This window comes from Gorilla gorilla, chromosome 15 (assembly GCF_029281585.2).
Source record: "Gorilla gorilla gorilla isolate KB3781 chromosome 15, NHGRI_mGorGor1-v2.1_pri, whole genome shotgun sequence".
Taxonomy (NCBI): Eukaryota; Metazoa; Chordata; class Mammalia; order Primates; family Hominidae; genus Gorilla; species Gorilla gorilla.
Genome location: NC_073239.2, coordinates 93,614,161 through 93,728,707, shown reverse-complemented (window position 1 = coordinate 93,728,707; position 114,547 = coordinate 93,614,161). Strand labels below are relative to the sequence as shown.

The window sequence follows — 114,547 nt, the reverse complement described above, 5'->3', positions numbered from 1 at the left end:
CAGCCTCCTGACCTGCCAAACTGACAAAGCGCTTGTGCAGTCCTGCCCTCATGGAGCGGGACTCCTCTCTGCGGTCTGCCCAGCTCCAGGGCGGGCTGACGGGAGAAGAGGAATAAATATTCATGGAGCTCTTCCTGGGTGCCTGATTTTCTTCCTCACAACAAGGGTGCAAGATGGTCACAATGAGGACACGGAGCCTTGGAGAGGTCTGCCCAGGGGTTGGGCTGCTGGACCTTTCGAGGCTCAGATTCCAAGTTGGCGTTCCTCAGGGGCAGAAGTTTGGGAGATCAGAGAAACTTGCTAAGACCCCAAGTTTAGGAGAAGGCAAAGCACAAGTCTCCGGATGACTTTTGGAGCTGACCTGACACCTAGCGGCCACAAGTGGGAATTACTCCACCTTTGGAGGCTCCCAGGGCCGCTGAGGCAGCTGGGCTTGGCCACCCATCTCTTACTTGAGTGTCAAGGGGTGGCCTGGAGGGTTGGGGTGGGGTGTGGGGGAGATTTTAACTTCCCTGTAATCTCCATCATTTCACCAAAGCCACCCAAACAAAAATAAGATTTGATAAGAACAACTGCTGCCTTTTCCATTTTATGCAAAAGATGAGAACAAAATTATCTTGAAAAAATGTGTTTTTATTGATCCATAAGCATTACAAATTTATAACTTGTCCATCACACATTTTGCTACTTCATAGCCTCTCCTTCTTGCCCACACATAACCCTCAGGGTTCCACCTAGGCACTCAGTTACAGGCAGGGAACTTGGAGAATTTTATGGATTATAACAGATTTAAAAGACATGATCCCATCCAGGCACGGCAGCTCACGCCTGTAATCCCAGCACTTTGGGAGGCCGAGGCAGACAGATCACTTGAGGCCAGGAGTTCAAGACCAACCTGACCAACATGGGGAAACCCTGTCTCCACTAAAAATACAAAAAATTAGCTGCTCATGGTGGTGCAAGCCTGTAATCCCAACTACTCGGGAGGATGAGGCATGAGAATTGCTTGAATCTGGAAGGCAGAGATTGTAGTTAGCTGTGTTCACGCCACTGCACTCCAGCCTGGGTGACAGAGTGACTCTTTCTCAAAAAAAAAAAAAAAAAAAAAGACATGATCCCAGACGACAAGGGCTTCACTTTATTTGGGGAGATAGAGCAGACGTCTACAGAGCACCCAATGTTATGGTAGATGTTTCAGCCCATAGACTCCTTATTGCATTTCGTTTTCTTTTCTTTTCTTTGTTTTTTTTTTTTTTTTTTTTTTTGAGATGGAGTTTTGCTCGTCACCCAGGCTGGAGTGCGATGGCGTGATCTCAGCTCACTGCAACCTCTGCCTCCCAGGTTCAAGCAATTCTCCTGCCTTAGCCTCTTGAGTAGATGAGATTACTGGCACCTGCCACCATGCCTGGCTAATTTTTGTATTTTTAGTAGAGATGGGGTTTCACCATGTTGGCCAGGCTGGTCTCAAACTCCTGACCTGAGGTGATCAGCCTGCCTCGGCCTCCCAAAGTGCTGGATTTCAGGCATGAGCCACTGCGTCTGGCCTTTGCGTTTTTTTATATTCCTTTTATCATCCTCATTTTGACTCTGAGCCCCTAATCCACCCCGTTGATGGAAATTCCATTTCAGGAACATGCTCAGGGTGGTGCCACTGAGCCTCTGTGGTGCCCCCTTGTCCCGAGAGGCCCTCTACCTATTGCTCACCAGTCCACACTGATTATTGCTGGGGGTCATTGGTCCCAGCCCAGGGGGTCCCTACAGAGCTGCTGCTCTGATGCCCTCATGCTATGTTTGGGGCAGGGGAGCTCTGCCAGGCTGGGAGCCCAGACCAAGAGTCAGCCTCCAGGGCACAGCTCAGCTACTTGTTCTGAGGTCCTGCCAGACTTGAAGGCCTCCCTCTCCTCCTGGCAGTGCTGGGGAAGCTCCTCTGAGGGCTGCTGTGACCCACCCTTCTCACTCTTCTCCTCATTTCTGTTTTCCCCAGTGAGCTTAGGCTGGGGGAAATGTGCACTAGGGAGGGATGAGTCTTGCTAGAAACTTCTATCCTGGCCCTAAACCTCATAAAGGCTAAGATTTTAATAAGGAAGATAAAGGGGGGGGGGGAATACGGCACATGAGTGGGGACATAAATTATTTCCAATAATTCCGCTGCATGTGCAGAGGGGTCTTGGTGTTCACCTCCACCCTTGGTGAAGCCAAAGTGAAACACAAGGGATAGTGACTTGGTTCCTAGACCCTTCGCTGCTGCGCCAAAGCGTGGGTTACTAAATATCAGCCTTCCCTCGCCCCCTAAACTTTCCCAACTTTCCACCGCTTACCCCAAACAGGTAATCACACAAACAGCACAATCACCAGGTGAATGTGCTCGTTCATTTCACAGGTGTTTATTGAGCATCTACTATGTGCCGAGCACTACATGGGGCTGCAGAGGGGCACAAGAAAGTTCCTGCCTTGCTAATCTACAATGGTGTCTGGTAAGATCAATCAAAACTCCCGAAGGTGCCTGTTCCACCCACTTAATCAGTGAATGCTGTTCTTGGCTATTCCTTTTATTCCTTCGCTAAGCTGTTCCTGTCTCCCCAGTTTCTCAAGGAATTTAAAGGTGAAACGCAGAATGATAGACTCCTAGACCGGACTGGGAAGGCTTTATTTCAGCTGCTCCATTTTCAAGGGGAGCCACTAGGGCTCCAAGGTCATGTGGCCAGGATGAGATGCCCACTGTCTTGGTCTCCTGTCCTGGCTCCCTCCTTGTGACCCCACAGCATTTCTTTGCTTCTTAAAGGCCCCTGCCCTCATTCCCTCAGCATCTGTTCCCCCTGTCACTGCCTCCCACCAAGGAAGTCTCCCCTGGACTCAGGTTCTAATCACTATGACAACTGCCCTCGTGCTCTGACCTGCTCTCTGAGGCTCTTTCCCTGCTGCCTAGCAACCCCATCACGTTCCCAATTTGTCTGTGCAGCTCTTAATGAGGCTGCATTGACATGTCCCCTGGTGGTCACTAAAAGCAGAAGGTGGCCCCCTGGTGACGGGCACACCACCAGCAGCCCAAGATGCCCAGAATCAAGCCAGACTTTATTTGCTTGTGCCCAGCCCCTGCCACAGCATCTGTCCATCGAGATTTCAGCCACCTCTTGCTCTCCTCCCTGCCACCATCCGACTTGTGAGGACTCCTCTCGCCGAGACTTCTTTCTAGACCAGACTTGTTGCTATGGCTTCATCGTGTTCAAGAAACTGGTAAGAAAGGTAAGGGAAAGATGCTGAGCACCCGTACAGCCTCATGGCTGTAAGACATGTAAGATGTTAAGACAGGCTTAAATCCAAAGGAGACCATTTGTAAACCCATCTCTGGCCTTAGAGGTCATGCTGTTAACCATTTTATCTCCCCCACTACACATGTGTGCGCACACACACACTTATGATAAGTATGTGGGAAAGGCATGCACATGTGCACCTAAGATCGTTTGCAAAAGCCCTTTGGGGAGGCAGAGTAAACTATGGAGGGAGATAAAAATGGACCTTCATTTTTTTTCCTTGCTATACTTCTGTGGGTTTAGAATTTTTTTTTTTTTTTTTTTAGATGGAGTCTTACTCTGTCACCCAGGCTGTAGTGCAATGGTGCGATCTCAGCTCACTGTAACCTCTGCCTTCCAGGTTCAAGCAATTCTTCTGCCTCAGCCTCCCAAGTAGCTGGGATTACAGGCACCTGCCACAACACCTGGCTAATTTTCGCTAAGTTTTGTGTTTTTAATGGAGGTGGGGTTTCACCATCTTGGCCAGGCTGGTCTTGAACTCCTGACCTCGTGCTCCACCAGCCTCGGCCTCCCAAAGTGCTGGGATTACAGGCATGAGCCACCGCGCCCAGCCGGGTTTAGAATTTTTACAATGAGATATTATTTGTAACATAAAACAAAAATGAAAAGGAGCATGCAACAATAAAAATTAAAACTCTGCTCTTCAATCACCGCTGATAAAGCGGCAGTGTGTGATCTGAAGGGCAATTTGAAGTGGCCCCAAGGGCTCCTGCTCAGGCGCTGAGACTCAGGGACCCAGACCCCAGTTCTGTCTCTCTATGGCCATGTGACCTTGCCTGCAAACCTGGGGACTTTACTGGACGTGGAACCTGGTCTGGAGCCTCTGAGATGGGCACTTGCCATCAGCTTTCCCAGGAACAAGAGATGCCACTTTAGGTACGGGGCAGGTGAGGAGGCGCGGGGCAGGTGAGGAGGCACGGGACAGGCCGCTGAGCAGCACAGGAGTGGGAGGCCCGGTGGAAGCAGGGCGGGCCTGAGCCACCTTTGGCGCCCTCTTGCTGGATGCCAGTGTCCCTACCGAGTGACGCCCCCTGTGCCAGCCGCTGTGTGCATTTCCCCCACTCACTCCTTGCAGCCCCCTCCCAGGTGCCGCGGTTATCTCCTCATTTTAAAGGGAGAGGAGATCCGCGCACAGCCGCAGCCTTGTTCCGCAGAGCAGGGCTTGCAGCTGGGTCTGGCTGCCTTTCTTGTCTGCATCGCGGTTTCTCCACATGGACGACGCTGAGTGGAGCGAAGGAAAGAGGTACTGGGAGAAGGCTCGTGGGGCAGGGCCGGATGGGAGGCCTTGTTCCACAGAAGCTCTTAAGAACACAGGCCAGCCACAGGGCCACCAAAACAGATGGGAGCTCAGCTGCAGACCCAGGCTTGGCAGGGCAACTGTGTCCTTCGTCTGGGCTGGGAGGTCTAGCGCAGTGAGAGACAGAACAGGTGTGGACCCCTCAGGCCTGGAGTCTCGGCCAGAGTTGCCCTTCCCAGCTGCGAGAACTTGGCTGCTTTTCTTTTCTTTTCTTTTTTATTTTTGAGACAGGGTCTCACTTTGTCGTCCAGGCTGAAGTGCAGTGATGCAATCTCGGCTGGCTGTAGCCTCTGCCTCCTGAGCTCAAGTAATCCCCCCACTTCAGCCTCCCAAGTAGCTGGGACTTCAGGCATGCACTGCCATGTTCAGCTAATGTGTTTTTTTGGTTTTTAGTAGAGACGGGGGTCTTGCTATCTTGCCCAGGCTTGTCTCGACCTCCTGGGCTCAAGTGATCCTCCTGTTTCAGCCTCCCAAAGCGCTGGGATTATAGGCATGGGCTACTGCACCCGGTGAACTTGGCTTCTTTGCTGCACTTCTCTAGAGCTCTGTTTCATCACTTGCTAAGTGGGGTGATGGCAGCATTGCCATGGGGCACCGTGAGGCTGCAGAGCGTGCCTATTGGGCAACTGGAGAGGACAGGCATGTGGCGGGGACTCATTATGGGTTGCTTACTGGCATCACCGCCATCATGGACCGGTCCTCTCTCTTCAAGGAGTTCAGTCTAAGATACAGCATCCCTCACTTGCCAAGCCATGGCAGAGTAGGGGGACCTGTAGTCCCTAACACACCGTTAGCACTTGGTGCTTGTGTGCCTCCACCCTCTGTCTAGGGTCTCCGTCTTGCCAGACTCGGCTGAAACATTGCCGCTTCCCGCCTGAGCGACACTTCCTCTTTGGACTGCAAGGGCGCCTGGTACACACCCCTACGGCTCCTCTCACCTCACCAGGGCATAAAGATCTGCTCCCTTGCCTGCCCTCCTCCTGGGCTGTGAGTGTGGGCTCTGGCTCCTCCCGCTGGCATCCCCAGCATCCGGCCCAGCAGCCAGCAGCGCCTGATTGGGCTCAAGTTTCACTAAACAAGTGAATTGGGGATGAGAAGGGGGGTAGACAGTGGGGCCCAGCCTTGGCATGCAGGGAACAGGCAGGTGGGTGAAGCCCCAAGTAATAAAGTGTAGACGGGAAAGCCGGAGGAGCTCACATCAGCCCAGCCAGGGCCCCTTGCAGAGAACGGGGAGCGTCGCGGGGTCTGGGCTGACCTGAAGTTCACCATGCCTGTCTTCTCGTCGAGCTTCTTTATCACCTCCCTGACCTGGTACTGGTTCAGGGGGACCTTGTTTTGCTGAGGAGGTGGATGGAACATGTGCAGTTAATAGAACTCTGTTCACCCCTCCCTAGGCACACCCCCCCCAAACACACTACCCCCCCCACACACCCCAGCCCCCCAACACACACACACCCCAGCCCCCAACACACACACCCCCCACACACTACCACACACACACACCCCACCCCCCCAACACACACACCCCCTACACACTACCACACACACACACACCCCACCCCCAACACACACACACCCCACCCAACACACACACACACCCCACACACACTACCACACGCACACACACACCCCACCCCAACACACACACCCCCCACACACTACCACACACACACACCCCACCCCCCCAACACACACACACACACACACACACCCACTACCACCCCCCCCAACACACACACCCCACACAATGCATCACTCCTCCTGGGACCATGGAGGGCAACTGATTGAGAGCTCAGGGGAAACTGATTCCACAGCATGGAGGGGCTGGAAAAAGCTCCCTGCCCATGGGTCATTGTCCAGACTCCAAAGGGCCTCCCCTTTCTGGGGGCAATAAGGCCGGAGGAGATCAGAGTCAGGTGGAGTGAGTGACCAGGGGAGGGAACAGGACTCTCCTTTGCATCCTGTGAAGTTCATTCTCACTTCCTGCTGCTGAGTCCTGGCCAGCCTCTTCACCCCCGGCCTGGGCACCGGGCACCGACTGCCTTATCCGTCCCTGCCTGGGCCCCGGGAACTTCTCCTCTGGAGTCCTATTCCTGCAGGGCCCAAGTCTCTCCTGGGACGCTCTGATGATAGACCCCTTCAAGTATGCATTACAGGGGGCTTTCAGTACGTTTATTACATGGGGAGTGAGAGGAATGTGAGATTTCAGGAAAATGATACGGCCTAAGGTGGAAATGTTGGGACTTTGGGATGTGGTCTCCTCTCTCACTCCCTTTGTTATCTGCCCAGTAGTGAAATGCAATGGGGAGAAAAACCTCAAGATAGAACATGTGTCTCTGGGTGGCATCTCGGGTCACTGGTGGCATCAAGCCACAGCACAGGAATGACTTCAGCAGGGGTTGAGGGAGGTCTTAGGTTCCCCTCTGGGTCTAGATAAATGAGGGGAGTGTCCCATAGCCTGTCCCAGGAAGCTCTAGGAAGTGCTCACAAGCTCTTTTGCTCCTTCTCCTCCTCTCCCCTCTCTCTGACACACAAACTCACACTCACACTCACACACAGCCTGTTGCCACTAGGACCCAGCACACCTCTATCATCACTTTCTGGAACTCATCCACAGACATCTTCATTGTCCCAGTAGGGTTCAAGCTCTTGAAGAAGTCCACGATCGTGATTTTGTGCTGGTCTGCATAGCTCTGAGAGAAGCAGGAGAGACCAGGAGCAAACACTTGGTCTTGTAACAACGATTGCAGGTCCCCCTTCCCTCCCACAAAAGGGCGGCCCATGCTTCCAGGCCTAGCAAGGCTAAGAAGGGCAGAAGGCCAAGGTGAGGAGCCTGCGTCTCCCGGGTGTTGGGCGTCCCCTAAGACCAAGAGCCGAGTGCAGACCCACCAGGCCTGGCAAAGGTGCATGCCGGGATGGTTCCTGTGTGCTCGCCATGCTTCTAGGAGCCCCTTGGCACTGCACAGACGCTCCCTCCGTTCCAAAGTTGGAAGGACTTAAGTCAAGGCTGTTCAGGCGCCGCAGTGCCACGGGGATGGGACAGTGATCATTATCTACATACGCGATCTGTTAACACTGGTATAGACGGTGTGCTGTGGATGGCGGGCGGATGTTCAGAGATCAAAAGGTTAAATCACAGCTGTGTAATGTGACGGTCTGGCTCTACTAATTCCTGGGATTCTCACAGTTTCACGTCAATGCTCATATGGAAACATACTTTGTTAGAATATTTTTAAAAGGATATTTCATTTTTTTCATTTAAAAAATATAGTCATCCCTTGATATGTGCAAGGGATTGGTTCCAGGACCCCCTCAGATACCAAAATCCACCAATATGAAAAGGCAGGCCCTCCATATCCGTGGGTTTCTCATTCCTCAAATACTGTATTTTGGATCCACATTTGCATATGCAGAACCCACAGGTACGAAGGGCTGACTGTATTTATTGAAAAAAATCCAAATACATAAAAGTGGATGAAATGGCACAGTTCAAACCTGTGTTGTTCAAGGATCAAGTGTATTATTACTCGCGTTGCAAGGCAATTTTAGATTAGCAGAAGAAAATTTTAAAAATCACCCATAAATCCAATACCACCACACACAGGTAACATCTTGGTGTGGACCCTTTTATCTTTTTAACTATCTATCTGACATCAATCTGTCTAACTTCTATCTATCTGTATAACATCTATCTATCTAATCTCTCATCTTTCTACTAAACCTATTGTTTTACAGAACCCACTGTTCACATACGAACACCTTTTCAATGTCATTATAATATTCTTTTCCTCTCTTTTTTTTTTTTGAAACAGAGTCTCGCTCTGTCGCCTAGGCTGGAGTTCAGTGGCTCGATCTCGGCTCACTGCAACCTCTGCCTCCCAGGTTCAAGCAATTCTCCTGCCTCAGCCTCCCGGGTAGCTGGGATTACAGGCATGCGCCATCATGCACAGCCTATTTTTGTATTTTTAGTAGAGATGGGGTTTCACCATGTTCGTCAGGCTGGTCTTGAACTTCTGACTTCAAGTGATCCTCCCACCCCAGCCTCCCAAAGTGGTGGGATTACAGGCATGAGCTACTGCATCCGGCCTTACAATATTACAATATTCTTTTTGGTCCTTTTTAAGTATTTTTTTTCTCTTCCCCGCACCCGGCCTTACGATATATTACAGTATTCTTTTGGGTCCTTTTTAAGTACTTTTTTTCTCTTCTCCCCGCCACCCCCCTTCCTCTCACTCTCAGAAACTCCCAGACAGCGTCCTGCTGTATTGATAGCTATTTCTGGCAACGTCCTTCTCACGAAGCATTTCCTCAGGGTTCAGCCCTGGGGCCCTTGCTCTTTGTTCCCCACACTTCCCTTTCTGGAGTGCACGGCCTCCCACCCTTCCAGAGTGCCTCCCAAAGCTACATTTCCAGTTCTCCATCCTCCACAGCTGCTGGACACCCCACCGGCACTTCAATCAGCACATCCAAAGTGCACCTCGTGCCCTGAAGCAGCACACTGCTGCTGAGCGCTATGGCAGATGCCATGGGTGAGCCCTCGGCACCCACTGCTGTTTCTTCACAGCAGGCTTCTCATGCAGAGGCTGGAAAGCTGAAAGCGACATTCCCCAAGTCCCCTTGCAGCTGGGGGTCAGAATGGATGGCCTTTGCCAAGCACCTGCCTGAGATGTAGGTGTGAGGCTTGTGTCTGATTTGAGAGAGGCAGGTGGTGGGCAGCGGCTGTGGTTGCTTCATGACTGAGCGGGGCATTCCGCAATCATGCAGCTTCTTGATTATAGCAGAAGCAGCAACTCTTGGCAACTCAGTTGGGGTGCTTTGAGAGCCATTTCTGGAATCTAACAAGAGTCTGTTTGTTCAGCCCTCCTGACATTTCTTTGATCTCTCTCCTGTAATAAACCCCCGTGTGCTTAGCCTAGTTGGAGTAAATTCTGTGGCCAGCAACTAAGAACCTTGCCCAGCTACTTTGGTAGGTGCTACTACTAAGACCCCACACAGCCCTGCCCTGGAGGAGTTCACAGGTTGCAATGCAAGGGTGAAGCCGAGGGCTTCGGGAACACGAAGGGCGTTTGCTCTCGACCAGGGAATCCAAGAAGGGTTTCCCCAGGAACTGACATTGTGTAGAGACCTGAGAACGGGTAGGAATGAGCGAGACCCAGAGGGCAAGAAGAAAAGTGTTCCAGGTGGAAGGACCTGCCCTGACCATACACAGGCCTGCAGTGAAGGGAGAGCTGATGCAAAGAGGATCCGGGAGCAATCCAGTGGGGATAGAACGTGGAGAGACAGGAAGGGCCAGGTGGCAGGCACTTTCCCCACCTGCACTTCCCTGCTTCTGGCAATCTTTCCTTCAGTCCCTTGGCCTTGAAATCTTGGGTTATCTTTGGGTCTCTCTTATCATCACAGGCCTTCCTATCCCAACACACACACACACACACACACACACACACTCACATGCATGCAATACACACCCCCACATATCCAACCATTCGCCAAGTCCTAGAGATGTTTCCATAATGATAGCTCTTATATCTGCCCTTCATTCCATTGTTATTCTCAGCCAAGCCATCATTCCACATCTAGAGTGCTACAACAGTGTGCTTGTTTGGTTTCCTACTCTTTTTTGTTACGCTCTTCAATTCACTCCCCATTGCCAGAACTCCTCAATCCTGCTGGATTCGCATCACATCCACTGCCCAGCAGCTCTTACTGGCCACCTGTTCCCGATGGAATCAAACTCGAACTCAGAGCCTAAAATCTGAGGGCTGCCACTTGCAGCCCAGCCTCCCTCGCCAGCTTTGCCTCTTGGGCTCCTCTATGAACCTGGAGTCATGTGTTAGTGTCCCCTGAACATGCTGTGTGCGGTTCCACCTCAGCACCTTTGCTGACAGGAGCCTCTCGCCGGAACACCCTCCCACTCTCTGTGGCTCACCTCAATCTTTGACATTCTTCAAGGCCCTTACCCACTCCCATCTCTTCCAAGAAGTCATCCTTTTCTGGTTGCCGAATCCTATGTTGATCTCTTATTTGGATTCTGACTACATTTTCTGCCTCTGTCACTTACTTATTATTTATCACATGACACTTTTTTTTTTTTTTGAGACAGAGTCTCGCTCTGTTGCCCAGGCTGGAGTGCAGTGGCATAATCTCAGCTCGCTGCAGCCTCCGCCTCCTGGGTTCAAGCGATTCTTGTGCCTCAGTTTCCCAAGTAGCTGGGATTATAGGCATCTGCCACCACGCTCGGCTAATTTTTGTATTTTTAGAAGAGATGGGGTTTCGCCATGTTGGCCAGGCTGGTCTCAAACTCCTGACCTCAAGTGATCTGCCCGCTTTGGCCTCCCAAATCGCTGGGATTACAGGCATAGCCACCGTGCCTGGCCATATGAAACTTTCTATGGTCTGTGGGTCGTCACTTTAGCCATCCCATCTTTCCAACGAGATTGTTGATCCCCTGAGGGGAAGGGCTATGTTGGACTCTGCATGTCTTGTTTGGTCTCCAAGATTCTTTTTCTGTGTGTCTTTAAAACAAGAGGTGGGGTCCCCACTTTGCATCAGACAGCTCCATTCCTGTTCACTGGAGCACCCTGCTCCCCTTGCAAAACAGGTTTGCCTTGGTTCCATCTGAAGTCATCTTACTTGTACAAATACTTGACACCGCTTTGCCTTCTAGAATTTTTCACATAACAATTTTCATGTGGGAGCTCTTTTATTTAGCTCTAGAAACGGAGGCACAGAGCAGACCCACTGGGGGCAGGAAGCAGCCCGGGGACACACCCTGCAGAACGTGCATTGGCAGAGCAGCATCCCCACGCCTGTTCCCCAGGTAGTAACTGCTCTGCGGCCAGCAGCAGGCTCCTCGCCCCCACTGCAGGGTGAGAGGCCCGCTGTGGAAACACCAAAGCAGGGTCTGAGCACTGTTCTGCAAGACAATGGGACTAGAGGAGCAATAACATCCCTTTCAGCACTAATATTCTCTGATTTTGTATTTCCACTGTTACATCTGCCTCCTGTGATTGCTAGAGCTAATCTAAGAAAAGATGAGTTGGGGGCAAGTTATCATTAGAAACAAAGGACTCGAGTGTCTCTCTTTGGCTGAACCCGCCAAATAGCCATCCTGACCACAGGGATGTCTTGACATCCTTACCAGCGGTTGGAAAGAACAGCTTTACCTCTGCCTCCTGTGATTGCCAGAGATAATCTAAGAAAACATGAGTCGGGGGCAAGTTACCATTAGAAACAAAGGACTGAAGTGTCTCTTTGGCTGGAGCTGCCAAATAGCCATCCTGACCACAGGGATGTCTTGATATCCTTACCAGCAGTTGGAAAGAAACTATGTCTATAATAAGCAGGTGCTTGTTCTATACCAGGCATCCTTCTAAGCACTTCATGCATTTTACATAATTTGATTTTCCAAGCAATCCTACTGGGTGGCTACTGTTGTGTCCATTCTGCAGGTGAAGAGACTGTGACCCAGAGAGCTTTAGTAACTTGCCCTTGGTCATACGCTAGCAGGTGGAGGAGCCCGGGTGGGGGAATCCATTCTGTCCACCTGCCCCCTTCAGCTAGATCTCAGCCCTTCCCTTCCTCTGGAGATCAGGAAGCACTGCTGAGGGATCCGGTAGCCACAGAGAATATTCATTCCATGTCTGCAGTCCAAGGGACTGAGACATTCCTTATCAGAGAGGGCTGTACAGACACTGTGGGGAGGGAGAAGTCTGGAAACTGATTTGGAGCCATTGGTCAGCTTTCCCCAGGGCTCCCTGGAGGCCCTGAGAGGAAGGCAGGAGCTCACCTGGATCAGTTTCATGGGGTTTGTCAACAAGAAGATGGTTTTCTTGGCAGAGAGGCCTTGTACTGCCTTGAATACCACATCCAGCTGCGGGTGAACGGCATACACTCCGTCCAACGTTTTCATGAACTGCTCCGACACCAGCACGTTCTGTGGCAGGGAGAGAGGGGACCCATGATGATGAGGGCACTGCCATCGTGCCTGCCCAACCAGTGCACCCTACCCCTTCCACCCAAGCCAAAGTCAGGAAGTTTTGTCTCTTCCAGTTTGTTCTCAGTGCTGCTCCTGGACTGGGATAGTTCGGGTATTTTAGAGCTTGTAAATTGACTTGTAAGTTTCCTGGGTAATTTTGATGGGATGTTTTTGTTGAGTGCTGGTGGCTTGTCACCTGCAGCCAGTTCAGCTCCGCTCTCAGATGGCATCTGCATCTGACAGATGATTTACAGCTTTGGAGTGGCAAGATAGTCCTTAAACAAAGCCCTGAAATGTCCATGTCTGCGTGAGTGTTGTTTGTCAGAGAAAGTGCCCTGGAAGAGGACCCCTGATTCCAATAAGTGACCAGGGACGAAATGGAAACTTCCCCTTCTGGAAGTGCCCTCAGAGCTGGTTTGTAGGACATGGGAGAAAATGTGCCCTGTGAAATAGTGTTTGATCAAACCTGGGCTCCACCAGTTTGGTCAGCCTGCTTCATTCCTCAGATGTGGCTTGGAGTACATTTTGCCCTTTCAAAGAATTAAACCCCTGTTTAAGGGCAGAAGGCTTTGTAGAGATTCTAGAGAAAGTTCTAGGAGCATCTACAAAAGAGGAATTTCTATACTGTTCAGAGTTATGGCGGCATTGTTGACAAAAGGGAAGGAGAAGGCTAATACAGGCTCGATGTCTCAAGCCTGTAATCCCAGCACTTTGGGAGGCCAAGGTGGGTGTATCACTTGAGGTCGGAAATTCAAGACCAGCCTGGCCAACATGGTGAAACTCTGTTTCTACTAAAAATACAAAAAAATTAGCCAGGTGTGGTGGTGGGCGCCTGTAATCCCAGCTACTCAGGATGCTGAGGCAGGAGAATCACTTGAACCTGGGAGGTAGAGGTTGCAGTGAGCCGAGACTGTGCCATTGCACTCCAGCCTGGGTGACAAAGTGAGACTCCATCCCCAACCCCCCCCCCCCCAAAAAAAAAAAAAAAAAGAAGGCTAATTCAGACCTATTTGTTCTGGTAGGCTTGTTAAGTGCCAATGTGGTCACAGCTTACGGGTTTATGGGCCATCTAGAGCCTAAACAGCACCATTTCTTTTATGTTTCTTTTTTTTTTTTTTGAGACGGAGTTTCATTCTTGTTGCCCAGGCTGAAGTGCAATGGTGCAATCTTGGCTTATCACAACCTCCGCCTCCCAGGTTCAAGTGATTCTCCTGCTTCAGCCTCCCAAGTAGCTGTGATTACAGGCATGCGCCACCATGGCCGGCTAATTTTGTATTTTTAGTAGAGACGGGGTTTCTCCATGTTGGTCAGGCTGGTCTCAAACTCTTGACCTCAGGTGATCCACCCGCCTCGGCCTCCCAAAGTGCTGGGATTACAGGCATGAGTCACTGCGCCTGAGAGAACGTTTCTAATGTTCTCTCAAACACACTAAGGCAGTGCCTGGGTCCATGCCTTCCAACGTGTACTGCCTGGGAAAGGAAAATACAGATGCCAACAAAATCTGAATCTGCAGTGGAGACTCAGGGGTGAAGGCAGCATCCTGGCCTGCAGATTCAGAACCAGAGCATGAGGATGGGGAAAGGAAGGAAGACCCAGGAAGCACAAGAAGGGCCTGGGGCAGGGAGGACAGGTGAGAGAACAAAGGGAAAGAAAAGCAGCTATGTTTGACAATGTCTCAAAATCTGTGGCAAGTAAAAACCCACATTGTATTAATTATTCAGTTCTAAGGAGCTTGGGTTTAAATATTCAAATGCCATCACTGGAGGCTGAGTGCAGTGGCTCACACCTCTAATCCCAGCACTTTGGGAGGCTGAAGTGGGTGGATCACTTGAGGTCGGGAGTTCGAGACCAGCCTGGGCAAAACGGTGAAACCCTATCTCTACTAAAAATACAAAAAATTAGCCTGGCATGTTGGCACACACCTGTAGTCCCAGATACTCTGGAGGCTGAGGCACAGAACTGCTTGAACCCAGGAGGCGGAGGTGAGCCGAGATCACATTACTGCACTCCAGCCTGGGCAACAGGTGAGACTCTGTTTCAGTTTACTTATATGTAAAATGGGAAAATGAGGAAAAGTACTTGTTATGGGTTGAATTTTGCCCCCTCCCAAAAAAAGATGTTGGAGTTCTAACCCTAGGACCCATGAATGTGAACTTGTTTGGAAACAGGGTCTTTGCAGATGGTCAAGTTAAAATGAGGTAATTAGGGTGGGTACTAATCTAATAAGACTGTGCCCTTATATAAAGGGGACATTTGGATACAGAGACAGGGAGAATGCCATGTGAAGCAGAAGGTAGAGATGGGAGTGATGCTTCTACAAGCTAAGGAACACCAAAGCATGACAGGAACCATCAGAAGCCAGGGGAGAGGTCAGGAACAGATTCTCTCTCACAGCCCTAAGAAGGAATCAGGCCTGCTGACACCTTACTCTTGGACTTCCAGCTTCCAGAACTGTGAGACAATACATGTCTGTTGTTTAAGCCACCCAGTGTGTGGTACTTCACAGCAGCCTTAGGAAATTAATGCAGTATTCTACCTACCTTCTAGAGTAGGATAAAAATGAGCTGGAATATATAAAATCACTTTGGGAAAAACAGAGTATAAAATGGTAGACAAGTATAGGCTATCATCAGATGCCACCTGTGTGCTGATTCAGGCAAGAGTTCCCAGCAGGATCTGAAGTCACCTCCTGGGGCTTTCCTCCTTTATCAAGAGATTTTCACCCAGAAATACTGCTCTGAGTCTAACAGGCCAACTCATGAAATGAAAATAAAGTATGTGTTTTAATACGCAGATTCTACAAATTTTGTTATTCTGGAACCATTCAGGGACCGAGGGCCACTCATCTGCAAAGCTGATGTTAAAGAATTCTGTTTTGGAGTCCTCCTGCCTTTCTTTTTGGCATTTTCTTATCTCTACTCTCAGGTTTTCATAGCCCTAGTTTCTAGCATCTGGTAAATTATTTCTCACTATGATGTTACTGACTAATAGCTACTCTTCCTAAAAGGATCCCTGGAGAGGGCAGAGCTGTAACAAAAGAAGTGACCCTTTCATGGAGCACTTGTGTGAGGGCCTGTGAGGGATAGAGCTGTTGGCTCTGGCCAACACAGAGTATAGAGTGGACAGGGTCACTGGCTTGCGCCCAGATGCAAGCAACTACCATTTGATCACTTACGGAAATATCAAGTTCTTCCATCCTGGATTTGGGGTTCCTCTTGATAGCCAGGATAAGTAAAATAGCCCCATCCATATTTATGGGATTCAGAAAAAGCTATAGAGGGAGAATCAAGACAAGAGGAGGCTGAGATGGGAGGAGAGGCTGGCCCAGAGCACAGTTTTTACATCTCATCAAATCACAACCTCTGTCTCACACCCAGACTTCACTGTAAGTAATTATCTCCTTGTCCGTCTGTTTGTTTATCCATCTGTCTGCCTATCTCACTGCTCATCCATCCATCCATCCATCCATTCATCCATCCATCTACCTACCCATTTATCCATCTCACTGCTCTCCCATCGATCCATCCATCTATCCACCTACCCACCATCTGTCCATCTCACTGCTCATCCATCCAACCATCTATCCATCCATTCATCCACCTATATACTCATCCATCTCACTGCTCATCCATCTGCCTATCCATCCATCCATCCATCCAACCACCAACTTATCCATCTCACTGCTCTCCCCTCCATGCATCCATCCACTCACCCACCCATCTATCCATCTCACTGCTCATCCACCCAACCATCTATCTATCTATTCATCCACCTGTCCATCTCCTCATCCATCCACCTCTCATCCATCCATGCATCCATCCATGCATCCATCCATCCATCCATCCATCCACTCACTTATCCATCTCACTGCTCATCCATCCATCCATCCATCCACTCATCCATCTCACTGCTCATCCATCTCACTGCTCATCCATCCATCCATCCATCCATCCACTCACTTATCCATCTCACTGCTCATCCATCCATCCACCCATGCATCTGTCCATCCAACTGCTCATTTATCCAACCATCTCATACTCATCCATCCACCTGTCATCCATCCATCCATCCATCCACCCAGCACATATTAATTAGAGGCTTGCCATATGCCAGCTACTGCACTAAGCACTGAGGGACACACAGGCAGACATGGCAAGGTTTCTGCCCTCGGGTAGCTTAACACTGTAATTGGGGGAGACAGGCAAACAAGCCAATAGCATCAGAAGTGTTATGACAGCAGTGACAGAGGTACACCTGGGTACTGCAGGAGCAAGGAAAGGAGCATGCAGCATAGGGGAGGGGACCATGGAGCTAAGCCTTGCAGGACTAATGAGGATTAGTGAGGTCTGAGGAAGGGGGGCAAAACCAGAGGAGGAAACAAGATTCACCAAAGAAGAAAAGAGCAGGCAAGTGCAAAGGCATAGGGGTGTGAAACAGCAAGAGATGTTTGTGAGCAGAAGCAGAGAGAATGAGGCCACAGAGCTGGGATGGGCCACATCATGGAGAACCTTATAGGCTTGGAGAATGAACAAGGACATTATCCCAGTGGAGCTAGGAGCTGCTGAAGCATGGATGGAAGTTAATGGAAGGGACTGTGGAGCCTGGTGGCTCTGCTTACCAGCTGCCTGGCCTCGCATTAATTCCCTGATCACTTTGTACTTATCACCTATGGCTGCTCTGAGGACTTACCATATCAATTCAGGCAAAGCATTAAAACGAGTGCCTGGTATGCAGTATGCTGTCAATGAACAATAGTTCTTATTATTGAAGGCTTTCAGCTAAGTGGCTTCAACATGAGGCAGCCAAAACTCTTACTGAGCCCCTAGTATATGTCAGCTGCATCCCAGGCTCTGATGTACTCCAGTGAGAAAATGCAGACTAGGGCCTGGACCTCGTGGAGCTCAGCATCTAGAATCCTTTGCTGGACTCACTTCCTAATGGGAATTCCTTATTTTTCCAAGCTTAGGGCAAGGGGCATCAGGGCTGGATGTGGAGACCCATAGATAATTCATGTGGCAAAGTTGATGTGGTCTCCATGGTGGCCAAACTAAGAGTTTTGTCTTAAACTTTTCTCTTTTACTTCTAAAACATTTTAGAAAATTGAGATATATTCACTACATATGGTCATTGTGGAAAAATGAGAAAAGCGGTAAAAAATGGTTTAAACCATGTATACCCACAAAACAGCAAGACCTCTATTGCCATTTTGCTGAGGCAACTGCTTAATCTTTTAAAATTCAGTTTCTCAGACTGTCCCTGGCTTCGTCAGCCACTGGGGCTGAGCCACCCACAGCCTGGGTCAGTCTCTGTCTGAGTTGTGCCTGGCCCCGCTCCACCCCAGCTGGGACTGCCAGATCTCCTGGTCACTAGATGGCCAGTCTGTTTGGTCTGTAGTCACTGTGCTCCTTCTGCCTGTCAGAATCTGGCTTCCTCCTGTCCTCTTAGCAGCTCCTCGTGGTTGTCCTCTCAGATGGCAGCCCCTTCCTCACTGTCTCCTCACTGCTTTCCTTCTTCAGGACCCTCACATCTGTGGTCTCTCCAACCACCCTCACATCTTGAGGGAGTTGGAGTTGCCATGGAAAACCACGTACAGCAGGCTTCCCTCTGCCTCCTCCTACTTGTGTGGCATAAGCAAGTCACACAGCCTCAGTTTTCTCATCTGACAAGTGGGGCTAACAGAGCCCACATTACCAAGTGAGGCTATGAGTAATGACAGCTGGCTCTTGGCAGGTGCCCCAGAAAGGGGGATGATTAATAGAAGTCCTCACCTTTCATGTATTTTCCAAATGCTCAATAGCATCTATATTATAAATTAGCATCTACTAGTAAATTAATTTAAAATGAAACATGTATTCATTAATTCATTCATTTAATGAATATTCACTGGGCTTCTACAGTGTGCCCAACACTATGCTAGGTATGAGGGACTAGGTATGAGGAGTTTAATGATGGGCAAAACCAGTCTTCATTCTTTCTTTTTGAGACAGAGTCTTGCTCTGTCACCCAGGCTGGAGTGCAGTGGCATGGTCTCGGCTCACTGCAACCTCCGCCTCCTGGGTTCAGTGATTCTTCTGCCTCAGCCTCCCAAGTAGCTGGGATTACAGGCATGCACAATCACGCCTGGCTAATTTTGTATTTTTAGTAGAGACAAGGTTTCACCATGTTGGCCAGGCTGGTCTTAAACTGGTGACCTCAAGCGATCCACCCACCTTGGCCTCCCAAAGGGCTGGGATTACAGGCATAAGCCACCGCACCTGGCCCAAACACAGTCTTCATTCTGATGAAGCTTTCACATTCGAGGGGATGACAGGCGAGCAAAGAGCCCTCACATGCATGGAATTAGAAAGGGCAGCAAGTTCCATGGGAAGTAGGGAGCAGGGCTCTGGGAGCAGGTCCCCTAGACGGAGGATCCCAGCAGCAAGCAAGTGGAGGCGGAGCGGCCAAGCCTCTGTGGTAGGAGGAAAGGAGTGGAGAGAAGACCAGGGGGTCTTGGGTGCAGAGCAAGGGAGAGCACGGGGTGGACTGAGGCTGGAGGGGCACTTGGGGCTCAGCGAACGGGATCTGAGCAACAGGAAGCCATGCAGGGGTCTAAGCTGAAAGACAGGAGACTGAAGGGCTGGGGGAAGGGGAATGGATGTCAGATTTGTGTTCAAAAAGCACATTCTGAGGGCTAGGCACAGTGGCTCATGCCTGTAATCCCAGCACTTTCGGAGGCTGAGGTGGGAGGATGGTTTGAACCTGGGAGGCGGAGGTTGCAGTGAGCCGAGATTGCACCACTGCACTCCAGACTGGGGGACAGAGCCAGACCCTGTCTCAAAACAAAACAAAACAAAAAGCACACTCCGGTGGCAATGTGGAGAAGATCCTGAAGGAGACCCAGATGGGAGGAAGGAAGACGTGTTAGGAAGATCTGCAGTGCACCAGGGAGCACTGAGGGTGACACTGGCTTTATAGTAGAGAATGGTCACTGCATTTACAGCCAAGAGATGGTAAAAAAATACATGCATATATGAAGTACAGATATTCCCAATTATTCTCTCCAGTACTATGCAGCCCCCAACTTACCCCAACACATACACACACACACACCCTTTCCAGCTGAAGACTACCTTCAGAACTCTGAGGCTTTCATTGGATTCCAGTCCTTTGCTGATTTTGGAGGCCCCTTCATTGCCGATGTCATTGCCGCCGATATCCAGGTAGACCAGGCAGCTGTTGAGTCGGAGGACTTCCCCTAGGGCCAGAGCCACCTCATTCCCAAAGCCATTCATGGAGAGATCCAGCTTTGTCAGGGTCACATTACCCTCCAGGAAGAGGGGAGAACAGCACCAGCATCAAGGTTACGCGTGACTCATCCAACCAAAAGGGTCCCTATTTCTACCCCCTGTTGGCATCCAGACCGGGTGCTCAGTGGTCCCCAGGACCGATGGGTCTGCCAGATCATTCAGAGCTCCCAGCTGGGCTCAGTCTCAAGTACTCATGAGACTCCCTCCCTTTGGCTTCTGGTCATTCCCTACCCACTAATTAAACTGTCCTCTTAAAGTGTATCCAAAGATGCCACCCTGGCCTCAGCAGATACGATTATACTAAAGAATACTGTGCAGGCCAGGTGCGGTGGCTCACGCCTGTAATCCCAGCACTTTAGGAGGCTGAGGTGGGTGGATCACAAGGTCAGGAGTTCGAGGCCAGCCTGGCCAACATGGTACAACCCCGTTTCTACTAAAAATACAAAAAACAGCCGGGCATGGTGGCGGGCACCTGTAGTCTCAGCTACTCAGGAGGCTGAGGCAGGAGAATCGCTTGAACCAGGGAGGGGGTGGCTGCAGTGAGCTGAGATTGCGCCACTGCACTCTAGCCTGGGCCACAGAGCAAGACTCCATCTCAAAAAAAAAAAAAAAAGTGCATCCAGGAATTGTGGGAGGGAGAACAATAACTTGAAAAGTATTTGATGAGAGCCCAGTATGCCCTCATTGATGGTGACCATGAGGAAGAGGCTTAGGATGGCAGGATGGGACGCCCTGGCTGTCCTCAACTGGGCTCCACACACCACTCCTGGAGAGTGCCTTACCCGGAGACCATTGCACAAGGCCACAGCTCCCCTTGTGTGGAAGTTATTCCAGCTCAGATCCAGTGACGTGAGCCCCACGTTGATGGCTGAAACAGGGAGGGAATCGGCTTAGCATCTCCCACGGCCCAGAAAACCCATTCTCAGAGTTAACAGATGTCCATGACACTGGGGATAAAGACCACTCAGTGGTCATGCAAGTAAAATTCTCAGATAATAATTTTTTTAGTTATTCATTTAAACACAAAATTGTAAGATGATCCCCAAAGCTGGCAAAGATGTGGTGAAGTAATCCTCCTTACATAGTTTAGGTGGGAAGGAAATTGGTATAGTCTATTTGGCAGATATTATCTGATCACAGATATTTTTCCATTAAAATGTGCATACCCTATCACTCACCTCTGAGACTCTACCTAAGACGACAGCACAGAATATGGGAAGAGCAAGGTGCTTGTAGATGTTTACCATGGCATCATTTATAAAAGTAAGAATTAGCCAGGCACAGTGGCTCACACCTGTAATCCTAGCACTTTGGGAGGCCGACGTGGGCAGATCACGAAGTCAAGAGATTGAGACCACCCTGGCCAACATGGTGAAACTGCGTCTCTACTAAAAATACAAAAATTAGCTGGGTGCGGTGGTGCGTGCCTGTAGTCCCAGCTACTCAGGAGGCTGAGGCAGGAGAATCACTTGAACCCAGGAGGCAGAGGTTGCAGTGAGCGGAGATCACGCCACTGCACTCCAGCCTGGCGACAGAGCGAGACTCTGTCTCAAAAAAAAAAAAAAAAGTGAGAATTATTTGGCCAGGCACGGCTCACACCTGTAATCCCAGCACTTTGGGAGGCCGAGGCAGGTGGATCACCAGAGGTCAGGAGTTTGAGACCAGCCTGGCCAACATGATGAAACCCCATCTCTACTAAAAATACAAAAATTCACTGGGTGTGGTGGCACACACCTGTAGTACCAGCTACTCAGGAAGCTGAGGCAGGAGAACTGATTGAACCTGGGAGGCGGAGGTTGCAGTGAGCCAAGATGGTGCCATTGCACTCCAGCCTGGGTGACAGAGCAAGACTGCATCTCAAAAATAAATAAATAAATAAAAGCAAGAATTATTTATCTGGTAGAATATTATGAATTAAAATAGAAGTAGCTGGAAAACATCTTCAGGGGCTGTATTTACACAGGAAGGCTGTGATGGACCTGGCATATTACGTCACATGATGCCTATCATGGCAGGCCATGGCTGCAGTGGTGACTCCAGAATTTCTCTCCAGCAGAGGCTCAGGGGCACAATCAGTTGGAAGTGGGGAGGCACCAGGCTTGGCGAGAAGCTGGGTTTGCACAGAAATCATACTTTTGTTTTGACCTGAAGATGATTTTGCTTACATGTTCCACAGGGTTGGAACATCCTATTTAAACACATTATTATTGTTGTTTTTATTTGGGGAGGGCAGTTATGCCAAGGAGGCCATTGATGGAAAGGCTAAAGTCCTCTTGAACCATTACTGAATGGGAGGAATTGCCTTTAGGCCTCGGGCCCAGGAATAATGTCTTATTTCTTTTCTTTCTTTCTTTCTTTCTTTTTTTTTTTTGAGACGGAGTTTTGCTCTTGACAATCTCGGCTCACTGCAACCTCTGCCTCCTGGGTTCAAGCGATTCTCCTGCTTCAGCCTCCCAGGCATCTGGGATTATAGGCGCCCGCCACCACGCCCAGCTAATTTTTTGTATTTTTAGTAGAGACGGGGTTTCATCATGTTGGTCCGGCTGGTCTCGAACTCCTGACCTCAGGTGATCCACCCGCCTCGGACTCCCAAAGTGCTGGGATTATAGGCATGAGCCACTGCACGGGCCTATTTCTTATTTTTTATGGACAGTGCACTACGTTCTGATCATGCTTCTCTTTGTGTCAACCCTGGGTGTGAGTTTTTAGTAAAGTGCACAACACCTTATATAATTTTGGGAACAAACTTTCTCCTGCCTTCATTACCCCCTCCCCTCCCTCAGTCTCTTCTTACCCCTATTTCCTCTTCTCTGCCAGTTCCCTCATTTAAGCTACACCTTGCACACCTGCATCACTCAAATGGCCACACAAGTTAGATTATAATTCTGATCTCACCACTTACTACCCATGTGATCCCAGGCAGGTTACTTATCCTTCCTTTACATCTGTTTCCTTATCTGTACGATGGAGATATCAACCTGTATAGAGTTTTTTTTTTTTTTTTTTTTGAGACGGAGTCTCCGTCTGTCGCCCAGGCTGGAGTGCAGTGGCGCAATCTCCGCTCACTGCAAGCTCCACCTTCCGGATTCATGCCGTTCTCCTGCCTCAGCCTCCCGAGTAGCTGGGACTACAGGCACCCGCCACCATGCCTGGCTAATTTTATGTATTTTTAGTAGAGACGGGGTTTCACCGTGTTAGCCAGGATGGTCTCAATCTCCTGACCTCGTGATCCGCCCGCCTCGGCCTCCCAAAGTGCTGGGATTACAGGCGTGAGCCACCACGCCTGGCCCTATATAGAGTTTTTTTAAAAATGAGGATTGATGTAGAATGCCCAGTTTGATGCCTGTCACATAGCAATCACTTCAAATAATAAGTGTTGGGGTTTTTTTTTGTTTGTTTTTTGGGTTTTTTTTTTTTTTGAGGCAGAATTTTGCTCTTGTTGCCCAGGCTGGAGTGCAGTGGCATGATCTCTGTTCACTGCAACCTCCGCCTCCCAGGTTCAAGTGATTCTCCTGCCTCACCCTCCCGAGTAGCTGGGATTATACACCCAAGTCACCACGTCCAGCTAATTTTTTGTATTTTTAGTAGAGACAGGTTTTCACCATATTGGCCAGGCTGGTCTTGAACTCCTGACCTCAGGTGATCCACCCGCCTCAGCCTCCGAAAGTGTTGGGATTACAGGCATGATCTACCCTGCCCAGCAATAGTAAGTGTTTTTAAAAGCTGCATTTGCAGTACGATTATAACAATTTTAAAAGACAGCACAGGCCCGGGGCAGTGGCTCACATCTGTAATCCCAGCTCTTTGGGAGGCTGAGGAGGGTGGATCACTTGAGGTCAGGTGTTGGAGACCATCCTGGCCAACATGGTGAAAACCCATCTCTACCAAAAATACAAAAAATTAGCTGGGTGTGATGGCTTGGGCGTATAATCCCAGCTACTCAGGAGGTTGAGGCACGAGAATTGCTTGCACCCAGGAGGCAGAGGCTGCAGTGAGCCAAGATTGTGCCACTGCACTCCACCCAGCCTGGGCAACAGAGCGAGACTCCGCCTCAAAAACAAAACAAAAGAGAGAGCACAGTCTGTCTCATGTTAAATTTATGACCTCAGTTTTCAGACAGAGACTCAAACTGCCCCACATGGAAAGGTGCTTCCATTACATGTTGCTCCTCCCTCCTACATGGTATTTTATACCTTCTGCTCTCCCATCAAACCTAGTGGTCTGAACTGAACTTTCAGCTGAAGATCTTGCCTCCTACTTCACTGAGAAAATAGCGGCAATGACAGGCTTCAAATGCCACCATGAAATCTACCCACTTACTGCACCGGCACCCACCCTTTCCTCGTCCATTTTTCAATGAATGAACTGTCCCTCCTGCTCTCTTAGGCCAGCGAGCTCCGCACTTTTGTTCTGGACTCTATTGCCTGCAGCCTTCTCATGGACTTTGCTCCTGTAATTACCTCCTCCTTCTTCTGTAGCATCAGTTTATTCTTCTTTCTTCCTCTCAGCATTTTCCATCCTTAAGAACTCTCCTTGGACTCTATGTCTCCCTTGGCTCCTGCCCCCTTTTTCTGTTCCAACCTTCCCAGCAGAACTTCTGTGGTTGCGTATAGTGTTCTTTTTGCTTTGCATCCTATTTTCTTTTTCTTTCTGGAGGACAGGGTCTCACTCTGTTGCTCAGGCTGGAGTGCAATGGCATGATCACAGCTTACGATAACCTCTAACTCCTGGGCTCAAGCAGTTCTCCCGCCTTAGCCTCCCAAGTAGCTGGGACTGTAGGCATGTGCCACCATGCCCAGCTAGTTTTTGATTTTTTTTTTTTTTGAGATGGAGTCTCACTCTGTCACCCAGGCTGGAGTGCAATAGCAGGATCTCATCTTTTATTTATTTATTTATTTATTCATTTATTTATTTTTTGAAAGTAATATTTTATTTTATTTTTTTATCATACTTTAAGTTTTAGGGTACATGTGCACAACGTGCAGGTTTGTTACATATGTATACATGTGCCATGTTGGTGTGCTGCACCCGTTAACTCGTCATTAAACATTAGGTATATCTCCTAATGCTATCCCTCCCCCCTCCCCCCACCCCAGGATCTCATCTTACTGCAACCTCTGCCTCCCAGGTTCAAACGGTTCTTGTGCCTCAGTCTCTCTAGCAGCTGGGATTACAGGCGCACACCACTACACCGGCTAATGTTTGTATTTTTAGTAGAGACAGGGATTCACCATGTTGGCCAGGCTGGTCTGGAACTCCTGACCTCAGGTGATCCACCCGCCTCAGCCTCCCAAAGTGCTGGGATTACAGGTGTGAGACACTGTACCCAGCCCAATTTTTGAATTTTTTTGTAGAGAGTGGGTCTCACTATGTTGCCCAAGCTGGTCTTGAGCTCCTGGCTTCCCATCTTGGCCTCCCAAAGCACTGGGATTACAGGCATGAGCCACTGTGCCAGGCCTCCATTTGGGTTTCCATAACTCACCCACTCCACTAAAACAGCACTTTCTTTTTTTTTTTTTTTAATTTTGAGTTCAGGGGTACATGTGCAGGTTTGTTATACAGGTAAACTTGTGTCACAGGGTTTGTTGTACAGATTATTTCATCACCCAAGTATTAAGCCTAGTACTCAGTTATTTTTCCCGTTCCTCTCCCTCCTCCCTCCCTCCACCCTCAGTTAGTCCCCAGTGTCTGTTCCCCTCTCTGTGTTCGTGTGTTCTCATAATTTAGCTGCCACTTATAAGTGAGAACAGGTGGTATTTGGTTTTCTCTTCCTATGTTAGTTTGCTAAGGATAATGTCCTCCAGCTCCAACCCTGTTCCTGCAAGGAACATGATTTCAGTTTTTTTGTGACTGCATAGTATTCCGTGGTGTATATGCACCAAATTTTTTTAATCCAGTCTACTACTGATGGGCATTTAGGTTGATTCCATGTCTTTGTTACTGTGAATAGTTAAAATAGGACTTTCAAAGCCACTAACACTCCATGCTGCCAAGTGCCATGGTTACTATTTTATCCTCATCTTATTTGATCTCTCAACAGCATTTGATGCAACTGTCGATCTTCTTCCTGCACTGCTCCCTTCCTCGGCTCCTGCCACCTCGCTTTTCTGGTTTCCCTCCTATTTGACTGACCACTCCTCAGACTCCTCTTCCTCCTCTGTGAAACCTAAAAATGTTGGAGTGACCCAAAGGTCAGTTCGACAGCCACCTACTCAACTCTGTCTACACTCCCTGACTAGATGACCTCATCTTGCCTCATGGTTTTAAATACATCTATATACCTATGACCCCAAATGTGTATCTTCAGCCCTGATCTCTTCACCAAGCTCTAAACTCATATAGCAAACCATCTACCTGACTTCTCTATGTAGGTGTCAAATGGCCATTGCAAACATCACGTGGCCAAAATGGAAAACGGGGCTCCTATCTCCTGTCCCTGTTGCTCCCTGAGTTGTCTCCATCCACGGAAACAACACCATCATCCAACCAATAGCTGAAGCAAAATGACCATGAGTCTATCTCTCTCTTTCCCCCATTCTTCACATCAGCAAGTCCTTTTGGCTTTACCCCCAAAGTATATTCTGAATTCATTCACTCTTCTCTATCCCTACCTCCTCCCTAAGCTCAAGCTATTTTCCTGTCTTGCCTAGACTCCTGTGACAACTTCCTCTTTTGTACTCATTTGCCTGGGGATGACTATTTAGGTTGTTACTATTTTTTTTTTCTCTTTTATGGCGATGCTGTAATAACCTCCTCACACATTTCTCTGTGTATATGTGAGAGCTTCTCTGAGACAATTCCCCTTGATGGGAGGGAATTTCTGCATCATAGAATAGACACATTTTCAAGTTTACCAAGGACTGTCGAGTTGTTCTCAAAAGTGCCCGGCAGCTTGAAGTATTATTTCGCTCGGTTGTCCGCAGCCTTTGACATTCACTGGCTTTAAAATTTCACAGCTTTAAAGATGACAAGGAGAACCTTTCATTTCTCTAACTGGTAAAGAGATGTGGGCACTCGACTTTCTTCTTTTGCTATGCATATGCCTTGACCATTGCTCTATTGAGGCTATTTATCATTGTCTAATTGAGCTAAGGATCTTTTATCAACATTCTGAATACTATTTTTTGTACTCTACAAATGCTGCAAATATCTACTCCCTGTCTGTTGCTTGTCTCTGTTTTTGTTTTTGAGCTGGAGTCTCCTTCTGTTGCCCAGGCTGGAGTGCAGTGGCGCCATCTTGGCTCACTGCAACCGCCGCCTCGTGGGTTCAGGCGATTCTCCTGCCTCAGCTTCCCGAGTAGCTAGGATTACAGGCATGCACCACCACGTCCAGCTAATTTTGTATTTTTAGTAGAGATGGGGTTTCACCATGTTGGCCAGGATGGTCTTGATCTCTTGACCTCGTGATCTGCCCACCTCGGCCTCCCAAAGTGCTGGGACTACAGGCGTGAGCCACCACGCCCAGCCTGTTGCTTGTCTTTTAAGGTTGTTCATGGTTGTGTGTCTTTTTATCATGTGCATGTTTCAAATGTATTGTTGTCAAATATGGGAATTTTTAAAACTTTTAGGTTCAGGCCTACATGTGCTGGTTTGTTATATAGGTAAATTGCGTGTCTCAGGGGTTTGGTGTACTGATTATTTCATCACCCAGGTAATAAGCATAGTACCCAAAAGGTACTTTTTCCATTGCTTTTGGACCGTTTGTGCTTACTGGGCCATACTTAACAGTCCTTAGCCTTCCTGAGTTGTTAGTTGTTTCTATGTTCTTCTAATCATCGTAAAGTTTTACTTCCCATGTCCAGGTGTTTGCTGCTGCCCCTCCCCCTCCCTCTTCCCCTTCCCTTCCCCTTCTTCTTTTCCTTCTTCTTGTGCTTCTTCTTTTGAGACAGGGTCTCTCTCTGTTGCCCAGGCTGCAGTGGAGTGGCACAATCATGGCTCACTGCAGCCTCTACTTCCTGGGCTCAAGGAATCCTCCCACCTCAGCCTTCCGAGTAGCTGGGATTACAGGTGTGCACCACCACACCTGGCTAATTTTTTGAAATTTTATAGAGACAGGGTGTCCCTATGTTGCCCAGGGTGATCTTGAACTCCTGGGCTCAAGCAATCCTTCTGCCTCAGGCTCCTGAAGTTCTGGGATTACAGGCATAAGCCACTGCACCCAAATTCTGAATGTATTTTGGGCATGTTTACATCACTTTTATAATCACAACATTTAAAAATCATGTTAAAAAGGGAGATTCTGCTCTGCCAAGCGATCCTCCCCTATCCCTCCCCTTTGCTGTCCCTTCCTCCAGGGAGACTCACCCAGCATCTGGCCCAGGTGCTTCCCTCCTACATCAGAGAATTGGTTGTGACTGAGATCCAGCTTTTTAATTCGGTAATTGGTCTACAGAAACAAACAGGGGAAAGAGAAGGATTTTTTGTCTTCTGATTGCAAATATCTTACTTATCTCAGGGCAGTATGATGGTGGGGCTCTGATGTACCAAAAATTAGGTGAAGACAATGTCTTAGGCATTTTTTGTTGGACTGTTGATGGCTGCTGGGAGAACTTAGTGCCATATAAACCGCTCTACCATTTGCTGTGCCTTTGTTGGGGTTGGCAGGGTCTAAACACTCCCCAGTCCCTAACATGTGAAAGTAGCCTCACGTTACTGTGCCCATAGCAGCCCCAGGTTGCCCAGATCTCCCAGGGACATCGCCCATGTGGCTTGGCTGCACTCCCTGCCTCTTACCGACAGGGCTTGGCAGAGCAGTGCTGCGGAGTCTTCCTTGAAGTCATTTCCTGTAGTGAGGGTGGCGTGTCAGTGATGCACTGCTAGACCATGGCTCCCTTCCTCTCCCACCCCCTGCCCCTCCCAGTCCACTTCCCTTTAGAACAATCAAACAGAAAAAAGGTGGTAGGGGCCAGATGCATTGGCTTACGCCTGTAATCCCAGCACTTTGGGAGGCGGAGGTGGGAGGATCACTTGAGCCCAGGAGTTTGAGACCAGCCTGGGCAACATAGTGAGCCCTTGTCTCTACAAAGAATTTTTTAAAAAATTAGCCAGTCATGGTGGCATGAACCTGTGGTCCCAGCTACTTTGGAGGCTGAGGTGGGAGGATCACTTGAACCCAGGAGGTCGAGGCTGCAGTGTGCCATGTTGGTGCCACTGCACTCCAGCCTGGGTGACAGACCAAGATCCTGTTTTTAAAAAAAGAAAAGGAGCCTGGGTACTGTGGCTCATGCCTATAATCCCAGAACTTTTACAGGCCAAGGTGAGTGGATCACCTGAGGTCAGGAGTTCGAGAGCAGTCTGGCCAATATGGCAAAACCCTGTCTCTACTAAGAATACAAAAATTAGGCATGATGGCACACACCTGTGGTCCCAGCTACTCAGGAGGCTGAGGCACGAGAAATGCTTGAATCTGGGAGGTAGCGATTGCAGTGAGCTGAGATCACAACGCCACTGCACTCCAGCCTCGGTGACAGAGAAAGACTTCACCTCAAAAATAAAATAATAAAATCAAATAAAAAAAGAAGGGACAGGACAGGACAGGACAGGACAGGAAGGGACTTAAAGCAAGTATTACGTGGACAAAAGAGAACAAGGCAACTGTTTACCCTCTCTTTTAACATTGCCTTTTCTCTCTGCCATGAAATTCCAGGAGTTGGTAGCATACCCTGTGCATTCATTAGCAGCATCAACCCCCAGCCTAGTGCCTAGAGTCTATAACATCCTAAAAATGCTCATCCAAGTTCAAGCAGCAGGACTGGGACACTTGTGAGTGAGACACTTGCCATGCGTGCAAAATTTAAGAGGTGCCTAAAAACTCAGTAATCAAGAAGAATAATATCCTAATACAACATTTTAAAAAACCAAAATTAGTGCAAAATCATCTATATCGAACAAGTTTTTTTTTTTTTTTTTTTGAGATGGAGTCTTGCTCTGTCACCCAGACTGGAGCACAGTGCAGTGGCATGATCTCGGCTTACTGCAACCTCCATCTCCTGGGTTCAAGCAATTCTCCTGCCTCAGCCTCCTGAGTAACTGGGATTACAGGTGTGCACCACCACACCCAGCTAATTTTTATATTTTTAGTACCGACACAGTTTCATCATGTTGGTCAGGCTGGTCTCAAACTCCTGACCTCGTGATCTGCCCACCTCAGCCTCCTAAAGTGCTGGGATTCGCACCTGGTGTCTTTATAATTTTAAAATCTGACCCTGCACACACATGACTAGACCTTATTTACCTCAGTCCATTCAATCCCTGCTAGATGCTGTTTTTATTTAATGTCTTGATATTTTGCTCTTCAGGATATTTTGGCACTCCTTACATTTTGTGACCAACGCAAGTGGCTCACTCACCTTACCTGAGTTATGGCCCTGCTAAGCAATGTAAGACACTGGTGATTTCTGGGAAGTACATGACATAGAGCCTTATTCCCAAATTTCCTCCTTTGAACCCTCAATAAGCTTTGTATCTCTACCACCTAAATAGTGCTTGGCACATAACAGGTCCTTAGTAAAGTGAGTGAATGAATGAATCAATGAATGCATTCACTGGAACACAAATACTTGTTTGGCTGTGTCTGTTAGCAGTGCAATAAAGTGAGATAATAAGCTAATCAATGCATAAAACTAGGTGATTAGTTACTCAAATTCTTGTGTTTAAATCAGTGGTTACAGATACTACAGAGCTGGTTGTAAGAGAATTATTTGTGAAATTTGATAAAACACAGATTCTAAGATTTCTCCTGCTAAAGATTCTGATTTCACCAGTCTGGGATAGGACTGGGTGATTTGTATTTTTACAAAGAACTTTCTGTACTATATTAACACATTATGTTAGGGGTCTTAGCCAATGCAACCAGAAAAATAATTAGGAGATATAAATATTGGAAAAGAAAAAACTTTCATTATTTGCAGGTATAATCACCTATCTAAATAATTCTATAAAATTAACTAACAAAATGTTAGAACTCATAAGATAATTTAATAAAGTGACTGGATATAGAACCAATGTATAAAAATTAATAGCTTTCAGACATGCCAGTAATGACCAATTAGAAAATGTGATAGAAAAAAACATTCTGTTCACATAAGATAAAATAATAGAAGACCTAGAAATAAACCTAATATAAATAATGCAAGGCTTATAATAGAAGAAACTAAAACTTTACTCAAGAATGTAAAAAGACCTGGGGCTGGGCACAGTGGCTCACACCTGTAATCCCAGCACTTTGGGAGGCTGAGACAGGTGGATCACCTGAGGATGGGAATTCGAGACCAGCCTGGCCAACATGGAGAAACCCCGTCTCTACTAAAAGTACAAAATTAGCTGGGTGCGGTGGCACATGCCTGTAATCCCAGCTACTCGGGAGGCTGAGGCAGGAGAATCGCTTGAACCCAGGAGGCAGAGATTGCAGTGAGCCAAGATCATGCCATTGCACTCCAGCCTGGGCAACAAGAGTGAAACTCCTTCTAAAAAAAAGAAAAGAAAAAGAAAAAAAAGAATATACAAATACCTGAAGGAGTAGAGATAAACCATGTTCATAAATGAGGAGAATCAATATTGCGAATGTCAGTTCTTTCATAAATTAATCTAGAATATTAAATGGAACCCCAACCAAAACCCCAACAGGTGTTTTTTTTCTTAAATAGAACTCGACAAAATGATTCTGAAATTCACCTGGAGGAGAAACTGCACAAGAATAGCCAAGATTACTATTACTTACAATACTAATAGCCAAGATTGCAGAATTATTTTGAAAAAAAATTCAAGACTACTTTGAAAAAAAGATTCAAGATTACTTTGAAAAAACGGGGTAGTCTTTGCCCACTCACACACAAAACATATTTATTGGCTGGGCACAGTGGCTCATGCCTGTAATCCCAGCACTCTGGGAGGCTGAGGCAGTTGGATCACTTGAGGTCAGGAGTTCGAGACCAGCCTGGCCATCATGGCAAAACTCTGTCTCTACTAAAAATATAAAAATTAGCTGGGCATGGCAGCAGGCGCCTGTAATTCCAGCTACTCGGGAGGCTGAGGCAGGAGAATCACTTGAGCCCAGGAGGCAGAGGTTATAACAAGCTGAGATGGCACCACTGCACTCCAGCCTGGGCGACAGAGGGAGACTCCGTCTCAAAAACAAAGAAATGCAAAATATTTATTATAAGATTTTATAACTTATATATTAAATAGTACATCATCATTTTTTGTATTAGTCACAACATCTTATGTTATAATATGTAGTAATTATAATTTTAATATTCTAAACAAATATTAAGACAATGCAGTGTTGACATAGAAATACATAAATAGGCCAGGCGCGGTGGCTCATGCCTGTAATCCCAGCACTTTGGGAGGCCGAGGCGGGCGGATCATGAGGTCAGGAGATCAAGACCATCCTGGCTAACACGGTGAAACCCCTTCTCTACTAAAAATACAAAAAATTAGCCGGGCAAGGTGGCGGGCGCCTGTAGTCCCCGCTACTCGGGAGACTGAGGCAGGAGAATGGTGTGAACCCCGGGGGGCAGAGCCTGCAGTGAGCCGAGATCGTGCCACTGCACTCCAGCCTGGGTGACAGTGAGACTCCGTCTCAAAAAAAAAAAAAAAAAAGAAATACATAAATAGATTAATGAAATGAAATAGAGACTCTAGAAGGAAACCTATATTTATAATGGGAGTTTAATACATGATAAAGATGACATTTCAAATTAATGAGAAAAGGATCAATTATTACATTGATGATGCTGGAGTACCTGGTTATCAGTTTTGGAAGTAAAACATCTGATTTCTACTTCATTCCATGCACAAACAAGTACTAGATATATTAGAGAGCTAAGAGTAGAAACCACCACAACAACAAAAATAGAAGAAAATAAAGGAAAATATTTTTACCTAATTTTTTTTCTTTTTCTTTTTTATAGATGGGGTCTTGCTATGTTGCCCAGGGGGGCCAGTCCTGGGCTCAAGCAATTTTCCCACCTCAGCCTCCTGAGTAGATGGGACTATCAGTACATGCCACCACTCCTGGTTCAGGAAAATATTTTTATAAACTTTAGGAAAGAGTTTTAAAGCCAGGCTACAAAAATTAAATACATAAAGGAAAAAGACTATAAAACTTGACATCAATAAAAGATATAAACTTTGCTACAAGAAAGTACCATAAACAGGCTGGGCATGGTGTCTCAAGTCTGTAATTCCAGCACTTTGGGAGGCTGAGGCGGGCAGATCACAAGGTCAAGAGATCGAGACCATCCTGGCCAACATGGTGAAACCCCGTGTCTACTAAAAATACAAAAATTAGCTGGGTGTGGTGGCAGGCGCCTATAGTCCCAGCTACTCAGGAGGCTGAGGCAGGAGAATTGCTTGAACCTGGGAGGCGGGGGTTGCAGTGAGTCGAGGTCGAGAAAGTACCATAAATAAAGCCGTATCTAACATTCTAACATTCAAGTATGAATATCTATAGTTTATGAGGAATGGCTAAAACTCAGTCATACTAACAACCCCATACAACAATTGACATTTCATAGAAAAGAAAATAGAAGTGGAAGTGAGCATCTGAAAAAGTGTTCTATTTCAATAGTAATAGAATGTGTAACAGTAACAAAGACAATAACAGCGAGAAACACATTGAATACTTATGTACTAGGTATAGTTCTAGGAGTTTTAGATTTTAATTCACTTAATCTTCACAATAACCATCTGAGGTAACATAATTATCCTTATTTTATGAATGAGAAAATGAGGCACAAACTGGTTAAAAAACTTGCCCAGTGTCAAAGCTGGGATTTGAACCCAAGCACTGTGACTGCTACACCCACATGCTTAACCATTTTGATTCACAAATTGCTTGCTATTTCCCTTCTGGGGATGGTATAGGCAACAGTCCATTGGTAGAATTATAACCTGGCAGTCTTTTTAAAGGGAAATTTGTAAATCAGTTGTTAAGTTCACAAAAATGGATACATCTTCATATTCAGTAATTGTGCTCCTGGGTGTCTATCTAGAAATACAAGAACACGTGCCTAAAAGATACATGTACAAGAAAGTCCTTTAAAACATTACTTGAAGGCAAAATTAGAAATGACTTTAATCTCCTTTCTCCCAAATAGGAGGATGTTAAATAAACTATACTATGTCCATAACTCAGAATACTAGCCAGCAGTTCAAGAGAATTAGATAAGTCTATTTGTTCTGCCATAGAAAGAAATCCAAGATATATTTAGTGGAAAACAAGAAAAATTGGAGAATAATAACTGACATGTAAAAACATTTATGTTAAAAATACACGAACTAAGGCTGGGCATGGTGGCTTATGCCTGTAATCCCACCACTTTGGGAGGCTGAGGCAGGAGGATTGCTTGAGCCCAGGAGTTTAAGACTAGCCTGGACAACATGGTGAGACGGGGACAACCCGTCTTTATAAAGAAAAATACACAACCTTTATTTCTGTATTTTTTCCCTAGACACTCTTCAGATCTTCTGTGTATGTTAAGGGTTTTTCAGAGATATAATCAAGTGTGGATTCTTTTTTATATACCTTTCTTAGGAGTTACTGGGATTCCTGTATCTGCAAATTTATCAATTCAGGGAACATGTTAGCTGTTATTTGTTCAAATATTGCTGCTCATTCATTTCTTCTCCTTCTGGAAACTAGTCATTCTTTTCATTCTTTTATCTTTTATATTCTCTATGTCTTTGTCTTTCTATGCTGCAAAGATAGATAAAATGTTTTCCACTAATTCTATTCACCTGTAACTAATGTGCCATTGAATTTATTTGTTGAGCCTTTAATATCAGTGACTATAAATTTTTCATTGTAAGAAACTCTTGGTGTGGAGAGGAGGGGAGGTCTCTTTTTAAGTGATTTGTTCTTTTATGATTTTATTTTATGTTCTTAATCATATTAAACATAGTTTATGATTGGGTGCAAGATATCTCAGTTTGCTTGTGGTTCCAGTTAATTAATAGTGCCCTATTCAGTTTGGGTGGTAAAGTACACGATAAATTATTGTTTATATATCATCTGTAATGTCAGATATGGATGATAAATGGCGGGGGCTAGGGGAGTGTGACTGGGAGGGTTTAGCAGGCATAGATGCAGTATTCTGGTCTCCAAGACTAGAAGGACATGGTCTGGTTCAACGAGACGTTGAATTCTCTGTTTTTCCCCTCTTCCCTCCCTCTGATTCCCAGTGTCTTCTCCCTCCCTTTCCATGTGCTCACCTGAAAGCTCAAGGCTCCAGATAGAAGAACTATTTCTCTCAAAGAAATCTGAGATGATTCTGGCCCCCTCCAAACCAAGGTGATTGTTGGAAATATTCTAAAAGGCAAGAAAACACTTCGGTATGTAAAAAAGCTCACCAAAGGGCCCTCATGAACAAATGATGTCTTTTGTGGTTTACTTGAGTCCTGTGCTGAGGGAGTAGGCTTGGGGTGGGAAAGGATTAGGAGGATTAGGGAGGTGCCAAGGACGAAGAGAAGGGCAATAGGAAACTGGGCTCTAGAGCCGGCTTTTCCAGGGCCTCCCGGTGGGACCCGTGGGCTAGCTGGTCTCAGTTTTTTGAAGTTGGCTTCAAGGACTCCCTGTTTTCCCAATTTAGCCTTGGTGCTTCAGATAAGCATACTATTTTGTTTCTTTGTATTAAAACCCAAAACAGCTTCATTTGGAGAGCTTGGCAGTGAAACAGTGAAAAATGAGTTTAGAGTGCATAATCATTGTAAATTCCACTCATTGATTTGGGAAGTATGAATTGTCCTTTTAAGCTAGTGGGAGAGACTTTATATAAAGTGGCCATGATTGTCTTAATTGGTTGTTCCCCCTTTTCTTTGAATTTCTTTTTATGATGGTAAAATAAGCATAACATATTATTTACCATCTTTGCCGTTTTTCAGTGTCCAGTGGCGTGGTATTAAGCATATTCACATTGTGTAACCATCACCGCCAGCCATCTCTAGGCACATTGTCTCTTATGACATTATTTCATGTCTTTACTTTCTTTAAGAAAGTTCACTTTAAGGCAACTATGCAGAGCTACATTTATCAATTTTTTTTTGAAACAGAGTCTCACTCTGTCACCCAGGCTGGAGTGCAGTGGTGTCATCTCGGCTAACTGCAACCTCTGCCTCTGGGGTTCAAGTGATTCTCCTGCCTCAGCCTCCCGAGTAGCTGGGATTACAGGCACACACCACCATGCACAGCTAAGTTTTTATATTTTTAGTAGAGGCGGGGTTCCACCATGTTGGCCAGGCTGGTCTCGAACTTCTGACCTCAGGTGATCTGCCCACTTTGCCTTCCCAAAGTGTCTGGATTACAGGCGTGAGCCATCATGCCTGGCCACATTTATCATTTTTAAGGGCTTCTAAGGTCCAGACAGAAGTGGTTTCTTTCTTTTTTTTTTTTTTTGAGTTGGAGTCTCATTCTTGTCGCCCAGGCTGGAGTGCTGTGGTGCGATCTCAGCTCACTGCAATCTCCACCTGCTGGATTCAAGCCATTCTCCTGCCTCAGCCTCCTAAGTAGCTGGGATTACACCACCATGCCTGGCTAATTTTTGTACTTTTAGTAGAAACGGGGTTTCACCATGTCTGCCAGGCTGGGTTTGAACTCCTGACCTCAGGCGATCCTCCCACCTCGGCCTCCCAAAGTGCTGGGATTGCAGGTGTGAGCCACCGCGCCCAGTCATAAATTGTTTCTTAGGTTTTCCTACAGCCATAGGAAACACAGCCTCTCACATGTGGCCCTCCTCTAAGAAGTCATGTGGGAAGGGCAAGGGCGGGCAGGAGCCTGGAGGCAGCCTGGGTCCTGGCAGGGCCTCTGGCTTGTCTCCAATGGGTTGTGAATCCCCAGGGATGATGGTAAGAGCCAGCACAGGGGGGCACAGTACCATCTCCTGGAGGCAGTAGTTCTCTTGTAGCATCTCCACCAGGCTCAAGACGCCCTCCTCCATGATGCAATTGTCTTCCAGCTCCAGTTTGGTAACAGCCATGTTGGACTTCAGCCAGCACAAGGGGAGGGAGAGAGACACAGAAGTGGTTGGTGACCCAGTCAGTTCCCTGCTTGCCCTGGGCCAGCCATGTGAATGGGCGTGGAGATGCAGGCTAGGAATTCTGAAGGCCTGGCAAGGGCGAGGAGACCAGAACGGGGGCTGAACCAACCCGTGGAGTTTTGCTAGGACAATACGCTGATTCTGGGAGAATTTATAAAAGGATCCTGAAAGCAATTACAACCCTGACAAGTTGGAGGCACAAGGATGAGCTAAACAGATTTTAACTATTTAGCCCTAAGGGGACAGAACTGTGACCTACTCCAAGATTAAGGAAAACTTGATACATTGAATAAGGATATTTAAACATAAAGACTCTTGCAAGGAGGTCCTTTAAAGCATTAATTCTGCTTTCTTCAGAGGCCTTTCTTCTAATTTACGCTTAAGTTTTATCTGGGACACTCTTTTTAATTTGTATTTATTTATTTATTATTATTTTTTGAGACGGGGTCTATGTTGTCCAGGCTGATCTCAAACTCCTGGGCTCAAGTGATCCTCCTGCCTTAGCCTCCCAAGTTGCTGGAATTACAGGCACGAGCCACCACACCTGGCTCTGGTGCTCTCTTTACTAGGAGGTGACCTCAAGTCTGTTTGGAAGGAATTGGACATATAAATCTTTGGTGAATATCTAGATCCAAGATAGTCCGCATTTCTTTTTTTTTTTTTTTTGAGATGGAGTCTTGCTCTGTCGCCCAGGATGGAGTGCAGTGGCGTGATCTCGGCTCACTGAAACCTCTGCTTCCTGGATTCAAGCAATCCTCCCTGCCTCAGCCTCCTGAGTAGCTGGGATTACAGGTGCCCACCACCACACCTGGCTAATTTTTGTATTTTTTTGAGTAGAGATGAGGTTTCACCGTGTTCACCAGGTTCGTCTTAAACTTCTGACCTCAGGTGATCCACCCACCTTGGCCTCCCAAAGTGCTGAGATTACAGGTGTGAGCCACTAGTCTGCATTTCTATGAGGGGCAAGAGGAGAGAGAGGAAAGGATTCGCACTGCAGCATGAAGGACTTGGGTTAGCTCTAATCAGAACTTTGATCTTCCCTTCCCCACCTTGTTCCCAGTACACACAGGTACAGAGAACAGACACAGGTTTGGATTTGAGCATTTTCAAGGCCCACTAAGGAGCAAGAGAAGTAGCAGGTGGAAGAAGTGTTAATGCTGGTCCTCCGCCACCCTCTCCCCTGAAAAAGGAAAATGTGATAGTCCAAGCTATTGCAATGCAGGATGGTTCACCCTGGGGCTTCCTGAAATGTCTTCTGGTCTCAGCTCTCTGGGCTGGGCAAAATTCAGTTGCCTTGAGTTGTGCTCAAAGGTGAGGGAGATGGCTCAGGGGGCCTCCCGTCTAGGTGCTATTTAGGAGTGTCTAGAAACATGAGTTGAATCACCACTGCCAGATTCATACTGGGACCAGCACATTCCAGGGGGAAGCAGGAGGCCCAGTCCCCAAATCCATCCACATTTATTTCACACGGGCCATTGTCTATTTGTCACTATCTGTGTTCACTGCTGGGGAACAAGGATTAACAGAGAACATTCCCATTCTCACACCACCTGCTGCCCCCACATGCAAGGGCACGGTGCTAGGCTGTCGAGGGATACACACAAGGATGAAATACGATGCCTGCTATTAGCATGCTCCTAATCTAGGCCAGGGAAACACAAACATGTGAAAAGTTAATCAGTACAAAGAGCAAATAGAAGTTCAGTCTACCAGAATGTCACGATGATTAATTGTCAAATGAATGATACACAGAATGGGGGAAGGAGAAACTCCCCTCAAACAGAAACCGCTGTTACTAAGAAACAAGTGGTCCAAGTCCTGAGAGGATGTCATTATCATCCATGTTTTTCCCACGAAGCTCATGAGGTAATGGTGCGTTCCTAACACTTCATTAATCAGCCTTTCCACCCTTGATAAATCTCAAGATGGCTTTGTTCTTTCTCGGCTCCTTTCTTCCCATTCCCGGAAAACAGTGCAATCTCACATTTTGTGTCACTTCTTAAAGTGCATATGCTAAACGCAAATGCTGTTATATGTTTAAGAAAGAGTGAGTGTGTTGGGGAAAGTGAGGAAAAATAAGACCATGTATTCTACAAATACACCATTCAATGCCAAGTGGGGGCTAGGCACTTGAATAGCACATAAGCCTATCCTTCTTATCATATAAGGAACTTACATTCTAACAGTGATTACAGTAGTTCACCCCTATCCTTGGGGGAAAACATCAAGACCGCTGGTAAATGCCTGATACCAAAGATAGTACCAAACCCTAAATATACTATGTTTTTTTCCTATACATACTTACCCACGATAAAGTTTAATTCACAAATTAGGCACAATAAGAGGGTAACAATAACTAATAATAAAATAGAACATTTATTATAATATACTATCATAAAAATAATGTTGCCAGGGCACGGTGGCTCATGCCTGTAATCCCAGCACTTTGAGAGGCCAAGGCGGGAGGATCACTTGAGGCCAGAAGTTCAAGACCAGCCTGGCCAACATAGTGAAACCCCGTCTCTACTAAAAATACGAAAAATTAGCCAGGCATGGTGGTGCGCACCTGTAATCCCAGCTACTCGGGAGGCTGAGGCAGGAGAATCACTTGAACCTGGGAGGTAGAAGTTGCAGTGAGCTCAGATCATGACCCTGCACTCCAGCCTGGGAGACAGAGTGAGACTCTGTCTCAAAAAAAAAAAAGTGATGTGAATGTGGCATCTCTCTCTCTCGTTCTCTCTCAAAATACCTTATTGTACTGTAAGAACGACTGAAACAGTAGACAGTGAAACTGTGGGTAAGGGTGGACTACTACACCTTCTAGCAACCAACAATGACAGTGTATTTCAAGACTTTTTGGAGCTTGCCATGTATTTCATAACTGAATAGACATGGACGCACAGAATTGCCTTCCTCATTCATCACTCTCTCAGATGTCTGCATCATTGAACTTGGCCAACTCAGTCTTCCTGCAGCTTGTGTTTGGCTGTCTCTACCATTCTGTAGCTTCTCCTGTCTTTCAGTCACTCATTCTCTATTGAATTCACTGACTCCTTTTCTTCTTTCAGATCCTTTATAAATAATATTTTTAAAGAATTATTTCTCAGTCCTGAAACTGTCCCTATCAACTTTATAAAATTGATCAGGGAAGAAGGGAGGGGAGAAATGGGAATCAGCCCAGCTTGCAGCACACACAGCATTGGTCATGAGGTCAGCTGCTCTCTGACCCCTTCCTCAGAGTTGTTTGCTGCCTGTTGCCCCAGAATCACATAGACTCTGTCACAGGATCATAGTTCCTTTTCACTGCTCTGCAGATAACATTGCAAGCATTGTGAAATGTTACGTTTTCCATCTGAGATGCTGGTGAAACTACTACTGACATCAGCTGGTCTGAAGGACCCCAAGAGGAGCTGACTCACCAAAGCATGCAGCTGCTACCTCCTGATGATTTAATCCCCCTTGTCCCGACCAATCAATGACCCTAATTTTTCAGCCCCTTGTCTTCCAAGATCCCCTTAAAAACTGTTGGCCAGGCCAGGTCCAGTGGCTCATGCCTGTAATCCCAGCAGTTTAGGATCCTGAGGTGGGTGGATCACCTGAGCCCAGGAATTTGAGACCAGCCTGGGCAACATAGCAAGACTCCTTCTCTACTAAAAATGCAAAAATTAGCTGGGTGCAGTAGTGAACACCTGTGGTCCTAAATAATCAAGAGGCTGAGGCAGGAGGATCACTTAAGCTCAGGAGGTCAAATCTGCAGTGAGCCATGCTCATGCTACTGCATTCCAGACTGGACAACAGAGAAAACCTGTCTCAAACAAACAACTCTAGACCAGAACTCCTTAGGGAAATGGATGGAAGGGTTCCTTTCATTTCCTTGCTTGGCCACCCTGTGATCATTAAACTCTTTCTTTGCTGCAAACTCTGCTGTTTCAGTGTATTGCTCCTTACTGCACAGTGAGCATATGAACCTGGTGGTCCTGTAAGTCCTCTTTGTTTTTCTCTGTTCATTCTTTCCATGGATAATTTAACTATTACCAATTTTAAATGTCACCTCTAAAGACACATCTACCTCTCTACCTTACTGAGCTTTTTTATAATGGAATTTTCTGTTTACTTTTCTAAGTGGACAAACAGTGTTGTGCTGACAGGCAGTTGTTAGGTTTTCTGTTTTTCTGTGATGGGAGTCAGTTTTGTGTGTAAATCAGTTATAATTATATAAAGTCATGATGAACTCAAGGTCAAGTCCTTGTTTGGTCATACCAAGCTGAGAGATAACACTATTTCTGTGGGAAAACTTGATTTACTCTACACCGTGGTCTTCATGAATTATAATTTTGCACAAGGCAGACATTGAATGGAATGGGTCAGTAGTAAACCCATTTACAGCAAAGGTGAGCTTTGGAATGGAGACCCAGGCTGGCATTTTGTTGGTGCTCTTACATTGATAATTGGGCCTGGTCACTTTTCCTGGGCCCAGGGGCTGGTGCCCTTGCTTCCTGAACAGCAAAGAGTATATAGACTTCTATTTTTTTCTCCTCAAAGTCTCTGCAAGGAGCATAGACTTCTAAGGCCCAGGTTGCTAGCAGCCTCCTACCAGGAGCTAAATAAATCATCTGGCAGCCAAGCAGAGCCCAGGGCAGTGTGGCATAAGGGCATAAAGTGTGGGTTTAGGCTCCATAGGAGGGGCCCTCTGAATCTTGGGCCTACCACTCTGCCAACCCTCCACCTCCTCCAGGTTTCATGAGCTCCCGCTAGCATGCTCACCACCAGGGCTATAGCAATAGCCTTGGTACCCCTGGGGCCCAGGCCGTGGTGGTTGAGGTTCACGTAGGACTCCTTCATGTTCCGAATGAAGTAGGAGACAGGCACTACACCCACCAGCTTGCAGGCCTCCAGGTACAGCTCCTTTTGTCCAGTGGTGAAAAATTTCTCATCATCTGCAGAGAAAGATGGGCTGAAGTAGGATTTCTCTTCCACCTTTGCCTTCTCTCCCCTCTAGCCCCAGTGACATTCACTCATGTCTAGACTGTCCTCTGCCAGAGGATCTCTCCCTGTGGGTATGTGCCAAGAAGCCTGCTCCTGCCTGGGAAGTCAGTCCATGGTGGGAGAGGGAGACTCTAACTCCAGAAAGTCCCAGATGAATGTTTCCCTTTGGGTAGGAGATGAGGCCCATGGTTTTAGGCCAGAAGCCTTCCTAGAAGTGAGCAGTGGGCTTCACCCCACCTGCCCAGGTTGGCCACATCCAGTGACTGGTCATCAAGGACATAGAAGGCCCAAGCCCTCTTGCCCACCTTTGGACAATTCTGAAAGGCCAAACGCGGATGACTTTTGATGGTTGATGGAGTCTTCATTTCACTTTTAGTTTCACCGCCACTATCACAAGGTTGTGAGTCATGAAAAAAGCTTCACCAAAGACTTAGAGAGGCACCAACATTTAAAAAGCCCAACTAGGACAGAGTGGACTTCTCAAAATGGCAAACCAGTGAATATGGAAAGACCTCCACATCAGCAAGAAACAAGCATGCTTGCATGTGAATGGTCTTTCTTCTTTCAAAAGCTTGCATGTCATTTTCCTTATAAAAAGGACTGTCATCCTTGCTTTATCAACGACAAACCTAGCCTCAAATAACACACAGTTGGTCAGTGCTAAAACCAGCTAACAGAAGTAGGGACTGCACCTTTCCATTCTAACCCCTGGGGGCCTTTATTTCTTAGGCTTTAGGCCAGCCTGACCCATGATCACTGGGCATCGGGCCTCCCTGGATTCTGGGTGCCCCACAGCCATGTCCTCATTAGGCAAGTCCAGCCTATGGCAGGGCTTCCTGAGGCCAGCTGGCGTCTATGTCTGCATCTGTTTTTCCTTCGGATCCCAGGGCCTTTGGCCAACCCCCTCCCCCTCCAAACAATCTAAGGCTGACAATGGGAGCTTTGTTGGTGAAAGGACAAGTGCTTTACAGGGAAGCTGATTTTGCAAGCACAACTACAAGTTAGACTTTTCTTCGGGACGCTTGTACAGCAGTGCTTCTCAGCCTCAGCACTGCAGGTATTTTGGGCTGGATAATTCTGTTCTGAGGGCTGTCCTATACATAGTAGGGTGTTTAGTAGGATCCCTGGCATGGACCCACAAGATGCCAGTAGCAACCCCCCACCCCTAGTTTGCCCAATGTCCCCTTGGTGCAAAATTGCTTCCAGGTGAGAACCACTGTTGTGGAGAAAAACAGCTCATGGCAAGTGAGCAAACCAGGCTCGTCTCCCCCTTTTCTCTAGACTCACAGCCAGCACTGCTCCCAGCTGGCCCATTTCCCATGCCCTCCCTGCCCATTCCCAGTGTCTCAGCACCCACAGCAGGAGCACCAGGAGCCAGGGCTGCTGAGCCCCGAGTTACCATTCAGGACAGAGTTTTTGGTGCCACATTCAGCCATTAGAGGTTCCTCTTGGCAAAAGCAGGGAAGGTAACCCCCAGGTTTTGTCCCTGGGACTAATTCTGCTGGGTTTGATGCTGACCCTTTCTAGCTGTGTTCCCTATTGTTATATTTTATGGGCAGCTTGCAACAGTGTTAGCACTTGCTGCGGTCAGGGGAAGAGATGGGGGAATGAGATAGAAACAGGACCCTTTGGCCAAACATCCAGTGTTGTCCTTTGCTACCTTCTCCAACCACGTGAATGAAGTTGGGTGTTAGAAGCAACGTTAGCAACAGACTTGAAGGGGACAAGAAGCCAGAAAAAGAGCAACAAGCTGCCTGGGGGTCAGCGGGGAGGAGGTCTGCGTAGAAGGGTGAAGATGTATATTGTATGTTGACCATGGTGGGGAGGTTTATAAACTGACTCTATGCAGATGAACTTCACAGTTTAATTTGGCAGAACTGGCCTTCCTCCATCTCTGCTGCCTGTGAATCACTGCCCACCAGCCAGCTGCAAGGCCACAGGGGAGGAAGGGTGACCGGGCTAGGCTTGGCCTGGGAAGTTTGAGGCTGACCCTGTCAGATGGAACCAGCGTCATTCTCCCCTTGCTTCACAAGTGTTCTCTTTCGGTGCTTCCCTTCTTGGGGAAACTGGGAGGAGAGAGAGGGTGGAGGTGTTATTTGCATTAACAGAGTCTTTGTTTCAGCTCAGCCAGTCCCGATACCCAGGCATGCTTAGATTTATCAAGAAAAGTAGGGGAAACCAGAGCTCTAAGGTGAGTGTGGGAAAGTCACTGGGATGCAAGATAGGCCACAGAAACACTCCAGGGGCCTGGAATATGGAATACAGAAGGCAGGACCATCAGAGTGAGTCAAACACGGGATCAGCCAATGTGCTGGGCAAACTCCCGCTGTCCCTGGGCAATGCCTATAATCTCTTTAAGGCCCAGTTCCTCTTCTGTTGAAAACAGGCAAAGATGCCTACCTCCTAGGACTATTGCAAAGATTGCATAGGATGCCCCACGTGGAAACATTTAGAAGATTAGAAAACCTTGTTTGTGTATTGATTCCGCTTTTAACAAGCCGATGTGAGGGCACTGCTCCTGAGGCAGGTGACAAGCGTGGGAAGCTGCAGCTGCTCTCCCCTGCCAGCCCGGAGGAGGACTCCAGGCAAAATCGAGCAGGCCTTTCTGCCACATTTCCTCCACAGGCCATCCGCAGGGCAGACTCTGGAAAGGAGTGAGATGACAGCTCCTGGAAACCAGATTTCTCCAGTTTCTGAAGAGAAGCTGCCCTGACTGCCCCCAAATGCCCATGCTCACCTTCAATCTCCAGGTCTGTTTCCGAATTCTCCCGGGCTGGTTTCACTTTTTCAACAGTCGGCGGGGGTTCGGCCTCACAGTAGAGCATTTTATCGCTGCTCTGTCGTACTGGCTGAATTTCAATCTCATCTGGAAGAAAAAAACTCATCTCCTTGATGCCAGGAATAAAACTTGCTAGCCTCCCAATAAAGCCTGCCGCTGCCGCCCCTCCATCTCTGCTCCCTTCCTCTGAGTCCCAGGTCCTCAAGGTGCCAAGCCCTGCCAGGGCAAGTCCACTCTACAAACCTCCCTTCCCCAGTAGCGCTGCCTCCAGCTGCAGGGCCTACGGGAGCTTGTGAAACCAACTCCCTTCTGCTTCCTGGAGACCGGCTGCTCCTGCCCCCTTCCCTGTCTGAGGCGTGCCTTGGAGATCGGCTCCTTGCTCACACTTTCCCCTTCTTATGTGTTTGGGTGGGTTTTGGGGTGTGCTGTTACTCTTTCAGGTGAAAGCGTAGGTCCCGATACACAGGCTTCCTTATTGTCAGGCACAAATGGTGCCAGGGAGTATAAGGGGCAGGGCAGGGCAGGGGAGGTGGCAACTTAGGTCAAATAGAAAATAAAATGGACCAGGAGCAGTTCCAGAGAGCAAGAGAAAGAACTTGATTCCTAAGAATTTGACTTAGCTTCTCTTCCTTCCAATCTAACATTGATTTGTGATTAGGAAGAAGGAGGGGCTTGAAAATCTCCCTTGGGTCGAAATGAATTACTATGATTAATTCATAGTAATGAATTAATCATATTCATTGCTGGGAACAGAGCTCCCCTCACACCAGTCCTCTGCACTTGCTAGATGTGGTTTTACCACCTCTGGGCCATTGACCTGGGATCAGCCATAGGCTCCTGAAAGCCATGGGCTTCTGGAAGCCACACATAAAATCCAGAGCTCAATCCTTAGGCATTGGCAGGACTCAGTAGTTTCAAGAAGCCATGCCATGCCTCTGAATGACCTGTCAGAATTTAGCCATCCTACTCATTGGGTGGGCTGAGCATTTGTGGCAGGGGTCCCAAGTTTTGACCACCCAGATTCTAGGATGGTGGGGTTCCTAATGAGTCCATGCAGGTCTTTCTTAATCCTTGTCCATAGACCCAGGTTCCAACATTTATCTCCCAGACTGTCTGGGATACACAGTGCAGGTAGCAGTGGCCTGGTAGTTAGAAGACAGACAACAGCTTGGCTGTGAGACTGCTGAGTGCCCTTAGAAAAGTGATGAATTTCTGAGTGTTAATTTCCTTGTCAAACAATTTAGAATTCCATTCAACCAGTAGAATGCTGGTAAATATTTAACAATTGATTCTCCAGGAAAAAAAACAAACAACACCAAAAACATCCTGATTTATAGTGTTAGCCAATTCATGTGGTGTAAATATTCCCAATGTGACTGATTTCAAACTATAAATATGGTATCAACCGGCCCACACAATAAAAATTAAAGCTGGCTAGAGCCAGTATGAGGTAGTTGTGGCATAGCACTGCAGCCAATTCTTCCTGTTTGCCAAGCCCTGAACCCAAGTCAGTATAACAAATCATCCTACTTCTAGAGGGTCCCAGGTGAGGAAAGAAGTGGGCTTCAGGGTCCTGTGATCACTAGGTGTTGTACTGAGGCAGCGGGGATAGGCCTGAGTGGTGAGAGATGGGATGCCCTTTCACCTTCTGTCTCAGGCTGAAGAGGCTTGTCATTGTCCATGGTGCCCCGACCCTCTTGAGGGCAGCTGCCAACTTCTTGCCACCTCTCGACTGCTTCCCTAAGAAGCACACCTGTCCATTCACCTCTGTCTCAAACTCTGTGAACTTCCCTCACGTGGGGGCATCCCAGGGGAGCCTGCAGTTATCCTTCCCTCCCAGCAAGCCCTGGGAAGAGTGGGCTTTGATGGGAATTGGATGTGCATGAATTTGACCCCAACTCTGTCTGGGAGAGGTAGCTACTTCTCCAGCTCATCTGGGAGAGTGGGACTGCTCTATTGCTGGGAGCCCTGTCGAAAGGATCCCCACCCGCCTGTGACTTTGTGACTCAGGAGCCACTTTCATTTCATCTTCAACATTCTGTGACCTCATGCAGTCATTGTGATTCACATGGTGGACCTGGCAACAGCAGGCTTCCCGCCCTCTGGGTGGTTCTGGCAGGCACCTGTTCTCATATGTCTACTGGGGCCAAGCCCAGGCTTGGCTGTGAGTGCTCAGGTGCTGTGGGGGGGTTCCTCTCAGTGGTGTTGTATTTCCCTCTGAGTCAGGACCCAACCCAAGCCCCTTAATTAGGTGACTGTGAAGAGCTGCCATCATGTTCTTCTCGCAAGAGAGCTGTGCTTCAGGTATGAAGTATTTCAGTGACGGATGAAGTCAGTTTTCTTCTGCCCAGCTCTTCTTCCTTTTTTCTTTTCCCCGTGGGAGAGCATCTTAACCTTGGAGCTGAAGATCAAAAGGACAGCGCAATGAACATATGTCTTATCACTACAGTTTGTTGCAGCCAAAGCATTGTTCAATCCAAACTATGGGGCTGCCTACCTTGAGACCGTTCATCTAGCATTCCCACACTCGGCCATTCTCACATGTGTTGGAGTTGAAGTCCAGTTGCAGTTTGGTTTCGGGAGAATCTGGAGGCACATTTGTTCTTTCTTGATAAGTTTTCAGGACATCAACGGTCAGGTCAGTGACTGGAGGGTTTGAGGATATGAAAATTCCTTTTTTTTTTTTTTTTTTTTTGCTACTCAGAATGAGGAAGATCTAGAAATGTGTGCAAGGAAAACATGATTAGAACCATGGATCAGAAGAAATATGTATACCTGAGATGTTACTTATTCCTTCAAGCATTCATGCTGAGAAATACATATTGAGTCTCTATTACATACGGGCACTAAAATAGGCACCACTGTGGGGAAGGGATGCAGACATGATTAAGACAGGACCCTTTTAAGGCATGTGCAATGCATAATAGAAATTGACAGGGCCACCCTAGGGTGAGGGTCCTGGGCAAATATTTTTGGCAGAGTTCTTGCTTGTATAAACAATTTGAGTCACCCTAAATCGGCATGGCAGCACCATTCTGGTGGCCCAATCTCATGTGGTCCTTCTAAAGAAATACCAAACAGTCCAGGGAGAGTGATCAGCTCCTAGGATGATCAGGTAGACATGAGTCCTGGTGATCTTCAGGGCATCTGGCTGGCCCACACTATTGCAGAGGATAAGGAAGCATTAAGGGGGAGAAAGAGGGATCAGAGAGCATGTGTGTCCTGGTCTAGGGCTCTGGGTGCTCTACTCGGATGGCACCATCTGATCTCAGGTACTGAAGGGTGAGTGAGAAAATCTAGAGGTAGGTGCTCCAACTAAGCCACTGGATAGAGGCACCACCAGCCTGGATCCAACAGCAGCAGGGAAACTGAGAAGGGTCTTTGGGGAAATGCACTGGGAGTTCAGGGGAGGGTGAGGTTTCTTCATATTGGGGAACTTGCTTGGGCTCTGGAGAAGTACAGTCTGGGGAAAAGGCATTTCCAGGAGGTCAGGATGAAGGAAGGCAGCAGATCCCCGCGTAGGAGTGCAGGCTGTGAAGACGAGTAGCAGAAGGGGAGGCCACCAGGGCCAGGGCAGCTTCAGGGAGAGATCCGAATGCAACTAAAAGGCAATAGGGAGACAATGAAGATTTTTGAACAGGAGAGTCACATCATCAGATATTTTCTTTAGAATGGTTGACAGCAATATTTTTTGCATAATAGTCAATTCTGGAAAAAATAAAAATGTTTAAGGACCATAATTTTTTTTAATTTTTTTTTTCTTTTTTTGAGATGGAATCTCGCTCTGTCGCCCAGGCTGGAGTGCAGTGGCGCAATCTCAGCTCACTGCAAGCTCCGCCTCCCGGGTTCACGCCATTCTCTTGCCTCAGCCTCCTAAGTAGCTGGGACTACAGGCATGCGCTACCACGCCCAGCTAATTTTTTGTATTTTTAGTAGAGACAGGGTTTCACTGTGTTAGCCAGGGTGGTGTCGATCTCCGGACCTCGTAATCCGCCCACCTCTGCCTCCCAAAGTGCTGGGATTACAGGTGTGAGCCACCACACCTGGCCAAAAATGTGTATTTTTTAAAAACCCTGAAATGTAATACCTGTAAACTCTTTTTATAAGTTATTATTTTTGAAAATTTCTGTATTATTAAAGGGTATCCTTTTTTTTTTTTTTTTTTTTTTTTGAGATGGAGTCTTGCTCTGTCCGTTGCCCAGGCTGGAGTGCAATGGCATGATCTTGGCTCACTGCAACCTCTGCCTCCTAAGTTCAAGCAATTATCCTGCCTCAGCCTCCCAAGTAGCTGGGATTACAGGCGCATACCACCACATCTGGCTAATTTTTCATGTTTTTAGTAGAGACAGGGTTTCACCATATTGGCCAGGCTGGTCAAGTGATCCGCCAGCCTCAACCTTCCAAAGTGCTAGGATTACAGGCGTAAGCCACCGTGCCCAGCCACTTTTTATTTTTTTTTTTTGAGACAGACTTTCGTTTTATTGCCCATGCTGGAGTGCAATGGCACGATCTTGGCTCACCACAACCTCTGCCTCCCGGGTTCAAGCGATTCTCCTGCCTCAGCCTCCTGTGTAGCTGGGATTACTGGCATGCACCACCACATCTGGCTAATTTTGTATTTTTAGTAGAGATGGGGTTTCTTCATGTTGGTCAGGCTGGTCTCGAACTCCCAACCTCAGGTGATATGCCCGCCTCGGCCTCCCAAAGTGCTGGGGTTACAGGTGTGAGCCACCATGCCCAACCCCAGCCACATTTTTTAAAATTAATCTTTTTATTTTGAAATAATTTTAGATAACAGAATTACAAATATAACAGAGTTCCCATTTACTCTTCACTCAGCTTCACCTTATGTTAACGTCTATAACCATGGAAAAATGATCAAAACTAAGTTAGTATCAGTACAATGCTATTAATTAAACTACAGACTATATTTGTATTTTACTAGTTTTCCCATTAATGTCCTTTTTTGGTGCCAGGATGCCATATTACATTCGTTATTGTAGCTCTGTTGATCTCCTCCAACCTGTGACATTTCCTTAGTCTTTCTTTTGTCTTTCATGACCTTGACACTTTCAAAGAGTACTGGTCAGATATTTAGAATGTCCCCAATTTTGGTTTAGCTGATGTTTTTGTCATGATTATTGGGAAGGGTGCCACATAGCTGATGTACCCTTCTTGGTGTGTGTCAGCAGTACGTGATGTCAAGATGTATTATATTGATCACTTGGTCAAGGTGGTATCTGCCAGCTTTTGCTACAGTAAAGTTGCTATTTTTCCTTTTTCACAGAAAACAGACTTAGATACTTCAAGACTCTGCAAATATCCTCTTTCTGCTTAAATTTTTGCCCACTAATGTTAGCATCTATTAATGGATCGTGCCTCAACAATTACTGTGGTGTTCTCATGGTGATTTTCTGTATTCGCAATCCTTTTGCATTTATCAACTGGAATTTTTCTATAGGAGTTGCCCCTCTCTGCTACTTGTTTATTCAGTTGTTTGTATCTATAGGGACTCAGGTTTATTTTATTCCTTGGGTTACAATACAATACTATCATTTATTTTACTGTTCAAGTTCCAACTTTGGCCATTGAGAGTTCCTTCAGGTGGGCTCCTGTGCCCTGTTGACATCCTCCTTCCCCTTTTTTTGAGCCCTCCCTCACTCTCTGGAGTCACAGAAATTACTTTTCTGGGCAGGCATGGTGGCGCATGCCTGTAATCCCAGAACTTTGGAAGGCTGAGGCAGGAGGATCACCTGAAGTCAGGAGTTCGAGATCAGCCTGGCCAACATGGCAAAACCCTATCTTAGCTAGGTGTGGTGGCACGTGCCTGTAGTCCCAGCTACTCAAGAGGCTGAAGCACAAGAATCAGTTGAACCCGGGAGGCGGAGGCTGCAATGAGCAGAGATCTCTCCACTGCACTCTAGCCTGGGTGAGAGTGAGACTTTGTCCCCCCCCAAAAAAAAAAGGAAGAAGTTATTTTTCCAATGAGAATTATATTTGGAAACCTAGATCTGGGAGCTTGTGCATTCATCACCATGTGGGTATCACTACTTCTAGACTTTTTGGTGAATAGAGCTAGGAAATGTGTGTGTGTGCATGTAAACTAACCCACCCATAACACACATATATATTTATTTCCATACCAGTCTATCTATATATGTACATTGAACAAAAACCATCTATACTGATGCCTCAATCCCCAGCCTAGCACTACATGACTCATTCATGCCTTCTCCTTTTTCATATTTGTCATTTCTTTCTCCTGGCCAGAAACCTGGCTCTTATTTTCTACCATATATCTGCTTATTTGTTCATCTCTAATATATATACATAATTAGTTTCAGAATTGCTAAGCCATAGTCCTAGAAACAAATTTACTAACTAGAGCACGGTGTCAGTATATAAGATTGTGGTTGTTTATCCTTATGGTATCCAGTCAAAATACTTTTTTCCCCAGTTATTTAGGTCAACTCTTTCTTCCCACCCCCTTCAGTGGGTTATTTAATTCACTTGTAATACAGTTAGATTCGTTTGTCAGAGTCTGCATTTCATCTTTCCCCACATATCCTGGTTGATTTTATTGTGGCTGATATATGGCAGAATTCATTCTTTGTGGTGTACAGTTCTGCACGTTCTGACAGATCCATGAAGTCATATATCCACCACCACAGTCCCATTCAAAAGAGTTCCATCACCCTCAACAGCCTCTCATGCTGCCTCCTTTACCCCTCGTCCCTCCCTGTCTGCTGGAAACCAGTCTTCTCTTTTCTATCCTAATAGTTTTGCCTTTCCTAAATTATATTAATGAGGCCATACAATGTGTAGTTTTTTGAACTAGTTTCTTTCATTTAACAAAATGCATTTAAGAGTCATCCATGTTGCTGCAGAGTTCCTTTTTATGGCAGAGTAATAGTCTGTTACAGAGATGTACCACACTTTGGCTATGCATTCACCTGCTGAAAGACATCTTCATATTTTCCACTTTTTTGGTGATTATAAATAAAATGGCTATCAACATTCATGTGCAGGTTTTTGTGTGAACATGAGCTTTCTTCTCTCTTGAGTAAATACTTAGGAGTGGGATTGCTGTGGACTCATTTCTTTCTTTTTCTTTCTTTTTTTTTTTGAGACAGAGTCTTGCTCTGTCGCCTAGGCTAGAGTGCAGTAGTGCAATCTTGGTTCACTGAAACCTCCGCCTCCCGGATTCAGGCGATTCTCCTGCCTCAGCCTCCTGAGTAGCTGGGATTACAGGTGTGTGCCACCATGCCTGGCTAATTTTTGTATTTTTAGTAGAGACAGGGTTTCACCATGTTGGCCAGGCTGGTCTTGAACTCCTGACCTCAGGTGATCCACCCGCTTCAGCCTCCCAAAGTGCTGGGATTACAGGAGTGAACCACTGTGCCCAAACGTGTATGCCCATTTGGAATTCCCACCAGGAATGTATGACAGCATCAGTTGCTCCACATCCTTGCCAATATTTACCATTTCCAGTTTTTGGTTTTGTTCTTCCATTCTAGTAAGTGTGTAGTGGTATTTCATGATGGTTTTAATTTGCATTTCCCCAATGATTAATGATGTTGAGCATCCTTTCGCATGCTTATTTGCCATTTATATATTTCCTTTGTTCTTTGTTCAGATCTTTTGCTCATTTCATTTTATTTACTATTTTTTTTGAGATGGAATTTCGCTCTTGTTGCCCAGGCTAGAGTGCAATGGTGCGATCTTGGCTCACCACAACCTCCACCTCCTGGGTTCAAGCAATTCTCCTGCCTCAGCCTCCCGAGTAGCTGGGATTACAGGCATGCACCACCACGCCTGGCTAATTTTGTATTTTTAGTAGAGATGGGGTTTCTCCATGTTGGTCAAGCTGGTCTCGAACTCCCGACCTCAGGTGGTCTGCCCGCCTCAGCCTCCTAAAGTGCTGGGGTTACAGGTGTGAGCCACCGCGCCTGGCCCTTTTGCTCGTTTTAAGTTGGGTTGTTTATTTTTTTATTGCTGAGTTTGGCAAATTCTTGATATATTCTGGAAATAAGTCTTTTGTCAGAAATGTGCTTTGCAAATATTTTCTCTCAGTCTGTGGCTTGTCTTCTCCTTCGCTTAACAATGTCTTTCACAGAGTAAAAGTTTTAATTTTAATAAAGCCAAATTTTGTCAAAATTATATAAATATTATCTTTTTTTTCCTATTATGGATCACATTTTTGGTGTCATATCTAAAAATTATTTGCCTACCCCAAGGTAATGCGGATTTTCTCCTGTTTTGTTCTAGAAGTTTTATAGTTTTGGCTTTTGCATTTAGGTTTATGATTCATTTCATTTTTTTATTGTGGTGAAACATGCATGATAAAATTTGCCATTTTAACCATTAAATTTAACATTTTAAAGTGTACAATTCAGTGAGTTTAAGTATATGCACAATGTTGTGCAACCATCACCCCCATCTATTTCCAGAACTTTTCCCGTGACCCATTTTGAGCTAGTTTTCGTATAAGGTGTGAAGTTATAGGTTGAGATTCATTTGTTTCACATGTGGACGTTCAATTGTTCCATCGCCATTTATTGAAAAGACTATTCTTTTGCCATTTAATTGTCTTTTGACCACTGTTGAAAATCAGCTGAATTTGAATCTTTTCAATTTTGTTGTGGGGCTAGTATTTCAGAAACCACATAGCCAGCACGTGCTGTACCCTCTGATTAAACTGTTGTGCTTTTGAACTACTGGTTTGTGAGGTAAGCCATCATGGTACTGAGAGGTGGCTCTGAAAGCAGTTAGGGGTGGGAGGTGCCTTGACTGTACAGTTAATCCAAGGAGCTTGGCTGACATTTTGAGGACAGTGGGAGTTTGCAGTAAAAGGTCTTAGGCAGCAGTGACCTGATATGATTCACACAGTGGAAAGATTGCTCTGGCTACAGTGTGGAAAATGGATCGAGGTAGGGGAGGATCAACACTAGTCAGGAGTGGCTGGAGGAAGTGGACCCATTGAATAAATACAAAGAAGGCCAAACCACATGGATCTGGGAATCAATCAGATATATAAGAGAAAGCAGAGAAGAAAAAAGTGGGGGCCAGGATAGCTCAGTACATGGTTGTGCCACTCCTAAAGGAGAGAACAAAGGAGCTGGGGCAGGGGTCTTTTGGAGGATGGTGGCGGGGAGGTGATGAGTACAGCTTTGGCTGGGGTGAGTCTTTGAGTTGCCGCTGGAGTGCCCACTGGGAGAGGTCCACAGGCAAAAAGATTTATGGGTCTGTGACCCAGGAAAAGGATTTGGGTTAAAAATGCAGATGTGTGAGTTGTCAGCATATGGATGGTATTTGAAGCCATTGGAGTGGTGAGATTTTCTCAAGAAGGGACAGTGGAGTAAGAGGAGGGGAGAGGCCAAAGGAGAAATCCTAGGAACATCATCAGGAAAAGGATGGTGGTGAGAGGAACAGAAGTGAAGGACACAAGGATAGGACATCCACCAAGACAAGCGGAAAACAAGAATGTCACAGAAACCAAGGGAAGAGAATCTTACAAGAAGGGGGAAGTTATGCAAAATTACACAATATTCAAGAAATAATAATGCCTAGGGCGTGTTCTTTCTGCAGGACCCTACTATCCTCAACAAGGAAAGCATCACGAACAGTGAGGAGGGAGTTTTGGTGGTGTAATGGTGGTGGAAGCTATATCTCAGTGGAATGAGCATGAATAAGAGTGAGGAATTGTAGACAGCAGCTGCAGACAACTCTTGCAAGAAGATTGGCTGTGAGAGGTGGGAACGCAGGGGCTAGCTGGAGGGGACCTGGCACTGAAGGAGGGCTTCTTGACAGGAGTGATTTGAGCATGCTTAAATGTTGATGACAAGGGGTCAGTGAAGGAAAGGAGAGGGGTAGTAGAAGGAACATCATCTCAGAGGAAGGGGGAGGGGGTCCGGAGCATGGTGGAAGTGCCAACTGCTGTGTTGGGAGAAGAGGAAAAGGGAGTAGAGAATTTACACTTGGTGGCTCTATTTTTTTCTCTAAAGTTGATGGGGAGATAATCTCCTAAGAGCAAGAAGGGAGGCAATAGGGCAGAAAGTTTGAGAAGAATGATCATTGTGAGAATGGGAGAGAAAGCTAATTAAAGAGCATAGAATTGCTGGGGAGGGTTGCGGGCAGAAGAGAGGTGGGAGACTAGCACACTAATGGCCTCAATCTTTGGGGTTGGTAATTTTATTCATTGTTGCTCAGCAGCCCAGATGTAAGAGCCAAGAAGAATAGTTTTACTGACCCACGCAGATATAATCTAAGAACAGTGGGCAGGAGAGTTGATGATATTGGGAAGAGTGATTTAAAAGAGGGGTCATGGGAATTCCATGTTGGATAGGGAAAGAAATGATGACTGAGGGAAAGCTTGAGAAGGACAGACTAGAGAAATCAAGGGTCTGATGGAGTTAAAAGAAAAGATGAAATAGAAGTGGGAGAGGCAGAAAGCCATGAGAAAGCCATGCCATCAGAGTGGGTGTGTGAATTTATGATTTCAGAGGGGAAACAGTGCCCAGTAATGACATATCCAAGGTGCAGCCAGGGAAGGGAGTGTCTGAAGCACATGGAAATGAAGGTCATTGAGGAGGTCATGGCAATGAGCCTCCAGGGGTTAGGATGGCTCATCCACACTGGTGACATGAGGACTAGAGGTAGGGAAGAAGACTGTGAGTCCAGGGCTGAAGTTTCAAGGAATCGGGGAGTGGGCAGGAGGTCAAGGAAAGTCAAGGGTGAGGTTGGGGTAAACATTGATGACTGCCTGATAAATCTCTAATGAACACATGGATGCATGAATCAGTGAGTAAGTGAGCAAATGAATGCATTAATTCAGACTAATCTGGAACATTCTGGGAATGCCTAGTCATAAATCTTGAGATTCCCAAAGAAAACACCAGGCTCAGAGAAGGCAGATTACTAGGAGTGTAGAGGCCTCAGGTTATCATAAGAGTTGAAGATGAGCAAATATTTTCAGCCTATCCTATCTGAGAAGCTGTTTGCACTCTCCAGAACAGCCCATGTTCAGTACGGTAGCTATTAGCTCCTTGCAGTATTCAGAACCTGAAATACGGCTAGTCCAAATTCAGATGTGATGTCCAAGTAAAATACACATTGGATTTTGAAGACTTAGTACAAAAAAAGAACATAAAATATCTCATCTTGAACTATTGATTACAAGTTAAAATACAAAATTTTTGGATCTATGGGGTAAAATAAAATATTATTAAATTAATTTCACTTGCTTTATCAATTGATTTATTTTTACTTTTTACATGAGGCTACTAGAAAATTTTAAATTGCATGTGTGGTTCACAATATATTTCTTTGGGGCAGCACTGTCCCAGGCGTTGGTCGGTAGCCTCTGTGATCCTGAAGAAAGCACTATGCCGCCCCAATATTTGCACATGTTCAACCAATAAGTTAATAAATGCAGCCACTCTGTTGTAATTCCACATACATTTGTTGTCATAAGTAAAATTTTAGCCTTCAAGGGCTTAAATTTCTTATAGACTGGAAATGTCCCTTTAAGAGAGCATCTTCAGTCTCTCAAAGTATTGCAAAACCTCCCACTTGCTCCATTACATAGGTTCTGCACCCTGGAAACCGTGGTAGTGATGGATGCAGGTGCTCATACTTGTCTTCATTGTTAGCACAGCTGGAATGAATTGAGGGAATCATCTCTCTTCTTGGGATATTTCTGAAACAATGAGGCTGGAGACTGTGCAGATTGCACTTGTAATTTTCCTCTGACTGGGGAAGCCTAAGGCTCCACTCCTTCAGGCCAAGTCTCCTTGGAACCTGTAGTTATTGGCTTGCTTAGTAATACTCATTACGATTTGGAGGGCAGGAGCCCTATTTTAGCCGGAAATTGTGGAAGAAGATCCTACGTCAGCCACGTCTGGAGGTGCTTTTCTGCCCAAATCCAAAAATGTAATAGTAAACATTGAGAGTTTATGCTGGGTCAGGCACAGTGAGGAAACTGAGGCCCCAAGAGCTTAGGCAACCTGAGAGGTTCCACAGGTAAAAAGTGGCAGAGCCAGGATTTCAACTCAGGTGGTCTAACTCCAAAGCTTGTGCTCCTCATATCACCCTACACCTTCCAACACGGCTGATTATGGACCAGGAAACAAAAAGAGGGAAGCCTCACTTAACTGGCCGCAGAAAAAGCCTCTGAAAGAACATAGATCAGTTGGGCTGACACATTGTGCCCACACGTGTGCACTGAACAGCCCAGTTGAGACTGGATCCTTTAGCAGAGGTTCCCAAACCGTGCATCGGAATAAGAAAGTGTTTAAGGGCCTCATTCCAGGGCTGCTAAATCAGAACTCTGGGAGTAGGGCCTAGAAATTTGTATTTTGAAAGCATTTTCCCAGTGGAGATAAGGGAACCATTACCCTTGATTAGGATCTGATTTGGAACTTGGACTTCTGGATAACTCAGGGTACAAAATGGAAGGAGGGTACAAGGAGGGTTTTACTTAAGCCACATCAAAGGAGGGGGCCTGACCTTGGGAGCGCCTTTGGTAGATCCACCATTTGTGCACTAATTTCTAAGCAGCTTCCCAAACTTCAGATTGCTGGGCCTCTGTTTCATCTCAAACAAAGGGATGAGTGCTGTTGCCTGAAGGCAGGCAGACATTGCCACCTCTAGAACTAAGGGTAAGTAGTGGGAAAGCCACAATACTACTAACTCTCTCCTTCTTCCTCCTTTTAGCCTTTCAGTGTTATGATGTACCCAGCTGGTCCAGGATCTGGTGACTCCCCAGAAGGCTTCCCTGAACAACCAAGGCTCCGGCCACAAACTGGAAATCACGCAACTCAGACACTGGGTACTGAAACTGGGTGCATTGTCCAGTCCCTCCTTCAGAGCCTGTTTGGGGTAGAAGATTGGGGGAGGGGGACTGGGGAAGAGAGACTCAAAGAGGTCGCAGGTGGCACAGAAGTGATGGCAGAACTGGCCTTCATTTAGTGACATATGCTTTGTTCAACCAGTCAATAAAGGCTTATGTGGTGGCTAGTAGTGCTAGCGAATGCAGATTCGGCCGCTTGCAAAACCAACGAGCAAGGTCGTGGTATGGCAGAAGGAGACTGACTTTATTATAAACCAAAGCTAGCAGTGGGGAAAAACGATCCAGGCTTTTGCTTTAATGGAACTGCTTCACATTTCCAAGCAAAATGCGAGGATTTAAGAAGTTTTGGCATGGAGGGTATGCAAGGGGTGAGGCAGTGCAGGTCTTCATGACGAGTTCTGATGACTTGTCTTGAGTTACTGCCCATCTGGTGAATGGGCTGGCATCATCTCGGGCTGGGCTGAGTTATAAATTAACTGTAGCCTTGAAGCAATCTCCTGGTGGAGATTTCCACAGATGCCTATATTGTTTCAAGATTTAGTCTCTGGAACTTTTAAGCAAACATACAATTAGATATGCTAACAGTGTGTATGGGGGGTGCTGGGGTGTCGGGGGGTGCCTAGTGGTTAACTGAACAAAAATAAAGAAATAAAAGAATATAACAAGAATATAACTTTCAAGCTGGGTACTTGGTTACAATAGGTGCTTGGATTGTATTAGAGATACCTCAAGGTGAGCAAACAACCAGCCAGAACTGGTCCCTGGCCTTGTGGAAGTTTCTCTCTTCTGTCTCTCTCCTCTCTCCCTTCTCTCTCTCCTCTCTTTGTCCTCTCTCCTTTCTTTCTTGACTCCCTTACCAATGGGAAACCCTGTTTTTCTAGATTAGGGAAAAGAAGGCCCGTTTAGAAAGTAGGGAAGGAGACAAAATCTTACTTCCTGAAGCAAGGTAGGACTCAATTTGTGACCTAGAATCTGAGACAGGGAAGTAGAGGCAGGAAAACGGGGAAAATGGGGGAATAACTCGCTTCCTTTCTGGGTCGAGAAGGGCTAGAAGTCAAGGTTAAGTGGAGCCTTAGAGAAAGTCCAGCTCTTCATTTTACAGGTGAGGAAACTGAGGGGCGGAGAGGCTATAGTGTGGTAACAAGGTGGACACCTAGTCAGCTGCAGAAGTGGGAATAAACTGTGGCCTTTGAATAACACTATGGGGCCTCCAGTGAGGCGCTCAATTTTAATTCGGGACGCCTGGGTGGCAGCCGGGTGCTAGGGGAGGCTAGTTGCCATGGGAACCGGCTCCTCCCACTTCCTGCGTGCGCACCCGTAGACCTGCGCTCCCAATAAAGTTGTTGTTGAAGCGCGGAGGCGGCACCACGTGGGCCGGGCCGGACCGGGCCGGGGGCGGGGCCGAGCTGAGGGAGGACCTGCTGGCTGCAGTGAAGAGCGGAGGCGGGCGCGGGCGGCCGGCCATGATCGCGTCGTGCTTGTGTTACCTGCTGCTGCCGGCCACGCGCCTCTTCCGCGCCCTCTCAGGTACCGGCCAGGCGTACCGACAGACAGGAGCCCGGCCAGGGCCCGCCTCTGCGGGGCTCCGCGGGCCTGGGGCGGCGTGCGGTTGGCCGGGCCTCACGACTACCGTGCCCCGGGCAGTGCCGAGGTGTAGGGAGGCGGTCCTGAGCCCCTGCCCCGCGGGCCCCTCCTGACCCCACGAGGCCTGGACCTGGCCGACGTCCCTCGTGGGCGGCCCCTCCTCCTGCCTGTTGTCAGATGGCGTCCGGCCGCGGTTAAGGTGGAGAGGAGCTGTGGACGGGCAGGGCCCTTGCCTGGCCCTGGGGGTGCAGAGAGATTGTGGGGTCGGCCAAGTCAGCACCCCGGGGGGTCGGGAAGGGGTAGTAGCTCGGACCTAGGCGAGTGCCCAAATTCTCGGCGGGCGAGGCGGGTCGGCTCTGGGAGGTTTATGGCCGAAGTACTGGACGCACCGATCTTCCCCAGGTTAACTTCACACTCGCCTTTCACTACCACCTGGCAGCTCTCGCTCTTCTCTCACTGGTGTCTTTGGTTGAAAAACGGACGTTCAATCAGAGACACATTTAGATCTCAGCTTTGGAGCATTCCTGACCCCACTCCCGTCGGTTTAGAGGGAGATGTGCTGGGGTGGGGGCAATGCCCAGTCGATACCTCAAAGAGGGGGTGGTTATTTCGTTATTGTTTCATAATTTGTCTGCATTCTCTATTCCTGGGCTTTGAAATTACGGAGGGTTTTATGCGACCATCAGTTTCTGAGATCCCATGGAAGTCGCAGACTTTTTGCCTTTAATTTATGGGACAGGACCAAGAAGTACTTAGGAATGAGGGCTCCAATTGTATATTCTGTGGTTTTCCTTTGTGGAACTTTACACAATTGGTACGCAATGTGTGTGTCATTGATAATATATATTTCATATAGAAATATTTTAAATTTTACTGTGTATCTGCCATTAGAATGCAAACTTCAGGAGCGCAGGGCCACGTCCGTTTTGTTCGCTGTGTCTCTGGTGTTAACACATTGCTTGGTATATAGTAGGCACTCAGTGAATTCAGGAATGTCTTGTGTGTCCATATTTCTGAGGAATGTGGGAAACTCCACAGAAGTAATTGTTTTCAGAGAACTAAACATATTCTTTTAACTATGTTGCTGTTTTTCCTGGAGCTCTTCTAATGCCTTAGTGATACAGCATACTAGTCCAGAGGTTTCCAGACCAGTAGAGTTCTAGGGATCTCAGAGGAGGGCCCCCCCACCACCTACACATTACAGTAGTCCCACTTATATTTACTTGGCATATTTGGTTTCCAGATAAGATTTTTAAAAAACAAAAGCATTCTGCTGCTGAAAATCCACCACCACCACCACCACCACCAAAAGACATCTGCCAAAATTGAAAGCTAGTAACTTCGTGCATATGAACCAAAGAACCTCTGCCATCTGGTATACACAGAGGATATTTCAAGGGGCAGATAATCAGGAAGTCCTTGAGGCTAAAGCTCAACGACCCAGCCCATACATAGGTTTAGAGCAGGGTTTCTCAATCTCAGCACTGTTGACGTTTTGGACCGGATCATTTGTTGTGGGTCTGTCCTGTGAATTGTTGGAAGTTGAGCAGCGTCTCTGTCCTCTAACCACTAGATGCCAGTAGCAATGCTGCAGTTGTGACAACCACAGTGTCTCTGAACGTTGCTAAATGTCTTCCGAGGGCAAAATCACCGTGGTTAAAACCATTGTTTAGAAGGACATAAATATACATAGACCCCAAACAAGATATTTGAACCGTCTTTCAATATTTGAGCCACTTTTAAGGTTTCTTCCCTTTAAAAAAAATTTGCCAATAAAATGAGTCTAGTGATTGAGGGCCAGCATCGTGCATGTTACTCATCCTGTGCTGTAAATAAATGGTTGAGTGTGTGAGTGTAGGAGTTGTTTGCTCTCACCAAAATACTGTGCTCAGCGTTTGGGGGCTCTAATTTTAGAGTTTTTCCCACGTTCTTTCTTGCCTGTTGGCTGTCATTGGTGGCTGCAGTATCAGAGAGATGTCAGCTGTCTCTTACTGTCGATTGTTGGCACCTTGTAATTTATAGCCTCTGATGTGTTGTGGAATGGGAAAGCAGATAATGAAGTTTGTGAAGATTTTATTACAATAAGTAGCTTTGAGAAAAGGCTTAAGGGCCCTTGCTAAGATGTAAATTGTATAGATTTTTGAGACTGTCTACTTTAGGACTTTTTCTTTTGGAATACATTAATAGATTAGGGAATTTATACAGCTAGAAAAGCTCAGAGATTATCTAGTTCAAACTTGTCTCTATTTTTTTAAGTTTAAAATATATTTTTTTTCTTTTTTTTTTTTTTTTTGAGATGAGATCTCACTTTGTCTCCCAGGCTGGAGTGCAGAAGGGCAGTCATAGCTCACTGCAGCCTCAACCTGGGCTCAAGCAATCCTCTCATTTCAGCCTCCCAAGTAGCTAGGACCATGGGCATGTGCCACCGTACTTGGCTAATTTTTAATTTTTTGTAGAGATGAAGTTTCGTTATGTTGCCCAGGCTGGTCTCTAACTCCTGGCCTCAAGTGATCCTGCTGCCTCTGTCTCTGCCTCCCAAAGTGCTGGGAGCCACCATGCCTGGCCTCTTGTCCCCATTTTACAGTCAAGAGTAACTCCATCTGACTAGGGGCATTGTTCAAGGTCAGTTTTATTAATTTTGGTGCTAGATCATAACCCACAGTTCTGATTAATAGTCAATTGCTGGTTCCAATGTAATGTGATTCTTAGAACCAAAGAGTTTGTTAATAGTAGTCTTAACTAAGTCATGTAAAAGGAGTGTGGGTATATGTGCCCATCTGTGTTCTAGATTATGTGAGACAGCTGTTCTTTCATGCACTGAATATTTATCAGATCCCTGCCATATAAATTAGTCAACACTTGTAAAGAACAGTGCCTGGCACATAGTGAATACTTTGCCCTGATGATGATAATGATGTTCAGGCATTAAGGTGGGCAGGCTCAGTGATGGTACAATGATGAGGAAGGTGGATATGGGTCTTGCTTTTATAGGGCTTATGTTTTAGCTGAGAGAATAGTGTGGGTTGGATGACAGTATTATAACCTGGTATTTTGGCTTTCCTCCTAGATGCTTTCTTCACATGTCGAAAAAATGTCCTTCTGGCGAACAGCTCATCCCCCCAGGTAGAGGGCGACTTTGCCATGGCCCCTCGGGGCCCTGACCAGGAGGAATGTGAGGGCCTGCTGCAGCAGTGGAGAGAAGAAGGGTCGAGCCAGGTGCTCTCAACTGCAAGTGAGGGGCCCCTTATAGATAAAGGACTAGCCCAGAGCAGCCTGGCACTTCTGATGGATAATCCTGGAGAAGAGAATGCTGCTTCAGAGGACAGGTGGTCCAGCAGGCAGCTGAGTGACCTTCGGGCTGCAGAGAACCTGGACGAGCCTTTCCCTGAGATGCTAGGAGAGGAGCCACTGCTGGAGGTGGAGGGGGTGGAGGGCCCCATGTGGGCAGCTATCCCCATGCAGTCGGACCCCCAGTATGCAGACTGTGCTGCCCTCCCAGTGGGTGCCCTGGCCACAGAGCAGTGGGAAGAGGACCCAGCAGTGTTGGCCTGGAGCATAGCACCTGAGCCTGTGCCCCAGGAAGAGGCTCCCATCTGGCCCTTTGAGGGCCTGGGGCAGTTGCAGCCTCCCGCAGTGGAAATACCATATCATGGTGAGTCTGACAACTGGTTGAGTGAGCCAAGGGAACAGGGTGTCTCAGGTGTGGGCAGAGCCATTGCTAAAGAGAAGATTCTATGGTAGGGAGCTCTGCCACTGCATCCTATTTTTCTAAGAATCTTGGCATGTCAGATCTAGAGGGTCCTTACAGATCATCTCATCCAGCCCAATGATTTTAAAGGTGAAGTAATCAGAGTGCAGAGAGGTAGTAGAACATGACTAAAGTCATAAAGCCAGGTAGGGGAAGAACTGAAAGCATACTCTAGTTCCGATTCTCCACAATGTCATTTCTCTGGTGGTAACCCTAGGGCTTTCTGGAGGTAGGGATGGAGAGGTCTCAGGGCCTCTAGTCTCTGTCTCAGTCACAATTACCTCAGTTTTATTTGTGTTGTATATTGAGAGTCCATTAAAATTTGAAGAATGGCATCAATAGATTTGAAATCCACTATGCTGCCACATGCCATAGGGGAGATAGGGACACACCATGGTTTCTAGTCCCACAGACTCTTCCAGGTTTAGGGGTCAGAAAACACCCAGGGCTGCAATTACTCTAGAAATGTCTTTAACCTCAGGTGACTGTTAAGCACACTCATCTGAGGGATTCTCTGGAGATTCATGGATTTATCAAAAATGAGAGTGTGTCAGCTTCCATATATGGAGCATCTATTAGATGCTAGGTGCTGGGGATGTAGTGGTGAGCAGGCCAAGATTGTCTCTGGCCTTGTGGAGCTAACCATGTCATCTGAAGAATGTCCATAGAAATCAGTTCCCCACAGAGAGGGATGGGTGACAGGGAAGATGGAAAAAGGAACTTCAGGCATAATATTACTGAGTCAGGAGTGGAGATGGCAGCACCTCTGCATTACTCATACTTGCCATTGAGTGCTTCTCCCAATCCTTTGCAGAAATTTTGTGGCGAGAATGGGAGGATTTCTCCACCCAGCCAGATGCTCAGGGCCTGAAGGCAGGAGATGGCCCTCAGTTCCAGTTCACTCTGATGTCTTATAACATCCTGGCTCAGGACCTGATGCAGCAGAGCTCAGAGCTCTATCTACATTGCCATCCGGACATCCTCAATTGGAACTATCGCTTCATGAACCTCATGCAGGAATTCCAGCACTGGGACCCCGATGTGAGTGAAGAGGGGGAATTGCCATCTTGCATTGTTGCTGGACCTGGGCTGTTTCCCAGTGCTCTTAGAAGATGAGTTCAACCCATAGTTGTTCAAATGATTGGAGTCCTATCTAGGGCTGGAGCTTGCCTGCCTGGTGTCAGTGAGTTGTTGGCAGATGCTGAGAAGAATCTCCCTAGATGTGCACTTTCCAGCACCTTTATGCAGGAAGGGAGGCTTGAGGGATTCAAGGAGCAGGAAAATCCAATGCACATCTCTAATCTCTTCAGCTTAAGTCTGGGCCTGTTCTTGCTGTTGGTGACTCTGGGAAGTTTCAGTGTGACCCAGCAGCTTCCCACCTGGCCTCAGGACCTGCTCCTAGAGGGTGGGGTTCACATTCCAGCACTCTGGAGTGATTGGGTTTCTTGTCAATTTCCCAGATCCTGTGTCTCCAGGAAGTCCAGGAAGATCATTACTGGGAGCAGCTGGAACCCTCTCTGCGAATGATGGGTAATGCAGCTCCCTGGGATGCTTGCCAGCTTTTCTTTCCACAGACTTGTCTACTCTCTCCTGAAGACCCCATCCTTTCCTTTTGTCTTAGTAAACCCTCAGTTTCACCTGTGAGCTAGCTCCTTCCATGTGTGCCTGAGAAAGTAGAATTCTGCAGTTTTATAGCAATTCTGACATACATTGCTACTTGATCCTTGAAGTAACTAATGTGGTGAGACTGTTATTATTCCCATTTTACAGATGAGGAAACTGAAGTTCTGAAAACTCGTGTGACTTCCTCTGAATCACAAAGCTACAAAGCTAGTAGATGTGGAGCTAGGAATCCAGCTTGTCTGACTCTAGATTCTGTACTCTTTTCTATCATGTTACATTGCTTCATACCCTTCCCTCCTTGCCCTTCCAGCCCCTCAGTCAGCTGGTTACAATGTAAGGGGGAGCCTGCTGAACCAAGGAAGTGGCAAAGGCTCCTCTACTGAGTAGCAGGAACAATGCCTCAGGGGCATACATTGGGACTGCTGGTGCTGGTTGGAAGGGATTCAGGCTTTAAGGACTCTGACCCATCTCTTTGGTGGGATTTTCCTTGCAGGCTTTACCTGTTTCTACAAGAGGAGGACTGGGTGTAAAACCGATGGCTGTGCTGTCTGCTACAAGCCTACCAGATTCCGCCTGCTCTGTGCTAGCCCTGTGGAGTACTTCCGGCCTGGCTTGGAGCTACTTAATCGGGATAATGTGGGCTTAGTGTTGCTACTGCAACCACTCGTCCCAGAAGGCCTGGGACAAGTCTCGGTGGCCCCGCTGTGTGTGGCAAATACCCATATCCTTTACAACCCACGCCGGGGTGATGTCAAGCTGGCCCAGATGGCCATTCTCCTGGCGGAAGTGGACAAGGTGGCCAGACTGTCAGATGGCAGCCACTGCCCCATCATCTTGTGCGGGGACCTAAATTCTGTCCCTGATTCACCTCTCTACAACTTCATCAGGGATGGAGAGCTCCAGTACCATGGGATGCCAGCCTGGAAGGTGAAATGGGAGAGGCCACGGTGTGGGTGGGAACATGGTCTAAGAGAGATTCAGGCGTTAGCATCAGTGCTTCTTCTGTGGCAGGGACCTCAGTACACCTGCTCTGGCCTGCTCCTCCTTTTTCTTGTTATGTTGAATAGCTTGTACCCAAGCCTGGAAGTTAAGAATTCTTGAGTACTTTGGCATATTGGAATTTTTTTCAGTTTTTATCATTAATATTTTTAATTCACAAGTAATACGTAAGTACATACTTGGAGGAACTTAAACATTATACAGTAAGGCACAGGCCTGTTTTATTACCCGCATTCCCTATTCTATTCTCTTAGAGTCACATAGTGACCGTTCTAAGTTTGGTGGTAGTCTTTTAGCTTGTTTTCTTTGCATTTACAGTGATATCTATGTTCCTATGGTACTGTAATCAGTGTTTACATTTGTTAAGCACTTAACTGTGTGCCATGTGCTATTTTAAGCACTTTATACTCATTAACTAATTAGTTTTCACAGTTTCCATCATGGCTTCCATTTTATAAAAGGAAACTAAAGCTCAGAAAAGTGAAGTAATTTGCCCTAGGTTATGCGGGTAGTTAGTGGTGGAGCCAGGATTTGTAACCAGGTGGTCTGGCTGCAGAGCTCTTACCCTCAAATACTGTGCTGTCATTGCTTATAACAGCCAATATGTAATCTACCATGTGTGTTTTATAAACATGATACACTACTGTATGTTTCATTTGTAGCTTGTTTTTTTTCACTCAGCAGTTTGCATATGGATCTCATTCCTTCTAACTGTTGAGTGTTGATGACAAACACCTCGTAGTTTTATCAGCTTGTGCTGATTTCTTTATGTCACTTAATCTCCTTGTTCCTCTATTTTGCCCCTACTGTTTCAATTTATTGACTAACTTTTGGCAAGGCACAATGGTGGAAGGACACAAAACGATTGTATTACTGTTGCACACATGGGATTTTATGTAAATGAGCCAGATGTGTGCAGAGAAAGGTATGATCTTGCCCTAGAGGAGCTGTAATCAAGGAACTCAGGGAACGAGGAAAAGAATTTACTGACTGCCTGCCACATGACAGGCACTGTTAGGCATAGTGAATGAGAGCACTTGCTTTGAAGCCAGACAGTCCTGAGTTCAGATCCGTGCTCTGCCACCTTGAGCAAATTACTTAACTTTCTTGAACCCCATTTGCCTCATCTATACGATGGGGGATATAATGGGACCTGCCTCAGAGGTGTTTTTTTGGGTGGATTAAATAAAATAATGCGTGTAAAGTGTTTTCCAGTATCTGGCTCAAAGTCAGTAACCGGTAGTGATTATTAAGATTCTTAATTGTACATGGTATTATTATCCCATTTTATTTATTTATTTATTTATTTATTTATTTATTTATTCTTTGAGACAGAGTCTCGCTCTGTTGCCCAGGCTGGAGTGCAATGGCACGATCTCGGCTCACTGCAACCTCTGCCTCCTGGGTTCATGCGATTCTCCTGCCTCAGCCTCCCAAGTAGCTGGGATTACAGGTGTGTGCCACCATGCTCGGCTGATTTTTGTATGTTTAGTAGAGACGGGGTTTCACCACATTGGCCAGGCTGGTCTCGAACTCCTGAACTCAGGTGATCCACCTACCTCAGCCTCCCAAAGTGCTAGGATTACAGGCGTGAGCCACTGCGCCTGGCCTATCCCATTTTATAGTAGGAGATATTGAACCCAAGAGAGTTAACTAACTTGCCGAAAGTCACACAGCTATTAAGTGGCCATTGAATTGCAGATCTGTTTCACTTCTGATGACATATTGAAAATTTATGCCCTTACAGGGCAAGGGGATTCTGTCTGTTGCTGCTCTATCCCCAGCACCTAGCTAGTGTCTTTTGGCTTTCAAATATTTGTTGTTGTTAAATGGCATAAAGGGACTTTTGCTACACACGTTGGAGATGTGCAGATGACTGATGTTGCCGAATGTTTCCCCTACTACGTTTTGTCCGTTCCCAGGCTGCTCATTGGCTTTGACCGAGGATGGTGACATAGATACGGTAAAGTGCTTTGGTGCTTTCCCATTTGGTTTGACCCTGTGGTTACCCAGTAATAGGTTCAGGATATTAGACCTTGATCCAGAAGATCCAAAGATGAGGATAAACCTTTAACCATTGCAACTTAAAGCCCCTGAGAGTTGATATTCCCTGTGGAGGAGAATTGTATTGATTTTTCAGAGGTAAAATTTAGGGAACCACATGTTCATACTATTCGATTCCCCTTGATTCAGTCTCTTACCCCTCCTCCTGTTTCATGGACATTTCAGTGTTGCCAGTGAAAAAGTAATGGTTTTAATTTGGTCCTTATTTTTAACCTGCCCCTGAGACTTATATGCTTGTTTATACCATGTACGTAGTGTGTGATTGTATGTGTTTGTATTTGTCCACATGTCCCAAAACATGGGCTGTTACTTCCTTTTTCTACCTTGGTTTCCTTATTCCCACCCTTCTTTTTCCTCCCAGGTATCTGGACAGGAAGACTTCTCCCATCAGCTTTACCAGAGGAAGCTGCAGGCCCCACTGTGGCCCAGCTCCCTGGGCATCACTGATTGCTGTCAGTATGTCACCTCCTGTCACCCCAAGAGATCAGGTGAGCACATGTCACATTCTTGGTTGGCTGTGTCTTCATGCCCATTTTGGGAGAAAGCTGGTGTCTCAACGACAAGAAAAAGTGTAATCCCTCATTTCTCTTAGCAGATTCCTCTGTTTTCTCACTATCCTCCCAATGGCTGTCCAATGAAATGGACAACTTTAAATCATAGCCTTTGGAAAATCTCCTTGTCTTCTGAATGCTTCTTCTGTGTACCTATGCTGGAAGTTGCTTGGTACTAAGGAGGTCTCAGCATGTGGCTTCATCGTCTTTCTTTCACTATATGTCTTTTCCTGGTTTACAGAGAGACGCAAGTATGGCCGAGACTTCCTGCTACGTTTCCGCTTCTGCAGCATCGCTTGTCAGCGACCAGTAGGACTGGTCCTCATGGAAGGAGTGACAGATACTAAGCCAGGTAATGGGAACTAATCCCGGTTTCTTGGTCTTCTTTCTTCCTCATTCCTGATGTTGGTCAGTTATGTGGTTTCCTGCTCTTTTCTAAGCATAATTCTTAGAGATTAGCTTCTGGTAATACGTATATTTAGAAGGAAGGTCAGTTGAGTTCAGTGGCCATTGCATGGATGTGCAGTGTGATAAGAGCGCCGGACCAGGAATCAAGACACCTGGGTTGTAACTAGCTTTGAGAGCTTGGGTAAGCCATTTAACCTTTTTAAGCGTAAGTTGCTAATGACTAGCATGTGTACAGCATATATAGGGGAGAAGTTACACATGATGGGGTTTTGAAAATCATAAGGTGACAGTGGGTCTGGTTTTAATAAAAGTTGTTCCTACTGAGAAATTTCAGATTGAATATAGCAGACTATACTTGACATTCTCCCCTTCTTGTCTCTGAAACCACTTCAAAGCAACAAGGAGAATGGAAAAAAGAAATGTAAACTCCATTGTAGACAAAACTGGGAAATTTGAAGATATCTGACACCAAGAACCACAACACAGAAGGAATGCCTGCAAGAAGCACTGGAGATCGTGCAGGGGTGCTAGAGGAAGTATAGAGAGACTTATCTGTGGGGATATGTGGATCTCAGAAAGAACTAGCTGAGTACTTTTTTCCACGTGGAGCATAAAACCCAAATCCCTTTTTTTTTTTTTCAACAAGAGTAGAAAGCACAGGTCATGATAGGAGAGTCTCTGGACCCGTTTTGATCCTAAGAGGCAGTGGAGGAGGGACTGATCAAGGATCAAGCCATATTTCCATTAAGCAATCTGTTCAAGTGGTAGAGAGGGTAGATGAGATACTTGTAGAGCTGTCTATCTCTTTTGGCTTGGGAGAGAGAAAGATTTAAAAGGATGCTGACATAACCCTGTGTCAAAAAGAAAATTCCCGTTACTTGAAATACCCAGTCCTTCCCTTATATAAACTTTGTACAAATAGCTGGTGCAGAAAAACCTCAACTAATTCAAAGCTGGTTGTCAAAAAAGGAAAAGCATGGAATCTGTGCTAAAATACTGCAAGAAAAAAGGAACAGAAAAATAAAAGGCAGATAAAGAATGTTTAACTTCAGAGATAAAAATAATTGCCATGGAGCTCATAGAAATTACGATTACTTTCTCATGAATAAAGAAATTGTCTTTATTTTTTATTTATTTATTTTTTTTTTGAGATAGAGTCTCACTCTGTCACCAGGCTGGAGTGCAGTGGCACCATCTCGGCTCACTACAACCTCCGCCTCCTGGGTTCAAGCAATTCTCTTGCCTCAGCCTCCCGAGTAGCTGGGACTGCAGGCAAATGCTGCCACGCCTGGCTAATTTTTTTTTTTTTCCTTTTTTTGTATTTTAGTAGAGACAGGGGTTTCCCTATGTTGTCCAGGCTGGTCTCGAACTCCTGACCTCAGGCAGTCTGCCTGCCTTGGCCTCCCAAAGTGCTAGGATTACAGGCGTGAGCCACCGCGCTGGGCCAAGAAATTGTCTTTATGAAAGAAAGAGCACAGAAATAAAATAGCTGCCTTTATAAAATAAGTTCAGGCATGTGGCAAGACATCAGAAGATGAAATGTAAGCTGCAGAGCTCAGAAAAGAAGTGGAATAAAAAATAAAAACATTAAAAAAAATAAAGACAAAATTGTATGCAGCACAAGTAGGAATAGATAACTGTGGAAAACAAGGTAAGGAAATCCAAACAAAACAAATAAAAAAAACAGTGAGAAGTTAAAGGTTAGAAAGGATTAGAGAGAAAATGACAGTAGTGAAAGATAAAGGAGATTTAACTTATACATAATTGGAGTTCCCAAAGAAGAAAGCCTATAATATAATAACACAGAAGAAATATTTAAAGATAATTATCCAAGAAAGATTTTCCCAAAATGAAAAGATGTGAACTTTCAGATCGAGAAGACATGTGTCTCAGTAAAAAATGATACAGGAGCCAGGCACCCTGGCTCACACCTATAGTCCCAGCATCTTGGGAGACCAAGGCAGAAGGATTGCTTGAGCCCAGGAGTTTGAGACCAGCCTGGGCAACAAAGTGAGACACCGTCTCTACAAAAAAATCAAAAAATTAGCCAGGCGTGGTGATGCATGCCTGTGGTCCTAGCTACACAGGAGGCTGAGGCAAGAGGATTGCTTGAGCCCAGAAGGTCAAGGCTGCAGTGACCCATGTTCATACCATTGCACTCCAGCTTGGGTGACAGAGTGAGACTGTGTCTCAAAAAAAAAAAAAAAGAAAAGAAAGAAAAGAAAAGATGTAGGAGAATTAATACTAAGACATTCCAGTGAGGTTCCTAGAAGTCAAAGATGAAAGAATCTTTTGGGCAGTTAAAAGATTGAGGTACTTTGAAGCCTAACGGTGATGAGGTTGACCTCAGACTTTTTTTTTGAGACAAAGTCTTGCTTTGTCATCCAGACTGGAGTGCAGTGGTGTGATTGTGCCTCACTGCAACATCTGCCTCCTGGGTTCGAGTAATTCTCCTGCCTCAGCCTCCCCAATAGCTGGGGCTCTGGGCATGCACTAGCATGCACAGCTAATTTTTTTGTATTTTTAGTAGAGACGGGGTTTCACCATGTTGGCTGGGCTGGTCTCAAACTCCTGACCTCAGGAGATCTGCCCACCTCATCCTCCCAAAGTGCTGGGATTACAGGTGTGAGCCAGTGCACTCGGAAGACTTCGGACTTCTTAATATTGACATCCAACTCTAGAAGACAGTGGATTAAGGTTTCTAGGAAAGGATATATAGTTCAAGAATATTATACTCAACTAACAACATTTCTTCAAGAAACTGCTAGAGGAGTAACTGAAGGCAAACAAGCAATGGCTGGGAAAACTATAGTAAAAGGACTGCTGATGAACACTGAATTTATTCTCTTCTTGTAAGAATTTAACTTGAATTGGCATTTTGCACAGAGCAACAAATGTGTCAGTGGCCCAGTTTATTTTAATTGCAAAGTCAAAGTATTATTACAGCTATGGCAATAGCAATAGTGATAACAATGATGGCCACCCTGTATTGAGTGAACCAGCAGGTAGCAGGAACTGGGTTAAGTAAATTCTGTGTCAGTCAGGTTCAGCCAGGGGAGCCGTAGCTCAGTGATTTAGGATTATAAAAACAGTAACAGGATCTCACTTAGATAATTTCATAGTAAGAATAGGTTATTTAAATCAGTGATGTACTTGAATGAAACATAAAATAAATAGTAACAAAATTAAACCAAGAACCTTTAAAATATATACTGACAATCACTTTGTAGGTAGAAAAGACTCATTCTATAGGGGCAAAATAGCCAGTTCACCAGCGGTGCAAAATAACAGTATTTTCAAAATTGAGATTAGATTTGGGTAAACATACTTATTCTCCACATAGTTTGAATGTACCCTTCTATTTGTTCAATGCTCCTACCCAGGGCTGAACAGGTTCTTGATGAATCTCAAATCTAAATTTTTTTTTTTTTTTTTTTTCATGACAGAGTCTCACTGTTTCACCCAGGCTGGAGTGCAGTGGTACAGTCATGGCTCACTGTGTAGCCTTGATCTCCTAGGCTCGTGTGATCCTCCCACCTCAAGCTTCCGAGTAGCTGGGACTATAGGCACATGATACCATGCCCAGCTAATTTTTGTATTTTGTAGAGACTGGGTTTCACCATCTTGCCCAGGCTGGTCCCGAACTCTTGAGCTCAAGCCATCCTCCCGGCTCGACCTCTCAAAGTGCTAGGATTACAGGAGTGAGCCACCATGCCCAGCCAACTATCTTTATTTTAAAAGGGCCATGAATGGGCTGGGCGCGGTGGCTCACGCCTGTAATCCCAGCACTTTGGGAGGCTGAGGCGGGCGGATCATGAGGTCAGGAGATCGAGACCATCTTGGCTAACACGGGGAAACCCCGTCTCTACTAAAAATACAAAAGATTAGCCAGGCGTGGTGGCGGGCGCCTGTAGTCCCAGCTACTCGGGAGGCTGAGGCAGGAGAATGGTGTGAACGCGGGAGGCAGAGCTTGCAGTGAGCCGAGATTACACCGCTGTACTCCAGCCTGGGTGACAGAGCAAGACTGTGTCTCAAAAAAAAAAAAAAAAAAGGAGGCCATGAATGGAGTACAACGAGATCTTAGTGTGTGAGTTCATTTTTCTAGAGGCTCTGATTAGATATGCTAACAATATTTCCAGTTCAGTACCAGAATCATCCAACCCAACTGTGCATTTCAAAACATGACAACTTAACTGTGACACTAGCTTGAATGGGGAGCCTCTGAGTACAAAGGAAGATTCAGTGCTAGGTAGTGATGGTTTGATTTTCTCATAAGCTGACATTGCATTGTACTGGAGCATTCTGTGCCATCCAATGTGTATAATAAAATACATTGTGATTCTTACTATTTCCAACTCCCTTTGTTTTTTTTTTTTTTTTGAGACGGAGTCTCACTCTATCACTCAGGCTAGAGTGCCGTGACACAGTCTTGGCTTACTGCAACCTTTGCCCCCGGGTTCAGGCAATTCTCGTGCCTCAGCCTCCCCAGTAGCTGGGATTACAGGCATGCGACACCATGCCCAGCTAGTTTTTGTATTTTTAGTAGAAACGGGGTTTCACCACATTGTCCAGGCTGGTCTTGAACTCCTGGCCTCAAATGATCCACCCACCTCGGCCTCCCAAAGTGCTGGGATTACAGGTGTGAACCACCAGGCCCAGCTCCCAACCCCCTTTGTAATGGAATAATTTGTAAAAAGCGTATTTAATTTTTAAGTCTCCCTCATTGTCAACATTTCTATTATAAATGATTTCTTTTTTCCAGTATGGTTCTTAAAGATATTGTCTTAGTCCATTTGGGCTGCTGTAACAAAATACCATAAACTAGATAGCTTTTAAACAATAGAAATTTATTTCTCATGGTTCTGGAGGCCAGGAAGTTGAAGATCAAGGCACTGGCAGAAGCTGGGTACAGTGGTTCACACCTGTAATCCCAGCACTTTGGAAGGCTGAGGTGGAAGGATTACTTGAGGCCAGGAGTTTGAGACCAGCCTGAGCAACACAGCAAAACCCCATCTCTACAGAAAATTCAAAAAGATTAGCTGGGCATGGTGGCATGCGACTGTAGCCTTAGCTACTCAGGAGGCTGAGGTGGGAGGATCACTTGAGCCCAGAAGTTTGAAGTTACAGTGAGTTATGATTGCCCTACTGCACTCCCGCCTAGGCAACAGAGACCCTGTCTTTAAAAAAAAAAAACAAAAAAAGGCACTGGCAAATTTAGTGTCTGGTGAGGGCCTGGTTCCTGGTTCATGAGCATCATCTTCTCAATGGTAGAAGAGGAAGAGGAAAGGGGTCTCTTTTGGGCATCTTTTATAAGAGCACTAATCCTATCCATGAGGACTCCACACTCGTGACCTAATCACCTCCCAAGGTGCCACTTCATCACCGTGGGGGTTAGGATTTCAACATGTGAATTTGGTTGTGGGGACACAAACATTTAGACCATAGCAGACATTAAAAGGAATTACTGTGTTTTCTTTCTCATAGACACTGGCACATTACACTGAATCTTGGGGCTTTAAGTCTTTTAACAAGTAAGAGCAAACCATGTGCACAATTTAGCACATTACAGAAAAGGCAATTGCTAATGGGCGAGTTTTGTAAACTCCTAGTTAACAAACTGACCGGAAGGTCACACAGTCACACAGCAAAGGCTAAGGCTATCTGGTCAGTTTTCTTTCACACAGTCACACAGCAAAGGCTAAGGCTATCTGATCAGTTTTCTTTTTTTTTCGAGATGGAGTCTCACTCTATCACCCGGGCTGGAGTGCACTGGCGCAATCTCAGCTCACTGCAATCTCTGTCTCCTGGATTCAAGTGATTCTCCTGCCTCAGCCTCCTGAGTAGCTGGGATTACAGGTGCGTGCCACCACACCCAGCTAATTTTTTGTAGTCTTAGTAGAGATAGGGTTTCACCATGTTGGCCAGGCTGGTCTTGAATCCTGGCCTCAAGTGATCCCCCGGCTTCGGCCTCCCAAAGTGCTAGGATTACAGGTGTGAGCCACTGTGTCTGGCCTATCTGGTCAGTTTTCTAAGCAGAAAAGTTCTTTTTAGCTTGTTTGTTTTTTAACAAGCCTACAGCTAACATCATAAAGAGCAGGAAAGTCCTAAATCCAGCTTCTCAACTTGCTGTTGTGTGATACAACTGAGGATCCTCTTCCCAAGTACTTGCAGAGGAACTTGCATGCGTGGCTGCTACTATTGCTGAATGGGCCCAGGAAGAGGCTGTAGCTCATGTAGAGGTAGCAGCTTATGTGACCTGGAGCAGAGTAGGTGGAAGCCTTGAGTCCTGTATAACTGCCAGAGCAGTGCTGTTTGTTCACAGTGCTGCATGGTAAGAATGGTGTCTAGGGAAATCATGTTTAAGATCCTGCAGGTCACTGTGTTTTATGTGTGTGTGTGTGGCATATTGTAATGACAAAGGATGTAACTCAAAGATACTAGTGTTAAAAATGTTTATGCTCCAAATAACATTGCATCAACAATCACAAAGTGAAACCATAGGCTGTAACATGGAGTAATAGACAATAACTAAAGGTAGAAGGCTTTAATTGATCTTTCTGAGTCTGCAACAGATCAAGTAGACAAAAGATGACTAAGAATATAGAATAACTAAGTAACATGTCAGATGATAAATCTGATTCATATATATCAAACACCGAACATTGACAGCAGAGAGGACATTTTCTTTTTAAGTATTCATAGGAAATTCTTAGGAATTGATCGTATGTTAGATCATAAAGCACATGCAATAAACATATAAGTTAAAAGTGAAAAGCTGGGCACAGTGGCTCATGCCTGTGATCCAGAACTTTGGGAGACTGAGGCAAGTGATTCCCTTGAGTCCTGGAGTTCGAAATAAGCCTGTGCAATGTGGCAAAACCCTGTCTCTACACAAAATGGAAAAATAGAAAAATTAGCCTGGCGTAGTGGCATGTGCCTATACTCCCAGCTACCGAGAGGCTAAGGTAAAAGGATAACTTGAGCCCGGAAGGTCAAGGCTGCAGTGAGCTGTGATCACACCCCTGCCTGAGTGACAGAGTGAGACCCTATCTCAAAAAAAAAAAAAAGAAAAAAAAAATGCTATGAACTGGACATTTAAAAAACTTTTTGATCAAAGAGGAAAATTTAAACTGAAATTGCGGAATATCTAGAAAATAACAATAATGAAAATACCATTATATTTGTTGGTTATAGCTAAAATGGTGTTCAAGAAAAAATTCATAGAATTACATAAAATATTTAGAATCATAGAATTATATTAATAGATATGAAGGGATGAAAGTGAGTTAAGCACCCAATTCAAGAAATTAGAAAAAAGAAAGAAACTGAAAGAAAGCAAAAGGAAAGAAGATTCAAATGGAAATAATTTTAAAAACAGAAAAATGGAAGAACTCATACATTCTTAAGAGTTGGTTGCCTGGATGAAAAATAGCTGTCGATTAAAGAAGCTCATTAGCTAACCTATGTAAGTGGGAAAAGAGCAGGAACAAGCATCCAGATGCAGCGGAATCAAGAATCACAAGGGTTTTTTGTTGTTGTTGTTTTTGCTCAACTAAGTGCAAAAGAAATGGAAAATTTGGATGGCATATAAATGTAATTTACTAAAACTGATTCCCATGGAGATTGTCTAAGTAGACTAATGACCATGGGGTGAAAAATAATAGGAAAAGTTCTCAGAGATATAGTCCCTCAGAAACACCAGGCTCAGATTGACAGGGAATGTCCTCAAACCTTTAAAAAACATATATTTCCATTATTGTTTAAATTGTTACAAAGCACAGAGAGAGAAAGGGGCCAGGTTATTTTTATGAAACAAGTATAATATTGACACTGACACCTGACAGTAAACACACAGAAAGAGAAAACTACAGACTCTAATGTTCTCCACCTATGAATATTGATGCAAAAAATTTTGAATAGAAGATCAGGAAACAAAATCTAGCAGCATATTGAAAGACTAATATACCATAGACCAACTGAAGTTTATTAGAAGTATAGGGATAGTTCAATATTGAGATATCTATTAATATAATTTTATATATATGTGAAATCTAAAATACATGAAACCTGTGCCATCCTCTGTATAGATGTTGAAGAGACATCTGTTAACATTCAACATCTATTCTAGATTCTTTTAAAACGAACCCTCTTAAGAAAAAAATGGATAATTTTGTACACCATTGAAATGTATTTATTTCAACTCCAAACAGCATCTTGATTAAAGAAAAAAATTCTAATAGCATTCCTGTTAAAGTTAGGAACAAGACAAGGACAAGACTATCATAATTTAACTGTGTTTGGAGATACCAGCCAACAGAATTAGAAGTAGAAAATAGAAATATAGCAAAATAGAAGTATAAAAATGGAAAGGAGGGGGTAAATTATTACTTGCTGATGATATTATTTTATAACTGGTAATCCAAGAGAATAAACTAAGCAGCATTAAGCATTAAGATAATTCTGGAAGGTAGATAGGTACAAAATTAACGTGCAGAACTTAGTAGTGTTCCTATATAGAAATACATGTTTATTAAAAGATATAATGAAAAAAATACACTGTGTAAGAGCAACAAAAAGAAAAAATATAGAAATAAATCTAACAGGAAGAATATAAGGCATATAAAAGGGCATTCCTTTTTTTTTTTTTTTTTTGAGATGGAGTCTCGCTCCGTTGCCCACGCTGGAGTGCAGTGGCATGATCTCGGCTCACTGCAACCTCTGCCTCCCATGTTCAAGCGATTCTTCTGCCTCAGCCTCCCGAGTAGCTGGGATTACAGGCACCCACCACCACGCCTGGCTGATTTTTTGTATTTTTAGTAGAGACGGGGTTTCACCGTATTAGCCAGGATGGTCTCGATCTCCTGACCTCATGATGCGTCCGCCCCAGCCTCCCAAAGTGCTGGGATTACAGGCGTGAGCCACTGCGCCTGGCCTAAAGGGGTATTGCATTTCATCTAAATTACCAGATACATTGGCGTGAAGTTGTTCGTAACATTCCCGTATCCTTTTTTTTGAACAGCTTTATTGAGATGAAATTCACATGTCATAAAATCCACCCATTTTAAGTGTATAATTAATTGGCTTTTAGTATATTCCAGGTTGTGTGACCATCACTATGATCTAATTTTAGAACATTTTCATCACCCACAAAAGAAACCTTACACCCATGAGTCACTTTCCATTTACTTCTCCCCTTGTCAAAAATCAATTGACCATAGATGTATGGATTTCTGGACTCTCAGTTCTGTTCCCTTCCTGTCTGTATCTGTCCTTATGCCAGAACCACACTGTCTTGGTTACTATAGTTTTGTATATAGTAGTCCGCCTTCTCAGTGATTTTGCCTTCCTTGGTTTCAGTTACCCCTGGTTAACTGAGGTTCAAAAACATTAAGATACTTTGAGGGAGAGAGAGACCACATTCACATACCTTATTACAATATATTGTTATAATTTTTCTATTTTATTATTGTTAATCTTTTACTGTACATAATTTATAAAGTCAGCTTTATCATAGGTATGTTTAGGAAAAAAACAGTATATTTAGGATTTGGTAGTATCCATTGTTTCAGGCATCCGCTGGGGGTCTCGGTATGTATCCCCCATGGATAAGATAGATTACTGTACTTTTGAAATAAGGACGAGTAAGTCCTCTGACTTTGTTGTTTTTAAGATGATTTTTGTCTCTTCTGGGTCTCTTGCATTCCCGTATGAAATTTAGGATCATCATATCCATGTCTGCAAAAAAAGACAAAAAAAAAAACAAACCAAAAAACCAGTTGGGATTTTGATAGGCATCTACAAATCTTTCCTTTCCTTTTTTCCTCCTCCTTTTTCTCCTCCTCTCCCCTTTCCTCCCTCATCTTCCTTCCCCTCCCCTCCTCCTCCTCCTCCCCTCTCCTCTTTCCTTTTTTCCCCTCCCCTCCCCTCTCCCCCTCCTCCCCTCCCCCTCCTCCCCTCCCCCTCCTCCCTTCCCCTCCCCTCTCCCCCTCCTCCCCTCCCCCTCCTCCCCTCCCCCTCCTCCCTTCCCCTCCCTTCCCCTCCCCTCCCCTCCTCTCCTCTCCCCTCCTCTCCCCTCTCCCCTCCTCTCCCCTCCTCTCCCCTCTCCCCTCCTCTCCCCTCTCCCCTCCTCTCCCCTCTCCCCTCCTCTCCCCTCTCCCCTCCTCTCCCCTCTCCCCTCCTCTCCCCTCTTCTCTTTCCCCTCTCCTCTTTCCCGTCTCCCCTTTCCTTTCCTTCTTTCCTTTCTGTGACAGGGACTCAGTCTGTTGCCTAGGGAAGTATTGCCATTTTAACAATATTGTCTTATGGCCAATGAACATGGGCTGGTTTTCCTTATTTAGATCTTTAGTTTCTTTCCAAGTTTTGTAATTTTTAGTGTGCCTACACTATTTTTATTAAATTTTTCCTAATTATTTCATTTTTGATGCTATTGTAGATGGAATTTTCTTTATTTCATATTTGGATTGTTCATTGCTAGTGTATAGAAGTATTTTTGTGTATTGATCGTGTACCTGCAATCTTGCTGAATTCATTTATTAGTTCTAATAGTTTCTTAGTGGATTTCTTAGGATTTTCTCTATATAAGATCATGTCATCTTGCAAATAGAAATAGTATTCCTTCTACTCCAATCTGGATACCTTTTATTTCTTTTTCTTTCATAATTACTCTGACTAAAACTTTTGGTACAATGTCAAATAGAAGTAGTGAGAACAGACACCCTTTCCTTGTTCCTGATCTTAGGGGTAAAGCTTTCAGTCTTTCACCATTAAGTATGATATTAGCTGTGAGTTTTTCATAGATTCTCTTTATCAGATTGAGAAAGTTTTCTTCTATTCCTAGTTTTTTGAGTGTTTTTAACTCATGAAAGGGTGTTGGAGTGTGTCAAATGTTTTTCTTCTGTCTGTTTAGATAATCCTGTGGCTTTTTTTTAAACTTAAGTATTCTATTGTGACATATCACATTATATGATTTTTCAGATGTTAAACCATGCTTACATTCCTAGGATAAATCTTATTTGGTCATAGTATACAATTTTATATTTTGCTGGATTTGGTTTGCTGATATTTTATTGAGGAATTTTGCATCTGTATTCATAAGGGATATTGGTCTATAGTTTTTGTTGTGACATTTTATCTACTTTTGATGTCAGAGTAATGCCTCGTAGAATGAGTTGAGAAGTGTCTCCTTTTTTTTTGGAAGTGTTTGTGAAGGATTTGTATGAATTCCTCTTGAAATGTTTGCTGGAATTCACCAGTGAAGCCATTGAGCCTGGTGTTTTCTTTGCGGGATGTTTTAAAATTACAGATTCAAACTCTTTATTTATTATAGGCCTATTCAGATTTTCAGTTTTTTCTTGAGTTATTTTGCATAGTTTGTGTCTTTCTAGGAATTTTTCAATTTTATATAAGTTATCCAATTTGTTGGTATCCAGTTATTTATAGCATTCACTTATAGTAATATTTTATTTCTAAATGGTTGGTGGTTATGGCCCCTCTTTCATTTCTGATTTTAGTAATTTGAGTATTCTGTTTTCTTGGTCTAGCTAAGGGCTTGTCACTGTTGTTGCTGATCCTTATTATCCTGTTAATGTTGGTAGGATCTGTACTAATGTCCCTTCTTTCTTTCCTGATATTGGTAATTTGTATCTTCCTTTTTTTAACATTCGTGTGTATGATATGTATGTGTGTGTGTGTGCTTATAGATGTATACATATATGTAATATGTATGTATATATACATGTATGCATATATACATAGACACACACAATGGATGGTATGTAATAGAAAGTCTTTGAAGGAATATACCAGGAATTTGGTAACATTGGTGGCTTCTGGAGAGGGGAATTGAGTGGCAGAGGAGGACAAGTGAGAGGGAAACTTCACTGATACTTTTTGCTACATTTTGATTTTGTACCATGTGACTATATGACTTATTTTTTTTTAATCAAATTAAAGAAAAACAAAGGTGAGGAGCCACAGAAGACAATGTCTGTGTTAGATGCCCTACATCTGCTTTCTGAGGTTCTTGACTTTGGTTTATGGTCATCTTCTCCTCCTCACTGTTTCTCTCTCCCTTTCTCCTTCTGGATCCTTCTGAAGCAATCCAGTCAAGGATCTGAGAGGGATTTTAGGGTGAAAGGTTCCGATCCTGCTTCACTGTCTGTGGATGAGAAAATGTTTTTCTCTCTGGTCCTCTGCAGAGCGACCTGCGGGTTGGGCTGAGTCTGTCCTTGAGGAAGATACATCGGAGCTTGAGCCTGCCTTCTCCAGGTAACCTTCTCCAGTTCTCTTCTGTTTTCAATCCAGCCCTTGCTAGGTGTAAGAGAGAGATTCCCATTGGTTGTCCTGAGGTTGACTTGGGGGAGCACTTTTTGATAAGCTCTTTTTCCCCTAATATCTGCTAAGCTTATAGAGGTTTATGTAGGTATGCAGAAGCCAGAGGTGACCCACCCATGTTCCTGCAGGTGAAAAGGCTATGTACTCTTTCCTCAGAGGGTAAAGCCTCACAGAAGAGGCCTGGGCCCCAGACAGGGGTACATTGGGGATACTTTACCAGGTAACAAGCAGATAGTGGGGGATAAGGAGTGTTAGGGAGTCTCAGTACAAATGTGTGTTTCTAGGCTAATTTTAGCTAAGACTGCCAGCCCCTTCTTAGCATGGGGAGGATTGGCTGAGATTGAGTCATTTGAGATCATCCTTTTAAAAAATCTTCATAAAACCCACAGAAAAAGTGATCTAGGGAAAATTTAGTAATTTTTGTTAACTAATGTTTCCCCCTTCATCCCTGTAGGACTGTAGGTACCATCCAGCACTGCCTCCACCTGACGTCAGTATATACCCACTTCCTGCCCCAGCGTGGCCGCCCAGAGGTCACTACAATGCCATTGGGTCTTGGAATGACAGTAGATTACATCTTCTTCTCAGCTGAGTCCTGTGAGAATGGGAACAGAACTGGTAAGCCTGATGGATCCTGGGTTCCTCCACCCCCAGGTCCCTGGGAACAGCTAATGGTAGGTCAGGCATTTGGTAGCATGTCTTCGGCTGCTGGGATTTAACCAGCAAAGGAGCAGATTTCATACCTCCCTTGCACTGGTCATCCTTATCATTCTCCCCATAGGCCACTTGTCTGCCTTGTCTCTTTTTACCCTTGCCGCATTAAAGAGAGGGGGGTAGGACAGTCACTCCCAATCCCCATTTTAGAGGTAAAAATAGAGATCTAGGAATTGGTTGAGTTTGTTTAAAGACAGCCACTGAATGGGGGACTTGGTTAGGTTAGAGACCTTATTTTCTGTCTCCTCTCCCCATACCAGTGGGCACAGTATAGCAGTCTCCCAGCCCCATGCCTGTATTGTGTAAAGAATGTTTCTTTTTGGCCAGGCATGTGTATTACTGTTATGGCCAGGCACGTGTATTACTGGTTCACACCGGTAATCCCAGCACTCTGGGAGGCCGAGGTGGGTAGATCACTTGAGGTTAGGAGTGAGACCAGCCTGGCCACATGATGAAACCCCGTCTCTACTAAAAATACAAAAAATTAGCCGGGTGTGGTGACGGTGCCTGTAATCCCAGCTACTTGGGAGGCTGAGGCAGGAGAATCGCTTGAACTCGGGAGGCAGAGGTTACAGTGAGCCGAGATCGTGCCACTGCACTCCAGCCTGGGCAACAAGCGTAAAACTCTGTCTTAAAAAAAAAAAAAAAAGTTAGCCAGGCATGGTGGTGGGTACCTATAATCCCAGCTACTCAGGAGGCTGAGGCAGGAGAATCGCTTGAACCCGGGGGTCGGAGGTTGCAGTGAGCTGAGATTGCGCCACTGCACTCCAGCCTGGGCAACGAAGTAAGACTCCATCTAAAAAAAAAAAAAAAAAAAAATCAGATTTTATATAGAAAAGCTGGATCTCTAGCTTCTCTTGGAAAATCAAAAGATCTTCTAATGGTGGGCTCTCCAGCTTGCCCCAGTCCCCCGGAACTCACCTGTCTTTATTCGTTGATGATATTATGGAGTATCTCTGAGAGAATGGGGCCTCCTCAGCCAGATGCTGCAAGAGGAGGTGAGGGGCAGTGGGCAGCCAACGGGATGCAGCCTGCAGAAGGCGTTCCCAAAGGACTCTGCCACTGCCTGCCCATGCAGTGTGGCTGCGGCTGCTTTTACCCATTGGCTTCTGCTTTGTGCCCCAGATCACAGGCTGTATCGAGATGGAACTCTCAAGCTCCTGGGTCGTCTCTCCCTTCTCTCTGAAGAGATTCTCTGGGCTGCCAATGGCTTACCCAACCCCTTCTGCTCTTCAGACCACCTCTGCCTGCTAGCCAGCTTCGGGATGGAAGTCACCGCCCCATGACAGGGCTCCCAGGGGAAGAGAGCTTCTCTTCCAGAAGAGCTCACTGGATCAGAGACTGTGGAAAAATCCCATGCATCTAGAAACTTAGATCCAAGAAACTTACATCCCCTCCCTTCCCCCTCCTTGTTCCCTTTTTCCCATGGTTAGATTTTCTCCAGGCCTGGCTGCGTTTTCTGCCTGTGGTCCTTGCCCCACCCCAGCCTCTTCCTAATCCTGTGCCACACACTCAGTGGCCCTGGGAGAGGCAGAAGGGGGACTCCCCCTTCCTTCCATGTATCCAGCGCTCCCCCTTGATTTTTAATTACCAGGGTTATGGGAGTTCTTTATTTCATTGGTTATTTGCTTTCAGGCCGTTTCTTGGTATACCTTCTGACCTGACCTTTTCCCTGCCTTCAGGACTTCTGGGCCCAGCCCTCTTGCCAGGCATGCACATGTGAGATATGCATATCATGTATGTGTCCTCTTGGGGTGAGACTTCTGCACAGCCATGCCTGCCTCTGACCAGTCCACTTTTCATGTTGGGGCTGTAGGCCTGGGGCAGGTTCAGAGTCTACCCAAGTACCTATGTATGAGCAGGCAGCAGCAGGGCATGGCCCCATCTCTCCTTTTAGCCTCTGTGTTTCATTAGGCATTCATCCTGCCAACCAGGGCAGGCCCGGCATCTGGGCTCTGGGAACAAATGGGGCCCACATCCTGGAGTGGCAAATTTTGGGGGATGCGCTACCTGTCCCAGCGGGCCCTGTGCCTCCAACCCAGAGCTCCCCACAGACCTGGTGTAATTTCTCAAGGGCCATCCCTTTCCCCAGGCTTCCCTGAGGGAGGCGGAAGTTTGAACCCTTATGTGGGGTTCATTGGGCTAGGGTAGTGGCATGAGGTTTAAAACTATTTAAGGATTAGGAGGAGAAAGAGTCTTCAGGAAACTCTTGTTTCACTGGACTCTGCAGCCTGCAGAACTGGGGCAAGGGTAGGAGTTCCAGTAGGGGAAGGAGCAGGTAGACTGCAGCTGCCTCAGCTGGGACTGAAGACCTAAGCTGATTCTCTTTCCTCTCCACTCCTAAGAAGCAATTTTCTGTTCCTCTCCTTCCACCACTTTTTACTTTCTGCTATCTCCCATCTCCCGCTTCCCTTCCATTTCCTTTCTAGAAAACCCTGGTATTTAGCTCAGGCCAAACTGCCTCAGCAGAAAGGTGGCCTTGGACAAAACTGGTCCAAGAATTTGAAGTGGCAGTACTTGCGGATTGGCTCTGTCCAGCAAGGCCTCAGCTGCTTGTTGCGTCTGCTTTCCCTCCCCTAACAGAAGGGTACCCTGGCTTATTCAGGGGACTCCTTAGTCCACACTGTGTCACCTGCATGCCTTAATCTTTCATTGCTGGGGTGTGGCCTTGGGAGATCCTGGGCCAGCCCCTCCACACATCTCCCTAAATCAGAGTGGCTGCTGGCCCTGGTAGATTTGACTTGCTCTTGCCTCACTCGACCTCCAGAGTGGGACTGAAGACAGTGGTCAGGAGACTTGAGTTCGGGACAGTGAGCCAGGGGTTAAGGTTCTTTCCTTTTTTTGAAAGCCAAAGACCCAGTTTGCATTGTGCTGCTGCATTCATGGTTAGAAGCTTTCCATGCCTAGGTTCTAGGGAATTTATTTTTCTATGTGTATATATTTTCAAACTTTGTTTCCTGGGTACTGGGCATGTGCCTGTCTGAGCCCCAGGTCTGTCTACACCCCACCATTCATTCTGTCTGTCTGTCCCCTGGACACTGCCTAAAAGGGTCTCAAGACAGTGCCCTGTGGGTTCCTAGGACTAGGGCCCATCACTGTTCTCTTCTGCTGGGAAATGCAGCTTTAAAATGGCTAACCACAGCAGAGGGCAGGTGCTTGATAGATTATCTTTTCCTTGCTTTCTTGTTTCTGTTTTGAAAATGAAATGGGGTTTTAAATTGTTATTTAAACTCTTTTTCCAAATAAAGGTTTACCTTTTTTCCCCCCAGTGTTGGTCATTTTATTAGGATCCTGAAGGGATTAGGTCCTTGAGAGAGGGCCTGAAGAATGAGGTGGGCAGAGGAAGAGACTAAGGAGCTTTTGATCTTGGGGTGGGGTCTCAAGACATGAATCTAGATTGAGAAATGTGTTGTAAGATCTCCCTCTATTAGCTGAGGTAAATTCCCACTGCTGTGAGGCCTGGGAGGAACAGGGCTTGAGTGAAGCCTCCTGCCTTGACACTGTTGGGGTACAGCTTTCTTCTGTCCTTCCCAAGTGAGAGAATGATTCTTTGGACTGCTTTTCATTCTTCCTCCATCTGCTCCCCCCATGCCTCCTCCTAGTATCTTCTGCACTTCAGGAGGGTCTGTGCGAAGTGGGATAAGATGTGTGTTTTCCTGGTTAAAGCTGTGGCAGCTGCATGAGACATGATGCGGGTGGCACATGCCTCTTGCTGAGCATCTATTTCTGATCTCTTTTGCATTCTGGAGCCAGGGCTGAGCAGTGGGCCATCTGTCGCTGGAAAAATGTCTCTTCCTTCCTAGGCCTACCTCTGCTGGTGCTTTTGTCTTCCAACCTCCCTATGCAGTAAGACCAGCCAAGCCCACATGCCCACTGGGAGCCCTGAAACCAGATCTGGTTTTCTGTCTTACCTGAACAGGTTCCCAGAACCCACACCAGGCCTCTGAATCAGTCTCTGAGAATCTGATTGATTTAAAGCCACTTGGTTGCTTCCATTGCACTACCTGGGTTGCGATCCCCTCACTTGATTTAGTAAAAAGAAAACTTAGCGGCCGGGTGTGGTGGCTCATGCCTGTAATCCCAGCACTTTGGGAGGCTGAGGCGGGTGGATCACCTGAGGTCGGGAGTTCCAGACCAACCTGACCAACATGAAGAAATCCCGTCTCTACTAAAAATACAAAATTAGCCGGGCGTGATGGCGCATGCCTGTAATCCCAGCTACTTGGAGGCTGAGGCAGGAGAATTGCTTGAACCTGGGAAGCGGAGGTTGTGGTGAGCCGAGATCATGCCATTGCACTCCAGCCTGGACAACAAGAGTGAAACTCCATCTCAAAAAAAAAAAAAAAGAAAAGAAAAGAAAGAAAACTCAGCTAGGAATTAGAAACATCATTTGTCCTCTTGGCCTGTTCAGCTGGTGACTGTAGGTAAGTTACTTAACCTCTCCGTATTTCAGTTCACATTCCTTGGTGAAATAGAAATTAAAGTTAATAATCACTTCTACTTGTGAAGAATTTTCAGATGTGAAATTGCTTCGTTTGGGCTTTGGCAAGAAAAGGATGCTAAGAATTCCAGAGAATTATTGGTAGGAGATGGGAGTAGATCGTTACCCCAGCCAGGCTGGACAGTTGGGCCCATTGGCTGGGAAGTATTTGAAAGCCCTAAGCTTTGAGGTATATCCCCAAGAACCTCTTCCTGGCAGGGAGGGTTCCTCCTAGTTGCCTCAGTCAGTTAGCATCTCCACAGCACTTCTGTTAAGTTTACACAGTACTTCCACGTCAGCTAGCAAAGACAGTGGCACTGTGTGGGGGCAGTTTAGGTGGTGTTCAGATTCTACCTTTACATCTGAGGAAACAGAAATCCCAGAGGTAGAATTTGAGAATCTCCTTTGGTTTATTTCTTACCACCCCAAGTTTCTCACAAGCCTTTCCAGGATCAGGCAAGACAGGTTATCTTGGAAGGCAGAGACTGGTGGTGGGGGCCTGGGGCTGGGGGAGCTCAGAGGCAGCTTTTAACTAGAGAACAAGAAGGGAAATGGCCGGTCAGGAGGCTGCTGCTTTTTTTGTTTTGTTTTTCTCTCCAGTTCCTGCCCTGTTGTAGCTACTAACTAGAGGAATGTTCTGGTTTTGTTTTTCCTTTTTAAAATTGACATGTGATAGTTGTACGTATTTTGGGGCTGCATATGGTATTTTGATACATGCGTACAAAGTGTAATGACCAGTCAGGATATTTAAGGACATTTATCACCTCAAGCATTTATCTTCTCTTTGTGCTGGGAACATTCCAATTCTTCTAGCTATTTTGAAATATACAATAAATTGTTAACTATAGTCTCCCTACTGTACTATCAAATACTAGAACTTTGTCCTCACCGTATTTTTGTACCACCCACCTGCTCTTCATTCTCCTCCCCTGCCTTTCCCAGCTTCTGGTAACCCCATTCCGCCCTCTATTGGAGGGTTGTATTTTGATTGGCTGCGAAATGCACAGTGTGGCTTCTCTTCTCCCAGGAGTGGGAGGGGCCACCTCTAGGTTCCACCAGGGGGAGCTGCCCTGCAGCCCTGGGCTCCCATCACTCTGGTCCATCCCCTCTCCTCTCCCTCCTGAGCAAATGTGCTAGACAAGACTGTTCCAGGTATGGGCCAGCCAGATGGCAGCATGGTGGTGAGGGTGCAGATCTGCTGGAAGCAAGAGAATGTGGATTTCATGGGTTGTGGAGGGAACTCTGCACTTCTGTCCCATCCCCAGTCAGCTCCTATGACCCTAAGGCCTGAAGCCTCAGCTCGCTGTGGAGAGGAGAACAGAGCCTACACTTAAAATTCTTGGAGGTTTTGTGCTTCCAACAACCAAGTCCTTTCAGGCTCAGGGTTGGAAAAAGTTTGTATATCTGTGTGCACACTGTCATTTGGACGGGGCTCAGAGAGGTGACCTGCCAGCTGACCTGACGTGGCCTCTCCTCATCTTCTGCCAGGCCTCAACAGCTGGTCCCCTCACCTTGCTGGCAGACACTAAGGGTTACAGGCAGCCTGCTTCTGGGCCATTCTGCTTGGTTCTTGGTATGACCGCTTCCTGTCACTACCTCCATGGTAGTGGTCCCAATGCCAGTTCCTGGTAAATGGGGCAGCAGAGCTTCAACCCCTTCATCGTCAGGCCTCTGAGAAGGGCCACCTGCACCCAGAGGTCTAACCCAGTTAGTCACGTGCCTAAATTAGGCAGGTGCGTGCTGTGAGCCTGAGGAATGGGACAGCAGGAAATGAGGTAACCCCTTCCACCCCCAAGCAGGTTGGGTTCTGATCCTCCAGGAGTCTGCAATGACATTTCCTTCTGCTTTCTAAGAAAATGTCCTGTGTCCACAAAGAGCCTACCTGACTCATTACGTAGATTCTCACCCCAGCACTTACTTACCCAGCCCCTCATTTGTACAAGAGCAGGCCAGGGGCCCCACTGTGTATGAACCTGTCTTGTTGAAGCCTGAGGCCCTTTACTTGGTATCATATTAGCTGGACTTAAATATGAAAATTACAACACTGCGTCTATGAAAGGGTGTGCAATGCAAGGTATTCATAAATTCTGGTTACTTTGAAGTGCTTTTTTTGGGTAATGCTTTAGCTGGATTTAAAGGAGCCTGTAACAAAACTGCCTCCATTTACTGGTGTACAGTCCCAGATGTCTATGGATTCCTGCAGGTCACCTCTCCTTTTCCCGCTGCCATGCCTCCTCCTCCCCCGGTCACTACCACACCACTGAAAATGAGGGGTTCTTGGCGGTGCGAAGCTACACTTCTAGCCACGATCTTGTGGGGACTGGCTGGGATGAAAAGTAAGAAATACACTGTTTCCTCTCTCACAGGTCTGGGTTTTACCCTTAAGCTGAATGAAAGGAGAGCTGAGACAAGGGCAGGAAGGGTTATGGGTGAAATATGCTGTGAAATCCAAAAGATATTTTCTGTGCAAGTCTGGTTTCAACTGTTTGGGCTTGTCTGAAAGTGTGGGAAGAGGTCCAGAGCTGGAGGGACAACAGAGAGGAAGAATGGGGGGTGATGGATGGGACCCGGAAGTGTTTTCCACACCATGGGTTCTGGATGTCAAGTGATGAGAAGGTTGCTATGGTTTCCTGAGCTACACTCATCTCCCAGGAGAACATGCCCCATTTCTCCTTTGCTCCTGATGGACTGCTGTGGACTGAGACCGCAAGAGCAGGGTCCTGGAATACATCCTGGGCGCTAACTTGAGCCTCTGGAGGCCAGGCCCACTGTGTGAAGAGAGGGGGAAAGCACTGCTCACAGATCAGGGTTAACAAGGCCTGAGGGGCTTCAGCAGGCTGAGAAAGTCTGGGACCCCAGAAGTTTCATCATGACTGCAGGGGCTGGGAGGTTTCCTGTTCCCTGGCTTCAGGCTCACCTCAGGTCAGGCTCTTCCCAGAGCCAATGGGGCTAATGCCGCTGGGCTGGGAGGTTTCCTGTTCCCTGGCTTCAGGCTCACCTCAGGTCAGGCTCTTCCCAGAGCCAATGGGGCTAATGCCGCTGGGCTGGGGGAGGGCTCGGGCCCCAGTTCCAAAGGAAAGGAGACAAGGCTTATGTGTTGTGGTTTCTGCCCAGCCCACACAGCAGGAGCTGGGGAGACTTTATTCGTTTCAGGGGAAAGTGACAACAGGAATGAGATGAAGTGTGAAAGTGAAAGGAAGGGGCAATACTGAGATGAGAACAGCCTGAACAAAGTCTAGTACAACACTGCAGCCATCCAGAGCTTGAGGGAGCGGGGAGGTCCATCACGACCAGGCCCTGTGGGCCAAGCACACCCATGTTTCTTCTCTCTTGTCAGATTTGATGAAAAAGGGAAACTTGGGACTCCGGAGGACCAAGATGGAGCGAGACGGTCAATACTGATGGACTTGCAGCTAGCACCATGGCAGCCCTGCCTGGTCTAAGGAAGCTGGCAGGAGGCGATGGTACCTGGCGGGGGCAGACTGCCCACCTCCCCACTCCTTCAGAGGACTGTTTCCTGCCCTTCACACCATCATCATGTTGGGCCCTGCATGTATGTTCCTGCACTTGGAGCGAGCCCAGGGACACAGGGCAGACACTGGGCTCACAGATGTTGCTGCAGCTGAGCCAGAAAACATTCCAGGCAGGAAAAGCAGGTGCACACATTCACACAGGCCTCTGGTCACTCGACCAGCCAGAATGAGACGGACTCCTTGACCCGGGAAGGGCTGGAAATCACACGTGGTCAACTTCTCGGCTCTCTCTGCTCCCCAAACCCTGGCCCTAGGCTTGCTTTATCATCGCATCCCAAGGCCAGAGGGCTGCTGCTGTCCCCGTCTTGGCCCTGCTAGAAGAGGGATAGGGGTGGCTGGCATGATGGGTGAGGGGAACATGAGAATATGCAGAGGCCTTGGAGGAAGAGGACTGGCAGTTATGACAGGAAGGCTCTCTATACCTGGCTCCCCAGTGTTCTGCCCCTGGCACTGAGCATGAGGAGCCAGGCTTTGGGGAGACTTTGCAATCACCCCCCCAACCTGGTCCATTTTCCACAGGTAGCTTTCTTGAACTCACCTTGACCGCTCCTCAGCCAGTAGCCCCCACCTCCAGGGGCAAAGGAGCTGGAAGACAGTCCTGAACTGGGGGGAGCTGGGATCACATCAGCCAGGCCCTGTCCCTCACAGGAAGTGAGATGAGGTGATACCATGGATGGTGACTAAGGCCCCAAAGTCCCTGCCTCTCTGCCTCCCCAGAAACCTCACAGCCAGGCCAGCCCCCAGAGCAGAGCCTGTGTAAACACGCCCAGGAGGGGAGGAGGGGTTGCTACATATGAGAAACAGTTAAAAATAAATTTAAAAAGCACCACTATGTCCTGTGCTGGTCTCCACAGCCCCGAAGTCTCAGCTCAGGAAGGGTGAGTGCTGGGGGATTATCAGCTGGGGCTTGGCTCCCTCCCTTGCAGACAGCAAGCAGGTAAGAGCTTCATTTTGCTGTTTTCTCCATGGAGGGCTCTGGGAAAGGATCCTGCAAGTTGGAACCTCCTAAGACTCCAGAACCAGGAGCGGCTCCCTCTCATATCTACTCCCCTCAAACCCTGTCATTCCCGGGAAGCTCCCAGAGGCAGCTGAGGCCACGCCCCTGCTCCTGAGCGGCAGCATCCAGACCCGGAAAGGACCTAGTTTCAGCCTGGCACCTCCCAAGGTGAGCCATCTCTTCTTAGGCATAGTAGGAACATGGAGACCACACTACCCCCACTCCCTGAAAGCTGGGATGGGATGGTGAGTCAAGGGTCACCATGCCCCTATTAGTCTGGCTGGAGTTAGGTTAGGCATCCTCCCAGGGCTCACTGACCCCAGGGGGAACTTGGGGAGGCAAGGGACTGACCAGCTGGCCTCCCAGGGTGCCTCTGGCCAGGCCATGCTGGATCTGGCTCTGGGTCAAGCGCTGCTGGTTTGAAGAGCTGCCAGCCTGTGGCGCCTTCCCTGACAGGCACTCTCATCAGCAAAGGCATCCCTGGTTCTGCCTTCCCTTCCTCTTTGCTTCGAAGGCACCATCCGTCTCCCTGGCAGGCCAAGAGCTACACTGTCTGTACTCCACGCGCCACCCCCGCTGATGACCCAGCAACTGCAAAGGGCCTCTGGTTTGTCCCGCTCTGGGAGGGGACTCAGTGGCTTTTCCTCCTCCTCAGCTGCAAGGATCCTACCCCAGCCCAGCCCAGCTCTGAGAAACAGGACTTTGCTAAAGCCCACCTCAAAGCATCTTGGTGGACTTCTCCCCAGCACGAGCTCTCTCTACTTCAGGGATTGCAAACTGGCATCCTCTTTTGCCAGTATTGGGTTTTTAAGTTTTTTTTAAGTGATCACCAGCATTTAAAAATCCTATTTCACATAAAAAGTCAGAATTCTGGCCTCTGACAAAGCAGACAATCTGGCAACACAGGGCCGGCACTGTAAGTACAGCTGAGCAGCTGTGGCCCCTTTAACAGGGTGTGCCCTCTTCAGGTAGCCACAGTCCCCACACAGCCCTTCAGGCCTCCTTCTCATCATTTGCTTGTCATTTGAGCTTACAACCCTAGTTCTGATCTTCCTTGTGTAGCCCCCCAGCCCTTCTGCAGCCTTACTGACAGCTGTCCCTGGCGGACTTACAGCCTCTCAGTAAAACAAAACCTTAATGGTCATCTCATCCATTTATCCTTCCATAATCTGAATCCTTTCTACCTTTCTACCGCCTCCTGACAAACAGCCATCTCGTCTCTGCTGTAGGTAACCCATTACTCCTCAAGCAGCCTGATCCTGAACTCTCCCCCACATCCCTTTCTCACTTGCATCCCCCAGTTCCCAGCTGTCCCTCAGTGGCTGCACTGCACCCTTTCCCTGCACCTCCTTGTTGCTTGAGCCTCCAGAACCTACCCCTGGCTCTGCCAACCTCTCCGCATCCTCTCACTTTCCCACTGGGTATCTCATGCTGACGGGCAGGCTGGGGACAACCCCAGGTGCCTAGGTTCTTCCCTGCCAGGGCCCTGATGCCCTTCCACAAGTGACTGGCCCAGCCATCATTGCAACCCCAAGCCAAGATGGGCTGTTAAAGAATGGAAGGCAGGCCTGGGGCAGAAGCATCCTAGTCTGGTCTTGATTTCCCCAGCCAGGGCTCCTGGCACTGCTGGGGGAGAGACCCAGGCCCAGGCATCCCGCCCCATCACCCCATGTCCAGCCACAGCTCCTGGACTGGCACCCAGGGTTTGCTCAACTCCCACAGCCATGCTGGCCTCAGTGCCATTCCGAGTCCTCCGCCAAGCCCAGACCCTCCGCAGGGAGCCTGTGGGCTAGAGCAACAGGCAGAGCTGGGACTGAGCAAGTAGACGCAGTTAGGGCCTGGGAACTTTTTGCCCAGAGGTCCTTCCCTGGGCTCGCTCTCCTATCACCCCTCCTCTGCCCACACAGCACTGCCCATGGGGGCCTCAAGAGCCTGAAGGCTCTCCTGAGCCACGAGCTCATACTCTTGGGGCAGATGTGGCCTGTGCCAAGCTCCTGGTTAATGGGCTACACAGACCTTTCTCAGAAGGACTCCTACCCTGCTTCCCTTTCCCTGGGTCAAGATTCTGCCAGGGCAGGCAGAACTGGAGAAACATCTCCACCCCACCCCCACCACCCATCACAGGCCTGGTAAGGCTGGGAAATTTCCCACTGATAAGATGCACCCAACTCCCAGAGAGAAGCCAGGGGCAGAGGCACCAGCAGAACCAGCAATTTCCCTCACCTGGCCCCATGACACATGGATCTGTTAAGCACTGGCCTTCCCACCATCAGCAGATCCATTTGGACTAAGTTTTCCCCAAATACCTTAAACTTCAGTTGCAGAGTTAAAAACTCCAAATAAAATACTAACGGCCTCTAGGCCCAAAGTTAGGGGGCTTGGCTCAGTGGGAGCGAGAGCAGCTTGGGGGGCTGAGCTGGAACACACTCTTCCTGCAGCCTCTTGCCCTGCCTTGTCACCAGCCCCGCCTTCCCCATGCATGAGGCTGGTTCCAGCAGGTGGATCCTGGCCCCCAGGAGTGGGTGGGGCCTGGGGTGCTGGCATCCGCCTCAGACCCGGATCTGGTACCCGTTGAGGTCTGGCATGGCTTTGGGCTCGGAAGGCTTCTTGTCACCCGAGGGCCTGTGGGAGGAAGAGAGCAGAGCGGGAGGAGAGTGAGTGGTCTGTTGGGGAGATGGAGTTGGGGAGCCAGCAGCGGCTGCCTGGTGGCTTCCCCACCACATTCTCCAAGTGGCCCTCCAACGCACAGCACAGTGCGTATGGAAGTCTGTTTTTGGACACCCTGGCCCGCCTGTGCTGTCTGAATGTGGCCCTGGCTCGCTCTCACAGGCTTTCTCGCTGCTGGAGGCTGGCTAATCTGGCTGCAGTTGGTAGGTAACAGCTTAAAGTGTAAATCTGTCTGAGGGGAATCTGTCATCTACAAAAGCCTCTTAGATAAAAGTCACAGATGATGGATATTTTGGTGCCAGAGGCCTGCTTAGTACCCCACCCCTGAATTCATACCAGAGAGGTGGCTCCTGAATGACAATTATATTTAAAGCAAGAGTCAGAGTGATGTGTAGGAGCTGAAATCAGAGTAGGAGAGCTGGTATTTCAATGGCTTGTTCTTGCTACCTGGATACAGACAAAAACCAGACTCTTGGGTTGGGGGCAAAGTTATGTTCAAAGCCATCTAATATTCACGCCCTCCCCCATGACATTCCTGGGTGGCTCACTGCCTTGCAGGGGCCCCATCCTTTCCACCTTTTCTCTCACATAACCCATGCTCAGACTAGTGGGCTAGCAGAGTTTGGTTTCTCTGGGGAAGTAGAACTGCCTTGCTGTGGGAAATGTCAATACACAAACCTCTAAACCCACCATCCCAAGTCACCTCCCTTGGGTGGGAGCGAAAAAGAGAGAAGGGTGGGAGAGAGATACAAAAAAAAAAGGGACCCACACGATGAGAGGAAAGGAAAAAAACCCTCTTTGGACCCACCCAGGCGTGGTCCCTCTCTCACCGTCTTTCACTGCGGCTGTTCCTGCGGTGGGGGCTGGACTGGGCCCGCTGCGGGGAAGAAACATCCTTCTTCCGGTCCTTGGTGGGAGAGGGAGGGCCCGTCCCTTTGCCAATCTAGGTGCAGAGGAGGAAGCAACAGCATCACTCCAGGACTGCCCTGGAGCCCAACCTCTCCTTCCAGGAGCCACAGGTCCCTGGAGACTGCCCTGGGGAAGGCCCGGGGAACCTCAAGCATGGCTCTTCCCTGTCTGGATCTTTCCCAACCTATTTCCCAGGCACTAAAGCTGCTGGTGCTGGGGGACCCAGAGCTAGGTGGGGAGCGGCAGCTCAGGGGCAGAAGAGAGCAGCCCCTCTCTAATGCAGGGTTGGGTGCAGCCTGCCTCTGCCCTAGGGGAAGGCACTGTCACCCCAGGAGATCTTGGCCTAGGGCTGGCAATGGCTAGGGCAGCCGTAGCTCTTACAAACCCCTGCCAGGACACCTGCAGGCACCTGCAACACACTTGGGTTCCCCATCACCCCATCAGGAGGCTGAGCTCCAGTCTGATCTGCCTCTCACTGCCTGTGAGCAAGACTCTGGGCTTCCAACCCTGAAAATGGAGCTACCACCTACCGCCCGCTGGCCTCCCAGGGCTGTCAAGAGAAGCAGTGCACTTGGGAGTGCAGAGGTCGGTGGTTGAGGTGGAGGCTCCAGGCTGCCTGGAAGGGCAGTCACAGTGCAGCAGTGACTGAGCTATGGAGATACCCAGCAGGGGGCCCTGGCAGCCCCAGGAGAACCCAGGCAGATGTCAGAATTCTGCCTGCTGAAAGGCTCTAGGGCTCAACAGCTCAGCCCAGCTGTTTTTGGTACAACAGCCCCCAGCCCAACTCCCTATCACCTCCTGCTCAAGTGTGGGTGGGAAGAGGAAGAAGGAACACTGCCCTCATTGTCTTCCACATGGTCTGACTTCCCTTTCTTCTGACCACCTCCTAGTCCTTTAATGGTTGCTAGGGTTGGGGGGCAGAGTCAGGATGCGTAACAGGAGGAGTGGGGAGGCTGCCCATCACAGCACCGGATCACACCCTCCAGACAGGCCGTGATTCTCCACCAGTGACTTTGCCATGTGCCCAACACCTACCACCATCCAAACCCAGCCCACCCACCTCCTCCCTCCGCAGCCGTCCTGGTCTGCCCACCCCAGGGGACCACCTGAACAATATCGACCACTAAGCAAGGTCCCAGCACCCCAGTCCCGAGAAGCTCCCCAGTCCTCTCAATCCTCACATCGCCTCTGCTGGGGCGGGGGAGGGGGCGAGGGAGGGGGCGAGGGCGTGGAAGGCGGGCAGACCTTGAGCCGCATGTCGCGGGCGTGGCGCTCCAGCTCCTTGCGGAAGTCATCGCGGCCCAGGCGCTCCACGTCCAGCACCGAGTGCTTCCACTCGATCTGCTCCACGCTGTGCGGGTCGTGTGACACGCTCTGGCCCAGCTTCACCTTCTTGAGCACGTGCCAGCAGCGGCCGTAGGCGGCCTCGAAGTCCAGCACGAGCTCGCTGAGCGTGCGGAAGGCGGGCGGCTTGTACATCAGGTCCTCGCGCCGGCTCATGCCCAGCGCACCGTAGCGGCCCGCGAAGTTCACCCCCAGCACGATGTGGCGGAAGTAGTTCCCTGAGAAGTAGGTCTTGAAGCTGATGGGGAAGCGCTCCAGGGTGGGCATGCTGTTGGTGAGGTAACTGGCCAGTGCCCCGCTAAGGAAAGAGCCAGGAGAAGCACGGGGCCAGCACACCGGGAGGGACTGGGACCGGGAGCCACGGGGTCCACGCACCGCCAGCCTTGGGGTGCAGACGCCAGTCCTGCTCATCTCCATACGCCTGGCGTCTCCTCCTGGTATTCCTGCCATCTAGCATTGAGCCTGGTATCCAGCTGGAGCTCAATAAAGGGAACCTCGAATAGGCACGGGGCTTCCAGGGATTTGTGGCCACCGCCCTAAAGTCAAGCAGGGCTGGTGCCACACTGCAGGGCTTTCCAGAGCCCAGTGGCCCAAGGACGGAAGAGAGGCCTTGCCTCCCCTGCCTCACTCCCTCGTCCTCCATCCCGCCCCTTGGCACACACACAGGCCACAGACACGGCCTCTGGGTTTTGTTTCTCCTTCACACATGGATTTCCTCACAGATGCAGGCAGTTCTGTTCACTCTTCTCTTACCCTCACCCTGTCCTCTCCCCATATCCATATGCACCCCTGCCTGTGGCCCTTCAAATACAATCACGTGTACTACTGAGGGCTGGGAGGTGCCCCCAGCCAGCCCCAGGCCCACTCCCACTTCCTACACCTCTGCCCCACCTGCTCACCTCTCCAGCCCCCGGGGCCTCCCACCTGAGTTTCTCACACTGGCCTTTTCCCCTGCCTGCCAAAGTTGGCTGCTGCTCAGGACTGAAGCTGAGCCTGCGCCACCGTCCACCTCCTCCACGGCACTCTCACCATGACCAGTGTTTACTGCTTCTTTTTCCTTACTTGCTTATTTTGTCTCCTCCACTAGAATGCAAACCTCCCAAGCACAGGGCCCTTGTCTGTCATGTTCTTCAGGGCACAGCATCAAGCCGGGCAAACAGTTACTCAGTGAAAGTTCTCGAACAAATGGGTAGAAGGAGATGAATGGATAGAAGCGTGCAGCAGACACCATGTCCAGCACTGTGCTGTGTCTCACGGCACCGGCTCGGCCCATTGTCCTAACAACTCTACACACTGCCACTATCCCCCTTTGCAGAGGAGGACTCCCAGGCTCAGAGATGTTAAGGAACTTCCTTGGGGGTCACACAGTGAGTCAGCAGCCCAGCCACAATTCAAGTCCAGGTCAACCTGACCCCAAAGTCTGTGTTGAGACATTATGCCACGGTCCCTCCAGCGCTACTCTCATTCCACCAATGCTTACTGAGCCTGACTCCTTGTAAGTGACCAAGGATACAGCAATGAGAAATGCACAGCCCGGCCCTGCAGAGGCTCAGAGTGCGGCGAGGACAAGACGTGAGAACCACGGCATGCGCTGTGCCTGAGGGAGCTGTGGGGACACTGAGAAGGAGCCCCTCACCCAAATGGGGGCTGTTCCTATTTTATTCCTGCCCACAAGCCACCAGGTGACCCCTGAAAAGCTTTGAGACCATAGGACCCTGCCTGGAGTGACTTCTGTGTGTCCTCCTGGGGAAAAGGACCAGTCTCTCTCCTATGAGGGTGGGAGCCTCCACTTTGGTGTGTGACCCCTGAGGGAGAAGTGAACGTGGAGACATGAAGGAGGCACTGCCTGCAGCCTGAATTTCTCGGGTGGCCTCAGGCTTATCCCAGCAAAGAACCCCACAAACAGGGCAGGGATGTCGGGCTCCAGAAATGGGCCTGCCCTGTTAGCAAATGCCTGCCATAGTGGCGTTCCCTCCAAGACCTCTGCGGGAAGAGAAGGGCACCCGCAGCCTGTGTGAACTTCAGGCAGGCATGTCTGTGTGGGGGGTGGGGATGGACCCCTGGATCACAGTCCTCCCAGGACCTGCCCTCAGATGGGACTCCTGACTCCCTCCCCATCACCCTCTTGGCTCCCACCTAATCTGTGCTCCTCTGCAGCACTGTGCCCAGTGGGCTGCCTACCCCAGGGGCGCAGGCAAAATGTTTAAAAGCTGGTAAAGAATACGGGCAGGGTGGAAGAGATGAAACAATTGGCTTTGAGTTGGTGAAGCTGAGTAATGGGTGCACGGGAGTTCATGATGTTGTTCTAGGTTTCACATGTATTTATGACATTTTTAATAATAAAATGACTGAGAAGAAAAGGTAGGGCTCAGGCATTGACCAGTTAGGATGGAGAACCAGCCATAAACACTTCCTCCTCTCCTGCTGTTGACTATGGGGCTGGGAAGGACAGCCTCTCCTGGTGGCTGGTCTGTCTCCAGGGCTACCCTGGTGACTCAGCTACAGGCCCCACTTCTGCCCTTTGGGTTGGAGGCGGGGGTGTGACTGGAAAACCTTGTTTGTGGTTTTTTTTTTTTTAAGGCAGTTTTGCTTTAATATCTCGTCCAGAAATCAACATGTTCTGGAAATGCCAACATCTGGGCATTCCAACTGTGCCTCCCAGACTGTCTAGTTCTTGGAAATGGTACAACTGTCTTTGTGAGACACTGTGCCCTGATTTGGGGTTCAGAAAACAGGGTCCCTGTATCCACGTGACTCAAAAAAGAGCTGCCCAGTAAGCCTGGGAAGGTAGCAACTGAGATGTGGGGTACTGGGACCTCGGGGCTCCTCCATTTTGGGGGGTTCTTCCACTTTAGTGGGGTGCTTCTCCATCTTGGGGCCAAGCAGATGACTGCATATGGGAGAGCCCTGGAGCCCATTCAACCTACCCCACCCTCACTTTCAGAGCAGGAAGCTGAGGCCCAGAGAAGCCCGGACCCCTCCCCTTCAGGCGAGGAAGGATACATTCCCAGGATCACAGCTTCCAGGCATTTGATTGGCAGGGCCTCTTTGGTCATTTCCTTGGCCAGGTCCATCAGCCTGTGGGAAAGGGAGGCAGGTCAGTAAGGACAGCGCCTCCAGCCCCTCCAGGGGAATGTGAGAAGGAGGGGGCAGGGTGGACTAGAAATGCTAGAAGGACAGAGGCTGCCCCCTAAGCTGCTCTCAGCTCAGGCCCAGCACCTCCCTCCACACTCCCGATGGACGGAAGTCTGGAGCCTGAGGGGGTGGGAAAGAGGCGGCCACTGCTGATAGGAAGGAGGCCCACTCTCCCTGCTCTTCCCTTCTTTCACTTCTACCTCCCACGCCTGGCTCTTGCTCCAAAGAGCTCTGGGGGAGGGCAGCAGAAGCTGGGGGCAACTTCTCTCCAGCCACCAGGCTGGGGCCTTCTGCGAGGCAGTCGGGGGAGGAGGGACGTCAGCATCGATCTCTTCCCTTCTGAAGCACAGTAGACACCACTGACCCAACCATGGCTTCTCCCAGGAGCTTGTTAATTGACTGCAACTGCCTCCCCGCAGCTGCCTGAGCCTGGATGTGGGATCTTAGGCAGATAGTTACCTGCTGACTACAGATCTGCTCCTGAACTTGGAATTCAGGCCATTTTAAGACAGCCTTTCCCTGAGGCGTGGTTCCTCCCTCTGTCCCCAGCCTGGGAATTCAGCCTGGTCACTGGCTTTGCCCAGGAGGGCACCCAGACTCCTCCATGCCAAGTAAGGCTGGAGTGGTTCCCCAGCACACAGCAGCCACAGGCCAACAAAAGCAAAGCTTTGGGGATAGGGAGGGTGGACTCCATCCAGGGCCTTGGAGAGGGTGTAATTAAGTAATTTTGCTAATAAGCCATTTAAATGCATTTTCACAAAGAAGCAAACATAGATTATGTGTGGGGCAAGGTGTAAAATTCATATTAAATTTTTTTTCTTTTTCTTTTCTTTTGAGACAGAGTCTTGCCCTGTCACCCAGGCTGGAGTGCAGTGGTGTGATCTCGGCTCACTGTAACCACCGCCTCTCAGGTTCAAACGATTCTCCTGCCTCAGCCTCCCAAGTAGCTGGGATTACAGGCGCCCACCACCACGCCCAGCTAATTTTTGTATTTTTAGTAGAGATGGGGTTTCACCATGTTGGCCAGGCTGGTCTCAAACTCCTGACCTCAGGATCCGCCCACCTCGGCCTCCCAAAGTGCTGGGATTACAGGTGTGAGCCACCGTGCCTGGCTAATTCACATGAATTTTTAAAGCCCAGGGGTCTTAAGTCTGTGGGCATCTTTGGGCAGAGCCCCTAGACCCAGCTGTGGCATTCACTCTTCACTCTCCTCTGCCTTCGGGGCTTCATGGGCAGAAACTTTCCAGGGGAAGTGAATCCAGGCAGGGGGCTACACACGGGGTGGCGGGATGGGAAGTGAGAGATGCAACATTCTCTCCAGGGAGCTCCCTGTTCTCAGACCCTGAGCCTGCTACTCAATGCCCAGAAAAGAGTCCACGGAGTAAGGCAAATGGGGTGACCATGCAAGTACCCTGCAATGGGGACCAGCAATGGGGAGTGCGGCAGCCGCAGAACAGAGAAGGGGGAGGGCTCTCTCCTGCAAGGTCCACCTCTCACTAAAAAACAAAAGATCTGAGGCTCACCTACAATCCACCTAGGACCACCCTCTCTCCTGGCCAAGGCAAGAGCTGGGGGCGGCTCTCCCACCCTCTAGCTCAGCATGGACCCGGGATTTCCTTTTCATCAAGGCAGCCCTGGCTGTTCATCTCAGCCGGATTCTTCTCTTTATGACATCCATAAGGCCCCAGGGTGGCACCTGCCCCCAAAGGCTGGCTTCCTTCAGAAGAGTCCCTGACTGCCCCATAAACTTCCTCTCCAAGGTGCACTATAGGGCTTTCAAGAGGCTCCAAGCCAGCCCTGGGGCAGAGGACTGGCCTCCCCATACTTACCCTGTCAGAGGTCTGCTCTTCTTAATTTCAAAGAACTGTGTCCCTGTGTGATTGTACCTGTGGGCACGGGTTAAGGGCTTCCTAGCTTGGCCTGAAGGAGGTTGACCCTCTTCCTGCCTATCCTGAAGCTCAAGAGCCAAGTCTCCTGGAGGGGAGATGGGGGCACAGCATGAATTCTTCTCCCCGCCTCACGCCCCCTTCTCTTTCCCTCTCCCTCACCCTCCTTGGCTTTCTCCCTCGTTCTCCCCTGGCTTCTCTTCTTAGGACAAGAGACATGGAGCAGGCGACCAGTTCGGCAAGGGCCAGAAAGAGGCTGTGGCTGGGAACAGCGCCCTACAGCACTTCATCTTCCAACCAGCTGAGAAGCCACAGGAACTGAGAGGAGGCTAGGGTAGGGGGTCCAACTCAGCCTTTAATTGCTCCTGAGCCAGCCACCTGCCTCACTGGACTGGTTTCCCCACTGGCAGAAGGAGGAGCTGGACCCGATTTGCAGTCATCAGCCTGGCTTCTCCCGACCCAGAACCCATGCCTAGCTCTCCCATCTCTGACCTCTGCAGCCAGAAGCCTGGGAGAGAGGACCCAGGACACACAGCTCTGGGGCAGGGTGCAGGGGCAGGGTGCAGGGGCTAGAGGGCCCAGAGCAGGGACACAGAGGAATCTGGACCCAGGGGAGCCCAGCTCTTCCCCTGCTGGCCAACCATCCTACTGCCAGGGAAAAAAAGGAGAAGAACTGGAGAAAATTCTAGGATCCTGAAGTTACCTCCTGGAGCAGAAAATCCTTTTTCTCTGCCATTTTTCCCTTTATTCAAAATCAGACTTTTAAAAGCCCCAAGGCAGCTCCCTCTCTCCCCCTCTGCTAGGGCTGGGTGGACAACAGAGCAGGAGATCTATCTAGACTTGGCCACCCCACCAGCAAGTCACTCAGGACCCATTTTCCTCTCTTTACCCCATCACACGGCAGGAGCGGGAGGGGGGTGGCAGAGAGTGCAGAGTGGGCCCTGCACTCATCAGACAAAATTCCTCCGACACCCAGGAGGCACACGTGCTGCGTCCCCCAGCACCAGGGAGCACAGAGATGTCACGTGAATGGCGGCCCTGGCGTTGTGGAATGAGGCGGCTCTGCTACCTCTCCAGCTCTGCCCGGAAACAAGGCCCATCACACCGGCCAGAAGGTGGCCATGACCCTTGACCAGAGAGGATACTGCAGCTCTCTGATGTAGCGCTGCACAGCTTCCAGGCGCTCAGGGACAGGTGTAGACGGCTGGAACGTAGGCACACTCGGTATGGGGATCTGGGGACAGAGAAAGAGCTCCGGTCACGAGAAGAGGCTCACCTTGGAGCTTCCAGTCCACCAAACACCTAGGACTGGCCCCAGAGGCGCCCCACCCTGGGGAGGCACAGCCTCCCCTCCCTCCCACTTGAGCTTCCTTTCTTGGCACCCCACTCATTCGAAGACTCTTGCCAGGGCCCCAGCCCAGCCATTCCTTCCCTCCTGGGACTTAACAGCATTCCTCATTCAGAGTGTATGCTGATGTTCCAATTTTATGCTTCTTTAATAACTTCAGAAAAACATAGGTTAATTCACTGACTATTTTAAATTTTAAATATTCATTAGTTTCAAGACTTAAGAATATAATATTGGGGTTATTTTAGGTTTGAAGTTTGCTCTGGTTCAAGAGCCGGATCAAAGCTGGTATATCCGGGGTCCCATCTTCTCAGGTGGTGCCCTAGGCTTTGGGAGTGGTCCTGAGGGGGGTGAGCATCCTTGGTAGGGGACCCACCCAGTATCATGGGCATATTCGCCATGCCTTCCAGAGCACCAACTTGAACTGTCAAGGAGTCAGTCAGCGGTAGCAGGCCAGAAGGACATATTTTGGAACAGGTCTTGCTGTAGCTCTGTGGCTGGGGCATGCACAGAGGGCCCGGGTCCTCCTCCAAGTCTTCTCTCTCCTGCCAGCTCCACACCTAATCAGTACAAGGTTTCCAGGTACCCAGACAGTCTTCCTCCCCAGAACGCACTTTCCAGCACCCAGCCCAGAAATGGCGGAGGAGAGAACAGGCAGTGTTTCCCGATGCCTGGGAGCCTGGAGGCTGCTGGGGGTAAGGTCAAGAACAGCTGACCCCCGGGCTTCCCTCAGCCTCCAGTCTCCAGAAAAGAGACCATTATGCCAGTATGGGCCCCTCTCCAGCCAGGGGAGCCCGGATCTGGCAGTTTGGCTGCCAACAAGTCAGTGAGGCCAAGGAGGCCAAGAGATACATCAGCTAGGGTCCTCTGAGGTTTCAGAACAGACTTCCTTGGGTAGAAGAACCAGACTTCCAGGGACAAGGCCCACCCCTCAGGGCTCCCCCTTGGCCACCAGCACAGTAGCTGTAAGGCTCCCCACATAGAGAGGTCCCACCCCCTGCCCCCAAGCCTCCACCTGGCCCTCCAAGGCCACACTGAGCCCACCCACCCGACGGGACTGCTGAGAGTCACAGTCTGTGCTCAGGGGCACGTGTGAAGGGAAGAGGGTAGGGCTGGGTAAGGAGGGAAGGATGAAGCTCTTTTCCTCCTTTCCTTGGGAGGCTCTCGAGTGGTGGAGATGCCAGCCCAGCTTTTTAAATAATGTGACCGCAGTGGCTGGGGCTCTGACAAGGAGGGAAGTGACACTCCAGTTATCACTGCACACTCATGTCTGGGGTGTTGCTGATGGCACAGGCACACGGGACAGTGTCTGACAGACACCTCCTCTAAGGGGTGGAGACGCAGGAGGGAAGGGGCCCTGGTCCAGGGCCACAGCGTCGCCTGCACTTCCTCGCCCTCCCTCCCGTCGGTCTTCTCCTTCCTGTCTGGGGAGTCCCTAGCAACTGCACTGGCTGCCCTGGCTCCTGAGCCGCTGACGCCTCTGTCTGGAGGGAGCCATTTCCCTTTCACATTGCTCCCCCTCCCCAAACTGGCACCACCACTTACAGTCACCAGCAAGATAAAACCTGGGGTGGGGGGCTCCCCCCTCTTTCTGTCTGGCCACTCTGTACCAAATGGGCCCCAGGGCCTGGCCTGGCCTCCCCATGTCAAGGATACAGGGGTGGGGAGGTGGAAGGGGAATTAGAGGAATTACTTAGCAACTTAAATAGCATGGCACATCCACCCAGTCACCTGATCTCTGCAGGTGGCAGCCCCTGCCAGACAGGGAAGCAGGCAGATCATCCCCATGCACAAGCGGGGATCCAGTGACCTTGAGGAGCTTGGGATAAAGATTGTAGTACACCCTCCCACAAGAAGCTGCAAACAGGGAGCTGCAGTCCCAGGACTGGATCATTCACCCAGAGCCAGGCCTAGGCTGGGACCAGGCAGTACCCACGAAAGCACTGGCACCTGCTGTGCAGACAAAGGACCCAGGAGCTGGCTGCTCTGGGAGAAGGAAGGTCAAGAAAATACCTGGGGATTCAGAGGCAAGACCTTAAGTCCACCATCACCGAGGCTAGCTCCTTGACTCCTGTCACCCCACTGCAGACAGCACCTGCACCTTTTTGTCTGAATGTTCATTACCCACATAGACTCGTTCACTCAAACACAAATAAGAAAGATTCTATATATGCAAATGACCAGGCCCATTTCAGGTCTTGCCCCTCACCCCCACCTCCGAAACAGGAGTCGGGAAGTATTTCCTCACTGTTGAGTGGTGGGTTTAAGTGGGGCACGGTAAGGGGGAGTGGTATAGCCACCAGATCTCCCCAGGGAGCACTCCTCCTCCCCAGCCAAGGCCAAGGATTCCCCCCGGCTCCAGGAACCCCTAGTCCTGAGTTCTACAGAGACATTCTCACTGGAGGGGTCTATTTCAATCTAACACAATGAGGCCTGGGGGAGGTTGGGAGAGCTTGCGGCTGGATGTGTGCACCCAAAAAGTGTGGCCTAGAGGGCAATAGGGCTGAGTCTCCAACTAGATCATCACTATGGATATTCAGCTCTGCCATTTACAGTCGTGACTTTTTATTTATTTATTTATTTATTTATTTATTTATTTATTTATTTAATTTATTTATTTATTGAGACAGAGTTTCACCCGGTCGCCCAGGCTGGAGTGCAGTGCCTCAACTTCGGCTCACTGAAACCCTCATCTCCCAGGTTCAAGTGATTCTCCGGCCTCAGCCTCCAGAGTAGCTAGGATCACAGGCATGCACCACCACATCCAGCTAATTTTTGTATTTTTAGTAGAGATGGGGTTTCACCACATTGGCCAGACTGGTCTCGAACTCCTGACCTCAAGTGATCCACCTGCCTCGACCTCCCAAAGTGCTGGGATTACACCGCACCCGGCCTAGTCGTGACTTTAGTGAAGCTCCTGACCTCCCCTGTGCCTCAGACACTTCATTTATAAACTGGGCACCAACACAAAATCAGCCTTATAGTGCGAATGAGATGCTGCAGGTCGAGGCCTTAGAGCAGGGTCAGGCACACAGCACAGACTTAATTTGTGTTCACTGTCATCATTATCAGTGTGCCCCGCACATGCTGATCCCAGCAACGTTACCCTTTTAGAGGAGATGTCCAGGCTGGGTGTAGTAGCTCCTGCCTGTAATCCCAGCACTTTGGGAGGCTGAGGCGGGAGGATGGCTTGAGCCCAGGAGTTTGAGACCAGCCTGGGCAATATAGAGAGACCCCATCTCAACCAAAAAATAAAAAAATTAGCCAGGCATGGTAGGGCACACCAGTAGCCCCAGCTACTCTGGAGGCTGAGGTGGGAGGATCACTTGAGCCCAGAAGGTAGAGGCTGCTGTGAGCCATGACTGTGCCACTGCATTCCATCTTAGGTGACCAAGCGAGACTCTGTCTCATAAATAAATCAAAGGAAAGCACTCTGGAGTCATAATAAGTAGCTAGAGGAGATGTCCAAATTCCCATTCTGCAGGAGCTCTGTGGCCTGAGCCATAAGAGACCATAAAAGACCTTCAGCAGCTGGGTCTGGGGTCAGTGGCCACTAAGCTTTTAAAGGGGGTGGAAGCCTGAAACATCAAGGACAGACTCTTATCAAGGAGCCTAAGCCGTTGCTGGATTTGGGATCTTTCTAGAAATTGTTGCCCTATAACATACTGGCATCATCCCTGTAAAGGCTGCTTCTCCAAAGCGCTAGTGGGGTGTCGATGAACACTCACTCCCTGCTCCATTACTGGGTACCTATTAGAGGCACTTAATGAAGCATCACGTGCTTTGCATCATTAATTCCTCTAACATCCTCTTGATGGGCATTGCTATTAGCTCCATTTCACAGCTGAGGAAAACTGAGGCACAAGAAAGTTGCCTGTCTTGTAGTTACGGGAGATCAAGCATTTGAACATGGTAGCTTTGACTCCAGAGTGCTCTCCTTTTATGACACCAGCCTGCAGGGGTCCCAGACTCAACCACATGCAGGGGCCGGGCAAGTAACATACACGGGGCAGGCAGGCCTGGTAGGTGAGTGGTGGAGACAGTGGCAAGATGGGGGAGTAGGACTCACTCCCCAGCCCCAGCTGACAGCTGCCACGTGGGACTGCAGATTCCCATGTGTTCCCAAGTCTTCTTATTTTCTGAAAAGATGCCAAAAATCTGGATCTTTATGTGAGAAATCTCCCAATTTTAAATTTTGGCTCAAGTGGCCTTTTAAAGCATTGTACAGTCCCAAAAAAACACTTCTTGAGCCCCACGCTGTGTGGCTGCTGTAGGGAATGACCCTGTGCCAGCTCCAGTGGCATGGCCCCTAGGGATGATAAGGGTGGGGTCAGCCCACCCCGCCACTGGCACCCTGGCACCCAGGCACCCAACCCACGCTGCTTCTCTCCAAGGCCTCCTGCACTCCACTGCACTCCCAGACTCTAAGGGTACCTTTCTACTCAGAGCCCAGGTAGAGGAGGGACCTCATGCAGACTCATGCGATTTATCTGAGATCTGTGGTTTGAAGAGGGGGAAGTTCAAATTTTTCCAAACCTCTCACAAAATTCCTTCTACCCTAGCGATGGAAGTCTAGGGGTCCGTCACAGCACAGCCCCCACCCCTAGACTTCCTTCATCCATGTCTTTCCTGTACATGAGGACTGAAGATGACAAAATGACATTACAGACCAGTTACTAGTGAGCTCACTATTTTTTTTTTAGTTCCCAGGAGTGGTGGCAGTTCTGCAGGGAACCATTCACACTCTTTTATGGCCTGATTTAGACATAAGCAAGATGGCTGGAGAGCTGCCCAACTTGTTCATGTGGGAGCAGGGTGTGACTCTGGCCTCATCGGGACAAATGATCTGAGCAAAACCTAGTCTTGCCGCTTGATAAAGCACATAAGTAAAGGTGATGGATGTCTGGCCGGGCGTGGTGGTTCACGCCTGTAATCCCAGCACTTTGGGAGGCTGAGGTGGGTGGATTACCTGAGGTCTGGAGTTTGAGACCAGCCTGGCCAAAATGTTGAAAATGAAACACCATCTCTACCAAAAATACAAAAATTAGCCAGGTGTGGTGGTAGGTGCCTGTAATCCCAGATACTCAGGAGGCTGAGGCAGGAGAATCACTTGAACCAGGGAGGTGGAGGTTGCAGTGAGCCAAGATCGTGCCACTGCACTCCAGCGTGGTGGAAAGAGAGAGACTCCATCTCAAAAAAAAAAAAGGTAACTGATATCCAATAACCAGGTACTGGTTTGGGGCTTTACAGTTTGTCAAATACTTTAACACACAGTCTCTCATTTCTTCCCCACAATCAACCTCATCTTACTGATAAGAAAACTGCATCTCAAATAGGTGGAAGGGGCCATATAGATAAGCAGGTGACCCCTACCAATGTCAATATCCTTTGACGCAATACTTTCGCTTTCAGAATTTTTCCCAAGGAAATAATCAGAGATGAACCCCAAAATTTGTATTTTAGAATGTTCACCATAGTATTCATTTTAGGAATAAAACTGGAAACAACATCCAACTCTAGGGGATTAGCTAAATAAATATTAAGTCAGTGCAGAGCACATTTATGCGGCCATTCCAAATCAATCTACATTTTGTTTCCCCTGGAAACATTAGGCAGTATTTTAACCTTCAACCTTTGATTCTCTTTTTCCCAGAAGACACTTTCTGATGGCTGTACCAATAACTTGGTAAAAACAAAACGGGCCACTTGTCCTCCTGTCTAATTCACACTAACTTCCATTCTTCCTAGCCCCCTTCCTTCCAACCTGGGCAGGCAGGGCTAAGCACTGGGCTCTGAACTCAGTCCAAAGGGCTCTTTTTTGGAGATTTCAGGCCTCTGCATTTGGCAAAGTGCCTCCTAGTCTTGATCATGTTTTTTTTTTTTTAATATCTGGCATGTATTTCCATATAGCAGCGTACAGCACAGAAACTCTCAAATACCATTTCATTCAGCAAACATACACACTAGTGCCTGTTCTGTGCCAGGCACACAGGAGGCCTTGGGAAGACAAAGATGAATGAGATACAGCGTCTGTTTTCGTTGGTGACACAACTGAAGTATAGCTGTCATGGAGGAGGAGTTACAGCCAACACAGAAAAATTATTTCATTTTATGCTTCTCCATAAGACCTCTTCTAATGTGCTTGAATCTAGTGTCAACAGAGAAGAGGACCTGGACACTTCCCTCCACCACCACCCCCCGCCCTTCTCCTGAAGACCTGAAATTGAATCTCAGTTCTGCCACTTACTGGCTGTGGGATCTTGAGTTCCTACTTGAGTTTTTAGCTTTCTCATCTGTAAAATGGGAATCCAAACTGTACTTACGTCACAAGGCTGTTGGGAGAATTCAATGACATAATGCACGAAAATATTTCCTCAATATATGAAACCCTGCATCTCCTTAGTCATTCATTACATTTGTCTGCTCACAGTTCTCTGGCTTGGCAAGTGTCATCAAGCAAATGAGACGTCAAGCCATCCTACTGTGTTTGTTAGTTCCATCTGCTGCTGTCCCCTCCTGTAAAACGTGGGCATTTTAAAAGACAGCGGGGAGGGCCTCCTGGAGACAATGTATGTGAACCTCCCTCCTAGAATGGCAGTGAGAGAAAGTTCTCCTAGACAGGTATGATATCTCTGCATTCTAAAGATCTTACCGAACCAGTGGTCCCCTGCCCCGTGGGAGGAGAGTGTGGCTTTACTCTTAGCCCCAAGGTCACTAAAACCTAGACTATGCTATCACCCCCCTGACCCGTGTGTCTCACCTTGGGCAGGTCTGTGGAACCACGGATCCGTTGCGCCACCTTCTCTCCATCGGGGTGGATCTTGGCCACGTGTTTCCACATCCTTTCCCAGGTGGCCTCATCCACAGGTAGCCCACCCCGGTTGACAAAGAAGGGGACGCCTCCGTCTCGCAGGTCCTCTTCCCCTTCCTCTTCTGGCTCCTCATCTCTCTGGGCTGAGGTTCCTTCGCTGGTCTCCAAACGCCTGACCCCAGAGGGGGCGGTGGCCGCAGCGGACGTTGGAGTGGCACCGCTGCTGCCACCCCCAACCACCTTCTTCCCCCCTGGCATCCCTAAATCTTCGAGGGGGGTGGTGGAGGCGGGAAAACAAGTGGCTCACAAGAGGCCTCCCACACACCAGCTGCAGAGATAACACATGGCCAGAGTGCAAGGCGCCTTTAAGAAATCAGGGCGTGGCTCCTGTACAATAAAATACGACTTGATAAAAAAAATCAGTGCAATAAGGTGAATTAGGGTCCGAGGGGGTGGGTTGTCTGGGGTCAGCCTTGGAGGCCTTGTTCTGTTTGAAAAACGGAATAAAGAGAACACACCCCAACTTGGCAGCCGTCACAAAGCACCCCCATCTAACTGCGAGAACAATGACGGGCAGCAGTGAGGGCTGGCAGAGCGGAGAAAAGTCGGAGGGAAACTGAGGCCAGACAGCTCGGACCAGCGGCTGCAGAAAGGACAGAGTCAAGGCACGGGTGCCCACTGGGCGCCCTGGGTCTCAGTTTCGGAGGGAACAAAATCCCCTACACAACTCTCGCACGCTCACATCTGCGCGCGCCCCAAGGAAGACCGAGGCGACTCCCGGCCGCGCGAGCTCCGAACCAAGACCCCCGGGCGGGAGAGCGGCGCTGGGGGGCGATTTCTCCGACGCGACGAGACAAGTCCGGGAGCCAAGACTCGCAGCTGGCGGGGAGCGGGGAGGGGGCGCGCGCCGACGCGCACATTCCACGCCTGCGGCCAACTCCCCGCACAAAGTGGGCTTTGTCTGGGTCCCCTGTCCCTTCGTCCCCAGAAACAGCGGCGGAGTCCCCAGAAAGGGAGCGGGCGCGGCGGGGAGGCGAAGGCTGCGAGCGCCGAGGCCCAGCGGGTCCCCACTCGGGCGCGTCTCAGCGGGAGGACGGCTGGCACCTGGCGCCGCGCTGCACCAGCCGAGCCATCGCAGGGCACGGGGCCCGCGGCTCAGCGGGACCGGCTCGGGCGGCGCGCAGGGGCCAGGCTGAGGTCACTGAGCGGCGGGCTGCGGCCGCGGGGTCGCTGCGTGGGACTGGCTGCAGCATGGGCGGTGGCGCGGCCCGGGCGGGCGGAGGATGCTCCGTGGCTGTTCGCTCGGGCTGCAGCTGCCCTGGCTGAGAGTGGAGGAAGGACCGCGGGGCGTGGACCGCAAGCCCGGAGGCTCGCGCAGCCTCGGCCGGCGGATGTAGCTGGAGGCGAGTGACGAAGCCGGGCGAGCGCGCGCTACGCTGGTGCCTGGGGAGCAGCCCGCCAACGCGGAGCCCGCCAACGAGAAGCCCACCAGCCGATCGCTGCTTGGCGAAGCTGGGGCCGCCGCCGCTGCTGCAGCCCCGCCGCCCCTGGGCCCCGCTGCCGCCGACCGCGTCCCCTGCCCGCCAGCCGCCCACCGGGCTCGACTCTGGCCCGCGCCGCGCATGCGCTCCGTCCCCCCCTTAAAGGGCCAGCGCCTTCGCGCCCAGTCTTCCGCCCCCCGCGGCGGTCCCTCTGTCCCAAGTTACCCCAAGGACGCCGGTGGGCATTCGCTCCCTCCTCACCCAGCTGTCAGGGCACCGCGAAGCCGGTGCGAAGCTGCGGAGGACGTTTTCAACGTGCCAAAGGGAGTGCAAACTCCATGGAGATTCCTAGCGCAGAAGGAATTCCTGCGGTCGGGAATTTCTTGAAAAAGATTCTTCGCAGGGGCCCTCAGCCGGTAGGACCGAGAGCACTGGCCTGGAAGACTGGGATTCTAGACCGGATTCAGTGCCTGTGTTGCTTTGGGACGTTCAGCAGTTCCCTTCCCTCTGTAGGCCTCAGTTTCCCCATATCTCAGCCGAGGTGGTCACAGTGAGTGAGCGCAGAGAGTCCCTCCCAGCGCGCACAGTTCTTACAGGAGGACATCTAGGGATTGAGACGGGGGGTCACTATCTCTGGAAACGAAAAGGGTAAAAGTCACCCTGTTTTATTCGATTGCCTGCACTGGTGGGAATGGGGTGCGCAGAGCTCACCCCTAGACCATCTGCCTAGACCGGGCTTTGGACGCTCCGGACCCCGCGGACCAGGGTGGGACCGCGACGTGGGCGTGGGAGGCAATGCTTGGGGAGGGTCGGCTGGCCTAGAGGAGGGTGAAAGTACAACTAGCTGTGGTGCGTGGCCCGAGCGTTGGGCACTGAACGCACCCTCCGCCTCCCTCATGCCATAGAGTTGTAAATGGTGGGAAAGGCACTATCTCTAGGCTGAAGCCAAGAACTTTAGGAAGAGACGGCCGAGTGTGTGCTTTAAGACGCTCCCCCTCTCCCCTGCCTGTAGTTAGCATGAATCACAGTCTTGTGGGAGAATGCAGATTCCTTGGCCTTAGCCGGCAGATTCAGATTCCTTAGTTGTGGGGTCGTTGCATTTCTTGACAAGCTGAGGTTACTACACAAGGGCTGGGTTAAAGGCCTTAGAGAGACGCCAGGGCCTCAGTGGTTTCACATCTGTTCCCTAAAGCTGTCCCTGGTATCTGAACTTTCTGGGTACCCTGTGCTCCCGTAGCAACCTCTTACTACCTCCGGGGTCAGAAACCAAGGGTTATCAGTGATGGGAAGGATTGCAAGACTCCAAGAAAGTTAGTTCAGCCTGGATCTTCTTAAACTCACTAAGGCAAGAAGACTCCAAGCATAGAAGTCACTAGGGATCAACAACTATCACCCTGTATTGTATAAACCAAGTCTCAGAGGGTAATTTCCCCAAACTCGCACAGCTAGTAAGTGGCAGAGCTAGAATGTGAACAGAAGTCTTACTTCTTCAGACACTTGTTTTTCACTCTATACATTGCTTCTTGTGTTAGCCAAGTGGTGCTGGTTTTAAAACTGGCTTGCAAGCTCTTGACCATTCTTTTCAAAAGATGGGATCTAATTCCTTTCCCTCTGAATGTGGGATGTACTTGGTGACTGGTTTCTAATGAATAAAATGTGATGAAAGTGAAGCTGTATGACTCTTAAGACCAGGTCATAAAAAGGAGACAGCTTCTTCTTGGTTCCTCAGAAGAAACCAGCCACCATGTTGTGAAGAAGCCCAAGCCACATGGTGAGGCCACATGAGGGTGTTCTCGCTGACAACTGCTGCTGGGCTCTCAGCCAACAGCCAGAGTCAATCACCAGATCATGGCAAACCAAGACTTCAGATCTTGCCAGCCCTCGGCCTTTGAGTCTTAGAGTTGAGGTCCCAGACATGGAGCAGAGAACAACCAGCCCTGCTGTGCCCTGTCTGACTTTCTGTCCCACAGAAATTGAGAGAGGATAAGTGACTATTCTCGTTTTAAGCTGCTAAGTTTTGGACTAACTTGTTACGCAGCATGAGATAATACCATGTGTTTTCTGAAATGACAAATAAAATAGATGTGGGGTATTCATTCAAAGAGTAAGTACTCATAGAACATCTTCTATGTGTTTGACTCTGTACTGGGCACTGGAGAAGCAGTAGTGAACAAGAGGGACATGGCCTTTGCTCTAGTTTGACTTATGGCCTGCTAGTGGAGGAGATAGTTAAGCATGATTTCCATAAGGTGCTCTGCCAGAGGGTTATTTAGGAAGCTGTGGGAGTGCAAACCCAGAGCAACTTCCCAGTCAGGTGAGGAGCTGGGAAAAGAAGAAATGAGTTGGGTACAAGGTCAGCATGGACTAGGCTAGAGAATTTTCTGGCATGTGTGCATAGAAGTGGAAGAGGGTATGCGTCAGGCAAGGGGGCTTGCAAGTAGATTAGAAAATGGTGAAACTGGAAAGAGATGTGTATAACCCAGTCTTATCTAAGCCAAAAGCCCAGAGAGAACAAGTGACTTAACCTGGTATGGCACAACTTGTGAATTGGTCTCAGATCCTGGGTCCTTCATCAAGCCCTCCCATGACTCCCCACACCTATGCCTTGGGAACAACTCCTCCAACAGACACTTGGGTAACTCCTTATTTGGCTCAAAGCTTTCGTGACCGTTATTTTTCTTTCTTTTCTTTCTTTTTTTTTTTCTTCCCCTGAGACAGAGTCTCAGTCTGTCACCCAGGCTGGAGCGCAGTGGCTCGATCTCTGCTCACTGCAGCCTCTGCCTCCCAGGTTCAAGTGATTCTCTGCCTCAGTCTCCTGAGTAGCTGGAATTATAGGTGCCTGCCACCATGTCTGTCTAATTTTTGTATTTTTAGTAGAGATGGGGTTTCACCATGTTGGCCAGGTTGGTCTCCAACTCCTGACCTCAAGTGATCCGCCTGCCTCGGCCTCCCAAATTGCTGGGCTTACAGGCGTGAGCCACCGCGCCCGGCCCTCATGACAATTATTCCTTTTGCTGTCTTCACAAAAGCCGTGGAAGAGTTAGGATGAGTATGATTTCCATTTTACAGATGAAGAAAGGATGCATAAGAGAAGCTAGGCAAATTACACACCTAGTACAGGAGCAGGCACATCCGAGCTGCTGGGTACAAGTCACTTCGATGATGACAAGGATGATGATAATGACGCCTAACTCATATAATGTGTCACATTTGTTATCGTCACACTCTGGACTAATGGTCTGCAAACGAACGCATGTTGTCTTAGGGCATCAACAGTTATATTAATCTGCTCTGACACATTTTCTATTCTTGTGACACAGAAGCTAGAGTGAAATTTCCAGAGAGAAGAGTCTGTTGACTTAGCTTGGATCCTTGGCTAGAGGAGGATGGGGCAATTTCATTAGCCAAGACTACAGGTGGTTGGGGAAGAAGGACTGCCCTAAAGGTAAATGGGGTGCTGTTAGTAAAAGAGGGGCATGGAGGCACACAGGTATAGATGTGTTTATAAAAGGTAGATGTTCTGACTTAACTTTTTGCTGTTTTCATGTTCATAATTTATGAGGTAAAAGGAGTTTAATCCCAAGAAAGAATCACAGAGCAGAACTGTCCAATAGAAATTTCTGCAATGGGCCAGGCGCAGTGGCTCACGCCTGTAATCCCAGCACTTTGGGAGGCTGAGGGGGGTGAATCACGAGGTCAGGAGTTCAAGACCAGCCTGGCCAATATGGCAAAATCCTGTCTGTACTAAAAACTACAAAAAATTAGCTGGGCGCAGTGGCAAGCACCTGTAATCCCAGCTACTGGGGAGGCTAAGGCAGGAAAATTGCTTGAACTCAAGCGGCAGGGGTTGCAGTGAGCCGAGATTGCACCACTGGGCTACAGCCTAGGTGATAGGGTGAGACTCCATCTCAAAAAAAAAAAAAGAAAGAAATTTCTGCAATGGTAGTCAGAAGTTCAGTATGGTAGCCAGAAGTCATATGTGTCTATTTACATTTGAATTTAATTAACATTAAATAGAATTAAAAGTTCAGTTTCTCCAATCACGCTAGCCATATTTCAAGTACTCAGTAGCCATTATGGCTCATAGATACTGTAATGAATAGTACAGATTATAGAACATGTCCATCATTGCAGAAATTTATTTTATTTTCTTTTTTTTTTTTTGAGATGGAGTCTCACCCTGTCGCCTAAGCTGGAGTGCAGTGATGCAATCTCGGCTCACTGCAACCCCTGCCGCTTAAGTTCAAGCAATTCTCCTGCCTCAGCCTCCCCAGTAGCTGGGATTACAGGCACTTGCCACTGTGCCCAGCTAATTTTTTGTAATTTTTAGTACAGACAGGATTTTACCATATTGGCCAGGCTGGTCTTGAACTCCTGACCTCGTGATTCACCCGCCTCAGCCTCCCAAAGTG

At 48.0% G+C, this 114,547-nt stretch overlaps 3 protein-coding genes and 1 pseudogene across 19 annotated transcripts; 2 read left to right on the top strand and 2 right to left on the bottom strand.

Moving 5' to 3' along the window:
* Positions 1–2,368: 2,368 nt before the first annotated feature.
* On the bottom strand, positions 2,369–46,663 carry LRRC74A (leucine rich repeat containing 74A). 7 transcript variants are annotated; one of them, XM_004055487.5, is made up of 14 exons: positions 46,316–46,663; positions 44,629–44,757; positions 41,670–41,842; positions 36,744–36,851; positions 35,086–35,182; positions 28,603–28,652; positions 28,174–28,255; positions 20,652–20,737; positions 19,693–19,887; positions 15,759–15,854; positions 12,395–12,541; positions 7,194–7,301; positions 5,864–5,946; positions 2,369–3,231 (listed from the first exon to the last, which is right to left on the bottom strand). In XM_004055487.5, exons 1-14 carry the CDS (start codon positions 46,350–46,352, stop codon positions 3,207–3,209), a joined length of 1,416 nt encoding a protein of 471 aa, XP_004055535.4. In that variant the 5' UTR covers positions 46,353–46,663; the 3' UTR covers positions 2,369–3,206. The 7 variants fall into 7 exon arrangements, with proteins under 7 accessions (XP_004055535.4, XP_055217029.1, XP_055217028.1 ...); XM_055361054.2 differs by having other exon boundaries at positions 41,784–41,842; XM_055361053.2 differs by having other exon boundaries at positions 19,693–19,866; positions 46,316–46,650.
* Positions 46,664–46,793: 130 nt separating this feature from the next.
* On the top strand, positions 46,794–85,900 carry ANGEL1 (angel homolog 1). Of its 11 annotated transcripts, none has more exons than XM_063698049.1 (12): positions 46,851–47,308; positions 54,259–54,422; positions 57,385–57,499; positions 62,172–62,756; positions 63,667–63,893; positions 64,313–64,382; positions 64,969–65,402; positions 67,900–68,026; positions 68,331–68,441; positions 80,695–80,764; positions 81,285–81,448; positions 82,670–84,812. In XM_063698049.1, exons 3-12 carry the CDS (start codon positions 57,397–57,399, stop codon positions 82,828–82,830), a joined length of 2,052 nt encoding a protein of 683 aa, XP_063554119.1. In that variant the 5' UTR covers positions 46,851–47,308; positions 54,259–54,422; positions 57,385–57,396; the 3' UTR covers positions 82,831–84,812. The 11 variants fall into 11 exon arrangements, with proteins under 11 accessions (XP_055217024.1, XP_030857523.1, XP_063554119.1 ...); XM_019009918.4 differs by lacking the exon at positions 54,259–54,422 and having other exon boundaries at positions 46,868–46,974; positions 47,120–47,308; XM_055361050.2 differs by lacking the exons at positions 46,851–47,308; positions 54,259–54,422; positions 57,385–57,499; positions 82,670–84,812 and adding exons at positions 58,903–59,047; positions 66,810–66,927; positions 67,397–67,437; positions 85,464–85,900.
* Positions 83,711–84,812, top strand: LOC129526757 (uncharacterized; annotated as a pseudogene).
* A 3,221-nt stretch (positions 85,901–89,121) lies between the features above and the next one.
* On the bottom strand, positions 89,122–110,882 carry VASH1 (vasohibin 1). Its single transcript, XM_019009922.4, has 7 exons — positions 108,604–110,882; positions 101,641–101,729; positions 100,439–100,495; positions 98,478–98,552; positions 95,376–95,757; positions 94,052–94,164; positions 89,122–93,176 (listed from the first exon to the last, which is right to left on the bottom strand). The coding sequence occupies exons 1-7, from the start codon at positions 108,910–108,912 to the stop codon at positions 93,104–93,106; spliced, it is 1,098 nt and encodes a 365-aa protein (XP_018865467.2). The 5' UTR covers positions 108,913–110,882; the 3' UTR covers positions 89,122–93,103.
* Between the last annotated feature and the right edge of the window lie 3,665 nt (positions 110,883–114,547).

Bases quoted from the DNA above. Each gene is read 5' to 3' on its own strand.
- VASH1 (XM_019009922.4), bottom strand. From the start codon at position 108,912: ATGCCAGGGGGGAAGAAGGTGGTTGGGGGTGGCAGCAGCGGTGCCACT. The intron at 101,730-108,603 runs GTGAGACACACG...CTCTGTCCCCAG, and splicing joins GTTCCACAGACCTGCCCAAG to ATCCCCATACCGAGTGTGCC. The intron at 100,496-101,640 runs GTATCCTCTCTG...CCGTGCCCACAG, and splicing joins CGCTACATCAGAGAGCTGCA to GTACAATCACACAGGGACAC.
- ANGEL1 (XM_055361050.2), top strand. From the start codon at position 58,984: ATGATCGCGTCGTGCTTGTGTTACCTGCTGCTGCCGGCCACGCGCCTC. The intron at 59,048-62,171 runs GTACCGGCCAGG...CTTTCCTCCTAG, and splicing joins CCTCTTCCGCGCCCTCTCAG to ATGCTTTCTTCACATGTCGA. The intron at 81,449-85,463 runs GTAAGCCTGATG...TTACCTGAACAG, and splicing joins TGAGAATGGGAACAGAACTG to GTTCCCAGAACCCACACCAG.
- LRRC74A (XM_004055488.5), bottom strand. From the start codon at position 46,554: ATGCACATCCAATTCCCATCAAAGCCCACTCTTCCCAGGGCTTGCTGG. The intron at 36,852-41,669 runs GTGAGCATGCTA...TGCTGGCTGAAG, and splicing joins CTATTGCTATAGCCCTGGTG to TCCAACATGGCTGTTACCAA. The intron at 19,888-20,651 runs GTAAGGCACTCT...CTCTTCCTGGAG, and splicing joins CCTTGTGCAATGGTCTCCGG to GGTAATGTGACCCTGACAAA.